This window comes from Bos taurus, chromosome 25 (genome assembly GCF_002263795.3).
Source record: "Bos taurus isolate L1 Dominette 01449 registration number 42190680 breed Hereford chromosome 25, ARS-UCD2.0, whole genome shotgun sequence".
In the NCBI taxonomy this organism is placed as follows: Eukaryota; Metazoa; Chordata; class Mammalia; order Artiodactyla; family Bovidae; genus Bos; species Bos taurus.
The window spans coordinates 34,153,296-34,283,681 of NC_037352.1; the positions used below are offsets into that span (position 1 = coordinate 34,153,296).

Genomic DNA, 130,386 nt, shown 5'->3' on the forward strand with positions numbered 1-130,386 from the left:
CTGGGTGGATTTAGATGTGCTTGACACACTCACTGGGGCTTCCCCAGTGGCTCGGCAGTAAAGAATCTGCCTGCAATGCAGGAGACACAGGTTTCATCCCTGGGTCGGGAAGATCCCCTGGAGGAGGGCATGGCAACCCACTCCAGTATTCTCGCCTGGAGAATCCCATGGACAGAGGAGCCTGGCGGGCTACAGTCCGTGGGGTCCCAAAGAGTCAGACACAACTGAAGCAACTGAGCACGTACGCATGCACGCACGCACGCACGCACGATACACTCATTGGTAGAAACAAGGCCCAGGTCACTTACTAGTTGTGGGAGCCTGGGGAGCTTGGGATAGTTCTTTCACCTCTCTGAGCCTCTGTTTACTCATCTGTCCAGTGGGGATCATAGTGGACACTTGAGATTTGTGGTAACAGCACTTAGGATCTAGGTGGTGCTTAGTAAATAGGAATTAGCTCCTCCTTCCATCTCGTAGCAAGTGGGAGCCCACTGCAAGGGCTCAGCAAACGTTTGGGTCTGTGGAGCAAGGAAAGGCTTCAAGGGATCAGACTGATCAGAAGGTACGAATACGAGGTACAGCCCTTGGCTTTGTGGGATGTAAAAGTTTCTGTTGCAAGGACTTCCCTGGTGGTCCAGTGGCTAAGACTCTGTGCTCCCAATGCTGGGGGCCTGGGTTCAATCCCTGATCAGGGAAATAGATGCCCATGCTGCAACTAAGACCCAGCACAACCAAATAAATATATTTTTTTAAATGCTTCTGCTGCAGAGAAGCTTTGCTTCAAGGGCCAGTTTCTGCCCCCTCCCTCAGCCCCTAGGCTGTCTGTCTATTGTAGGTGCCCGGAGTTTTCAGGCTGTTCACATTCAGAAGAACCTTGGGTTGCAGAGTGTGGGACAGCACTGCCCACAGCAGAGAAAGGCCCACTATACTAACGGTCCCTGTCTCTCCCTTAGACTAAGATCACATCTTTCTGATGATTCCTTGATGCGGTGGTACCCACACCTTCACCTGGACAAATCTTCTCCCGTTCTCTTCAGGGGACACAGCCCTTCCAAAACCAACAGAGCAGCTGTCAGGACAGGTCACAAAATCCTTGTCCTGCCCTGACCTCTGTCCAGTCCCGTCTCCCCCTCACCCCAGCCTTGGCTCTAGCTCCCATCCCTCACTCTCGTTCATCCAAGTCCAAGCTCCTTAACTCCAGGCTGCCTATCCTGAATCCTCTAAGGCTCATCCTGCAAATGCCTCCATGCTGCTTTCATTTGGCAGAATCTGGGGAAGGGAAGGGCTTCCCATGTGGCTCAGTGGTAAAGAATCTGCCTGTAATGCAGGAGACCTGGGTTCGATGCCTGGGTTGGGAAGATGCCCTGGAGGAGGGCATGGCAACTCACTCCAGTCTTTCCTGGATAATCCCATGGACAGAGAAGCCTGGCAGGCTACAGTCCACGGGGTTGCACAGAGTTGGACACAACAGAGTGGCTGAACATACACGCTCGCACGCACGGGGTTGGGGAGGCAGAGAGAGGAGGCTTCTGAGACAGATCTGCCCTGGAGGGACTCTGATGAGGGACAGATACTCTGAAGATATGATTTAAAGTAGGAAATACTCTGGACCTTGGAGAGCTGGACAGTAGTGGGGAGCCATCACTTCTGGAGGGATCAGAGCACCTTCCAGAGGTGGGAGCTTTGGTAGGAGATGGACATATTACATAAACATGGAAGAGAACAACATTCCTAGTGGCTCAACAGAATAATAAAAATGCACAGCATGTACAAAACTGGATGCACCCAGTTTTGCTCCAGTGTAGAATTTGTGGAAGAAAATTGTAAAGATTAAGCAGGAAAGGTAAGTTAGGGCCAGGTTTTGAACTCTCGTCTTGCATTCCAGATTAAGGCCATCCATCCATTCCACAAACTGTCGTGCCCCTTTATGAGAACTGAAATACAGATAGGAACTAAGTCTCATCCTTTACAGTAATCAACCTGGGATAGGGGTTGGGGGTGCCCAGGAATCTTGGCGGGAGTCTCAGGAAAAATCTGGATCTACCAGATCCATGGAGAGACTGAGAATCTGTTTCTTTTAAATCATGTTGGCGGAGGCGAAATGTACTTTCAGGAAGAGGACGCACAGGAAGAGCCCTGTAATCATAAGGGTGGTTGGTTTTCAGCTGTGCAGCCCGGCTGAATGCGACGACACTGCTAAGGCTGCTTGATGACTTGACTTTTAGGCTCAAGGGAAAAACAAAGCAAAGAACATGTTATGTAGAAGGCAAATGCTGTCAAGCTCAGTAATGAAAATATCGAGGTTCAGACAGCTGAAGTGGGGAGGCAGAGGCAAGGGGTTCAGAGGAAAGGGGAGGACCCGATGCTGATTGCTTGGCTGTATGGCGTGAAAAGATATTGCTTACAGTGGAAGACTCAAGAAATAAAGATACAAGGCTATTACTTCAGTTATAAAAATGATTAATAGAGGATGTAAAACAGGTACACAAATAATTATGTTGACATGTGGGCAGGGGAGGCTGGCTGTGATTTTAACAACCTGACTCATCATTAGCAGGACTCTAGAGGTAAGACCTAAAATTTCAGACAACAGCCAGCCACAAAAACATTTATTTACCAGCATGGAAATAAGGACCAGAAGCAAGTCCAAAATGAGGTAAGAAGCTGATTCTTTCTGGGCAGTGAAGATGAGGTGAAACAGGAGAGTTGGCGCGAAACTGTCGTTCACAACCCCACACTTTCTTCTTTCTTTTTTTTTGGGGGGGGGGCATGTAGTTGGGCTTACAGGATCTTAATTCTTTGCCCAGGGATTGAACCCATGCCCCCTGTGGTGGAAGTGAGGAGTCTTAACCACTGGACCACCAGGGAAGTCCCTCCTCACACATGTTTAATTTTGATTTAAGAAAAATGAAGTGTATAGTCACTATTCTTTACATATTGGGAGCCAGTAAGAGAGTTGGTTCCTTGGCCGGTGACGAGGCTGTCTGGGTAATCAGTATTCATGTATGACTTAGAATAAATAAAACACGGATAATGCACAAAGTGTGAAAGATACAAAGGGTGTACAATGACGCTTCCTCTGCTCCTGGTCCTAGCTCTCTAGAGACAACCAATGCTATCTCTTTTTTTCCTTTCCAGAGAGTTCATACTTATACATCCAAATACAGATACACAGTATGTACATTTTTCCCCCTCCACTTTCTCTCACAGAATAGTTTTTAAAACACAGATGAAAACCTTCTCTACCCACTGGCCATCACCTTGAATTTGCCTTTTGTCAACTGATCTGAGGTTGTTCCCTATCAGCAACGAGCTTCCTTGTTTGTCTTCTTTACGGTTGGATGGTATTCATGTTTGGATGTGGCAACAATGAATGATCGTGTCTATTTCCACTCAGTTCCACCAACCCCGTGAGTCATCAAACTTTCAGATTTTGTTGTCATTGTAGGTGAAAACTGGGATCTCGGTCAATTTTTTATTTTAATTTCTTCTCTTCATATGGTTAAGAGCCATCTGTTTGGTTTTTTTTTTTTTCCTGTGAACTGATGGTTCCTATCTTTTGCCCATTTATATGAATCAATCCTTTTCTTATTAATTAGTAGGGGCTGTTTATTAGGGAAAGTAGTCCTTTGATTATTGATTATTAACAATTACAAATATTTCTTCCTAGTTTGTCCTTTGCCTTTGGACTTTGCCTGTAGGTCTTTGTCACACATCATGTTTTGATTTTTATGTAGGTAGTTTTTTCAGTCATTTATGGCTTCAGGGGTTTGTGTTCTATTAATAATTCAGAAAGGTCTCTTGGAGATTAACACAAATTCTCCCATGGTTTCTTGCAGGACTTTTCCTTTCTTTTCTTTCACTGGGATTAGTGGCCCAGAGAATCTTTTTTTTTTTTTTCATTCATTTATCTATTTTTGGCTGCACCTGGTCTTCATTGCTGCATGCAGTCTTTCTCTAGCTGTGGTGAGTGGGGGCTACTCTTTAGTTATGGTGCTTGGGTTTCTCATTGTGGTGGCTTCTTTGGTTTCGGTCCATGGCTTCAGTTGCCCCTCGGCGTGGGGAATCTTTCCTGACCAAAGGGATCACAACCATGTTCCCCACATTGGTAGGCAGATTCTTAACCAGTGGAACACCCCAGAAGTCCCTCCTTTTTCTTCTTTTTAGAAATTGTTCAAATCTTTTATCTACTGGAAGTTTTTATTAGTGTAAAGTGTGAAGTGTGTATCCAACTTACATTTTTCCCCAGCTGGCTAGTGAGAGTGTGTTTTTGAGAAAGAAAAGATAAGGGACAGGAAGGTAGGGCAGTGAGCAGAGCAGTAGAAGAGGAAGTTTCCCTGGCAGCAAGTGGAGAAGAAACTGGAGGTGGCACGAGAGACAGGAACTGTTGAGATCATCCGGGGGGAAAGGTAAGCCCAGGTGTGCCTAAACTAGGGCAGGGACAGCAGGAAAGATGAGAAGATGGGGAGGGTGGTCCTGGAGAAGAAATCTACAGGACTCAGTTACAGACTCAACCAGAAACAGCAAAAGAAGATGTCTATCTCTGGCCCCAGGCAGGCCATTAGCAGAGAGAAAGAGAACTGAGTGTTCAGTGTTTTGGCTTCACATAAGCAGAGTGCAAGGATTCATGGAAGCCTCTTTGGGAAACGCGGGGGAGGTGTTCAACAAAGTGGTGGAAAGGTGAGACAGAGTATCAGAGGTCTGGGGGATGAATTTCCCTCTTGCTCTCTTGAGGGTCCAGAAGATCCCCTGGAGAAGAAAATGGCAACCCACTTCAGTATTATTGCCTGGGAAATCCCGTGGACAGAGGAGCCTGGCGGGCTATAGTCCATGGGGTCGGACTATAGCCGGACACGACTTAGCGACTGAAACAAGGAGTCTTGAGGGCCTAGTATAAGTTACACATTCAGTCCCTAAGTTAGACATGGATGTGCCCCACCCTGAAGGCTCTGGCATTTATGCAACCTGTAGGCGGGACTGGTTTAATGAGGTGAATCAGACTTGTTCCGGACAAACTGGAAGGTAGGAAGCCTAAAACTGAGGCCACAGGAAGGATCCTCTCTTTATACACCCTTTTACAATTTTCAAAGTATTCATACTTGGTTGTCGTTGGTGGGTCCCATTTTTAAAGATGGAGAACTGGTTCTCAACAAGTGAGTTGCCCCCCGCACTGTTCCCAGAGGAATTCGTAGCAGAGCCTGAAATTAATAATAATAGGGACTTCCCTGGCGGTCCAATGGTTAAGACAAGACTCCCGCTTCCAAAGCATGGGCCACATGGTAACAATAATAGTAATAATAATGACTTACATTTCTAGAGCACTATCGCACCAAGCTAAACTATTTAGGAACAAGAGTTACATCACTTAATCCTCATAACCCTGTAATCAAGCAGGAGGCATAGGTGGGCTTCTTACCCCTCAACCAAGGAAGCCAGACTTTCCAAACCAGAAGCGCCCTCTGCCCCCTCCCAGCTCTTTGGTCCAGTCGTCGCCCCCGGCTTGCTCACCTCCTGCCCTCCCACCCAAAAAGCAGGTCAGCATTCCAATCCTAGGCTGGACTGACCCCGACACTCGCCTCGCCATTTTCGAAGGCGAGGGAACTGAGGACAGTGGATGAGAAAAAGCCACGAACACAGGCGATCGGCGGTCGTCAGGAAGCCAGGCGGCGAAGCTCACTGGCCACCGACCCTGCGGAAGCGTCGTGGGCCGCGGGCGCCGTCTGCCCGAGCACTGCAGCCCAGGTCGGAACAGAGCGCCGGGCTCCCAAGGCCTCTAGGCGAAGCCGGGAGGCTAAGGGGGCGTGGCCTCCAGGGCCGTACCACGAGCGCGGATTCTCAGGGGGGAGGCCTACGAGCGCATGGCCGGGTTGGGGAGGAGCGGCTCCGTCGCTGGCCACGCCTCCACCCCCGCGACCGGCGCGGGCGGTGGTAGCGCCGCAGTGGTGTGGGCCTGCGTCCTGCTCAGATGTCTCGAGTGCAGCCGGACGCCTGTGGTGAGTGCGTTCGTTCTCTAGGTTGGGATTGGTGGGGTTCGGGCGCCAGGGTTCCGGGTGCCGAGGCTCCGGGGCCCGACGCCTTCTGGCTGCCTCGGCCGCCGGGGCTCCCGGCGCGGGGACGGGCTCTAGGGCCGGGTCGGCTGCCTGTTTGGCCCGCCGCTCCCGCGGAAAGCGCGGCCCCCATCTCGGCCCTTCTTGGGGGTGGCCCTTCCCCCCGCCACCCCCTAGCTGACCTCTTGCGGATGCTTGAGGGTCGTCGTTTCCACGGCCTAGGGCGCACTACGGGCCCCGTCGACGGAGAATTGGGTCTCGGCGTGAGAAAACTCGGGCTCCAGCCCTCCACGCCTTCATCCTCGGGCTAAACCACTTTTCCTCTCTGAGCCTCAGTTTTTCAGTCTGTACAGTGGGCCTCAGGAGCCGGCCCGTTCTTGGGTTCAGTCACGTAGGACGCGCTCGAGTGTGGATGGGACCCCAGCCTGGCCGCGCAGCATCAGGTGGACTCAGGGGAGCCCGCAAGGCCGGCCTCTCCTGGGAAACGTTCTCGGTGCCGGCGGCATCCCCGGGAGACAGTGCTCCTCGCGGGCAGGGGTTTGCCGGGCTCTGCTGGGTAGCCATGACCTTCTTCGCTCTTGGGAGCAATTGGGTAAAAGGGCGAGGTCTCCTGGGCGGCGGGGGCACTTGACCTCGACTTTTTTGCTTTTTCATTTCTTCACGAGAGTCACCATTGTGTGAGCCGGTGACCACACTGAGAAATTCGGGGCCACTTCAAAGAACGTGGCTACCTCCTCTCTTAAGACCAGCAAACTACAGCCTTCCCTCTGAGCTTGGCGGGAGTGGAGAATAGCGCTAAGACCAAGGGAGATGGGGCTGGAATGGGTAGTCCTGGGTCTGACACCTTGGCATCTTGGCAGGACCACAGGTTTTTACAGTCTCTGTTAGGCTCCCCCACCAGGTTGAAATTCAAGAGAGGGTCTTGAAGAGTGACTTTGAGAACTGTGACATTCCACCTAAGTGAGCGTTTAACTAACTTCTGTGATCCAGTATCTTCACTGTGTGTTACTGTAGTTCACAGGCCGGCCTGTTTGGGGAGAAGACATTGATTCATTAACCACTCACAAGTTCTATCTACACAAATCCCTTTTGAGTGGTTATGGGGTTGTCTTGATCAGGAAAAAGTCCAAAAGTCTAAGTTAATAAAGCAGTGAACCCAGAAGAAATCACTTTCTTTTCTTTGTGTCCCTCTAAGGAATTTCCATTTTCTTTTTGAAGAGTGGTCAGTTCTTGAGCCTCTCATGATTTTAATAATACCTAGTTTAATCATGTCTAAAAAAAATAGATCTGCATTTCAGAGAATGGAATATTGGCTTCCAACTGGGTTGTAGTGTTGACAGCTTCACAGTGATGATAACTCTTCCCAAATCCTTCCTGTCTAGCACTTGAAAATGTAATAGGTAGGTTTGAGGTGAAAGGAGCCCCAGGGATGTACTTCAGCACCTGGAAACAGCTTTGACCAAAGCCAGCATGAGTGAGGCAGCTGAAACTCCTGAGTGATAGGGGTTTGTAAACAATTCATGAGATGTTTCAGATGTTTGTTTTTGGACAAGCCAGAAATTTTAGGACCTGCTGGCCACTCTGAATTGATCCCTTAACTCTTTGAAAATCAGAATCTGAGTTAAATAAAGTTCATGTGTACTTAGTAGAGAGACCATTTGAAATCAGAACTGCTTGGCAAATTGAGCACATTTACTCACAAACTTTTCAAGTTCATTAAAAGTGTAGCTCTTAAGCAATCCTTTTTTTTTTTTTTTAGTTTCTCTTCCTTTGGGAGGCTTCTTTAATTGCAGAGCTTTTCATGGTTCCAGAGAATCCAACTGCCATTGCAACATCTCTTCTTCCTCACACTTTGGAAGGGGCTGAGCCCTGGATGGGGTGGTGTGGGCTGGCAGTATCAGGGAACCTGAGTCCCATCTCAGGCACGAGCACTGTGTGCCGTTCACCGAACCACCCCAAGCCCAGGGGCCTCAGTTTAGTGCTACGGGATTTAACTTAGGTGTCAGATTGATTTAACAATTAACATCAGAATAAAAGTGAAATAGAGAAATGATGGTTTTTATAAAAATATATTTTATTCTGTTTATGGAAATGCTAAGTGCTCATTATTTTTGAAAATACTATTATAGAAATACTCAACATGATAGTGATATAACAGTGAACATCCTTCATAGCCTTACACTGAGACAAAAAATTATTGCTAGTCATGTAATATATATTCTCCAGATGTTTTTCCTTATATATAAAAGCACTTATTACCTAGATTTTGTTCTTTTACTTAAAACAGCAGGAATTTTCTACTATTGAAATTTAAGACAGAGAATTAAGATGAAACTAGTCATGCTGTTGTGAGTCTTACTTTTTATTACTTAACATGATGTCTTTCTATAACACGACGTAAATAGCTACCTCATTTCTGTTTTAAAACCTCATTCCTTTTAAAAATGACAGTAGCCCAGTAACCAATATGATTGAAAAAAATTTTTTGTTTGCGGCCTTTTACTGTTATGAATTCTGCTATAGGGATTAGCCTTGTTCTTTATCTCTTGGCAATTGGACAAATATTTTTATATAATGAATTCTTAGAAGTGGGAGAGCTAGAATATTTATGAGCTTTAAAAGTATTCATTTAACAGGTAGTGACTACCTCCAATATACAGATGCTCTTTGAGGTGTCGTGCCTATAGCAGTGGAGAAAATAGACAGGTCCTCTGTGGATTTGACACATGGCTTGTCAAATGATGATGTAATTTCAGACTTAACTTTTAGTTATATGTCAGTTTCATTTGAAAATTAAAATCAGAAAAAAGTGCAGTGGAGAAATGACTTTTTTCTAAGAGTGTATTTTTTCTGTTTACAAAAATATTCAGTACTCGTTATGAAAAGACTATTATTATAGGAAATTCCCTGCTAGCCCAGTGGTTAGGACTCCTCAGTTTCACTCCAGAGGACATGGGTTAACGATTCTTGGTCCTGCAAGCTGAGTGGCACAGCCAGAAAAGAAAAAAAGACAATTACAGAAATGTGCAATATAGACAAAGAACATTCTTCTTAGCCTTACACTGAGACATTTTCCATATGGAAAAAAATAGTACAAAGGAGTATGTGTGTTTGTAAAAAAAAAAAAAGTATGACTTTAAATGTCAGTAGATATTGCCAAACTTCCCTCCAAAAATCTTAACCTTACATTCCCACCAGCAGAGATGCGTCGTTTTTAATTCCTAATCCTGAGGCCAGTCGCTAGCCGCTAACAGCAGCCGTGCTTTTATTTCAGGAAAAGTAGGTGCAGGACACTTTGTGCTGTTTGTATGAGGTATACATGTTTTTCTCTTTCTTTCAAGTTCTTCTGATGATCCCAAAGCCTGGTGTTTCCATGCCCAGTTCACCCCCAGGAAGGCTGTCTCAGAGGTGAAATCACTTGCTCAAGTCCATGATGGTAAAACTAAGGCCTCACGCAGGGCCGTTTGCCTTCAGAGCCCTCCCTGCTCTCTTTGTGCACTGTTACCTCATTTTCTGACTGTAGAGGACATTCTTTTGTGGGGGGAGTGGAAGGAAATCTCCTAATACATGGTATTACTGAGTAATATAATTGTTCTTCCTCGATTCTGTTACTGCAGTGTGCAAGTGTGTGCATCTCATATGTCTCACCATGCATCTCATTATAGTGTAAGAAACATGAGAGTATCTCATAGATAGATGAAGCCAGTTCTTTTATGATCATCATTATTATCATCATCACCATCATCATCATCATCATACAAACTATAGGCCAAACCTTGTGTTCCCAGAAAAGCTCCTGGGTTGGAGGCAGCACTTCAGTTTCTGTTTAACAGGCACCAGCTTGTACAGGCCCACACCTGGCCTTACTTTCTTCATCCATGAAGCGGAGGAGAGTCCCTGCCCCACTGCCTCCTGGAACAGCCCAAGGGGTGTTTATTTTTGGCAGTGAATTCTCTGTGTTCTTGCATACGTTTCCATCCCTGAGGAGGGACACTTGAAAGACACATATTTGGCCTCTAGGGTCTAAACTACTGTGCGTAGGGTCTGGTTCAGCCCTGGCGAAGGGTCTGGTTCAGCCCTGGCAAACGCTCATGGGGAGGGGACCAAACAGAAGTAAACAACGATGGCAGAATGTGTTGAGCTCCTTCTGGATTTAAGGTGTGCGAAGCATTTCCTCTTGGTGTTGAGCCCACTGTGCCCTGGGGAATGCTCAGGAAGAGCTCTCTTTCAGAGAATTTCTTTTTTTTTTTGCCTGTCCTGGGTCAGTATTGCAGCACGCGGACTTTCTCTAGTTGCCCATTGGCATTTGGATCTTAATTCCCCACCCGGGGATCGAACCTGTGTTCGAAGGCAGACTCTCAACCACTGGACCACTAGGGAAGTCCCTGGGACACTCTCTTTATGTGGGGTATCCTGCAAGGCTCAGCATAAGAGTGGGTGTCTGAGTTGGATCTTGGAGGTTAGATGGGAATTCCCTGAGCCCACCAGGGCACACCAGCTCTGGGGCATGTAAGAGTGTAGGTTGCCTGAGGCTTGGAAGTGATTGGGGCTTATCTGAAGGGGTCTTGTGAACCATGCTACGTGATAGGAAGGCTTTTAAATAGGTCAGGGATGTGGCTAGCACAGAACACTGTATTCTTGTCTTACTTCCCTCTAGGTGAATCCATCATTTAGGAAGCTGACTCTGCCTAAATCTGTATCATACCATTTTAGAGCTCTACATCCTCAAAAGTGTTTTTTCTTCCCCATCCCCCTCCCCAAGTGAGGTGTTTACAATAGCTGTGCACCTGCGGGTGTGTGCATGTGTAATGGTGGCAGAGGAGTGCCATTGTGCAAACCATGGCTCTTTGAAGGCTGGTGGCTGCTGTTGGTTGGGTCCTTTGGAGCCAAATTCATCCACCTCTGTTATGCCTGATGCTGGTTGGCATGGCAATATGCTCAGGAATGTTGTGAACAAAGCAGCTGGGGGACCTGGTCCTTTTTCTGGGTGGCTTGTGGAGAAAGCCACTGATATGGGGGGCTTATTTATTTCACTTATAAAGAGGGGCTCCGGTGGGGGTGAACATCTAAGAATTATCCTTTCTTTGGACTGCTAGAGGGTGAGGCATTCTGATCTGGACAGAGCTCAGAGAATTGTACACGTGCTTCCCCAAAATTAATCTGTTTCAAGGCTAAACTAGAACAAAATGATGGGCGAAACTGTGATGCCCTCAGCCAAAGACTGTTTTTCAGAAAACTGGATTCTTTGGGAGGTGACCTGTGGTAGGAAAATAGAATGGAAAAAAGCAGACTCTTGTCCCCTGGTTATAATCAGAGAGGAAGACATACTGTAAGGGTACTCTGATGTGGGGTTATGTAATTCGCTTCTAAGTGAAAGTCACGAATGATGTTTAGTCATTTTTTTAAAAAATCTCCCTGAGTTCTTATCTCCAGTGCCTTCTCCCGTGGCCCTGCCCACCCCATTCCTTTTGCCTGAGCTTAGCCTTTCATATCACCTTGGAGCACCTTGGTCAGGTAAGAGCGCCTTAAGAGCACCTTGACCTCAAGAAACTTTGATCCTCGCAGCATACACCGTGTCCTTGAGCTGGGTGGGCCGGGTCTGTACAAAGGTTTGAGGGCTGGGTAGGAACACGTGAATTTGTGCTCAGCTCTGAACCCCGTGTGCTGACTCTCTATCTGTAGCTTGCTTGAGGTCAGCTTTCAGCACTGTAAACAGGGGTGGCGGTTCTTAAAAACCCAGGACAGTGCATCAGCCAATTGTGCCCGGCTTCTTTCAGGGGTGGGGTTTAGGGAGGTATGCATTCCAGTCACGGGAGAGTGGCCCACTAGGAATTTGTGGTCTTGTGAAGAAGGGCATTTATCGGTTTCAGTTAGGGTTGCAGAACCTTTGTGATTATGAAACCACACGGCGTTACCTGGACACATTGGACACAGTCACTTATGTAATGTGATTTGCAAATTTTAAAAGGTCATTGAGCATGACAGCAGAAATGGGCAAGCCTGTCCCTCCTGAAACCCTCACCAGTGAGGTCTCTGGCCCTGCTAATGACCTCACCATCCCCTGGTCCCTGAAGCTCTAAGGACAGAGGACATTTCCACTTTCCCTCATATTCTCTCTGGGTTGCCACCAGCACTTAGTCCCGACAGTTTTTAGTCTTTGAATCCCCTTCCGCTGCTGCGGTCTTTCTGTGGCCCCTGTCATTTCCTGCCTCACCAGCCCTCGAATTGGCCTCCCCGCATCCATAATTCTCCCTCCCGCTCCTCCCCATCACTTCTCATGATCTGTCCATGGTACCATTGCTCATTATCACTCTTTGCTCAAGAATACAGTCTCACTGTCTTAATGCTTTCTGTTTATTTTTCCTCTTTCTTCATCTGCTTCCAACAAGAATATGGAAGTGTTCAATCACTTTGGTCGAGTCTGACTCTCTGCGACCCCACGGACTGTAGCCCACCAGGCTCCTCCATCCATGGGATTCTCCAGGCAAGAATACTGGAGTGGGTTGCCATTCCCTTCTCCAGGCTGTCCTCCCGACCCAGGGATCATACCCACATCTCCTGCGTTACAGGTAGATTCTTTTCCTACCTAGGAAGCCCGAATTCTTTAACATCTTGAACCACCTGGGAAGCCTGAATATGGAAGTAACTTATAATAAGGAGCCTCATTCTCCCTCTCCCTAATGGCAGCGTGGTTGGAATAGAATGTGATTTGTCGGGGACAGAGAAATCCCCACCGTTTCCGCATATGTCAGCCAGCACGTGGAACAGCGCCAGGTGTGCGGTAGGGCCTCAGAAACATTAATGGGATGAGTGGAGGGTGAGTGCCTCTGGTTTCTCTCTGCCCAGTGTCTTGCCAAACTTTCTGCTGCATATTGACTGAGATGCCAGTATTGGGTCTCATCTGTATTTTTTAAAGATTATTCTAAGACACAATATGAATTTTTGGTACAATTTTAGTTTTCCATCTAGTTGTGACATTTTAAATGTTTCAAATTCCTCCTGCCTTTGGTAGTTGATTCAGTAATTGTTTTTTAATTGAAGAAGGGAAAGAACTTCTGTACTGCCCCTCCATAATATTAATAGCATTTTAAGCTTTGCCTTGTCCGGAAAAGGTGGTGAAGGGCGTGCAAGTGGGTAATCAAGTGGCTCTGATGCCAGTTGGTCTAGGTTTAAATCCTGGTTCTAACGCTTATCAGTTCCCTGACTTTAGACAAGGTACTCTGATCACCGTGCTAGTTGTAGCTCCTATACCTCAGAGCGTTGGTGTGAGGAGGAAAATAAATAGTGGAAAGTCCTAATGTGTGTGCTTCATAACCTGGTAACTGTTGTTACGGTTAGTGTTTATTTAGGAAAATAAAGTAGGTGAGGTAAATAGAAAATGATGAGACCTAGGGATAAGGCTAGTGTATGGCTGCTGGAGGCTGTTTGGCCTTGTCTTGAATTTCCTGATGTCTGGAACAAAGAGAGGAAGACGCACCAGGAGGTGGGAGTGCCTGCTGATGGATACAGCTTTCCTTTGTTGGGGGAAAGGGGTGATGAAAATGTCCTGGAGGTCGTTAATGGTGCTGCTTGCAGAGCGGGTGAACATACTGAAAACCACAGAATCGTACACTTTGGGAATTTGGGAGTGTGTGAATTATATCTTGATTTTTATATCAGGACTTCCCAGGTGGCACAGTGGATAAGAATCTGCCTGCCAGTGCAGGGAACATGGGTTCAGTCCCTGGTCCAGGAAGATTCCACATGCCTTGGAGCATCTAAGCCCACGTGCTCCAACTACTGAGCCCCCTTGCTTCAGCAGCTGAAGCCTGCACACCGAGAGCCCCTGCTCCTCAACAAGGGAAGCCACCGTGATGAGAAGCCTGTGCACCACAACTCGAGAGTAGCCCCTACTCTCCGCAGCTGGAGAAAGCCCGCCCATAGCAACGAAGACCCAGCCCAGCCATAAATAAATAAGTAAAATTTTAGAAAGAAAATATTAATACTATTTGCTTTAAAAAAATCAGACCAATAAGCTGAATTTTTCTTCCTCGTATTAAGAGAACACGGTCAGGCAGTCCACAGCTCAGCAGCTCGTGGTTTAGTGCAGGTGGTATAATAACCATGGACACTTTTATAGGCACCATGAGACAATCCTCTATCCCCACAGGGTCTGATTCTTCCCGACGCGTTCATGCTGTTCTGTTGTGAACTTCGGATAACCCATCTGCCCAAACCCTGCTACCTGAAAGCGTGATATGACTCGGCAGGCAAAGATCATGGAAATGACCTTCAGTTGTGCTCATACAACTTGATTGACAACAGGCCTTTAATGGGCGGCAGTGGCCTAATGTCAAGGAAAAATACAGGCAGAGCCGGGGATCAAAACAATGCCATCTGAGGCCCGAGCCTGACCTCATGATAAAAGCTGGCCCCCGGAAAGCGCACGGCCACGTCTCTGAATGCTGGCCTCCATCAGCGCCTCCATCACTGGGTGCGGAGCTGCTGCCTGGCCTGGCCTTGTGTGGCTGCCTGGTCCTCACTGCCGCGGCAGAGAGTCGGTCTTTGAACCAAAAGGCACCATCTGCTGCTGGCCCAACCTGGGGTGACCAGCCAGCCTGGGAACCACCTGGGAGGATGGTGCACCAGGATTGGGCTGCCCCCTTCTCATCTGTGGGCAGCCAGTGATGGCTAGAGCAGTGACAGGGTCTCACACGGCCATTAAATCTCCCCCTTTGAGTTACTAGCTGTGGGACCGTAAGTAATTTGCTGGTTCCTTAGGTCTTCAGGTTTGTGTCTGTGAAATGGGTGAAATATTTACCTAAACAGGCTAAACATAAGCACCAAAGAGCTTGTGTGAAGTGCCTAGCGTGGTGCTTGACCCACGGCGCTCTTTGGGTGGGTGCTGTCTCTAGGCCTGCCCTCTGCCTGCTGAGCAGGCAGGCAGCGCACGAGGTGCTGATGAGGACCCTGCAGCCTTTTTGTCCCCTGTGGTGCCCAGGGCTGGCTTTTTGAGGATCGAGGTATTAACTCTTGCTGCTCAGTGATTATGAGGAATCCTGGTTGTCAGATTCTCGAGACTGGCTGGAGAAGTCCAAAGATGATGAGTAGAACGTAATGTGAGCTTTAGGAGCTTGTAATCCGGTGAGAGAAGCAGATCTGGAGGTAACTACAACCTGAGGCAGAGGCTGCCACGTGCCAGAGCTGTGTGTGGCCATGAAACCAGGAGCCAAGGTTTTTTGGAGGAAGTGGCACTTGTGAAGGGACAGCTTTGATGGCTACAGAAAGAAAAGGAAGACCATCCTCTGGGGGGAGGCAGTGAAGCAGAAACAGGCAGCAGTGTAGCACGTGTGTTTCGGGGGGCTGATAGGAAGGCCTCACAGTAAGGATGCTACTGGATTTTTTTAGAAAGCTTTTTAACCAATTTTCGACTTACAGAAAATTGCAAAAATAGTTGCAAGTTTTCTTATATTCCTCACCCAGCTTCCCCTGTTGTTAGCATCTTAAAAAATTATAGTAAAATTAGCAAGAACAGGCAATTAAGATCAGCACGGTATCATGAACTGTAAACCAGGGGTCAACAAACTTTTTCTATAAAGGATCAGATAGTGAACACTTGAGGCTTCATGGGCCAGAGGTCTCTGTCCCAGCTACCAAGTCTGTTGCTTTAGCGAGAAAGCAGCCATAGATCATCTGTAAATGAACAAGCATGACCGTGTTCCAGTAAAACTTTGTTTTCAAAAGTAGTCAGCTAGTTGGGCATGGCGTGAAGACCGTAGTTTGCCAGTCCTTGAATGAAGCTCCACCTCTCATGAGAATTTCACTTGTCTTTCCACTCATCTTCTCTCTACTCCAGGCTCTCACCCAGGATCCTACAGTGCCCCGACTTGTCAGGTGTCCTGATTCTCCTCCAGTCCCTAACAATTCTCCTTTCATAACCTTGATGCTTTAGGAGAGGGCCAGTCCGTTGTTTTGTAGAATGCCCTTCAGTTTGGGTTTGACCAGTGCTTTCTTGTGATTGGTTTGAGGCTGTGCATTTGTGGCAAGAGCACAACAAAACTGGTGCTGTGCCCTTCTCAGTGTCTTGTCTCAGGGGTCCATTACTGATGATGCCTACCTCGACCTCTTGATTAGGTTGGTGTCTGTGGCGGTTTTCCATTGTGAAGTTTTTATTTTTTCCGTTTGCAGTTTTTTAGGTATCTTGGAGGAGATAACTTTGAGACTATGTCAGTCCTGTCCTCCCCACCCAGCCCTGCCTCAGAACTTTTTGCCCACTGATTTTAACACATCCATTGGTGGATCTTACCTGCAGTAGTTCTTACTGTGGTGTTTCTCTGATGGTAGTCCTGTCTCTTCCTCTTTCCTTCTAAAACATTTATTAGTTGGAACTCTACTGTGAGGAAGGCTTCTTCTTTCCCTCCCATTTTTATATCTGGACTCATGGAATGTTTATTTGTCCTATGGTTAAAACTCCATTAGCAGCAAGCACTCCAAAGAGGAAATTAAGAAAATCATTTATAGTAGCGTCAAAAAGAACAAAATACTTAGGAATGAATTTAAACAAGGAGATGCCAGACTTTTGCACTAAAAACTGCAAAACATTGCTGAAAGGAAATGAAGAAGACTTAAATGGAAAGATATTTCTCTTCATGGATTGGAAGACTTACTATTAAAGTGGCATTATCCTCACTCGGATCCAAGCAGTGTACAGGCTCAGTGCAGTCTCGATCAAAGTCCTAATGGCTTTTTATGCAGAAATGGAAAAGCTGATTCTGAAATTACTATAGAATTTCAAGGAACCCCAAAGAGTCAAAACAATATTGAAAAAGATCACACTTGGAAGACGCATACATACTAATTGCAAAACTTATTTCACAGCTGCAATAATTAAGACAGTGTGGTCCCATTATAAGGATAGATAATGGATAGATCAATGGAATAGAACTGAGCCTCCAGAACTTAACACATTTGCGTATGATTAATTGATTTTTTTTCTTTTTGACAAAGATGTCAGGGCCATGCAATAGGGAAAAAATAGTGCTGGGGCAACCAGATATCCACATGTGAAAGAAAGAAGCTGAACCCTTGCCTCACACCATATACAGAAATCAACTCAAGATGGATCAAAGATCTTAATGTCAAAGCCAAACGGAAGATCTTAGAAGAAAGCAGGGGTTAATCTTCATGATCTTGGATTTTGCAGTGGTTTCTTAGATATGACACCAAATCACAAGCAACCAAAGGAAAAACAAAAAACAGATAAATCGGTCTGTTATGGACTAAATGTTTGTGTCCCCATAAAATTCAGTGTTGAAATCCTGACCCTGGAAATGCTGAACTGCTGCTTCTCTGCTCTCTGCCATGTGAGAGAGCAGCTGTCTACAGAACACACAAGGGACTCTGGTCAGACATGGAGTCTGCTCATGCTCTGATGCCAAGATCTTCCCACCCTGCAGAATTAATGAGAAATAAATGCTTGTTGTTTTAAGTCTGCAGTATTCATAACAACAGCCCCAAGCTGAGACATGGACTCGCTGTTTCTGTAGCCAAATAGCTTAGATTTTATTCATCAGTCTGCTGAAGCATTCCTCTGTCAGAAACGATAGATGCCATCCAAAAATGTGTCTGATATCCTTGCTTTTTAACTGTTGGGGCTCGCTGAATCGAAGCAGCTGAATTTGACGCACTTCCACTGCCACCTCCTTCAGGAGTTAGCTCATCTCCCTGGGCTTGACATAGCGAACAGGCAATGTCTGGCCACATCCAAACCTTGTAGAGTTATCTTTTGCCCAAGAAATTTTGGATTTTGACAAGAGAGCAAGTCTCCTGAGTGATCGCATAGATGGGGAAATGAGCATACAGAGATCTGATCTTATAACGGAAGCCCAGTGCAACACCCTTGATCTTGTTCTGTGTGTGACTATAGATAATGCCAGTGATAGCCAGGTCCTTCCTGTCTCCCCACCATTCATCACCCCAGAGCCTCTTTTCCTTTCCGAGGAGGCCGAGCTCTACATTAAAGTGATTGAAGACCGTCCACAGGGTGGCCCGGGGGCCCTTCACAATCATTGTGCATCCCTTCAGAGAGAGTGATGTCAGCCTTTTCTGGAATCTTGATGGTCTGATTGCTGAGAATGGGCTTCCTCCCCACAGTAGATGCAGCAGAGAGGATGCCCCATCCCGCACCCCGTGCCACTCCTCTTGTGGGATCTTAGTTCCCAGCCAAGGATTGAACCTGGGCCTTGGGAGTGAGAGCATGGAGTCCTAAGTACTGAACCACCAGGGAGTTCCCGATGCGGTTTGTTTTTAATCTGCTTCTGCCCTGAAGAAGTGATCCACCGACCTTCTCTGGGTGCCTGCCAGGTGTTCTCTGCAGCTTTACCCATATTCTCCTCCCAGCAGCCCTTTTGGAATTTTTTTTTTTTTTTGAATTATTAATAATGATGATTCTCCATTTTAGATGGGCAGGCAGCTGAGGGAAGTCAAGTTTTGCCCACAGTCATAGAACGATAAGTGGCAGAGCAATTTTGAACTCATTTTATTTAGAGCTATGACCCCATTTTACCTGCAGGCCCTTCTGGCTCCTCTTCACTCACCCCCTCCCTGATGCCTCCATCTCTGCGGTTTTTTACCCTCTCCCATCAGGAAGCCATCCTAGGCAGCCTCTGCCCAACCGCGAACCGCGTGGGCCAGAACCTGTGCTGCTTGTTTTGGGGGGAAGTAACTGTGTGTCCCTTCTCTTGCCATAGAAAGGACATCTCCTACCTAGTTTGTCTTCTCCTGTTTGGTTAGTATGGTGCTGGGTACCTGGGCATGGAGGACCCACTCTTGATATGAGTGCAGCGGTTTCTCCTCAGGGCAGTTTCCCTCTGGACAGTTGTCTTCAAATCAGCATCACCATCAGTATTTCTGTGATTCTTTGCAATGTTGCCACAGGCATCATTTATGTAAAAGCCAAACAAGGGTTAAAAAACCACCTGGTTGGCTAAGATGAGAAGTGATTGAGGCTGGCGGTGGTAAAACCAGTCTGCAGGTTTGGCTCACTAAACTCCTGCCAAGTCCCATACCCTTTCACTCTGTCCCTCTGCCCCAGTTTTTCTGTTTTATAAAGCAGTGGACTAGAGAGAAATCAAACGGAAGATGGGGCTATTTCACTCCCCTCTGTGTTATAGCCCCTTCTCTGTGAAACCACTCCTAGTGAGAAAAGTCACAATTTCTAGTTGCAATTCAAATATTCCTTTTGGAAAGTAGTCTTGGTTTCCTTTGATGTGACTGAAGTGTAGGGATTCAAGAGTCACCAGATGATGAAAGAGTAGTTACTCACTTTCTCTAGAGAATACTAGAATGGGGGCGTTTGGGAATTTGACATAATACTATAAATATTAACATATGAGTAAAACAAAGTAAACAAAAACTCCCCACGGCTCTTAACACTGTGAACGAATAAACAAAGGTGGGCAGGTTGCTTTTTACTTTGTTTTGTCTTCCTGGTAAGATGGTTTGGAACAAGGACAGGCTACTCCTCATGCCAGAGCGGACAGGTGAGCTTGGATAGATGTGCCATCGTCTTTCCATTCCGACCGATGGAGGTTGACAGAGACCTCACTGACCTTGTCTGCTGATGGTAGAAAAGTGCAGACAGCGGACCACCAGGCTTTGGCAGGGGTTCCGACTCCTACCTGTGTGTTCTTAAAGCCCAGAAGAGCTGTTGCGGCACCTCTTTGAGTCATTTCAAACCTTCCGAGCTCTGCTCTGGGTCTGCCCTCCTTGGGTACCAGACTTGTCTCCTGTCTCCTTGCGGGAGCTTCCGGGGCCTGTGTGCACACCCACCTTCCGTCCCCATGGAAGTTAAGGTTTCCATGTCGGAAATCAAGGCGAGCCCATCAAGGATGGCTGAAAGACTGCCCTTCTTGGGTGCCAGTGTCCTGGCCTCCCTGGAGTCCTTCTGGATTCTTATCAGTGGGGTTTTTTGTTTTTGTTTTTGTTTTTTAACCGTTTCCTTCCCATGCTGATGGGGATGCAGTGTTTTGTGGAGTTACTGCCTCCTCCCCAGGTTAGAATGCAAAGGGAAAGCTGCAGAGAAATGCTGAAAAGAAATTGCTTTGTGGAAAATAATTTGAAAGTGAGTCAAGGGTCCTAAAAATCTTTATTCTCTTTGATTCAGAAATGTTTCTAAGATATATTTGGAAACCCTATTTTAAACAAATAATCAGAGGTGCACAAAGTTTTATCTTGAAAAGGTGTCAGTCATCTTGTTTATCATGGTGGTATTTGTAATAGTGAAGATATCCAGTAAGCTACTGTGTAGTCGTAGGCTGGAAGAACATTTGAGATTTTTATAATGTTCAGAATTTAACAAATGAAAAAAGCAGGACAAAATTATTTGTAGTATAAAACCAATGATGTTAAAAATAAATATATTTTATAGTACACACGTAAAAAAATGGATGGGACAGAAACAAAGCATTTGGGTTGTGTTTTCTTTATGTTTTTTAATGTAATACATTTTCTTCAATAAGCTTGTATTTATTTTAACTTATTTTTATCTTGAAATAGTTTCAGATATACAGAGAAGTCGCACAAATAGTGCAAAGAATTTTTGAGTACTCTACAGATTCCCCAGGTATTAACATTTTACTTTATTATTTTCTCTCTTTCTCTCCCCCTTTTATTGTTAATATTTTACTTTTTGGCTGCCCCGTGAGGCAGGCGGGATCTTAGTTCCCTGACCAGGGATCTGACCCTCATCCCCTGCGGTGGAAGTGCAGAGTCTCAGTCACTGGACAGCCAGAGAAGTCCCTCTCTTTCTCTTTCAAACTGAAGTGTAATCCCCTGCGTCTCTGTGTTAGTTCCCGGTGCGCAACACAGCGCACGGTATTCCTGTGTGCCGCAAGACGATCCCATGGTCAGTCTGGTAACCGTCTGTCCCCATGCAAAGACGTTAGAGGTATTAGCTCTATTCCCCATGCTGTGCATTTCATCCACATCCTCTCTGGCATTCAGGGAACCAGTTTGTTCTCTGAATCTATTTCTGTTTTGTTTTTTAGGACTCCACAGATAAATGAAATATATGGTATTTGTTTCTCCATCTGATTTATTTCACTTGGTATAATACCCTCTAGATCCATCTGTGTTGTCACAAATGGCAAGATTTCATTCATTCTTATGGCTGAGTAAGTGTCCGTGTTAGACATACACCATGTCTTCTTTATCCATTCATCTATGGATGGGCACTTAGGTTGTTTGCATATATTGGCTATTGTAAAGAATGCTTAGGGGTGCACTATGTTTTTTAGAATTCGTGTGTTTATTTTCTTTGGGAAAATACCCAGAAGTGGAGTTGCTGGATCATAGGATGGTTCTAGTTCTGATTTTTTGAGGCGCCTCCATAGTGTTTTCCATAGTGGCTGCAGCAAGTTACCTTCCTACTAACACTGCACAAGGATTCTCTTTGCTACATTCACACCAACACTTGTCTTTCTCACTGTCATGTTTTTCCTTGATCTTTTTGAGAATAAGTTGTACATATGGACATATGAAGTACCCCTAAGTACTTCAGTGTTTCTTTTCTGAGATCCAAGGGCATTTTCTTACATAGCCATGGTTTAATAATATCAGGAAATTAACACTGATATTCTGTGTTCATTGTCTAATCATAGATTTTTTTTCAAACTTACCACTGTCTTTTATAGCAAAAAGAAAAAATTTTTTATTTTTTCTTGGTCCAAGATTGCACTGAACTGTAACCACCCACTCTTTACTTTCCTTTGATCTGAAGCAGTGCCTCAGTCTTTCTTTATCTTTGTGACCTTGACATTTTTCAAAAAGTCAGGCCATCTCTTTATGGAATGTCCCTCAGTGTGGATTTGTCTGTTTCTTCCTGATATGATTCAGATGTGTTTGTGGAATGTCACAGAAACGGCCTTTTGTCCTTAAAGCCCTGCATCAGGTGCTTTCACTTCGTCCCAGTATTGAATTCTGACCTCTTGATTATGGTGGCGTAAGCCACGTTCTCCACCTTTTATTTCAGTATTGACTCTTGCATTATTCTTTTATCCAGTGGGTTCTAATCTGTTGCTGGTGGTATTTATCTTGCTGTTCAAGTTGTCCCAGATTTCCCAGTGGGAACCCCTTCAGGTGCACTCCTGCCTTCTTTAGACACGTCCCCTGTCGTTCTTCAAGCCCTCCCGTGCTCTAGCACAGCAAAGTGATCCAGGTTCATCCACTGCTTTTCCTGCCCTTGTTCCTGAGTCAGCCATCTCTCCAAGGAGCCTGAGTTTCTTTGGTTGGAGAATGGTGTTGAGAAGCCAAGATTTGGATGCTAAATGGCTTCTTGCTCCTAGGATATCTTTATTTCCTCTCAGCAGACGAAAGTAGGAAATACACACAAGCGCATACGCATTTCCATGTTCATCTTCATATATGAAGGAACCATTGTGTATGCTGATATCTCTAGTTTCAGTCCGACCCCACAGCATTCATTCCCTGATCTCTCTTCCCATATTTGTACCTCCCTCCTTCAGCAGTAAGAAATCCAGCTCCTGTGAATCTAATATCGTAAGTAACACAGTCATCTCCTTATAAAGAATAGACAAAGCAAAGGTCCTTTTAGACACCAGCCCACCACCATCATATTCTAGATGTTTCCTAGAGGAAATCACTATTGTATATATCCTCCTGGATCATTTTTCTGGAGAACTACCTAATTTTTCTTTTATTTCACTAGTGGTTTCATAATGAGACTGTCGCTGCCTTCTGTGTTACGTATATATAATGACAGTATTTCAGTGAGAATACGATTAGTTCCACATAACTTTTTTTTTTTAACTATTGTATAGCATCCCATTACTTGGAATGGAAAACGTAAGCACCCAGTTCGGGGGCTGGTACAGGCAGTGCTGAGCTCAGTGAGAGACACAGTCAAGAAAGAAAGTCACCAGACCCAAAGGTCTGGGTATACATTTTTTTCTTTTTCCATAAGAAAAAAGCTTTAAAAGTATTTTTCCAGTTAGGTAAATAGCACATACTCATTATTTATTTATTTTTTTTCAAGTTCACAGTCCCAACTTTATTGTCACTTGGTCACACGCACTTTAAAAAACACACACGCTTGTAAAATACCCACACATCAGGAATTAGAAGGCCATAAAACAAGGGGCTTACAGGTGCCAAAAATATCCTAGGATTCAGAATAAACAAAACTCAAAAACTTATTTGTTCAGAACACAAAGATTTTGTTGTTCATGACGTTTAAGTTTTGCTGTTGTTTTAAAGGGATATTTTTAGGGACAAAAATGAAGCTTCTTGCGTTGCCTGAGGCAGGGCCTGACTTCTGTCTTCCTTGAAAGCATTCTGCAAACTCCAGAAGCCGGTCTGTGCTGGCCTTGCCGTTCACGCCCAAGCCTGTGTCTGCAGGGCTACAGGGCATCCAGGATGTGGTCGATCTTGCCAACCAGGTCCTGCCGCTTTCCCGAGATGAGTTTCTCGTTCTCGATGTATGTGTCTTTCTTGAGCTTGCCGGCCACCAGCCGCTCAGCCTCCACCGCCGCCTTCAGGACCAGCTCCTTGACCTGCGCGTCCAGTCTCTGCATTTCGCTCACTTTGTCGCACAGGTCGGAGCCCTCGGTCTTCAGCCAGGACTGCGGCAGCGCCACCTTGCTGGTCAGGGCCTTGTGCTCCGTCTCCAGGCTCTTCTTGCCGCTCTTGAGAGTGGACACATCTCGGGACTGTTTGTACCTGTTGACCGTCGTCATACATTAAAAATAAAGTGGGGGAAAAAATCCCCCCCCCAAGATAATATTTTGGTGCTCCGTTCACATATGCATGCTATGCTATGCTAAGTCACTTCAGTCGTTTCCGACTCTGTGCGACCCCATGGACGGCAGCCCACCAGGCTCCCCTGTCCCTGGGATTCTCCAGGCAAGAACACTAGAGTGGGTTGCCATTTCCTTCTCCAATGCAAGAAAGTGAAAGTGAAGTCGCTCAGTCGTGTCTGACTCTTAGCGACCCCATGGATTGCAGCCTAACAGGCTCCTCCGTCCATGGGATTTTCCAGGCAAGAGTACTGGAGTGGGGTGCCATTGCCTTCTCCGCACATATGCATATGGAGACATAAATACTTTACATCCTAGAATACATGTGCTGTTTTGTGGGTACTTTTTTTTCCAGTGTAACTTCAGTCTTTTAATACTCAGCTTGATGAATTTTTACATAAACTTCCCAGGAACTACTGCTCCAGATGAGATACTGGACATTGCCCAGTAAGCCAGAAGGTTCCCTTGTGCCTCCTTCTCCACTGATGACCCTTGACCTAAAGGTAACCACTATTCTGACTTCTGTCACCATTGACTGCTCTTGCCTCTTCTTGAAGTTCAGCCATAAATGGAATCCTTTAATAAGTCCTCTCCTGAGTTTGGCTTCCCTCGTTCAGCATTACGTCCGTGAGATTCAACTGTGTTACTGTGGGTAGCAGCAGTTCATTCTTTATCATGGTCATGGGTGCTTTTGTTGTTTACTTCTTTATCATTAAGACTTTTCATAGTAGTCACAGCTACATTTATGACAGCACATAACCCTGTGCTAGGCACTGTTCTAAATCCTTGACAATTTCAGCTTGTTTCAGTTCAGTTTAGTCGCTCATTCGGGGCCAAATCTTTGTGGCCTCATGGACTGCAGCACACCAGTTTGCTCAAACTCATGTCCATCGAGTCAGTGTTGCCATCCAACCATCTCATCCTCTGTCATCCCCTTCTCTTCCTGCCTTCAATCTTTCCCAGCATCAGGGTCTTTTCCAGTGAGTCAGTTCTTCACATCAGGTGGCCAAAGTTTTGGAGCTTCCGATTTAGCATCAGTCTTTCCAGTGACTATTCAGGACTGATCTCCTTTAGGATTGACTGGTTTGATCTTCTTGCTGTCCAGGAGACTCTCAAGAGTCTTCTCCCACACCACAGTTCAAAAGCATCAATTCTTCGGCGCTTGTTTAATCCTCAGAATAACCCAGTGAAGTGGGTACTACTATTAATATTATTGTAATAACATGTCCTTGTCTCTGTATCAGGTTGAAGAAGCTCCCTATCACTCCCAGTGTACCGAATTTTTTCATCATGAATGGATGTTGCATTTTGTCAGATGCTATTTCTCATCCACTGGTGACCACACGAGGTTTTTTAAAGAAGCCTATTGATAGAGGGAATCACATTGATGTTTGGATATTGAACTAACCTTGATTCCTGGAGAAAACTCCATTTGATCATGATGTAGTATCCTTTTTACATTTTGTGTTATTTGATTGGCTAATATTTTAGATTTTTGCATCTGTGTTCATGAGGCATGTTTGTCTGTGGTCTTTTTTGTACTATGTCTGGTTTTGGTATCAGCGTAGTACAGGCATAAAAGAGTTGGGAAGCCTTCTATTTTCTGTAAGAATTTGTACAGAATTGGTCTAATTTCTTCCTTAAATGTTTAATATAATTAATCAGTGAAGCTGTCTGCTTCTGGAGGTCACTTTTGATGATGATTTTAACTAGTAATTTGAATTCTTTTAGAGAACTCTTCAGCTGATCTATTTTTCTGGAGTGAGCTCTGACAGTTCATGTCTAAGGAATTTGTCCATTTCATCTAAGTTATCAAATGTTGACATAAAGTTGTTCATAATTTCCCATGTTACCCTTTTAATGTCTAAAGAATCTGCTGATGTCCTCTTTTTCATTCCCTATATTGGTGATTTATATCTTCTTTTTCTCCTGGTCATTCTGCCTGAGGTTGATCTATTTGAGAATAATGTATATATCATGAGTTCTAAAAATTCTAGTATAGTTGAGAATTTAAGGATTTTTTTTTTAAAAAGAAAACTTTTTGTTGAAAAATATTTTTTTCTTATTATTATTCAGGGAGGGAATCAGAATGGACCTTAGTAACGGACACACATTTTATTTACTTATGAAAATATTTATTTATTTTGGCTATGCTGAGTCTTAGTTGCAGCATGTGGGATACAGTACTCTGAGCAGGGATTGAATCCATGCCTTCCAGAATTGGGAGCACAGAGTCTTAACCACTGGACCACCAGGGAAGTCCCTAGATAGATGTTTTAATTCAAGCTGCACCCCTCATCAGCTGTGTGACTTCAGGGGGCTGAAAGACTCATCAACCCCCCAGGATTCCTCTCTCCGCAGCAGAAAGCCCAGCTCCGTGGGAAGCACGGACTGATGCTGGGACTGGTGATCTTGATTCATCAAGAGGGTTAGTACTTGCTCCCCTTTCCTGCGTCTTTCAGAGTCTGCCCTGCGCCTCCCGGTCTCTTCCCGTTGCCCGAGTCCTTAGGCCGTGCGGCGGGTGTGTCACTGCGTCATTGTCTGCTTTCGCTTTCCACAGCTCTTCTTTAATGAGAACTAGAAGCATGTGTGTGTGTCTGTGTGTGTGTCTGTGTGTGTGTTTCAAAGCCTTTGAAAGAAGGGAAAGAAGGTCAGGAATCCATATTGAAGTGTTGACTCAGGTCAGAGACGAGGGTTTTCCTCCTGGTATCGTCACCAGTCAGCTGGTTTGGTTTTATGATCATGAACTTGGCGGGTCTGTGTCCCAGGCCCCTGGCGTGGCAGACAGTCTGTCATTAAGTGCAGATTACCTAGCCTTGTGTTGACCCACGTCCACTGATGGGAGTGGGGCACGCCTCACCACGGTTCATTTTCTTTCTGTGCATCTTTGTCAGAAAGTTCTTCCTGGAGAGTGTGGGAACCTCCGTCCGTCCGTTACCACTTCTGCAGTCCAGGGCCGCCGCCACCTCTGTTTCCTGACCACCCAAAGCAGGGATCAGCTGCCTCTCAATCTCTTAGGGTAAACTTCTCCGGTTCCTTTCCAGCTTCTCATGTGTCATGTTTTGGGGACCACGCCATCCTGGGGGCCCTTTTCTGACTGTGTTCTGGTTTGTCTCTGATGCTCCCTGTCAGTAGTCCCTTAGTGCAGGTCCACTCTGGGAAGGCCCCGTAGGCTCTGGCCCATCCCATTCCCTTTTCTTGGAAAGGGAGGCATAGGATCTGTTTTGCAGCCTTGCTATGTGGACATTTCCAGTGAATGGTGGCGTGCCCTGCTGGGGATGGGGGCGTTCTGATTGCCCTTTGGCGTTTCTCATCACACCAACACCCCTTATTCCCAATCAGGCACTAGAGGCAGAAGCCGACCTCATCTGCCCAGACCTTGAGTAAAGCAGGGCAAGTCTGCAGCTCTGTGCCTCTCTTTTCCGTCTTTGTATTCATAGTCAGTGAAGGCGACGGGGTGGTCAGGAGGGTGGCGGCTTAAAAATGCGCATGAGAGCTGTGAGATAGGTTTTATTGGGGACAAAATGAGGACTGCAGCCTGGGAGACAGAACCTCAGCTCCGAGAAACCGCTCCAGAGAGACGGGGTGTGGGGAGGACAGTATGCATGTGATTTTGGTAAAGGGGGAATACATGCAATCAGGCACAGATTTTTCCAGAAGGTTTCTGCTCATCTCATGAAGCTTTCTGCTAGCCATGAGGAGCAGTCATTACCATGAAGGATTTTAGTGCTTTTCTGGGTATGAGGAGATGCAAGAATTGGGCTCAGAAAAATCAGCTCCTGAAAATATCTGTCTGAAGACCTGTCCTGCCAGTTTTCCCCTGAGCACAGATGCCTCATTTCTGCTCTCCACTCTGAGCTCCTTTCATGGGGTGTTGAAGGTCAGCAGCTGCAGTAGCCCATGATTTAATCCTCGTGGGGGTAGATGACAAGTGCCGGTTTGTAGTTGAGGGGTGAGCCATATGAACTTGGCTTAGAGAGGCCCAGCCCTTCCTCCTGGGTCTCTCCTTCACCTCTCATGCCAGATGTGGGGGAGCTTCCCCACCAAGCACAGCAACTGGGTGCCCTGCAGTTTAACTCCATGTTGATTCTGTCTCCCTGGAGAGAGAGTCAGATCCCATAGGGTAAGGGCTCAGTCCCTCAAGACTGCTCCCCCCTTACCCCCACTGCAGATGGTGGTCCCAAGTCCAGGTTGGCATCTGTGCCTCTGACTGATGGACTCTGCATTTTGGCTCCCACAGCCCCCTTCTCAGGTTTGATTAATTTGCTGGAGCCACTGACAGAACTCAGGAGAACACATTTACCAGTATATTAAAGGATCTGATGAAGGATACAGGTGAACAGGCAGATGAAGAGACACATAGGGTGAGGTCTGGGAGGATCCTGAACCCAAGAGTTTCTGTCCCTGTAGACTTAGGGTCCCCCTCCCAGCACGTGACTCTGCTCACCAACCTGGAAGCTCCCCGAGCCCCGTGCTTCTGGGATTTGAGGGAGGCCTCCTCCTGTGGGGATGATCAGTTATTCAGTCCGTTTCCAGCCCCTCTCCCCTCTCTGGAGAAGGCGTTGCAGGTAGGGACTGAAAATTCCAAGCTTATCCCCTGGAGAAGGAAGTGGCAACCCACTCCAGTATCCTTGCCTGGAGAATCCTGTGGACAGAGGAGCCTGGTGGGCTACAGTCCATGGGGTCGCAAACGGCCGGACACAACGGAGCAACTAAATAACAACAACAAATTCATCACTTGGTCGTCCTGGTAACCAGCCCCCGTGCAGGAGCCCACTCACAGTTGCATTCAAACAGAAGATGCTCCTGGTGCTCTTATCACTTTAGGAAATTCCAAGAGTTTTAGGATAGAAACTCTGTGCCAGGAACAGGGGGCAGAGCCCCCTGTATGTATGTATATATATATTTTCTATTATCTCACAGCACTCGTATGAAGTCTCTTCTACCCATAAATTGCCCTTGCTAACTTTTAGTAGTGTCAACTAAGTTACAGCCTCAGAATGCCCCAGAGTTTATTGCCAAGGGCTTAGGGGATCTGTGGGTTCACAGTGCTTTTGGTTCAGGCCAGGTGGCTGAGGCCCCAGAGAGGCCGAAAGAAGAAACAAGCGCATGTGGCCGTCCACGACCGGCTGCAGTTCCGGTGGTCAGTGGCCATGGGGCTTTGTCAGCTCCGTTTACGCTGAGTAATGCTAGCTCACTCTTCTGCCTGCTTCTTACCAAGTCATGCTTTCACAGATCCAGCTTCCCTGGCTGCCTTCCTCTTTCACATCCTTGCATCAGACACAGTGCCCGTCACGTGTCTCCACATCCCACCCATAAGCCCTGTTAATCGGGGGAAAAGTCATCAGCCGGGGCATTTGGGCATCTGCGAGGAACGTGGGCCTGCATGAGTTCTAGTCAAGGATGCCTTGGTCATGGCTCCACGTCTGCATTGATCCTGTGGGTGCAGCCACTGTTTGGGGTTACCACCCCGCCACCTGTTCTGACTGTGCCACAGCCTCACCCTGTCATCACTGCCACCCAGAGCTCAAAGGCCTTAGGCGCGCAGAACACTCCTCCACGCACTGGTCTTAAATCTCCTTTTAAAGGCCAGCCTCTTACTCATCACCCTTATACTCACGCATACGCATCTTGTCCTAACGCTCTTGAGTCACACTAGATTCTGTAACTGCTGCTCTTTTATCATTTGTATCAGTGGTTACAAGTGAGTAACTACTGCTCGTTTATCAGGAGGCAGATGCTTCCTCCAGCTGGAACTTTTCCCTCCTTTACCCAACTGGTGGACCCTGGTCATTTTTCATGCCCCAGCTCAGAGGTTGGTCCCTGGGTGACCCATCTTTGACTGTTTGGACCATCTTCCCTTCTTCTTCCTCAGAGCTCCGTTTTCCCCTATGTGTGGCCCCTCCGTGGTTTGAAACCACTGGAATATGCCTACCAGCGTTGGGACAGAGAAGGCCTGACAAAAGAGAGGACTTAAACACGTCCTTGGGATTCTCCAGGCAAGAACACTGGAGTGGGTTGCCATTTCCTTCTCCAATGCATGAAAGCGAAAAGTGGAAGTGAATTCGCTCAGTCATGTCCGACTCTTAGCGACCCCATAGACTGCAGCCTACCAGGCTCCTCCGTCCATGGGATTTTCCAGGCAAGAGTTCTGGAGTGGGGTGCCATTGCCTTCTCCTAAATAAAATTTAGAGTGTTATAATACCCCAAATGCTTAGGATCCAATTTTAAAAAATCACTCACCATCCTAAGAACTAGGAAAAATCTCAACTTGAATGAGAAAAAGCAGTCATACAAAAGATAAAGAAGAGCCGAAAGTTCTTTAGAACTGAAAGATACCGTAGCAAAAAGAAAAGACCAAAATTCCACGGATGGCACGACGGCAGAATTGGCCGAGGAGACCACTGGTTAACTCAGGAGAATGGAAATGACCCAATCTGAGCCAGCAGAGAAGCGAGGTGATAAAACTGAGCATGGCCGCAGGGACTTGGGGACAGCCACACACATAGGCCAGCGAGGCCCCGGGAGGGAAAGAGAAAGAGGGTGGGGCTGGGAAAGAACTTGGAGACAAAATAGATGATAAGTTCCCAACCTGCAGATGGAAGAAGCTGAGTGAATGGCAAACAGGATGAACCCAAAGAAAGCCTCGCTGGCCTTGTGTGGGTTTAAAAGGTCAGCGAGGCGGACACTGTACCCAGAGGGGAGTGTGTTCCAGCTGCTCTTTTGAGCAGTGCTCTCAGCAGGCTGCCTTGGAGAGGCCCTTTCCCCTGAGTTATCGCTCAGGCTCTGGAGGGTTGTTAGGCAAGAGGAGGCTTGGTTTCCCTAAGGATTCTCTCTCTCATCTTGAAGAACCTTGGCAGAGGTTTGTGACCTGGAGCAGACCCTACTCCCGCTGCAGCGGGGGTTGGGGGGGGTGGTCCTGGGCTCTTTGGAGGCGACGGTGCTTGGGTGACATGCGCACTAAAGGGGCGGCGTGCACCGCTCGCTGGCTTCCTTCCTTCCTTCCTTCCTGTTGCTGCATTCATGCCAACTCACTGTGATGTCAGCGCCAGCTCAGTCGATCACTTACTGACGAGAAGTTAACGTACAGTGACGGCAAAGCTGCAGATCCTTTCTAGAGGACAATCTGAGACATCAGGTGTTGTCAACAGTTGGATGGAGAAAGAGCCCTTCTCTTTTTGCCACATGTGTCCCTTCAAAGCTGACTTCGCTCCCGCCACGTCCTTGGCCCCGGGTGGCCAGCGATTTGTTCACCCCGCTCTGCAGGGTGTCGGGCTGCCCCGGGGACTGCTGCTCAGTTGTCTCCGACTCTGTGCTACCCCACAGACTGTAGCCCTTCAGGCTCCTCTGTCCATGGGATTCTCCAGGCAAGAATACTGGAGTGGGTTGCCATTTCCTACTCCAGGAGATCTTTCCAACCCAGGGATCAAACCCACATCTCTTACGTCTCCTGCATTGGCAGGTGGGTTCTTTACCACTAGCACCACCTGGGAAGCCCTGGCATTGCTGCCTCTGACCTTCAGCATCAGTGGGAACTGGCTAATTGGTGCAGTTCAAAAGGAGGAATAGCACCTGTCTAACTGTTTATGCCCGTTTCCATATGTACACTGTCTTTATGATAAAAGTGAAAAAACTTAGGTACAGACCTAATATATAATAAAAGATTGAATCAGACCTGCTCTGTTTTGGGTGGGGGAGACTTACTTGGCTGGTCTTTGATGAACCCCATTTTTTCTGTGTCTAATTTTTACATGTAAGAACATGGAAGCCTCCTTCCTGCCAGTAAGGGATTTGCCCAGCTGGCGACAGGCCTGTGGCAAGAGCCTGGTCTGGTTAAGAACTTCCTCTATTTTCCCACAGCCTTTTTATTTTCTTCTGTTGCTGACAGATGTTGCTTTTGGCCCCGTGAGCTCTGTACTGTTTGGTTTTCCTGCTTCCCACTAAGTGCAAAAGAATGAATGAATGATTGAAAGGTAGATTGCACAGGGCTCCCAGAGTCTCCCTCAAGGGCCTGTGGGGACCTCAGACTATCTCACGGTCAGCCCCCCACACTTGAAATGGAGACCATCCACCAGGCAGGATGGTCAAATTTCTTCCATCTGAATATTTCACACTCAGAGTAGAGTGATTTTATGCAGCAGGGCCTTGATTCCCTGACCTTGCTGAGGTGCCTCGGGGCATCATTGGTGGCACGCAGAGGTGCTCAGAGAGACTCCACATCTGTGCCCCTGAGCGCAGCTTGGGGTGTTTCTCAGTATCAGTGTGAGATCTTCTGCATTCCCTTTGACACTCTGTGTATCTTTGCAGAGCTGGGTTTTTGGAAGTTGTTGGGATCCAACTACTCCTAAATGGAACTCTTTGGTATGTCTCTTGGCCTAGGGATACCATTTACTCAGATTCCAGGGGCTTCACAAGCCGAGAAAGTCGGGAGACCTGTGTCCTGGAGGATCACTGCATGGGCATGCTCCCAGCCCCTAAGTTCTTTTCGGTCTGTAGGCTTCATGTCAGTGGTTCATGCAGTTGATACATCCTGTGTGTTTCAGTGAATTCATTGACTTTTTTCATTCCATGAGAACTTTTCTCCAGCCCTAGGTGATGTGCCAAGCACTGTGCCGGGAAAGTGTGACACACACCCCCACCCGGGAAGTGACAGTTGAGCCAGGGTCTGAGGACCGAGTGGGGAGCAGGTAGAAGGAGAGCATCCCAGGCCCGGGTCAAGGCCCTGGGGACAGGGACACAGGCTGGAGAGGAGGCAGGTGCGTTCATGTACACCTCCGTGGGACGTTGGTGGTTTAACAGTTTGTTCTTGGCTTCAGCCCCCAGGCACGTGGCTCTGATCCTAGTTGGGAAGCATGAGGTGAAGGTTTTTCCTGACTTCCTCCTTGCCAGCCTGCCAACCCTTCCTTCTCACCATGAGCCAGATACCCAGGTGTCTTGGGGGAACTGTTTGTCCCTCGGGAACTGGGGACAGAACAAAGAGATGTGTCCACTCTGTTCCCCGGCTTGGGTGAGTGGCGAGTAAACCTCGCCCTTGGAGCCTCCCGGCCTCTGGTGGAAATAGATGCTCTCCGGGGTCCTTTGCACCACCCTCTGCAGCTCTGGTCTGTCTGACATCTTACATCTCAGAGCTGTGGAGACCCCAGTCTTAGTGCTGTGGTTGACTTGGCGTGTGGCAAGGAGCAGTTGTTTAGTTTTGTGGGTGTCAGTCCCCCCTTGGTAAGTAAGGGGGCTGGGCAGCCTGAGTCAGCAAGGTGGTGGGACAGGGAGCTGGCAGTCGTCATGGGGGGCTCTCCTGGGTCAGCATGTCAGCCCTGGCGGGACCCCCAGGCAGGCTCCGAGACCATGAGGACAGGTCCCCTCCACAGCAGAAGTCTCGTGGGCATGCCAGACACCACTGCTGGGGTGGGTAGCGAGACGTGACTAACCCTGAGTAAACATTCAGTGTGTTTATAGGACAATTCTTTAAACAGTACTTTCTGGGTACTCGAGTTAAGATTGTCTTTTCACATCAGATATCGGAAAGGGTGAGCTAAGGTGATCTCGGGAACTCAGCCTCTGAAACCAGCCCCTCAGATTAGTGACCAAGCTCAGAAGCAGGCTGAGGGCCGCCCTGAAGGGCCCGCTCCCGGCCCTCAGCTGACCCGGGGCCCCCGCTCTGGTTCCCCGAAGTCAGTGACAGCTAATGGAAGTCACGTGTGAAGTAATCTCGCGCTGCCCTCCTCGCCGAGCTGTGACTCAGGCATTTCTGACCAAGCCTGGAGCCGTGGTTGCGCTGAGAGCCAGCCACTGGGTAGGAGCAGTGATTGCAAAAGGGCACAATGAGATTGAAGAGCCAGCCCGGCCTTGGTGACAAGAGGCAGAAGTGCACTGCGGGAGTGTCTGGGCCTCTGTGGACTCATCTGTACATACCTGCCAGGTTTCAGTGGTGGAAGGACCAGTCGAGCACCTTTCAAGGGGACTAAATAGGTTGGTGTGGTGGGGGTTCCCAAGAACACCATCTGGGAACTAAGCCAATTGGTGTGTGTGGGGGGGGGTTCCCCCAAGACCACCGTCTGGCTCAGTGATGCAGCAGGACTCACAGAAGTTGGCAAAGCTGCTTTACTCCCAGTCATAGTTGATTACGGCTGAGGGAGACAGCCTGAAAGCAGCAGAGGGAGACGCGAAAGGACAGTCCAGCAGGAGCGGGCAGAAGCTTCCAGGTGTGCTCTGCCTGCGGGCGGGCTGTCCTCCGGGGGAGTCACACCATGTTCTCCACCAGCAGCCACGTGCGGCCACGTGTCTTAGGTGCTGCCAGCCGGCGAGGCCCCCTCTAGCTGTGGCGTCCAGGGTTCCCTACTGAGAATCAGTCTTGAAGGCCCGGGGCACCCCCATGTCTGAGCTCACCTCTTGAGTCTCCAGAGCCCCAGAGGTCCCAGCAGTACGATGTGACTCAGAGCCCCAGGTGTTCCCCTACGCTGCAGCATTAGCATAAACCATCTGGGTGACCCAAGGTCTCGGGTATGCAGAGACATTCTTATTAGGCGGCACATCCCAAGGGCTCAGAGGTTATTTCCATGGAGCTGTCCAAGGGCCAGTCCCTGAAGACCTGTGGAGCGTGCTGGTTCGGGGCATCCCGGGCCTGCCGGGGAAAGGGAAGCTGCGCCCCGCTGTGTCCTTGTGGGGCTGAAGCAGGCTGGTGTGGGGAACCCGTGGCTCCTCCTCAGGGCACTGGAGGCCCGGTCCTGGTTCCAGCCTGTGCCCAGGTGCACCTGGGGCTGAGCAGGCACCACGCCGGCCGCATGCTCGCTCGGTTCTGGTCCCGGGGCTCTGCCTGTTGCTGCATCCCTTGGGGTGTGCAGCCCAGACCGAAGCCTTCAGGGGGCTCCCCAGCAGGCCCCAGGCGGCCCCTGCTGACTTCTGTCGTTCTTTGTCTGGACAGATTCCTGATGAACATGGCAGACTCCAACATGGATGCCGGCACCACCACGTCTGAGATGGTGGCTGAAGAAGTGTCCCTTTTCAGCACGACGGACGTGATCCTGTTTTCTCTCATCGTGGGTGTCATGACATACTGGTTCCTCTTCAGGAAGAAAAAAGAAGAAGTCCCCGAGTTCACCAAGATTCAGACCACGTAAGTGACAACACTCAGGGTCCCCCCCGGAGCACGTCTCTGCTGTCCTCCCGGCAGTGCTCAGGCAGGAGCAAGCCAGCTGAGAGGGGCAGGGCCCCTCGTAGCGTCTTGGGTTTTGCCTGATTGGTGGGCTCTGCTTCTGGTCTAGCTTCATAAGTGCTTCTGTTTGTGCTGCCCCTCACGTCGGTCAAGGTCCTTTGATGCCTGTCTCGTATTCAGGCGTCGCAGGAACCAGTCAGAGCAGAAGTCGCCGTACGCCGACAGGCAGCATGATGCTCTGGCATGCAGGGGCCTCAGCACAAGGCTCCCAGTTAATGCCTCACTCCAGGCCCTGACCGTGCCTTTCGTAAATGCACGGGCTCACCGAGGCACCCTCCTCAGGGCCAGGGCACAAGGTAACGGGTCCTTTTGGGATTCCCTCGAATCCTTTTCATTGTCGACAAGGAGAGAGTTGCAGTTTGACGCTGCCTTAACATATCCTATTCACCTAACAGCTGCTCATTTCTCTTTTTATTTTATTTTAAAAATTTATTTATTTTAATTGGAGGATATTTCCTTTCTCTTTTTAAATGAAGAGAGGAGCCTGGAGCTTAGAGATTGGTTGCGGTCAAGGGTTGGTGACAAAGTAAGAGAAAAGCTATTTTTTCCTCCTCTACTGTCAGTGCTCAGACTGAACGCTCCTTTGAGCAAGCAGTTCTCCATCTCTCTGGACCCCAGCTGGGTGTGACACTGTCTCCTGAAGTTAGCATCAGCTCCCCCAGGTTACAGGTTCAGCCCCAGAGGCCCGCGCCCTGCCCCCCTCAGACAATGATCAACAAGTCCGGGTGCCAGCAACTACCTGGGTCAGAGGTTCCCATAACCCTCTGCTTGGGTTTGATTAATTCGCTAGAGGGGTACACAGAACTCAGGAAAACACCTTTCTTACTAGATCACCTGCTTAGTGTGATTTAGTAAGAATAAAAGAAATAGCCAGATGGAAGAGAGGCATAGGGCAAGGTGTGGGGAAGGGGCCCAGGGCTCCCCTGCCTCTCTGGGCTGCCACCTGCCCAATCCCTCTGTGTCGTCAGCAGCTCCAGGACTGTCCAAACCCCATCCTTTTGGGTTTTTGTAGAGGTTTCATTGTGTGTGCATATTGATTTAATCATTGACTGTTGGGCATTAATGTAGCCTCCAGGCCCGCTCCCCTCCCCGGAGGTCACTAACCCTAAATGCAGTGACCCCGCCCTCACAGGGCTCTTGTGGGTGACGTCTGTAACATCAACTAGCTCTAGTCCTGCCACTCGGCAGCTGCTTAGGTGTTTGTGTCCCAAAGTGTTTCGTACCGAGCACTACGCTGGACGCCGCAGGTATGCAAGAATGGCCTTTATGTTAAAGAAGCTAACAAGTCATGACTTGGAAAGGTACTTTAAAAAATTGTTTCTGAAACACTTTCAGCTCAACAGAGTGGGTGGCCTCATCGCTCATGATGGAGGGAGAGGTGAGCAGGCGGGAGACACAGGCTCTGGGGTCTCTACTGAGGCATCCTCTCTTGGAGAGGTCAGAAAGGTGTGCTGCAGGAAAGGGGCCACATTCCAAGACTTCAGGGGCTTTGCCAGCAGAAGGCCAGAGCGGGGCGGGGAGGCTGGCAGGCGAGGGGAGGCTGGCAGGCGAGCGGAGGCCAGCCTGTACCCCTGGAACTGGACAGGTACATTCGTGGTGTGGCAAAGTGTTCTTGGTGAAAAGGTATGGCACTCAAGAGGACCAGTGCCCAGGTCCCAGTTTAAAGGGGCCCTGCGTCTGCTCATCTGTAAGATGCAGGCATGTCCCAACCCCTACCCCTGAGGGAGGCTGTGCCATGAGAGAGCCTGGAGCCACCATTCTTGTGTTACCAGGGTCCCTGGGGTCACTAGATGGACTTGAAACAGAAGTCCTAGACTTTACAGATTCACAGATTCAAATGGTTTCTCTTTGCCAGAGTGCTGAAACTCTATTTCCCTCTTTATAATCCTAAAATTTTCACCCTCCATATTTCAGTCCCCTTCTCGTCCCTCATGGTATCACGCTGAATATCTTGTGGCCAGGGTCCTGCGTTGTACACTGTAAGAGAAGCTGTCGTCGAGCAGTGGTTAGGGTCTGGGCCCTGATGTTGGTTACGAAGGTTTGAGTCCTGACCCCACCCCACCCTGTATTAGTCTTGTGACATTTGCCCTCACTTAATCTTTTGAAGTTTGTGTCTTTAATTATAAATCAGAGATAACAGTAGAACTGACCTCATAGGGCTGTAAAAATTAACCGACATGCTCCGTCATAGAGCTCTTTACCCAGCTCCTGGTGCTTGAAGAGCCCTCATCATTAATACCATCTCCAGTCTTACAGGAACCTTCCAGAACACCATCATTACCCTGTTTGGCAGAGAAGGAAGCTGAGGTGTTAGTGACTGAGTGTGCCTGAGGTCACCTAACTTACAAGCAGAGCTGGTTTTTCTTTTGAACCCAGATCTACAGACTGCACAGCCCCGTTTTCCCCGCTTTGCCAGGCTGCCTTCTGTCTCTTAAGATGTGGGTAATATCCCAGTGTAAAGGTGAGAGAGCTGAGACTCAGAGAGGCCGCTTTGCTGATGTGCCTGGGCCACGCAGCTGGCCCTGTGCAAATCCCTCCATGCTGCCCCTGCTCTCTCGTGCTTCCGGTGAGCGCAGGCGGCTCCAGCCACAGCTCGGCCTCCCTCACCGCCAGGCCCGTGGAGAGCCAGCGGTGTGGGGACTGTCTGTAGCCCACAGCTGGATCCAGAGTCCTCACTGATTCCCAGTGGCTTCCAGTTGGTCTTTTAAGGCCTTTTCAGGCCTTCACCACCTGGGATAGTGAGTCCAGACCTTTGAGCATGGATATTTTTTAAAAACCAGGCCAGTGGGAGCGGCTGTGTCTGACAGCAAGCACAGGATGCACGTCCGCAGCCCCCTGACCCCGGACTTCGGGGTGCACGCGATCCCCAAGGAGCCCCCATGTCGGCAGGTGAATCTCCCAGGCGTGCTGGCCTCGGGGGGGCCCTCATCACAAGGCTGGATTGGGCTTCAGAACCTCAGGTGCCCAGGGAGGGCTTCAAAGAAAGGTCAGTTCTAGAAGGCCTCCATGGTATTTTTCATAAGCTGTTTATTGAAATGCATAACATGCAGACATAAAAGTACACAGATCTTAAGCACATGGTCTGATCATTTTTCACAAAAGGGACATAATCATGTAAGAAACTCCCCCCACCAGTCTCACCACCCCCAGGTCGCCCACTCTCCTGACTTCTCGTGACAAGTGTCTGTGTCTCGGGATGTGTAGCGTTTGGCCATTTTTCCTGAGGTTTCTCCACATCATGTATAGTGATAGTTCTTTCGTTATCATTACATGGCGTTCAGTTGTGGGATAAACCATGACTTATTCACTCCCGTCACCAAGGCCCTTTAGATTGCTTCAAGCCTCAGGCATTGTTACCAGCGGCTCTGCAGGGAACACCTGTACAAGTGGACATGGTTCCCGTGTGGACGTCGCTCTGCTGGGTGTGTGGTGGACGTGGAGTTGGGGTCAGAGGGAAGGCTCACATGTGCCTCTGTTAGATACGGCCAGTTTCCCAGCCTGCAAGTACCAGCTCCCAGCCCTGCCCCCAGCATGCAGGGGTTCAGTTGCTGCCCATCCTCACCAACACTTACTTTTATCAGTTAAAAAATTTTAGCCTTTCTAGGGAGTTCCCGGGTGGTCCAGTTTTTAGGACCTGTTGCTTTCACTATCAGTGCCTGGGTTTGATCCCTGGTCAGCGAACTAAGGGGTTTCTGGCGTGGATTGTGAAGTATCTGCCTGCAATGCAGGAGACCCAAGTTTGATCCCTGGGTCAGGAAGGTCCCCTGGAGAAGGAAATGGCAACCCACTGCAGTATCCTTGCCTGGAGAATCCCGTGGACAGAGGAGCCTGGTGGGCTACAGTCCACGGGGTCGCAAAGAGTCGGACACAACTGAGCCACTAAACCACCACCAGCACTACAGTGAACTAAGACCCCACAAGCTGCATATATGGGCAAAAAACAATTTTTTAATGAAAAAAAAAAAACAGAATAAAATTTTAGCCATTCTAATGGGCGTGTGGTGGTACCTGTTTTAATCACATTTCAGTGATTTTTCATGTTTACTGGCCACTGAGGTATCTTTTGTGAAGGTCATTCAAGACTTTGGCCATTTTTTTCTTGCCAGGTTATTAACCTTCTTCATTTGTCACAGTTCTTCATGTATTCTAGATCCGAGTCCTTCGTTAGATATCTACATATCTTCAGGATCTTTTTGTAACTTGCCTTTAACTCTCTGAACAGTATCTGTCTTTTTGTGACCAGAAGTTCTTAAACGGGTCCAATCGTGAACTTTTGGTTGGCCTTCACATTTATGGCTAATGCTCTGGTGTCCAGTTGAAGAAGCCTTATCTTGTGGTCATGGAGCTTATCTTTTGTATTTTCTTCTGAAAGCTTCACTCTTGTAGTTTTTATCTTAGATCTGCCATCCAGCTAAAATTGATTGGTATCAGCCAATTGTCAGGGCCCTTTGAGATTGATTTTTTCCTTTACGGATATCCATGTATTCAGTTCAGCACCATTTGTTACAATAGAAAAGGTCATTCTTTTCTCACTGCACTAAAGTGTCATCACTGTGGATGTGATTCGGGGGGCCAGAGAGATGGGGGTTGACTTCTAGACTCCTTGTTCCATTGGTCTGTTTTCTGTCCTCTCCCCAGTACCACACTGTTCTGTTTTCTGTGATTTTATAGTAACTGTTGACTTGGTATCTGGTAGTCCAAGTCCTCCAGCTTTGTTCTTTTAAGATTCTGTTGGCTTTTGGGGGCCCTTGGCATTTCCAAGTAACTTTTTTTTTTTAACTTGGCCAAAGCTCAGCTTGTGGGATCTTAGTTCCCCAATCGGGGATCAGACCCAGACCCCAGCAATGAAAGCACAGAGTCCCAACCACTGGACTTGCAGGGACTCGACTCCATGTAACTTTCAGAGTCAGTTTGTCAATGTCTGCTGCTGCTGCTGCTGCTGCTAAATCACTTTAGTCATGTCCGACTCTGTGTGACCCCATAGACGGTAGCCCACCAGGCTCCCCCGTCCCTGGGATTCTCCAGGCAAGACCACTGGAGTGGGTTGCCATTTCCTTCTCCAATGCATGAAAGTGAAAAGTGAAAGTGAAGTCGCTCAGTCGTGTCCAACTCTTAGCAACCCCGTGGACTGCAGCACACCAGGTTCCTCCGTCCATGGGATTTTCCAGGCAAGAGTACTAACAAATGAAAAAAAAAAAACCTGCTGGGATTGGATGGAATCTCTCAATTAATTGGCATCTTCCAGTATTGAGCCTTGAGCCTTCTAATCCGGAAACATGGTTTTATCCCCTTGGGGAGGTGTTTCGAACAGTTTACGATAGCAATTAAAGACTTGTAATAGAGAGCAGTTACAAGCAGCGCATCCTCATAGTAATAATTCCGCTTTCATCTCCACTCCCTCTCACTCCTCCCCCTTCGCTCAGCTTGTACCTCTGGGCAGAGCTCGTGGGGCCAGGGCAACTCCCAGTGTGGGGGACCCCAGAGTGGGGTCTGGAGCTCAGGGCCCCTCTGTGCCCACATGCACTTTGCTTGCACGTATAATACAGCCCCTTCCTATTGGGTGGGAATTTGTTTCTTTCCTCCTTCCATGGTGCAGAGATAGTGTCCTGTTCCCATCCTGTCCTTTGTCTGGGTCTCCAGCCCAGCCCCCGGCCTGTCAGAGTGAAGATACTCAGAGAAAGGCCGTTGACTTAGTAAATGCTAAAATCTGCACGTGTGTCTGCCTCTCGAGCAAACTGGCTCACAGGCTGGGTGTGGCTTACGTTACTTTTTTTTTTTTTTAATTTACAACATTGAAAGCCCTAGCAGTTTCACTTAAAACTCACTTCTATATAACCTTTTTTGAAAAAGGGGAAAAAAAAAAAAAGCATCCCAGAGGACCCGGCCACGCTGTGAGCCCACCGTGACCGCGGCCAGCAGGGGCTGGGGCTGAGCAGGGCCGCCCGTGTCGAGGGGGTCCGAACGGCAGCCTGCGCCCCCAGCCAGCCCCGGCCGTGCTCCCCCTCGGCTCTGCTCACAGCCTTGGGAAGCCCTCACCCCTGCAGCCTGCTCCTCTTGTGGGGCCTAAGAGTGCTTTCAGGAGAAACAAAGCTGCTTCTTACAGAACGTTGCAAGCAAACACCGAAGCATGGGGGGCACCCAGGCCCCCGCCACCATTTCAGCTCGCCACTCCGGGCCATTCCCCACTCTTGCCAGATTACCTTAAAGCTGGCGTATGATTTCATCATTAGTCCTGTAACTCATATGAATGATGAATAAAGAAATCACATGCTTTCATAGGAAACTGGAAATATCTCCTGTGAAACTATACGGAAACCTGCACTAGCAGAATATTCCAGTTCTCTCACATTCGAGGACTTCCCCTTTCTAAACCTAACACACCGCCTCCCTCCCACCCCTTCAAGTCCACAATATGTGTCAGTATCAGTGGATACTCGGCCGGCATTGTTCATAGTTCCTTGAGTGACCAAGCCATTTTTTTTAAACCTTTTTTTTTTAAAGATTCAGGATCTAAAGCCATACATCACAATTGATTACTCAATCTTCTCAACCTCTCTTTTGGAGGGGTCAGGTCTACATGCAGTAAAAGTCTCCTTTTTTTTTTAATTTTTTTAAATATATTTCATTTATTTTATTTGGTTGCATTGAGTCTTAGTTACAGCATGTGGGATCTAGTTCCCTGACCAGGGATCGAACCCAGGCCCCCTCATTGGGAGCACAGAGTCTTAGCCACTGGACCACCCGGGAAACCCCCCAAATTCTCCTTTTTTAAAAAATTATTTTGAATTGGAGGATAATTGCTTTGCAATATCATGCTGGTTTCTGCCATGCACATTCCCCTTTTTGAAGTGCACAGTTTGATGAGTCCTGACAGGTGTGTGCAGTTGCGTAACCAGCGCTACGGTCAAGATAACCAAGGACATTCCGCACCCCAGAAGGCACCCCCCACAGGCCCCTTCACAGTTGGCACTCCCCAGCCCCCACCCCTGGCAACTGCTGGTCTTACTTCTGTCCCGCACTTTCGCCTTTTCTGGCAAGTCATGCTCACTGGGGCTGTGGCCTCTCGTGCCTGGCTGCTTCCCCATCACACAGTGACAGATCTCTTTCGGTCCGAAGGCTTCATTCCACCCCTGTGACTCCCTCACAGCATTTTTTGTTGAAGAAACCAGATCATTTGTTTCCCCAAGTTTCCCACGGTCTAGATTTTACCGACTGCATCCCACTGGGGGTTGCTTCTGAAAAGCCACAAAGAAGCTCATTTTCCTCCATGACCTTTGTTTGACGGCTCGCTCTCAGCAGAAAGGCCAGGAAGACCAGGAGTCGAGGCCACCAGCACCATCTCTGACCATTCTCTGTCTCCCGAGTGCTGTCCTGGTGCTGGCTCTTTGCACACCCAGCTCAGGGCCACCTTTCCTAGACAGGGGTCCTTGGCTCTGACAGTGGAAACGCAAACGGATTTTACAAAGAGCAAAGCATGAGGAAAGGCCATGGAGGGTGGACCGTGCCCGAAACCGCCTGCATCTGTGGTGGACACGGCGAGGACGTGGGCTCAGGACATTCACGCTGCCCCTGTACTCGGAGCTGAGGGTTTTCTGCTGCCACCTGACCACGAGGGACCGCTCCTGTCCCTTGATGGGACTGGGGAGGTTTTGCCATTCTAACCAGTGCCCCAAAGCTCAGACGTGGCCTGTCTGGGAAGCGATGCAGGGCCAAGTGTCAGTGGCCCTTCTGACCTCACTTGGCATCCTCTGGGCTCTCGGTGCCAGTGGCTTCATCTCTGGGGGCCAGGGGCCAGGGCGTAGGGACACGGGGCATCCTCAGGGCCTCATGTGCAGGTGGGACGCACGAGGGTGGTACAGTGGACAAGGCTCAGACAGCCAAGGTGCCACTGGCGGGTGTCAGGAGGGAGGCACCCCCCAGGCTGAGTCTGGAGGCTGAGTAGGAAGCTGGGAGAGGGCCGCGTGTACTGACGCCGGGACCAGGAGAACAGGGCCTGCTCTGGGGAAGGTGTATCCTGACAGGGCCTGGGTGTAAGTCACCAAGGGAGTCGGGGGTCGTGAAGGGAGCCAAGATAGGAGAGCTGAGGCTGGGGAGGGACCCGCAGGGCCTTGGGGTTTTTGTCTGACCCTCGTGGGGAGCCGAGGGGAGGGCTGGTGCCAGGGCAGCCCCGAGAGCTACGGTTTGCGTCTGGGCCCCACACAGATTGGAGGACGGTCATCAGGAGGTGTCCTGCTGACCAGGGCCCATGGTGTCCACCAGGGGAACATCACTCCCCCTGAGGCTCAGAGTACCCTCAGTGACAGGGAGGAATCCCTGGGAAGGGGGACCGCCGTGTCCTGTGTCCTGACCAACGGGGTGACCAGGGAGATGCAGCCTTGCTCTGCTGGGGGCGGGTGGGGAGCAGACCCTCAGCCTGCCCTGCTGGGGAGTGGGAGGGTGCCTCTGGGCTTTCCTGGAGCTGAAGTTACTGCTTCAGCCCCAAGCTTCACTCCCCTCCAAAGTCAAATGGGGCAGAATCCTTTCCACCTTCCCGGTGGGGGTGGGCGGGGCAATTACCTGAAGTAGAAAAGGAAGTGAACAGGAGCACTCTGTACGCAGGGGTCCCCCCCTTTCTTGTCTCTGACCCCTGGCCTCCCACACTGCTGCATGCTCCCACCTGCCTCACCGCTTTCTGCCCACGGCAGTTCCCACTCTGGGCCCGGGTGGTGGAGAAAGCTGCTGTTTCTCAAGCTCCAGGGAGCCACTTTGTTTTCACCCCAGGCAGCTTTTCCCAACCACTAGCCACGAGGTTTCCGCCACGAGGCTCTGGTGGGTCTGCCCCCTTCTACCACCCGCTCTACCACCATCGATGTCACCCAGCTCTCGGCCCTTTTCCCCGCCTGCCGCCCTGGGGCCTGGAGAACTTGTCGCCACCCACAAGGCTCTGAAGGGAGCCACTCAAAAGCAGCTGTCCCACGTGTTGCCGGGAGCAAGGGAAAGTCTCAGAAGAAGTCAGTTCCGCTTTGCTGAAAATTAAATTTTACAAAGCCTTCTGAGCATGGCCTGGGACTGGAAAGAGAATGAATCACGCCAGCCCTTGTGGTTTGTCTCGGTCCAAGTGACTCAGTGTTCTTGTCCACCCTCCTTCGGGCCGATACAGTCCCCCCCACCACCCCCGCTGTAGTTGACCTCAGAAACCAGAGGCACTTCTGCTCCCAGTTTGGGGGAGGGGAACCTAATTGGAACCGTTTGTACTCTGGAGCCGTGTGGTCTCAGCTCTGCGCCTGGGCCAGCCGCGGCCTCTCCTGATGGCTGTTTACTTGGGTGCCTTCAAAGGGGGGCTCCCCACATGGAACCATCTCAGCCCACCCTGCTGGGCGTTCCCCGCACTGCAGTGAGGGGCCAAGATGTGTTAGTTTCATGGACCGTCTACCCCAGGAGACTGAAGCCAGTGTAGTAGGCTCTGTCCCCCGCAGTTCTTTTGTAGGGAGGGAGATGGGAGCCAGATCTAATTTAACGGGATTCCAGGGAGGCCGGCAGCAGGCTCCTTTATAGGGATGCAGCCCTGCCATAGCAACCTGCCCCACCGCTTCCCAGGGTCCAGAGGAGCTTTGTTCAGCCTGCACGACTTCATTTTTTTTTTTTTTCCTTAAAGTGGAAAAGGGGGAGGCTGTGGGGAGAAAGGGCTCTGCTATAAACAGTTACCAAGGAGACTCCAGGCGGGGCTGGGGAGGTTGCCTCCTTCCCTCGGTCCATACAGGAGGAGGAGGGGTGTGTGCCAGACGCAGGGGCTCATGGGAGGCTCCAGCCGGGAGTCCCGGTTCCTCCCCACTGGGCCGCCAGATGCGGCTGCTCTCCCAGGCACCGGGGTCAGAGGCAGGCAGGGGCTCTGCGGGGCTCCGGAGAGAACAGAGCGTCCAGGAGGATGTGCGGCGTCCGTGGGCCGGGCTGCCCACCTCCAGCGCAGGTAGAGAATGGACGGAGCCCGACCTGCTAGCTGCTGGCCCCCTGCACGCATCCAGGGGCGCAGCATTCTGCCTGGCCCCCGCGGTCCAGAGCAGCTGGGCATGAGAAGCCATGGGGTGCACCTACTCAGCTCATCAGGACGAGCCCATCCCGAGGTCAGTTCCAGACAGCATCCAGGGAGATGGTGTGGATGCCCGCAGGCACCCCCACTGGGGTGTGGAGGGAACTTGCTCCTGGGCAGGGACGTCTGGAGGCACAAGGAGGGCACGGCCTAAAGAGCAGCCCCTGGGGGCTCGCCAGGGCACGGCCACCCTGGCCCCCGAGGTCCTGGTTTGCAGGCTGCATGTCTCTGCTTCCTGAAGAAAGGGGTTTAGACCAGAAACCAGGAGGGCCGCAGTCACCCTACCCATCCCTCACCCTGGGAAAGATTGGGTTCCGAGTGCGAATCCCAGTGCACAGCGGTCAGGAGCGGGGAAGCCAGGCAAGGGCACCCAGGGGTGGCCCTGCTCAGGGCCTGGCAGCCGGGTATCAGCAGTGGGAGCGTGAGGAGCCTGCCCCGTGTCGGGCAGTGACTGGAGGCACGGACAGAGTCTCCCCCTCCTCCTCGGGTTTCCTGTCCCGCTCGTGGCTCTGTGGGTGTGATCTTTCCCCAGGGGCTGAAGCTAAGGACAGTGCTGGCCTTCAGAAGTGCACGCCTTTCTCAGGAGCACCCTGTTCCTGGGGGTGGGGGGCCTTAGCACCTTGTGCCTGCCCTCTGACACCCCCAACCAGACCTGCGTAGAGGGCCCCCTTTCCCCTTCCTGCCAGCCTGGAACACCCTCTCCATGCAGCTGCATAGGGAGCCCCCCCTCCCTGGCCCTCCTCCCCAGAGCTCATCCCCGCCGGCTGCCTGGGCCTCATCCAGGAGCCCCTCAGCTGCCGCGGCTTTCCCTTGCAGGAGCCATTTCCTCCCTGAGACCAGAGCCCAGCTCTTCCTCGAGGCTTTTCCTGTCTCTCTGGGCACAGTGCCTGCTCCTTCTGGAGCCTGTGGCCTGCGGATGCCCCATCAATTTGGTCTTCTCACACCTCACCCTGCTGAAATCACAGAGCCACCCAAATACTTTCCCCTTCCCTCTTTATCCCTAAAAGTTAGACGAGTTCCCAGTGCGGAGCACCCCACTGGGGCGGCTGCAAAGGTGGAGATGCAGGGTTTTCAATCAAGGAGTCCGAGGCCTTGAGAGGCCTGACTTATCCAGTCGGGGGCCTATTTAGTAGAAGAAGCAGGCTTTGACCCTGAACCTCTCTGCTCCTGAGGTGTGGCCCCTCCTCTTCCTCTTTGATTTTCCGAGCCTGGTGACAGGCCCTGGGAAGGTAGGGGCCACCTTGTGTAGTCTCATGCCTGCCCCCCCTTGGCTGGCCCACATCACCTGGAGGTGGAGGACAGGCAGCCGGGTGCTCAGTGGGTGGTGGGTGTGCCCTAGTCCCTGTCTTCAGTGAGGACTCAAGTCCACTTGGCTGAAGCTTGTATGGAAGCCTCTGTCCTTTGAGAGAGGAGAGCTTTTCCACTGATGTCAGACCCTCAGGTGGGTCGGGGAGCCTCCAAAGGCCTCTGAGGCCACCTCAGCCAACCTCCTGCTGGGCGAGGACTCAGGACCGACCATCCCAGAAGCTGATAAGGCTTCATGTGCCAAGTGCAATCGTGCGCATGCTGATTGCAAAGAGATACACAGGCAGCTCCCCCCAGTTGTGACACCCAGCCCTCAGGTTGAGCAAGAACACACTGAAGGGTTTGGACAGAGGCGTGAAGACGCATTGAAGGTGGTAACAGACAGCCTCATGTCAGTGGCAGGCAAGGTGCTCAGGAGCTTAGGCCTCGTGTTTTCGGGATAAGCAGGAGTCTGTGGGAAAAGGGTTAAAGGAAGGCGCTCTAGGCCAAGGCGGCAGTGGGTCCGAGGGCAGGGAGGAACTAGGAGATGCCCAGCTGGTCATTGTGGCTGATCATTTAGACAGTGGAGGAGGATGGATTCTGAATTGAAGGGCCCTATTTCTTTCTTTAGAATGGCTTCTCTGGTGTGGGTCTCTCCCAGGGTATGTCTTCAGCCATCCTGATGTCCAGACACAAGGCGGTAGAGTTGACAGGATCCTAGGGACCATCACGGAGGGGTGGCCTCGGGAGGGGGCTGGCAGGCAAGGCCAGGGCAGATCCTGAAGGGACTTGTGTACCTCTGGCCTGTGGATCATGGGAGCCATGGAAGGTTTTAGAGTGCAGCAGTAGCGTGGTCAGAATCTTATGTGGGAGACTCCTGGTTGCCTTGAGAGGTGGAAATTGGAGGTGAGACAAAGCCATGGGGACCATGGGCTGGTAGGGGCCCAGGGAGTGAACTTGACCTTTCATTCTCATGCTCTCCTGTACCCAGTGGGTCAGCCCTGGTCCTGTGAGGTGTTAGATTTGGGTCTACCAGGTCCGGGAGCCTGGGTCCTCCCTCTTCCAGCCTGGCACTGGACTGGAGGCGGCTAATGGCGTGGGCACCATGGTGTCTCCCGTGCCCATCAGACACTTTTATTTTTCAGGACCTCCTCTGTCAAAGACAGAAGCTTCGTGGAGAAGATGAAGAAGACGGTGAGTTCTCTTTCTGTCTGTGCTCGGCCCTGGTGGGCAGGTGGAGATGGCCAGCAGAAGGCCAGCTTCGCTTGACGGGAAGAGAGAGGGCGGGTGGGAACGGACTCCGCTCCCACGCGTGTACATTCCAGTCTAACCAGAGCCTTGAGGCTGCTCTGCCGTTGCCGGGACAGTTTACTCTGTTTGTTGAATGTTTACTTCTTGAACAAACCAAACTCTAGGAACAGACCCTCCCTCTGTCTCAGATGCCGCCTGGCTCCTTCCTCCCAGACCAGGCTGTGTCCACAAGCAGATGTCCACCTCACATGGCTGTGGTCCTAGCGCAGCTACAGTTCTTGCTCTTTGTTTTTGTTTATTTAAGTATCAAATTTTATGACATGGTACTTCATTCATGTGGTTAAATCCAAAACACAAACTATTGAGGTGGAAAACTTCTCTCCTGTCCCTGTCACCCGTCACCGTTCTGAGAACTTCTTTCTGTGCGTGTAATGAAAACAAACAAACTTTTATTTTTACTTTTTAAACACAAAAAGTGGCATATTACATACACTGCTATAGACCTTTTTTTTTCTCTCACTTAATGTCTTGGAGATTACCTCACAGCAATTCAGAGATACCTCCCTCATCCTTTATTATAATTGCATAATGATTCCACTCGTGGCCACAAGTACTATAATTTGCTTCGACGCTGCCTTGTTGATGGGTGTTTGGAATATTGCTCATCTTTAGCTCTTCCTTCGTGACTTCCCTTGTGCTTCCCCTGTGGCTCAGCTGGTGAAGAATCCACCCGCAATGCAGGAGACTTGGTTCAATCCCTGGGTTGGGAAGATCCCCTGGAGAAGGGAAAGGCTACCCTCTCCAGTATTCGGGCCTGGAGAATTCCATGGACGGTATAGTCCATAGGGTCACCAAGAGTTGGACACGACAGAATGACTTTCGTTTAGCTCTTACAGAGAGAGCCACTGTGACCATGTAGATCAGTTTGCATATTTGCAAATACGGTCCCGGATGCGGAATTGTTGAATCAGAAGGTACACGTGTTTGTGATAGAAGCTGCCAAATTGCACCCCACCCCCCAGGGTTCACACCAGGGCAGTCACTAGCAGGTGTGAGAAGGTCTGTTCCCCCACAGCTTTGCCAACAGAGTCCACTACCAGAGTTTGGGGTTTTGCCCATTTTCTAGGTTAAAAAAAAAGATTTATCTCTGCAGTTCTAATTTGCATTTTTTCTATGAATTAAAGCAAATTCTCATGGGATGGCTTTTATTTTTTCTTTTTTAATAGATTCTTTGTTCAGCTCTTTTGCCCACTTTTCTGTTGGGATTGATCTTTCTCAAGAAATTCCTTAAAATTATTAGGGAAGTTAACCCCTTGTCTGTGATATGACTTAAAAATATTTTTCCCAGTTGATAGTTTGTGTGTCACTCAGCTTACTGTGTGTTTGTTTTAAAAATTCCATAGTCCGTTTTACTTTTCTATGACTACTGGACTTTGAGTCATCATGTGAAAGGCTTCCCCACTCTAAAGAGATATAACAATTCTTCCATGTTTTCTCTTGTATCTTTATGATTTCTGTTTTCCATATTTAAAATTCAATCTGTTGGGAGTTTATCCTGGTGTAAGATGTAAGGTTTGGGTCCAACACGTTTTTACTCAGCTGTCTAAATTCCATGTAATGAAGTCCATCTTTTCCCCACTAGTTTGGTCATAAATGTAATTTTCATTGGTATTTGAGTCTATTTCTACATTTTCCTATTCTGATACTTTGATCCAGCTGTCTGTATATAAACAATATCATACTGTTATAACTTGTTTTAATATCTGTAGCACTAAGCACTTCCTCCCTCTCCCCATCACTCTTATTTTTCACTTTCCTAGCTTTTACTTCATGTATATTCACTTATTTTGGATAACAGTTTTATTGGGATTTAATTCATACCCCATACAGTTCTCCAATTTAAAGCTTACACACCAGTGGTTTTTTAGTGTATTCTCAGTTGCACAAACCATCACCACAGTCAATTTCAGAACATTTTCATCTTACCCAAAAGAAACACTTTACTATCAGGAGTCACTCCAGTTTCCCCAGCCTGAGCCCTGAGCCACGTTCATCTGCTGTCTCTGTGGAGCTGCCTGTGCTGGGCCTTCCACGTGAGTGGAGCACGCAGTACCTGGCCCTTGGTGGCCCCTCCCACTGAGCTTCGTGTCTTCAGGGTTCGCCTGTGCTGTAGCAAGTGCCAGCACTTCTTTCCTTTCTGCTGCCAAATGAGGTTGCAGCAATGGGTTCATACTTACTTTGCTACAAGATTTTTAGGATCATGTTGTTGATGAAAAAAAAGAGCTGTTGCAGTTTTTATTAGGATCGCATTATTTCCGTATCGTGGGTGGAGGCCCAGCATCCTGCTGTCGAATCTCTGTGAGCAGCAGAGGTCTTTCCGTTCAGCGGGGCCCTCCGCCACTGAGTAGTTGTTGTTGCTCTTCAGTCGCTAGGTCCTACCTGACTCGTCTGCGACCCCCTGGACTGTAGCCCACCAGGCTGTCTGTCCATGGGGTTTCCCAGGCAAATACTGGAGTGGGTAGACATTCCCTTCTCCAGGGGACCTTCCCAACCCAGGGATCACAGCTGAGCCTCCTGCAGCTTCTGCGTTGGCAGGCGGATTCTTCGCCACTGAGCCGCCTGGGAAGCCCCTTGTCACTCGGTGGCTTCTTACGTGTTTCTTGTTTGGCTTATTTCTAGGTTCTTTATATATTTTGATGCTACCGTAACTACTGTTTTATATCAGGTTTACCTTCCTTTCCTTGGTATCATAAGCATCATTTTAAAATACATTTTTAAATGATTTGGAAATGATTTGTAAGAAAATTCAGGAAATGAAAAAGGTATGGGAGCACTTCACAGCAGTTGTAACCCCTGCGTTTTATTGTTGTCACCTGCACCTGTCAGTCAGGGCTCGATGCCAGACCAGAGACCCTCCAGGCAGTTTGGCCGCTGGAAGGCCTGCTGCTGAGGTCTGCAGAAAGGGACCGACCGGAAGGTGGCCTGTGCCTCGCTTCCACCTTCCGCATCTTGCAGAGCGCATCCCATTGGCTGGACCAGTTTGCTGCCTCCCTGACTGCAGGGCGTCTGGGGGATGGAGTTGGGGCTTTTCCAGAGCTGCTGCGGAGGGTGCCGTGGGAGGGGGGCGGAGTCAGAGCCTGTGGGCCAGTCTAGATGGGGTACCTCCCTCCACTGTCTAGGTTTTTATAAAGCATGTGTGATTACTTTTGCAAACATCCAGGAAAACTCACCCATATTTTCCCACTTAGAGACTCTTGGTATATTTCATGCTGTTCTTTTTCCTTTCTGCATGAATGTGTATAGACTGTGCACACACATGTCGGGTGGATATGTAACAAAATTGGATTAAGCTATACATAGTCTTTGGTCACTATAAGTGTATTTTTTCTTGTTTTTTACTGAACTTTATTTCTGCTGTTTTCAAGTGTTATGTAAAGATCTGTCCACAGATCTTTGAGCAGCTGTGTGTATTGGATTACCTTGGTGGCTTCAGCTGGAGCCGGCTGGGTGGCCTCTGACCCCACCCGCCGCAGTGGCTGTGGTAGTGAGATGCTGGCCCAAGGTGACTTAGAAAGGACCTGAAGGAGGAAAGAAAGAGGATATCCTTAGGGACCTGCCTGCCCCTGTGGTCACCTTGAGTCTCCGGTGAAGCCTGTGGCTCTTGGCCCCTCACTGACCCCCGTATGTCCGGCCATCCCTAGGGCAGGAACATCATCGTGTTCTACGGCTCCCAGACGGGGACTGCTGAGGAGTTTGCCAACCGCCTGTCCAAGGACGCCCACCGCTATGGGATGCGGGGCATGGCAGCTGACCCCGAGGAGTATGACCTGGTGAGTGCCCGCCACGCCCCGGCCCCTTCCTCCCGCGCAGTGCGGTCCAGGGTGTTAAGGCAGGCGTATCTGGATCGTGGAGACACGAGGGCAGAGTTAGGCAAAGGGACAGTCGGGATTGGGCACCTCTTGTCATTTGTCCCAGCAGCCAGGCGGCCTCCGGACATAAAGAACCCCTGGCCCAGGTGTGTGCATGTGCGCTGCCTGCCCGGCTCTCCACGCTGCAGGCTCTTTGAGCGCTGGGCAGGTGCCCACAGAAGGGACCCGGGCACCTCGTGCATTGGGTGTGGCTTAAAAGATGACAGGGTCTCAGTAGGTCAGGAGAGGAACTGTCTCTTGTGTTTCCTCAACCCCCCTCTCCTGGACTGCAGTGTCGGGGGAGCCGGACTCAGGAGCCGGGGGGGCGGGTTCTGGACTCTAACCCTGCTCCCCCGACTGCCTGGGGGACCTGGCCCAGCCCCTCACTGAGGGGCCTCGTCTACAGGGAGAGGTGAGGGTATTGGACGAGCCATCTCTAGGAACCGTGCAGCTCAGCTTTGCATGGAGGCTGTAAACTCATGTGTCTGGGCTTGGGGAGGGCCCAGGAGAGCCCGGGGATTGAGGGGAAAGCCCCCATTTGGGGCTATAGGATCCCCCCTCCCCCGTCTCCTCCTTCAGCTGTCCTCGGCACGTGGCTCCTTTGGGCCCACACAGCGCTGTCTGCAGGACTTAGTCCCCACCTCCTGGCCCCAGCCACACCCAGCCTGTCTCTGAGGCCGTGGGGGCCAACTCACCCTGCTCACGCTCCTCCCAGCACTGGCTCCTTCCCCGGTTGTAGCTCTCCAGACTGCAGGAAACATCCAGCAGTCTGCTCACTGGGATGGCCATGCCGTTGGCCCCAGGGGACACGGTGGGCAGAGAAAGGGGAGTGGTCCTTAGGCCCCAGGAGAGGCGGGGCTGACAAAGCAGCTAGTCCTGGGAAGACGCCCCAGGGAGCGCCTTCCTGCTTCTCCCCACAGGGTCATTGCCAGTCATCACGTGGGCTCCAATGTGATGAATGAACTTCCCCTGAGAAGCCCTGTCTTCCGAGTGCCAGCTGCTTCCCACCTGTGCCCCTCCTTCACCTTAACCAAACCAGCCCCCGCCTACTCCACACACATGCCCCCTTCAGTCTTGGGGATGGCACCACTATCCCTCTGTCTTAGGACCTGGGTTTCGAGTTGACAGACAGTTGGTTAGGAATCACATGAACTCAGGCCCCCCGGGACTCCGTACGGTGCTGAGGTGCCCCAGAGGTGGCAACATGTTCCACGTGCCCACTCCTGGCCCGGAACCCAGCTGCTGCTGTCCACACCCAGGCCCTCGCCGTGCTCTTCTGGGCCTGCTGTCTCTTCACTCTTGAGATGCACTCCGTTCATCTGAGCCCAGGACTCACCCGTCTGCATTTGGGAGCCAGCTTAGTCATGGTCACTTGGCCTGGCCCTGTCTTTGTTCCCCCAGGCCGACCTGAGCAGCCTACCAGAGATTGAGAAAGCCTTGGCCATATTCTGCATGGCCACCTACGGCGAGGGGGACCCCACCGACAATGCCCAGGACTTCTACGACTGGCTCCAGGAGACGGACGTGGACCTCTCTGGGGTCAAGTACGCGGTGAGTCACCCGTGTGGGCTCGTGCGACCTCCAGAAGCTCGTGTCCAAGAGGACACCTCCAGTTCTCACCTCGATCTGCAGAGCCCAGGCCTGGCAGGGAGCTTGTAGGTGGGAATCCCGGGAAGGGCTCACGTGGTGACCCTCTCCCGCCCAGCCCGGCACTAAGAGCCCTTTTCCCGTGTCCCAGCCCCACCGTGCCCAGGGGCATTAGCTTCTAGAGACAAAAGGCAAGAAAGGAGGAGTGGGCTGACCAGGATTCGGCCGGGCAAGGGATCGGGTGGGGTGAACACCCTGCAGCTGCCAGGGTCCAGGCCAAGTGGTCATGGAGGAGCCTGAGCTGTGGGTCCATGAAACAAATCCGCTCCGGGGCCTCCCCGTATGAGGACCTGCTGACCCTGGCCCCTCATCCACACAGGTGTTTGCCCTTGGGAACAAGACATACGAGCATTTCAACGCCATGGGCAAGTACGTGGACAAGCGGCTGGAACAGCTCGGGGCCCAGCGAATCTTTGATCTGGGGCTGGGCGACGATGACGGGAAGTGAGTGCCCCCCCACCCCGAGCCCCACCCTCAACCCCACCCAGGCTGTCGAGTGTCAGGAGCCCCAGATTCAGGCTGGCCGGGGCTCAGGAGGGCAGGGCAGAGCCTTAGTGTCTGCGCACCCCTGTGACCTGCCTCACCACGGAGAGGGAAGGCCAGCCCCCATCACCAGGCCCGCCTTCTTTGCTTGTCCACACCCTCCCAGCTCACCCAGCTCAGACAGGGCTGCCCGTGGTTACTGCAGACCCTCTGGACGCTTCCTGATGCCCTGGGTTACATCACTGGGCGGGCTGGTGTGAAATGAACCCTCGAGCTTGAGGGGGAGCCAGGGGACAGAGGGTCTAAGCCTGGCCTGGCAGCCCCATCTGGCCCCGGGTTCATCCCCTCTGGTCCACAGCCTGGAGGAGGACTTCATCACATGGCGAGAGCAGTTCTGGCCAGCCGTGTGCGAGCACTTCGGGGTGGAAGCCACTGGAGAGGAGTCCAGGTGAGTGCATACAGCTGGGGCCGTGGGTGGGGCACCGGCCCGGTGGGCGCAGTGGGGCTGGGGGAGGCTCAGTCGGGGTGTGGAAGGGGACCCGCACGCAAGGGTCAGGGTGGGCTTCCCGGCCTCCTCGGGCCTACTAGCCCGGCTGCCTCACCTCTCCTGCCTGCCCCACACTCACACATCTCCTTCCTCGTGGGTCATGCCTGGCCCCGCATCCCTCAGGCGTGCCCCATGGTCTCACAGCCTCACTCCCTCCTGGGGACCCTCCCAGCCCTCAGCTTCACCCTGGGTCTCCCCCTTCCAGCATTCGCCAGTACGAACTCATGGTCCACACAGACATGGACATGGCCAAGGTGTACACGGGCGAGATGGGCCGCCTGAAGAGCTACGAGAACCAGAAACCGTGAGTCGAGAGCGTGGCTGGGGCCCAGGTGGCTGGCCATCCTGTATGTCTCCACAAGGCCTTTCCTGCCGGGCCCCATCCCATGGGCTTCCTCGTTCCCTCCATTGGGAAGGGGCCTGGCCAGGGCCACACACATGTCCATATCCGCCCCAGAGGAGGGCACAAGGCCCGGAGCAGAGAGAGGGGAGGCTGCTCTGAGCCCAGGGCCCTGGGGACCCCTCCCCTCTCGGTGGTCCTTTGGTCCAGAGCGTGGCCTCGGGGAGACTGGCACCTGCTCAGTTTGTACTTCATTTGCCTGTTAAATATCCAGTGGGGTGGTGACCACCACTTCCTGGACCAGGACGTAGCGAGTTCAGGTCTGGGTCTAGGCTGAACTTTGGCCAGAGGGCTCATTTCCTTCAAATCTGCCTCCATATTTGGACTTTTTTGTCCTAAGTGCTCCTCTCTGGGGCCCCTCACTTGCACCTGGGCCCCACCCAGACACCTTGAGCCGCCCAGGAAGGTCCTCCTTGACCCTCCAGCAGCCCCACTCTAGGCAGCCACTGCGGTTGCGGCCGACAGCACATTTCAGTGACTTCCCGGTGGGAAAGCCTGTCCTGTGCAGCCCTGGCTAGTCACTCAGGACCCAGGCCCTTCCTCTGTCTTACGGAACCACCTTCTTGGGCCAGGCCCTCCTGTGCTCTGCCCACCAGTGGGTACCAGGTGCGGAGGGTCCCCCAGGTTTCAGACCAGCCTCAGTTTCTGTGTCTGCAGACAGGGACGCTGATAACCCGGCTCTGCCCCCTTGCGGGTGCCGGGAGCACCACTCTGGCGGGGGCGGGAAAGCCCTTTACCTCACTGGAGAGGTTTTCTCATGACCCAGGAGGCCAGCTTTGAGGTTCCCCGTGTTCTGTGTGGACGGGAGGGTCCTTGTGGGTGTGGAGATTCAGACCAGAGGCCTAGCCAGTCATTGCACTGCTCGCCCCACCCAGCCCCTTCGACGCCAAGAACCCATTCCTGGCTGTTGTCACCACCAACCGGAAGCTGAACCAGGGAACCGAGCGGCACCTCATGCACCTGGAATTAGACATCTCGGACTCCAAAATCAGGTACCAGCTGCCACCACGCCCTTCCCCAAAGCTTTCACCCAGGCCTCCTGTTCCCACACAGAGCTGCCCTTCACCCTCCCCCTGAGCCTCGCATCACCCCCAGGTATGAGTCTGGGGACCATGTGGCTGTTTATCCGGCTAATGACTCTGCCCTGGTGAACCAGCTTGGCGAGATCCTGGGTGCCGACTTGGACATCATCATGTCCCTGAACAACCTTGATGGTGAGTCCTGGGTCCCAGGCCTCCCCCTACCTGGGCCTGAGGGCGCTGGTGGGAATGGGCCCCCTGGAAAGACCCAGAGGTTGAGTTTCTGCTTAGACCTAAAACCTGGTATCCTGGAAGCCCTCATACCCAAGACCCGAGGGGCAAGTTGCAGAGCAAACCGGGAGGCAGGGGGAGAAGGCAGCTGTAGGGTCTGGCAGGCTCCCTTTTGGGGCTCCCCATCCCCTTGCTGCCATACCCCCTTGAGGGAATGGGGGCCTGAAGACAGAGCCAGGCCCAGCTGTCCATGCAGCCCCATGTCCTGTGGGGAAGAGAGCCACAGCCAGCCACCGCAGGCCCCTCCAGCTCCAGGGTCTCCTCACCTGTGCACAGGGGTCCGAGGCAGCAATCCTGACAGCCTCTAGGTGCACTGAGGGTGCTCAGCCTGCACCCCCGGCCTGAGCCGCTGACTGTGACCCCGCCCCCCAGCGCCCCGCACCGTCCACCAACCTGGGGCCCACCTCGGCCTGGCCCTGTCCCACTCGCCCACCTGTGTCCTTGGTGACCCGAGCCTGGGCTGCTCCTCCTCACCTCTCAAGGCTCCAGAGTCGGCCTTGAGAGGACAGGAAAGGGGGCTGGTCTGCAGCGGAATTCCTCTTGCTGGCAGGGGACCTGCTGGCCCGTGGGCCGTGGACGGGTCTTCTCTCACTGGTGGGGGCGGGGGAGGCCTTGTGCCGTCTGAAGCAGCACCTCTCTGGCGGTGGGGGTGTTGTCAGGGCTCACTCTCTCCCAGGAGTGCCTGAGCTCCCGTGGTGAGGGCCCTTCTCTGCCAGGGGCTGCTCTGAGAGGGGGCTGCAGAGGCTCAGAACGCGAGGCAGAAGTGGGACTTCAGAAGGTGCGCCCACACCTGCCCTGTGGTGCGAGGCCTGAGCCCCCATTCCTGAGCCCACACAAGAGGATGCCTGGGTGCGGGGAACACCTGCTGCTTGATGTGGGCACTGGGTACACAATGGCGTTCAGTTCGCGAAAATCCATCAAGCTCTGCTCGTGTGACTTGTACACTGTATGTAGGTCGTGCTTCAGTAAGGAGTTCAACCCTTCCCCCAAAGCTAGGCCCTCAGCCCTCAAGGCTGAGCCGTCCTGGGCCAGGCCCTCTCCTCTCTGGGTGGCTTGGCAGCCTTGTGCTTCTCTGGGGCTCGTTGGTGCACAGGAGTCAACACCCCTGCGGTCATGCCTCTAGGAGGTGGAGTCACCCCTGGGTCCAGCCCTGCTCCGGCCTGGCCGTGGGAAGGTGTCAGGAAAGCCGGCCTGTTGACTGTGGCAGTGGAAGCCCCTCGGCAAGGGCTGGCAGAGCACCTGAGTGTACAAGATGCCACCCCAAAAGCTTGGCATGTGGGTGTGGCGTGCACCAGCCTCTGCTTGTGTCCAAGAATAAAACCTGAGCTGGAGGGGCCCTGTCATCACAGCCGAAGGCCCGGTATTGGCATCTCACCATCAGAGCCTGGAGCCCCCACGGTGGATCAGGTCCAGCCCGCAGGCAGGCAGGCCCCACCGGGGGGCTCCCCCTTGGCCGCCCTCTCTGAGCAGTGACCGTCCTGGATGGGGACAGTGACAGGCCGCCCCCAGCAGCGTCCTGCCTCTGATGAGACTGGCTGTCCAGCAGCCAGGCGCCTCAGGCCTTGCCCCAAACCCAAGGAAGACCCCAAGAGAGCTGGTCTTGGTTCCCGCCCACCGAGGCTTGGCCCACCCCTTCCCTGTGGCACCCCACCAGCCCTGGGGTGGCCCCTCACCCTGAACCCTGCTGCCCTCTCCTTGCAGAGGAGTCCAACAAGAAGCACCCCTTCCCCTGCCCCACCTCCTACCGCACGGCCCTCACCTACTACCTGGACATCACCAACCCGCCACGCACCAACGTGCTCTACGAGCTGGCGCAGTACGCCTCGGAGCCCACCGAGCACGAGCAGCTGCGCAAGATGGCCTCCTCGTCAGGCGAGGGCAAGGTAGGCCTGCCCCCGGCGCCTGAGCACCCAGAGTGCCAGCCCCCCAGCCCGGCCATCCCCCGAGCTGCCTGGGCCCCTGGTCCGCTTGCCGTCTTACCCACGTCTGTGTTCCCAGGAGCTATACCTGAGGTGGGTGCTGGAGGCTCGGCGGCACATCCTGGCCATCCTGCAGGACTACCCGTCCCTGCGGCCCCCCATCGACCACCTGTGCGAGCTGCTGCCTCGTCTCCAGGCCCGCTACTACTCCATCGCCTCATCCTCCAAGGTGGGGGCTCCGGGCCCGCCCCCGTAGAGAAGACAATGTTGGCTCCTCAGAGAGCCCCAGGTCCCTGGGCCGCAGCCCCAGCTCTGCCCCACATCCGCGGGCACTTTGCTCAAGACTCCCGGGCTGTGTATCCAGAAGGCTGGACCGTAAGATCGCACCCTGCCCTCCAGCCCTGGTGCCAAGAGCCAGTCAGGGTGGCCGCCAGGAAGGGGCCCTGAGCAGGGACCCCGTGACGGGGTGGGTGGCAGGAGGGAAGGACCCCGGGCACAGCCATGCTCACCCCTGCACACCCCCAGGTCCACCCCAACTCCGTGCACATCTGCGCCGTGGCCGTGGAGTACGAAACCAAGACGGGCCGCATCAACAAGGGCGTGGCCACCAGCTGGTTGCGGGCCAAGGAACCGGCCGGGGAGAACGGCGGCCGGGCCCTGGTGCCCATGTACGTGCGCAAGTCCCAGTTCCGCTTGCCCTTCAAGGCCACCACGCCCGTTATCATGGTGGGCCCTGGCACTGGGGTCGCCCCCTTCATAGGCTTCATCCAGGAGCGGGCGTGGCTGAGGCAGCAGGGTGAGTGTGTGGCCCGGGCGGGCTCCGGGCAGGGGGCTGGGCCTGGGTCCCTCACTCACCTGGCCACCCTCGCCCCAGGCAAGGAGGTGGGCGAGACGCTGCTCTACTACGGCTGCCGGCGCTCTGACGAGGACTACCTGTACCGCGAGGAGCTGGCCGGTTTCCACAAGGACGGCGCCCTCACCCAGCTCAACGTGGCCTTCTCTCGGGAGCAGCTGCAGAAGGTGAGGCCGGGGGCAGGCCCTGGGGTGGTGGGGTGTAGGGGGCGACCGGCCTCCCTCACAGGCACCCCCGCCCTCAGGTATACGTGCAGCACTTACTCAAGAAGGACAAGGAGCACCTGTGGAAACTCATCCACGAGGGGGGCGCCCACATCTACGTTTGCGGGTGAGTGGGGGGTGGGCGCCTGAGGGGGGCAGGAGGGGTGAGTGGGGTAGAGGAGGGGGTGAGTGGGGCGGATGGGGGGGTGAGGGGGCAGAGGAGGGGGTGGGGGCAGGAGGGGTGAGTGGGGCGGATGGGGGGTGAGGGGGCAGAGGAGGGGGTGGGGGGGCAGGAGGGGTGAGTGGGGCAGAGGAGGGGGTGAGTGGGGCAGATGGGGGGGTGAGGGGTCAGAGGAGGGGGTGACGGGGGCAGGTGAGTGAGGGGGGCAGGAGGGGGTGGGGGGCAGAGACATGGGGTGAGGGAGGCCGGGGGTGATGGGGGGCAGAAGAGGGGTGAGGGGGGCAGAGATGGGGGGTGAGAGGGGCAGGAGGGGAGGTGAGTGGGGCAGGAGGGGGTGAGGGGGGCAGAGGCGGGGGGTGAGTGGGGGGTGTGAGTGGGGCGGGGGGTGGGTGGAGCAGACGAGGGGTGGTGCGTGCAGCAGAGGCCGGGGTGGGGGGCTGGCCTGCCCGTGGAGGGCCCTCCCCCAGTGCCGCCTCCCTTCTGCGCACAGGGACGCTCGGAACATGGCGAGGGACGTGCAGAACACCTTCTACGACATCGTGGCCGAGCAGGGGGCCATGGAGCACGCCCAGGCCGTGGACTACGTCAAGAAGCTGATGACCAAGGGCCGCTACTCCCTGGACGTATGGAGCTAGGCCGCCCCACTGCTCCGCCGCTCATGCCCTACAGACTTTCCTCCCCATCATGTAATCTCGCGCCTCACTCCCTTCTGCTGGGTCTCCTGGGTGGCTCTGCCGGGTGTGGCCCCGGAGGCAGGCCCAGGACAGAGGCTGCTCCCAGCCCAAGCCGTGCCCTCCAGTCAGCCCAGGGGGCACGGCCGAGGGTCACAGGCTGAGGTGTGTGAGTGCCTCGGGACCCTCAGTGGCTGAACACAGGGGTCCGCCTCTCAGCTGATGAGGCCTGGCCCCTCCCTGTGATTTTCGATGAGTGTAAATAATTTTAAATAACCTCTGGCCCTTGGAATAAAGTTCTGTTTTCTGTATTTGCCCGGCAGTGCTTGCACAGATCTGAGGCCTCCACCTGGGTCTCCTTAGCTCAGACCCCAGAGACACCTCGGGGGCCCCCAGGTCCCGAGTGGTGGCGGGACAGGCCCCCCAAGCCCATCTCACCCGCAGGAGCACACACACACAGGCTCTCGGAGCTGTCTTCCTTTATTCAGGCCACTGGTGCCCAGCTCCCAGGGGCGGGGACACAGGCCCAGGTCCTCCTCTCCAGCAACGCCTTCAGGGCCCACAGAGCCCACAAAACCCAGGGGAGGGCAGATGAGACCCTCTCGGACACGGGGAGCCCCCACCCCCTCCACACAGAGGTTCAGAAGCCCGTTCCGGGCTGGGGGTGCTGTTGGGCAGGGAGGGCCCAGCCTCATTCTTTCTTGCTCCCATGCAGCTGGTTGTGGAATTTCTGGTGCACGACCCGCAGGGTGGTGAAGAAATTGCCAAGGAAGAGGAGGAGGAAGGGGAAGCCGCACATGAGCACCTGGGGGAGCAATCGGGGTCAGGATGGGAGCCGGGCCAGCCCTTCCTGCGTCCTCCCCAGGCGGGGGCCCGGCTCACCTGCCACTCCTTGCACTCGGGGTCCCGGGCCAGGTTGAACAACGTCAGCGCGTTAAAAAGCTGCCAGAACTGGGAGAGAGGGGGCTCTTACACACAGTCCCTGCTCGAGACAGCCAGGTGGACGGGGGCTCGGGTACAACTTACGTGTCCGAAGAAGAGGAAGGGCAGCAGGAAGGTGAGGCCCCGCCACATCCAGGACTGGAAGCCCTCTGCAGGGGCACAGCGGGGCAGAGAGGACCCGTCACTCAGAGCCCGGGCCAGAAGCAAGGACGGCAGGGTAGGGCAGCCTCGTCTGACTCACCCACAGTGAGGTCCATGGTGTGCCGCTCGCCCAGGGCACGCAGGCGGTACAGACAGCCGCTCTGGTAGTAATACTGGAGGAACTGCACGAAACCTGGCGAGGCGGGGCGGGGCATCAGGACTGGGCCGCAGCCCCAAGCCCGGGCCTGCCCTTCCTTGGGGACGAGTCCTAAGCAGAGCTGGGACCTCGGAGACACTCACTCTGGTACATGGAGAAGGACAGGAACTGGTTCCGGAACTTCTGGTACATGAGGCCGTCGGGCCTGAGAGCAGAGGGCAGGGTGGGGGCTCAGGGACGCCCCCCTTCTCCCTGCCCCTCGCTCCCCCGAGGCCCTGGGACCAAGCCGACCCACTCACCATGTCAGCATGACTCCCGACAGGAACGTGGACACGTAGTGATGGAAGACCCACCAGCCTTTGATCCTGCGTGAGGGAGCCGCCGTCACCCCTGTCCCCTCAGCCCCAGGATCAGGGCTCGGGGGGCAGGAAGCGGGGCTGCAGTGGGAAGGAGCCAGTACCCCCTGCTTCTCAGCCGTGGCTCCCCCACTGCCCCCCACTTTGCAGGGCAGCTCCAGGGGCGCCCCCCCACCCTGGGGGCGGGGCCCCGCCCTCGCCCACCGGGAGCCGTTGTTGATGAGGATGCTCTCACGGATGGTCAGGGTGCAGTAATACCAGACCAGCAGGAAGTTGAAGGCAGCGTCTGTCACCCTGTGGGCAGGGGTGTGGAGGGTGGGTGCTGGCGCCTGGAGAGGGTCCGGGAGGCCAGCCCCGCCCCCGCAGGACACCCACCTGGAGTTGAGGAGGAAGCGGCAGGTGAAGGAGATGAGAATGAGGATGATGGTGAGGTAGAGCTTGAACTTCTCGTACTCGTCTTTGTAGGCAAACCTGGGGGGACACACTCGTGGGACAGGCTGGGGTGCTGGCGGGGCCCCGCCAGGCCTCCCAATGGGCTGCCTGGGGTGCCGTCGGGCAGTGGCCCCCGAGCCCCAGGCTCAGCCAGGGAGGCTGGGGCAGGCTGGAAGGGGCCCCAGGGCGGGACGTTGCAGGGGGAGGAGTGTGGCAACCACAAATTACTTAGCCTGCTTGCTCAGGAGTGTCACGTTGACGTTGCCCAGAACCAGGCTCAGATACAACCTGGGGAAGGAGAGTAGCCTTCAGCCCCAAGCCCACTGCAGCCACCCACACCCGCGACCCCACCGTGACCTCCTGCCAACCCCGAAGGGTGCCAGAACCCACCCCATCCAAGCTCCTCTCATCTGAGAGTCAGCCGTGTACCAAGCAGCGGCACCCGTATGGGCTCCTGTTCACACGCAAGCCCGAAGCCCGGGCTCACGGTGGTTCAGGGACCAGCCTGAGGCCGCGGAGAGGTTACAGGGCACAGCGGGGACTGGGACTGGAGGCCAGGCTGCCTCTCCGCCTCGCTGCGAGCTCCTCCCTCTCCCATTCCCAGTGGCGCCCTGGCCAACCCTCCCCCAAACCCTCCACCCTGTCACCTTCAGGCAGGTGACATTATCCCTGCTGCCTCCCCACCCTCCTCTCTGGACGCCCCTCCTCCCAGACCACCCCTTCCCACAGCCCCAGGGACTTCCCTCCAGTGCACACTGCACCCCTCCTGGGTCTCACCCTCTGCAGGCCCCATCACTGAGCAGGTAGAGATGCTCAAGCCCTTCCTGTGTACAAACTCGCACACCCAAACAGAAGGACCCCTCAACCCTCACGACGAGCTCTAGTTACTGGTTTCCAGGCACTGGTTTCTCCTTCCACTCACCTCCAAGCTTCACAAGCGTGGCCTAAACCTGGCTGTCTCCTCGGCTCTCTGTCATCCCCAATATCACCTTTCCAGCCCCACCTCCTGGAAGCGGTTCTCTCCAAGGTCACCCGAACTTCCAGGAAACATTCCCCTTCAGTGTTACCTCTGTCCGGCCCCCACCGTGCCCCCGGGGGGGCCATCTGATCTCAGGCTGCGGGCCACTCCCTCCCCTGCCTTCTGGGACAGGCTTTCTCCCCGCAGTCTCTCTGCTGGACTGTTTTCCCAGAGCCCCGGTTCTGCCGCGTCCTCTGCTGTGACGGCGGCTGATCTAAGTGCATAACTGAGCTGTCGCTCTCTCCTGCCCACTGGGCCAGAGGGGAGTGCCACAGGCTGGCTTCTGAGCTGGTCTCTCCGCAACCTTTCGCCTCCTACCCTATGCTCTGGACATGACACCTGCTGTTTGCACCTCTCCAGGTCTGGCCGGCCACCTCCTCTATCCTTCATGACGCAGCCCAGGGGTCACCTACCCCAAGAGGCTGTCTCCGGCCTCCCAAGCGGTGAGGCACCCCTGTCTGTGCTCTCCCCGATTCTCTGTACGTCCCGCACAAAGCGCCCATCATCACAGTGAGCTGTCACAGTCACTGAGGCTGTCCCTGAGGGATGACCGGGTCTGACGGCCCCCTTGGGTCCAGGAAACCAAGCAGAGGGAGACAGGGCTGTGAGCCGAGCTTGGGGGAGGGGTGGCTCACCCATTCTTCTTGGGCAAGTAGGCCTCCATATCGAAAAAGAGGCCCTGTCGCTCCTTGATCTGGTTTTCCAACTCCCGCGCGGCTTCCTCGGCCTCCGACGGGAGGGAGGGTTTGCATCTGCAGGTGGGGCCGCAGAAGCCAGAGTCAGAACACCCGACCCCTGGGAGGCAGGAGAGCAGACGCAGCCCAGAGAGGGGAGAAGCCGTGCCCAGGGGCACCTCGGAGTCAGCGCCAGCTCCCTACCCCATCAGGCCCAACACCCACCCCCGGTCCACAGCCAGGGGTATGAGAAGGGAGGGCGGGGAGCATGTAGGGGGACAGGTCCTAACTTCCTCAGGACAAGGGCCAGCTCCTGGAGCCTCTTCTTCTGCCGAGTGATGGAGCTAGTACAGCTGTTCTGCAGCTTGGTCAGCTCCTCCAGCTTCAGGCGGTACAGCCGGTGGGTCTCCTGGGGACCAGGGAGGGGGAAGGCTCAGGCTGGCTAGGGGACCCCCAAGCCAGAGCCTGCTGGGAAGGGGGTGGGGCACGGATTCACCCAGGGCTTCCCCAGGAGGGTCTCAGCAGGAAAGGAGGCAGCCAGCTGAGCCAGCCTCAGGAATGCCCCGAGGGTCCTCTCTCTCCAAGGCAGGCAAGGAGATGGGGCTCTTCTGGCAAACCCAGGAGCCCCCCAGCACCTAGCCCCCAGAAACAGACACGTTCTCGGAAGGTTTTCTTAGTCTCAGCCCATCTACTAGTTGCTCGCACCCCTCTCTGCCCATCCTGAGACTGCATTCTAAGCCCACACGGGTCCACAGTCTGGACCAAGCAGGCAGCCTAAAGCCATCCATGGCCTTCTCAGAGCCTCCCGTCCAGACAGCCTGCAAGGGAGAGGGAAGCTGAAGTTGTCCAAGATAACTGCTGCTCTGGCACTCCCAGCATCTTCCTCCCGGGTTAAAGGTCACCAGGCTTCAGCCCTTGGGCCTTTTGCTGTTAGACCATTCCTCTACCCTTCCCCCCAGCACCTTTGGCCCAGGGCTTCCCAGAGCACTTTGCCCCCTGGGGTGAGTCTCGAGAAGGAGCAGCCTGGAGATGGGGGGCAAGGGGCAGTGTGAGGAAGGTCAGGCAGGGGCTGAGGCCAGGACAGTGGTGCCCAGGCTCGGGAGCCTGGGTCTCCCCTGCTCAGGGCCCTGGGGAGACGCACGAATGATAGCGGCTTGGCCAGGACAGGCCAGGGGGCAGTCTGGCTCAATGTGGACAGGAAAGGGCTGGCACCAGTCCAAGAGAGGCACAGGCCTGATCAAGTGCCCAGCTGGCTTGGGCTCTACCCTGGCTAGGGTTTGTTTCTCACGCTCAAGGAGGGGCCACCTCGGCCTACCCCCAGCCACCACACTCCCCTGTCCGCCTGTCCACAGAACAGCACAGCGGCCCATAGCAGCCAGATCCAGACAATACCCACCCCCGCTATGCCAGGCTTCCACTGGTCTCAGAGAGACTCCCACCCCTGTCAGACCCATGAGTCTCTTGGCTGGGCCCCGCCCACCCACTTTCCCCTCACTCTCTGCAGCAGCCACGTGGTCCTGTGTGGTTGGAAGCTGTCCTGCACCCAGGACCGGCCTCGCCCCCATCCAGGGACTTCACCTAAATCCCACTTCTCCGGACCGAGGCCACGCGGCCTCCCGTCCTGCTCCCCAGCCACATTCAGCCCAGACCGCCCGGCCCGAGGGAGGGGAAGGCCGGCCCGGCCAGCGCCCACGGCGCGTTTGCTCAGTGATGGACCCAAGACTGGCCCTGGTTAGCTCGGACTCTCCTGGGAGGGGACTAGGTCGGAGTCGGGGCCTCTTTCCGAGATCTTCACGAGAGACCGGAGTTCCGCCCTGGTCAGTAGGGTCACTCCGGTGTCGCGGCGACTGCGCGGGCGAAAGATACCACCGCCGAACATTGATTTGAGGCCGAAAAGATGGTCCAACCGGGGACACCGGGACCCAGGGCCTCGCCGCCGTCGGGAGCAACACCAGGGTCCCCCACCCTGACCCCGAGCTTTCCGCAGCCTGACCCGGGGCTACCCGACCCTTGACTCCGAGCCAGACAGACATGGCTCGGAACCAATGGGAGCCCGCCTTGGCGCTCACCTGGATGCCGTGGAAGTCCTGCTGCAGCTCCTCCCAGTCCCGCAGGCAGTCGCCCAGCGGGCCCGGAGGCGGGGGATGCATTGCGGCCGGGCCGCGGGCCGGAGGAGCCGAGTCGAGGACAGCACCGCAACCCCGGCCGGCCCGAGGCACCTCCGCCTCCGCCGCCTCCGCCCCCGTCCGCTTCCGGGCTCGCGCCGCCGCTACCACCAATGGGGAAAAGCCTGGGGCCGCGAGCCCGCTGGCCCCGCCCCCCGCCAGAGCCAATCCGGGGCCGGGCTGGGGCTGGGGCGGGGCCACAGGGTCCGAGAGCCGCTGGCCTGGCCGCTCTAGCGTGGAGGGCGGCTCTACGCGGGATGCCAATTGTGTGGTGCTGCCAGCAGTGTCCCTGCCGGTCACTCTGGGAGTAAACCAAGGCCCAGGGAGGGGGCATCCTGCCTCAAACACTTTCCGCCTGGGGAAGCTGCTCTTTGGCAGGGAGGCAATTCCGAGCCTCTTCTCTTGCTTGGATTTTTACGAGGACCTCTTTATGTCTCCCTGTCTCCAGGTTCACCGCTACTGCCCCTTCACACAGACACCAGGCTACCCTGCCTAAAACCAATCCCTATCGTGTCCCTGCTGAAAACTTGCCGGTGTCTCTGCCCTGCTTACCAGGAGGTGCCTAAGCCACAGATCTGCAGCCATCCCAGGCTCCGCTCCAGTTCAAGTGCTCACTAAAGCCTATACTGCCTGAAAAGCCCTTCAGTTCAGTTCAGTCGCTCAGTCGTGTCCGACTCTTCGCGACCGCATGAATCGCAGTACGCCAGGCCTCCCTGTCCATCACCAACTCCCGGAGTTCACTCAGACTCACGTCCATCGAGTCAGTGATGCCATCCAGCCATCTCATCTTCTGTCGTCCCCTTCTCCTCCTGCCCCCAATCCCTCCCAGCATCAGAGTCTTTTCCAATGAATCAACTCTTCACATGAGGTGGCCAAAGTACTGGAGTTTCAGCTTCAGCATCATTCCTTCCAAAGAAATCCCAGGGCTGATCTCCTTCAGAATGGACTGGTTGGATCTCCTTGCAGTCCAAGGGACTCTCAAGAGTCTTCTCCAACACCACAGTTCAAAAGCATCAATTCTTCGGCGCTCAGCTTTCTTCACAGTCCAACTCTCACATCCATACAGGACCACTGGAAAAACCATAGCCTTTACTAGATGGACCTTTGCTGGCAAAGTAATGTCTCTGCTTTTCCATATGCTATCTAGGTTGGTCATAACCTTCCTTCCAAGGAGTGTCTTTTAATTTCATGGCTGCAGTCACCATCTGCAGTGATTTTGGAACCCAGAAAAATAAAGTCTGACACTGTTTCCACTGTTTCCCCATCTATTTCCCATGAAGTGATGGGACCGGATGCCATGATCTTCATTTTCTGAATGTTGAGCTTTAAGCCAACTTTTTCACTCTCCACTTTTACTTTCGTCAAGAGGCTTTTTAGTTCCTCTTCATTTTCGCCATAAGGGTGGTGTCATCTGCATATCTGAGGTTATTGATATTTCTCCCGGCAATCTTGATTCCAGCTTGTGCTTCTTCCAGCCCAGCGTTTCTCATGATGTACTCTGCATATAAGTTAAACAAACAGGGTGACAATATACAGCCTTGATGTACTCCTTTTCCTATTTGGAACCAGTCTGTTGTTCCATGTCCAGTTCTAACTGTTGCTTCCTGACCTGCATACAAATTTCTCAAGAAGCAGGTCAGGTGGTCTGGTACTCCCATCTCTTGAAGAATTTTCCACAGTTTATTGTGATCCACACAGTCAAAAGCTTTGGCATAGTCAGTAAAGCAGAAATAGATGTTTTTCTGGAACTCTCTTGCTTTTTCCATGATCCAGCGGATGTTGGCAATTTGATCTCTGGTTCCTCTGCCTTTTCTAAAACCAGCTTGAACATCAGGAATTTCATGGTTCACGTATTGCTGAAGGCTGGCTTGGAGAATTTTGAGCATTACTTTACTAGCATGTGAGTTACCCCTGGGCAAAAAGCCACTGCTTGAGGGCATAGGCTTCTGTTGGGGTGGAGTGGGGAGGGGGTGTGGGGGCGCTCCTCCAACCCTCTGTAGAGTCCTAGCAGGCAACATAGCGTTCACCTGTATGCCTCGACCCTGTCCAGGTGGTGGAAACATTTGCTGAACGACCGTGGACAGACATGTTAAAATTCTCCATCAGTCCCCTGGTCCCTTGACTCCAGGCTTTTTCGGTGGGTGCTGCTGCCCTCACTTAGAAGCACATTTCTGAGGAAAACTCCCTTTAAGACCTGAGGAATTTCTAGAAACCCTGGCACGGGGTTGGAATGGAAACAGTGAGAGACTTTATTTTGGGGGGCTTCAAAATCACTGCAGATGGTGACTGCAGCTATGAAATTAAAAGATGCTTGCTCCTTGGAAGAAAAGCTATGACCAACCTAGATAGCATATTAAAAAGCAGAGAGATTACTTTGCCAACAAAGGTCCATCTAGTCAAAGCTATGGTTTTTCCAGTAGTCATGTATGGATGCGAGAGTTGGACTATAAAGAAAGCTGAGCACAAAACTGATGCTTTTGAACTGTGGTGTTGGAGAAAACTCTTGAGAGTCCCTTGGACTACAGGGAGATCCAACCAGTCAATCCTAAAGGAAATCAGTCCTGAATATTCACTGGAATGACTGATGCTGAAGCTGAAGTTCTAATATTTTGGCCACCTGATGTGAAGAACTGACTCATTTGAAAAGACCCTGATGCTGGGAAAGATTGAAGGCAGGAGGAGAAGGGAACAACAGAGGATGAGATGGTTGGATGGCCTTACCGACTCAATGGACAGGAGTTTGAACAAGCTCTGGGAGTTGGTGATGGACAGAGAAAGCTGGCGTGTTGCAGTCCACAGAGTCTCAAAGAGTTGGACAGGACTGAGCGACTGAACTGAACTGGCGTGGGGGATGGGAGGGTGGGAATCTCTTCGTGGTGAACACAGCCAGGCAAAAATGAGTGGGGAGCAACAAAAGGAAAGATCCAGCCCACAAGCAATGGACCAGTGGGAGCACCGAGGAGTGCTGGAGATGAGGTAAGGAGATGCCCTTGTGCCACGAGTCTCTCAAAGCTATGAAGCCTAGCACCTGAGCCAAGGCTGGGCTTGGCATCTCTGGGGCTGGGGATCTCCACCGGTTGGTGGGCATTTTGACATCCCCTGAGAAAAACACGAGGCTGGAGGAAGACTTGGAGCTCCCCTGGGGCAGCCTCCCAAGGGACCATATTATGGGAGACAGGAGGGGCAGCTGCTCTGGCAGCCAGATGCTCCTCCCAAGGCAGCCTCGGGAGTGCAGTGGGCGTGATCCAGACACCCAAGGGATGGGTTCTTGCTGAGTGTGAACACCTGCTATGTGGCACCAATGAGGAACCCGGGAAGAACCATGGCAGGAGGCTGGCACGAGGCTCCAGGCAGCAAAGGCCTTCTTATTCCTCGGTTACACACCCTGGCCCACTACCCACAAAAAGCCCCCAAGTCAGGTTCTTCTGGCCCCATAGCTGGACCACAGAATCAGTAGGGTGGATTCTGGATGTCCGTGACGATGTCTCCGAGGACAACCTTCTCCCACTCTGACAGCTGAGCCACCAAAGCGCGATTTGGACGCATGTTGTTTTTACACTTCTTGAGGTAGGCCCAGGACTTCTGTGAACCGAGGAGAGAAAAGCAGACTTCAGGGTTGGAACTGGGCCCCTTCCACCTTGAAGAGAGCCAGCTCAGGGGGGACAAGAGACACTTGCCCAGGGGCCAGCAGCAGAGCTTAAGGGCAGGACAAAGAAACAGCAGCAGCCTGCGGTTAACAGACTAGGGTGAAGGAGTCAAAGAGCTGGCTCTGCCTTGGGCAAGCCCCTCTGCACCTCTGCTACTGAACACAGAGACAGAAGTCACTCTTCTGTCAGATGGCTCCTGTGAAGGCTGAGAAAACATGGGAAACCTACTGTGGACGAGGAAGCACCATGCCCATGCCTGCCACTCAGCGCTGCCTCAAAAAGATTTGCACTGGATTTCCCTGGTGGTTCAGTAGTTAAGAATCCTCCTGCAAAGGCAGGGACACGGGTTTGACCTCTGGTCCCAGAAGATTCCACATGCCTCAAAGCAACAAAGCCAGTGCACCACAGCTACTGAAGCCTGTGTGCCCCAGAGCCCATCTGCAGCAACATAAGAAGCCCCCGTGGTGAAAAGCCCACCCATGCACCACAGCCAAGAGTGAGCCCCACTCGCCACATGTAGAGAAGGCCCTCAGGTAGCAACAAGGATCCAGCACGGCCAGAAAGAATCAGATCAGATCAGTCGCTCAGCCGTGTCTGACTCTTTGCGACCCCATGAATCGCAGCACGCCAGGCCTCCCTGTCCATCACCAACTCCCGGAGTTCACCCAGACTCATGTCCATCGAGTCAGTGATGCCATCCAGCCATTTCATCCTCTGTCGTCCCCTTCTCCTCTTGCCCCCAATCCCTCCCAGCATCAGAGTCTTTTCCAATGAATCAACTCTTCGCATGAGGTGGCCAAAGTACTGGAGTTTCAGCTTTAGCATCATTCCCTCCAAAGAAATCCCAGGGCTGATCTCCTTCAGAATGGACTGGTTGGATCTCCTTGCAGTCCAAGGGACTCTCAAGAGTCTTCTCCAACACCACAGTTCAAAAGCATCAATTCTTCGGTGCTCAGTCTTCTTCACAGTCCAACTCTCACATCCATACGTGACCACAGGAAAAACCATAGCCTTGACTAGACGGACCTTTGTTGGCAAAGTAATGTCTCTGCTTTTCCATATGCTATCTAGGTTGGTCATAACCTTCCTTCCAAGGAGTGTCTTTTAATTTCATGGCTGCAGTCACCATCTGCAGTGATTTTGGAACCCAGAAAAATAAAGTCTGACACTGTTTCCACTGTTTCCCCATCTATTTCCCATGAAGTGATGGGACCGGATGCCACGATCTTCGTTTTCTGAATGTTGAGCTTTAAGCCAACTTTTTCACTCTCCACTTTCACCTTCATCAAGAGGTTTTTTAGTTCCTCTTCACTTTCTGCCATAAGGGTGGTGTCATCTGCATATCTGAGGTTATTGATATTTCTCCCGGCAATCTTGATTCCAGCTTGTGTTTCTTCCAGTCCAGCGTTTCTCATGATGTACTCTGCATATAAGTTAAACAAACAGGGTGACAATATACAGCCTTGATGTACTCCTTTTCCTATTTGGAACCAGTCTGTTGTTCCATGTCCAGTTCTAACTGTTGCTTCCTGACCTGCATACAAATTTCTCAAGAGGCAGGTCAGGTGGTCTGGTATTCCCATCTCTTTCAGAATTTTCCACAGTTTATTGTGATCCACACAGTCAAAGACTTTGGCATAGTCAGTAAAGCAGAAATAGATGTTTTTCTGGAACTCTCTTGCTTTTTCCATGATCCAGAGGATGTTGGCAATTTGATCTCTGGTTCCTCTGCCTTTTCTAAAACCAGCTTGAACATCAGGAAGTTCATGGTTCACATGTTGCTGAAGCCTGACTTGGAGAATTTTGAGCATTACTTTACTAGCGTGTGAGATGACTGCAATTGTGCAGTAGTTGGAGCATTCTTTGGCATTGCCTTTCTTTGGGATTGGAATGAAAACTGACTTTTTCCAGTCCTGTGGCCACTGCTGAGTTTTCCAAATTTGCTGGCATATTGAGTGCAGCACTTTCACAGCATCATCTTTCAGGATTTGGAATAGCTCAACTGGAATTCCCTCACCTCCACTAGCTTTGTTCGTAGTGATGCTCTCTAAGGCCCACTTGACTTCACATTCCAGGATGTCTGGCTCTAGGTGAGTGATCACAGCATCGTGATTATCTGGGTCGTGAAGATGTTTTTTATACAGTTCTTCTGTGTATTCTTGCCATCTCTTCTTAATATCTTCTGCTTCTGTTAGGTCCATACCATTTCTGTCCTTTATTGAGCCCATCTTTGCATGAAATGTTCCTTTGGTATCTCTGATTTTCTTGAAGAGATCTCTAGTCTTTCCCATTCTGTTGTTTTCCTCTATTTCTTTGCATTGATCCCTGAAGAAGGCTTTCTTATCTCTTCTTGCTATTCTTTGGAACTCTGCATTCAGATGTTTATATCTTTCCTTTTCTCCTTTGCTTTTTGCAGAGAGAATATAAATAAATAAAAACAAAGGTTTGCACCGGAAGTGGGTAAATGAATGGCAAGAGGAAGAGAACTTGGGCAAATTCTCTGAAGAAGGAAAACTGAAGAAGGAAAACAAATTCATTCACGTGCCCATCCCCAAATACAGAAAAGGTTATCACATGAAGGAAGGTCATCAGCTCGTCTCCATCTGATGGAGGAAAAAGGAAAAAGTGGTGCCTCAGCAGACTGTGGAACAGAAGGAAACTATCTCAACATAACAAAGGTCACATATTAAACAGTTCACATCATACTCAGTGGTCAAGGACTGAAAGCTTTTCCTGTGAGACTAAGGGGAACTAGGCAAGGACGCCCACTTCCACCACTTCTATTCAACATTGTACTGGAAGTCCTCGCTGGGGCAGTTAGGAAAAAAGAAAAGAAAAGGCGTCCAAATTGGAAAATATGAAGTTTTGCAGCTGTTTGCAGCTGATATGAACTTAAGGATCTCATATGTAGAAAACCTTAAAGAGTTAAAAAAAAAAAAAAACTACAACTGTTAGGATGTAACAAAGTCGCAGGATACAAAATCAGTTGTGTATCTAACAATGAACAATCTGAAAAGGAAGTTAGGAAAATTTCACTTATGCTAGCATCAAAAGAATAAAATTCTTAGGAACAGGGACTAAAATGAGCAGGGGGTGGAAGAAAGGAAGAAGCTTCCAGAAGGTTGGGTAGTGGGGAGTCAGTGAGTGAGTGGGCTTCAAAGCAGAGTGGAAGGCTTTGTGGCAGAAGTTACTAAGGGGAAATGTTGAGAAAATATGAGGAAGGTGGGAGAAGACAGAATAAGGTGTTCTCATCACAAGTAGGGAGATGAGTGCTGTTCAGGTATGAAGAGTAGACTTGGGGAACTGGGATCCCTAATCTGCCACAGGGCCCAAAATTAACCTTTTAGAAGCCAGATGGCCCAGGGCAAAGTTGTACAAATGGTAACCATGTGTTAACATATCTGGAGAACCTGGTAATAAAAAGCATGTTCACATAGTTTGCATTTGCCTCTTAAAAAAAAAACTCTCAAAAATGTGTGTATCAAGGGGATGTACCTCAACATAATAAAGACCACACATGACAAGCTGACAGCTAACATCATACTCAACAGTGAAAAGCTGAAAGCTTTTCTCTAAGATCAGAAACAAGACAAGGATGCCTACTCTTACCACGTTTATTCAACATAGTTTTGCAAGTCCTAGACACAGTAAGAAAAAGACATCTAAATTGGAAAGGAAGAAGCAAAACTGTCTCTCTTGGCATACAACATATTATATATAAAAACCACAAAGTCTTCACAAAGACACTGTTAGAATGAATAAACAAAGCAGCAAAGTTATAGGATACAAAATCAATATACAAAAAGCAGCTATGTTTCAACATGCTGATAAAAAACCATCAGAAAGAGAAATTAAGAAAATACTTCCAATTGTGTCAAAAGGGTAAAATACCTAGAAATAAATTTAACCAAGGAGATGAACAACTTGTACACTGAAAACTATGACAATGATGAAAGAAATTAAAGACACCAGTAAACAGAAAGATATCCCATGCTCATGGATTGGAGGAATACTGTTAGAATATCCATACCCCCCAAAGCAATCTACAAACTGAACACAAACCCTATCAAAATCCCAATGGTATCTTTCAGAGAAATAGAACAAACAATCCTAAAATTTGTATGGAACAAGACTTCAAATAGCCAGGGCAATCCTGAGGAAGAAGAACAAAGCTGGAGGCATCATACTTCCTGGTTTCAAACTATATTGCAAAGCTATAGTAAAAAAAAACAGTATGGTATTGGCATAAAATATAGACGCATATATCAGTGGATCAGAAGAGAAACCCCAGAAATAAGCCCACACATATATGGTCAATTTAGGATAAAGAAGCTAATAATATACAATGATGAAAGACTGGTCTCTTCAATAAGTAGTGCTGGAAAACTGGACAGCCACATGCAAAAGAATGAAACTGGTGGGAATTCCCTTGCAGTCCAGTGGTTAGGACTCTTTGCTTCCATTGCCGGGGGCCCAAGTTCAATCCCTGGTCAGGGAACTAAGATCCTACAAGCCATGCAGCCAAAGGGAAAAAAAAAAGAATGAAATGGGACCACTATCTTACACCATACACAAAAGTCAATTCAAAGTGGATTAAAGGCTCGAATAGAAGACCTGAAACCATTAAACTCCTAGAAGAAAACATAGGCAGTAAACTCCTTGACATCAGTTTGGTGGTGACTTTTACGAATTGACACCCAAAGCAAACAAAAGCAAAAATAAACAAGTGGGACTACATCAAACTAAAAAGCTTCTGCACAACAAAGAAAACCATCAGCAAATTAAAAAGGCAATCTGGACTTCCTCAGTGGTCCAGTGGTTAAGGCTCCACACTTCATTGCAGTAGGCACACGTTCAATCCCTGGTAGGGGAACTGAGATCCTGCATGCCGTGCAGTGCAGTCAGAAAAAAAAAAAAAAAGATTACAAAGAAGCCTGTATATTGTCACCTTGCTTATTTAACTTATATGCAGAGTATATCATGAGAAATGCTGGACTGGATGAAGCACAAGCTGGAATCAAGATTGCCGGGAGAAATATCAATAACCTCAGATATGCAGATGACACCACCCTTATGGCAGAAAGTGAAGAGGAACTAAAGAGCTTCTTAATGAAAGTGAAAGAGGAGAGTGAAAAAACTGGCTTAAAACTCAACATTCAAACAACTAAGATCATGGCATCCAGTCCCATCACTTCATGGCAAATAGATGGGGAAACAATGGAAGCAGTGACAGACTTTATTTGGGGGCCTCCCAAATCACTGCAGATGGTGACTGCAGCTATGAAATTAAAAGACGCTTGCTCCTTGGAAGAAAACTTATGACCAACCTAGACAGCATATTAAAAAGCAAAGACATTACTTTACTGACAAAGATCTGTCTAGTCAAAGTTACGGTTTTTCCAGTAGTCACATATGGATGTGAGAATTGGACCATAAAGAAAGTTGAGCACCAAAGAATTGATGCTTTTGAACTGTGGTGTTGGAGAAGACTCTTGAGAGTCCCTTGGACTGCAAGGAGATCCAACCAGTCCATCCCAAAGGAAATCAGTCTTGAAAATTCATTGGAATGACTGATGCTGAAGCTTAAGTTCTAATACTTTGGCCACCTGATGCGAAGAACTGACTCATTTGAAAAGACCCTGATGCTGGGAAAGGTTGAAGGCAGGAGGAGAACGGGACAACAGAGGATGAGATGGTTGGATGGCATCACTGACTTGATGGACATGAGTTTGAGCAAGCTCCGGGAGTTGGTGATGGACAGGGAGGCCTGGTGTGCTGTGGTTCATGGGGTCTCAAAGAGTCAGACACAACTGAGTGACTGAACTGAACAGAGAAGGAAAAGGCAACCTAAGAAGTGGAAGAAAATATTTGCAAATCATATAACTGATAATGGGTTAATACTCAAAGTACATAAAGAAGTCATACAACTCAACAGCAAAAAAAAAAGAAAAGAAAAAAGAAAGAAACTAACAAAAAAAGTCCAAAGAATCTGATTTTTAAAAGGGCTAAGATTCTGAATAGATATTTTTCCAAAGAAGACATACAGATGGTCAACAGGTACATTGCAGCAGCCAAAACGCACCTCCCTTGGAAAGCCCTGAGCAAACACTAGCAGAGAGCTGGGCAGCACTAGGGGCGGTGCAGGTGGTCCTGATGGCCACAGCCTTGCCCAGCCTGCGTCCCAGGCCTGCCCCAGGTGCCCAGCCTCAGGCCTCTAGCCCAGCTCTTGGCACCCTGTCCTTGGGCGTGGTATATTAGGTAAAGCCCTTGACCCTTCCCTCTCAACTCCTCACCGTCAGGTAAGGTCCTGAGGCAGTGTTGGGGAGCCATTCCTTTGAGGTGCAGTTCTGACCTGACCTCCTGGACCAGGCAATACGTACCTTCAGGGTCTGCCCATTCCAATGCATAAGGTAGGCCAGGATGGCCGCACAGCTGCGGCTGATGCCCAAGGTGGAAAAGACCAGGATGACGGAGTTGAGCTCCAGGTGAATATCTGGAGAGGGAAGGAAAGGTGGAAGGCTGTGCGTGGCTTCCTTCCCTGAGGATCCAGAAGACGCCTGGCCTCAGTGGATCCAAGAGTAGGTTCAGAACCAGCACACCACGGTTTAGGCGGGTCATGTGACAGCTCTCGGATACTGTTTCGTTGCCTGGCAGATGATGTGTTTAGCATCATCATAGAAAGGCCTTCTCTGAGCTATCTGTGCTTCCCTCCCAGGAAGGTCGGCCACTGGCTGACTTCCCAGGTGGGGATGGAAGGACCATCCCCACAGGCACCTGGGTGCTGACAGAGGCTGTGTAGCCTGATGTGAACCACAACCAGTGAGCACTGGCTGTGGGGCTTGGGCACGCGAAGCCACCGTTTCCTCATCCGGAACATGTGCTAGCGGTGCACTGCCTGCCTCATGAGGTTTTGCACCGTGCTTAGCCCTGCCCCTTTTCTCCTGCGAGCTGGGAGTCACCGTCAGTAATACGAACAAGGTGCCATGGACCCCTCTGCTCCCTAGGCACAGGCCAGTTGGGGCCTGGTTGAAGAATGCCCCTTACCAATGAAGTGACAGAGGTGGCGTAAAAAGGGTGTAATGTTTGCTTCCAGGGAATCTTCTATCTGGATGTGCAGAAGCTTGTCGGCGTCACCTACAAAACTAAACAAAAGAAAAGCATGTAATCGGGCAGATTCGCCCAGAGCCTGGCTGTAGTGTCCCTTCATCCACAGCAACAGGACCATAAGGGGAGGATGCTGAGCAGGGGGATGGGGGTAGATAAATGATCCCCTCTCAGAAGAAGAGCGCCTGCCTCAGAGGGGTGCTGTGCAGATTAAATCAACTCATCTATGTACGGCATTTAGCAATCTGCTTGACACATGCAGTACTCAATAAATGGGATATTATTATTATCGACCAAACCTGGTGCTTTCCTGGAACACAGTGCAGATGGTGAGGATGGAAATATGTAATGAGTCTGCCATGTTAAATGGAGGAAGCAAGACTGACAGAGAGTCAATTAACAAGACTGACGGAGAGTGGAGGGGCTCCTGTTTTAGATAGGGTGGTCAGGGAAGGCTTTCCTGAGGAGGTGATGTTGGGAAGAGGTTTAAAGGAGGTGACGGGACAAGCCAGGCGGTTATCTGAGCAGCGAGTTCCAGGCAGAGGAGAATGCAAGTGCAAAGGCTCCGAGGGCCAGGATAGTTAGTATGCTCGAGGAACATCAGGGAGATCGGAGTGGCTGAAGCTTTACGAACAAGGGAGAGAGAAGAGGGAGATGAGGCATGAGGCACATTCCCTGAGAAGATGCCTGCACGGAGCTTGGCACAATGCCCAGTGTGCAGTGAGCACTTGGTAAATGTTATTTAGGAAGAATACAGCTTGCTGGGCATTCGCCGTGGCATGCAGAAAGGTGCAGGAGATTCAAGAATGAAAATATTCTGGTTTAGTTTCTTCATGAGCATCTGCTGTGACAAATACAAGCACGATTCACCATGCATGCATGCATTCATTCATTCTGTCCCTCCATCCTTCCCGTCCCCCTCCTCTCTCGCTCCCTCCCCACCCGACCGCCCACCCACCACCACCCACTCATCCATCTATCCCCCATCATCCGTGCTTTCCCCAGACACTCGCTCAATGCCTATAGCGTGCCAGACCTTGAGCTGGACCCTAGTGGACACAAGATGAATCAAATAGGGCCTCTCCCAGCTTCAGGGAGCTCTCACCCTGATGGGAGAGGTATGCACACAAACACATGGCTAATCCAATCGGCTAGGCTTGAGGATAAAGACCTACACATGCTGCTGAAGAGGAGGGGCAGGGAGCTGGGGAAAGCCTAACATGGAGGAGACATGGATGGAGGAGGTTGAAGGATACAAGGTTAACATATAAAAATCAACTGGATTTCCATATACTAGCAACAATCAGAAATTTAAATGTTATTTATTTATTTGGCTGCACCGTGTAGCCTGCGAGATAGTTCCCTCCCCGGGGACTGAGCCCAGGCCCTAGGAATGAAAGTGCCACGTCCTACCCGCTGGGCCACCGGGGAATTCACATGACTGTTGGCAGGATTCAGTTTCTCACGGGCTCTTGGACTGAGGGCCTCGGCTCATCACTAGCTGTTGGCTGAAAGCCATCAGGCCCTTGCCATGCAGACCTGTCTCCAGAGGACAGCTGACAGCATGGTAGCTGACTCCCTTCAGGGTGAGTGAGCACGGAGCGGTAAGACAGACGCCACGGTCTTTCTGTGACCCAATTTCAGAAGTGCCCGCCCATCACTTTTGCTTTAGCCCATCCATTAGTGCACCTCAGTAAGTCCAGCCCAAATGCTGTGAACGGTAGGTAGGGGGAAGCACCAGGGAGACTGCAAAGACATAGTCCACATTTCCCTTTTGTTGATTTCTGTTGAGTCAGTCGTCAGTCTGACTACTGTTCCTTTGAAAGTCATGTCTTACTTATCTGCTTCTTTTTACCTCTCTCTCTCTCTTGTTCTCAGCAGTCTCATTAAGTACCTTGATGTGACTTTCTTTAGATTTATTGATTTTCATATAGTAATTTTTATTACCAGATGCCTCACCGAATTCTTATGTTATATAAATTCCCTCTGAGCTGAATTTTATTAGCTTTTGATTAGGAACTAGAGGAAGTAGAGGCCTTGGTGATCATGACTGGACATAGCTGAGAAGACACAGGCTGACAAGCAAGGCTGTAAAGAACTTTCCTGCTCCATGAACAATGGTGAGTGTGTGTGTGTGTGTGTGTGTGTGTGTGTGTGTCCCTAGCATCAGGGAAAATCTGAGGCATAACAGTTGCTGTATCCAATGTTTGTGTCTTCCCAAAATTTATATGTTGAACCCTGCCCTTGTAAAAGGGACCCCTAGAGAGCTTTGCCCCTTCCACCAAGTGAGGACACAGCAAGAAGAGTCCATCTGTGAACCAACAGCAAGCCTTCGTCAGACACGGAATCTGCCAGTGCCTCCATCTTGGACTTCCCAGCCTCCACACCATGAGAAACCCCGTTGTTCATAAGCCACTGGTCTGCAGTATTCTGTTACAGCAGCCCAGATGGACTAAGAGAAGGGTTACTTCTCAGAGGGCCTGAGACAAGAAAAGCAGGGTAAACCAGGATTATTTTGCATCAGAATGTCAAAGCACCAAAAAAGCATTACTTTTGGTGAGATTTAAGTATGGGGTGTGGGGCAAGTGTAGGGTCTCAGTCTGGGGCAGAGGATGCTATGCTTACGCCGGGAAGTCAAGAGCAGGCTAGGAATAGATGAACAACGCAGATCCCATTCCAGTGTGTACTGGTTTCTAAAAGCCCTTTCAATCCTATCAGTGCATGACACTAGAAGGCTGATATAAATAAATAATACTAATATAAAAAAATCAATGGTATTTCTACTTACAATGGCCCTGTCTCCATGGAGATGTTGACATGTGCGCTGATTTTCAAATCCTTTTGAATTTTAGGGTCGCAGGCTTGCTTGAAATTTCCCAGGTAGATCCTGCCTGGCATTATCTCAATAGGGTATGGCTGGAAGGCATCCAGTTCCTGAGGAGGGGATGGAGAAAGCCTGCTGTGATAACAATCCCCAGAGAAGAAGCTGTTTTTGTTTTGTCTCTTGAGATGCAGCTCAGCAAACAAGCTTAGAAAGGCAAACTGGGATAGTGAATGAGACTAACCAAATGTTCATTGCCGTACTATTTACGTAGCCAGGACGTGGAAGCAACCTAACCGTCCAACATCAGGGGAATGGATAAAGAAGATGTGGTACATATATACAATGGAATGTTACTCGGCCATACAAAAGAATGAAGTAACGCTGTTTGCAGCAACAATGGATGGACCTAGAAATTATTATAACTAAGTGAAAAAAGTCAGACAGAGACAGACAGACACTGTATGGTATCATTTATATGTGGGATCTTAAAAATATGATACAAAAAAAACACAAAAGAAAAAAGAAAACACACACACACAAAAACATGTGATACAAATGAACTTACTTACAAGACAAAAACAGACCCACAGACTTTGAAAACAAACTTATGGTTATCGAAAGGGAAAGATGTAGGGGGAGGGATAAATTAGGAGTTTGGGATTAACATACACACACTACAATATATAAAACAGATCATCAACAAGGACCTACTGAATAGCACAGGGAACTCTACTCAGTATTCTATAATAACCTATACGGGGAAAGACTCTGAAAACGAGTGGATCTATGTACACACACAGCTGAGCCAGTTTGCTGTACCCCTTTAACTAACACCACATGGTAAAGCAACTACATCCCAATATAAAATACAATTTAATTTAAAAAATTACGTCAAAAAAATTAAAAACAAAACTACCATTTGATCCAGCAATCCCACTTTTGGTATATATCTGAAGGAAATGAAATGACCATCTTAAAGATAGATCTGCACCCCACATGATCATTTGAGCATTATTCACAAAAGAGACAGAAATGACCTAGAAGTCCATCAATGGATGAATGGATAAAGAAAATATGGCATGTATATACAATGGAATGCTGTTCAGCCATAAAAAGGAAGGAAATCTTGTCATTTGTGACCACATGAATGGAATTTGAGGGCACTGTCCTGAGTGAATAAGTAAAAAAAAAAAAAAAAACATTGCATGATCTCATTCACATGTGAAACTCTGAAAAAGCAAAACTCATGGTATTTCCAGGGCCTGAGGGGGTGGGTAAAATGGGGAGACATTCAGTCAGTTCAGTTCAGTCGCTCAGTCGTGTCCGACTCTTTGCAACCCCATGAATCGCAGCACGCGAGGCCTCCCTGTCCATCACCAACTCCCGGAGTTCACTCAGACTCACGTCCATCGAGTCAGTGATCTCATCCTCTGTCATCCCCTTCTCTTCCTGCCCCCAAGCCCTCCCAGCATCAGAGTCTTTTCCAATGACTCAACTCTTCGCATGAGGTGGCCAAAGTACTGGAGTTTCAGCTTTAGCATCATTCCCTCCAAAGAAATCCCAGGGCTGATCTCCTTCAGAATGGACTGGTTGGATCTCCTTGCAGTCCAAGGGACTCTCAAGAGTCTTCTCCAACACCACAGTTCAAAAGCATCAATTCTTCGGCGCTCAGCCTTCTTCACAGTCCAACTCTCACATCCATACATGACCACAGGAAAAACCATAGCCTTGACTAGACGAACCTTTGTTGGCAAAGTAATGTCTCTGCTTTTCAATATGCTATCTAGGTTGGTCATAACTTTCCTTCCAAGGAGTAAGCGTCTTTTAATTTCATGGCTGCAGTCACCATCTGCAGTGATTTTGGAACCCAGAAAAATAAAGTCTGACACTGTTTCCACTGTTTCCCCATCTATTTCCCATGAAGTGATGGGACCAGATGCCATGATCTTCGTTTTCTGAATGTTGAGCTTTAAGCCAACTTTTTCACTCTCCACTTTCACTTTCATCAAGAGGCTTTTGAGTTCCTCTTCACTTTCTGCCATAAGGGTGGTGTCATCTGCATATCTGAGGTTATTGATATTTCTCCCGGCAATCTTGCTTCTTCCAGCCCAGCATTTCTCATGATGTACTCTGCATATAAGTTAAATAAGCAGGGTGACAATATACAGCCTTGATGTACTCCTTTTCCTATTTGGAACCAGTCTGTTGTTCCATGTCCAGTTCTAACTGTTGCTTCCTGACCTGCATACAAATTTCTCAAGAGGCAGGTCAGGTGGTCTGGTATTCCCATCTCTTGAAGAATTTTCCACAGTTTATTGTGATCCACACAGTCAAAGGCTTTGGCATAGTCAGTAAAGCAGAAAGAGATGTTTCTCTGGAACTCTCTTGCTTTTTCCATGATCCAGAGGATGTTGGCAATTTGGTCTCTGGTTCCTCTGCCTTTTCTAAAACCAGCTTGAACATCAGGAAGTTCACGTTCACATATTGCTGAAGCCTGGCTTGGAGAATTTTGAGCATTACTTTACTAGCGTGTGAGATGAGTGCAATTGTGCGGTAGTTTGAGCATTCTTTGGCATTGCCTTTCTTTGGGATTGGAATGAAAACTTACTTTTTCCAGTCCTGTGGCCACTGCTGAGTTTTCCAAATTTGCTGGCATATTGAGTGCAGCACTTTCACAGCATCATCTTTCAGGATTTGGAATAGCTCAACTTGAATTCCCTCACCTCCACTAGCTTTGTTCGTAGTGATGCTTTCTAAGGCCCACTTGACTTCATATTCCAGGATATCTGGCTCTAGGTGAGTGATCACACCATTGTGATTATCTGGGTCGTGAAGATCTTTTTTGTACAGTTCTTCTGTGTATTCCTGCCACCTCTTCTTAATATCTTCTGCTTCTGTTAGGTCCATACCATTTCTGTCCTTTATTGAGCCCATCTTTGCATGAAATGTTCCTTTGGTATCTCTGATTTTCTTGAAGAGATCTCTAGTCTTTCCCATTCTGTTGTTTTCCTCTATTTCTTTGCATTGATCTCTGAAGAAGGCTTTCTTATCTCTTCTTGCTATTCTTTGGAACTCTGCATTCAGATGCTTATATCTTTCCTTTTCTCCTTTGCTTTTCGCTTTTCTTCTTCTCACAGGTATTTGTAAGGCCTCCCCAGACAGCCTTTTTGCTTTTTTGCATTTCTTTTCCATGGGGATGGTCTTGATCCCTGTCTCCTGTAGAATGTCACGAACCTCAGTCCATAGTTCATCAGGCACTCTATCTATCAGATCTAGTCCCTTAAATCTATTTCTCACTTCCACTGTATAATCATAAGAGATTTGATTTAGGTCATACCTGAATGGTCTAGTGGTTTTCCCTACTTTCTTCAATTTCAGTCTGAATTTGGCAATAAGGAGTTCATGATCTGAGCCACAGTCAACTCCTGGTCTTGTTTTTGTTGACTGTATAGAGCTTCTCCATCTTTGGCTGCAAAGGATATAATCAATCTGATTTCGGTGTTGACCATCTGGTGATGTCCATGTGTAGAGTCTTCTCTTGTGTTGTTGGAAGAGGGTGTTTGCTATGACCAGTGCATTTTCTTGGCAAAACTCTATTAGTCTTTGCCCTGCTTCATTCTGTATTCCAAGGCCAAATTTGCCTGTTACTCCAGGTGTTTCTTGACTTCCTACTTTTGCATTCCAGTCCCCTATAATGAAAAGGACATCTTTTGGGGGGTGTTAGTTCTAAAAGGTCTTGTAGGTCTTCATAGAACCGTTCAACTTCAGCTTCTTCAGCGTTACTGGTTGGGGCATAGACTTGGATTACTGTGATATTGAATGGTTTGCCTTGGAAACGAACAGAGATCATTCTGTCGTTTTTGAGACTGCATCCAAGTACTGCATTTTGAACTCTTGTTGACCATGATAGCTACTCCATTTCTTCTGAGGGATTCCTGCCTGCAGTAGTAGATATAATGGTCATCTGAGTTAAATTCACCCATTCTAGTCCATTTTAGTTCGCTGATTCCTAGAATGTCGACGTTCACTCTCGCCATCTCTTGTTGTGGATGTGACTGGTGATAGAAGCAAGGTCCGATGCTGTTCTGGGGATCTAATGTACAGCATGGTGACTACAGTTAACAACACAGTATTATATACTTGAAATTTTAACAAAATTTCTAGAAAGTACATCTTAAATGTTTCATCGCTCACACACACATAAATGGTAATTGTGTGAGGTGATGGATGTGCTCATTTTACTATGGTAATCATCTTGCAACATATGAAGTGAAAGTGTTAGTTGCTCAGTCCTGTCTGACTCTGTGGGACCCCATGGACTATAGCCCTCCAGGCTCCTTTGTCCATGGGATTCTCCAGGCAAGAATACTGGAGTGGGTAGCCATTCTCTTCTCCAGGAGATCTCCCTGACCCAGAGATCAAACCCAGGTATCCTGCATGTCAGGCAGATTCTCTACCATCTGAGCCACCAGGGAAGTGGCAACATATATGTGTATCAAATCATGTTGTATGCCTTATACTTACACAGTCTTATATGTCAATTATACCTCAATAAAGCTGGGGGGCTGGATCACAAAATTTGAGTGTTTCCAAGGAAAGATTATTAGAGCACCCATCAGGTGGTTAGAAACAATTATTAATAAAAATAATTATTAAACAATTATTAATGAGACTTATAAACAAGCCAGAGAAGCACACCAGTCTAAGACTGTTCTCAAAGCATGCCTCCAGAACTAATGAAAATTCCCCTAATGGTTCCTTGGGTGACCTCTTGTAGTTCAGATGTCTGTAATAAAACAGTGGATACTTGTTTATTGTTGGCATAGACTGAAAACTTACTTGTTATATTTAGGAATATAAAACCTAGGCATAACCTCACAAGAAAAAAAGAAAAAGAAATCCACTAGCATTGAATAAATTGATGTTTATTGAATATGATCTGGTGGTGGTGGTGGTTGTTCAGTCGCTGAGTTGTGTCTCTTTGTGACCCCATAGACTGTATGTAGCATGCCAGGCTTCCCTGTCCTTCACTGTATCCCAGAGTTTGCTCAGGCTCATGTCCATTGAGTCAGTGATGCTATCTAGCCATCTCATCCTCGGCTGCCCTCTTCTCCTTCTACCTTCAATCTTTCTCAGCATCAGGCTCTTTTCCAATGAGTTGGCTCTTTGCATCATTGGCCAAAGTTGTTGGAGCTTCCACTTCAGCATCAAATTTGGAAAACTCAGCTGTGGCCACAGGACTGATTTCATTCCAATCCCAAAGCAGGGCAATGCCAAAGAATGTTCAAACTGTCTAGAAACCCCCTATTTTTCACCAGTTTTCCATAGGAAATGCTAACCAATATAATTTTAAAGGTCAAACCAGTTCTAAACCACCTCTGGCTCCAAGTTCAACTCAGAAACAACATCTTAAGACCTCAAGCTAGTGTGCAGCCCACGTGCGCCTTTCAGAGCCTTGTGGCTTCAGCACACCTCCCCTCCCAGTGAACCCCCCACCAGCCCACACTCGTCCAAAACTGTCGACCTCAAAAGCTTTTTTATCAATAAGCAGACACCACTCCGAGTCAACCCCCAAGTCTGTGAGACATTCGGCCCTTCCACATGCGGGCAGGCAGGCCCACCACCTGCAAATGTGACCCAAAGCGCTCCCCAGGGTTCTGGGTGACCACCCCCTCAGGACGCTCCGCTTGCTGGAGCCAAGTGGACTCCTCCTGGTTTCACCTGGAGAATCTCACTCAGTCTCACCACAAATCTGTCAAGGATCTTCCTGATGCTTTCGAACCAGCCTACTTTCCCAATAGTTTTAAGGACCATGGGGGAGTGGGTGTGACATGGATAAAAAAATGCTCTGCTCTAAACAGCCACTGCCTGTTAATTCTAGAGGACACAGTTTTGATAACCACGTCAACAAATGTAAGAGAAACCAGTATCACATACTAACGTGTCCAAATTGAGCCCACTGCTTTCTCCCGACACAGCTATAGTCCATGGGGTCACAAATAGTTGGACATGACTTAGTGACTAGACAACAACATATAAAACAGGAAATTAGAAGTCACTCTGTCTAAAGTAGAGGGGCCATCTCAGAGTCTAAACTCCGTGCCTCCATCCCCCTGGTAGGAGTTCCTTGGGGAGCAGCAGAGACACGTCTGCTTCATAACGTGTCAAAACACATAACAGGAAGGGAGTGGGGCTTTCATTCTTGCCCCTGAATTAGTAACAAAAGTCCCGAAGTAGGGAGAAGCCAATCTAGGAACGTACATCCTACGAGGGCCTTGAACAAGCAGCATAGAACTCACCTGTCCAGGCCCTGCTAGATACCACCCCATCCCTCTTCCCAAACTACCTAAGAAGATGGGGCAAGGACCAGTCTCAGGGGTATACACGTCAGAACTGACCGAACTGTACATTCTAAGTATGTGCTGTTTTAACCTATGCCAATTCCAACTTCCTAAAGCTTTAAAAGAAAATAAAGGGGCTTTTGTGGTGATCCAGTGGTTAAGAATCTGCCTGCCAATGGTGAGGACAAGGGTTTGATCCCTGATCTGGGAAGATCCCACGTGCCACGGGATAACTAAGCCCATGCACTGCAACTACTGAAGCCCGTGCTCCGCAAAAAGAGAAGCCCCTGCAATGAGAGGCCCAAGCACCGCAACAAGAGCAGCCCCTGCTCTCCGCCCATGCACAGCAGCAAAGACCACTGCAGCCAAAAGTGAATATTAAAAAAAAGAAAAAGAAAGAAGGTGAGTTATGAGCATGTCATGTTTGCAGACAAGAAAGGCCCTCTTTCGTCCCTGCAAAGCCAGTAAGGACGCTCCTCTGGGAGAAAAGAGGGGTGCCTGGGGGGCCCGGGAAGACTGGCTGTACAGCTGCTGAGCTAAGAATCACAGTTCAGCGGAAGGTGACGAAGTGCCCTGGAGAGCGTCACACGCATACCCTGTGTTTGGGAACAGGTATGACCCCAGGCGTGGGTCCCCGCCTTTTCGCACGGGCTGGCTGGAGCAGCCGTGCCAGCAAGGCCAGGAGCAGCCTCATTCCCATCATCACACCCTCCGGGGGCTCATTCTGGGCTTCAGGTGAAGGAATGTGGATGGGGTGGGAGGTCGTGAGCTGCCAAGGGAAGGGAAGGGACCTGGGGGCATTCCTGTCAGGAATTCTCAGCTGGCTCTCTCTGAAGGATCCTTGGTAACAGATGGAAAGGAAACCAGCCTCAAAGGCCATCATCTGTGGCACACAGAACCAGGCGGGGCAAAATGAGAAGAAAGCACGTCCCCACCACTGATAAGCAGCCAGTCACACAAGACAGGGCCCACCCGGACCCCCAGCACCAAAGGGACCAGGACAGGAAGAGGGGAAGTAAGGAGGTATCCCTGAAGCTATCATACACTCCTCCCCATTCCCAGTCCCGAGCCCACAGACAATGGAAAGCTGCCCAACTCCAGGAAGGGAGAAGAAAGAAGACCTGGGTTGAGGCTAAACTAGTCTAGCCTGTACTGGACTGTTTTATTCCCTTTTAAAAAATTATTTCAAAAGTAGAGAGAATAATGTAACAAACCTCTGGATCTCTCACCCTTCAGCAAGCATTCATTATCAACTAATGGCCCATTTTGTTTCATATGTACCTCCAACTTCCCGACCCTCCCCAGATTATTTTGAAGGACATTCTAGACATCATGTTATTTTCATTATAAATATCTCATTATGTATCTCTAAAAGATAGAGACTCGCGTTTTCAGAAACATAGCCATAATAATGTCATCACAACCTTAAAAAATATATAATAATAATTCCTTGCTGTTCAGTCGCTCAGTCATGTCCGACTCTTTGTGACCCCGTGGACTGCAGCACACCAGGCTTCCCTGTCCATCACCAACTCCCAGAGCTTGCTCAGACTCATGTCCATCGAGTCGGTGATGCCATCCAACCCTCTCATCCTCTGTCGTCCCCTTCTCCTCTTGCCCTCAATCTTTCCCAGCATCAGGGTCTTTTCCAATGAGTCAGCTCTTCGCATCAGGTGGAACTCCTTACTATCACCAAATTCCAGTTCCTAGGCACACTTCTCCAGTTGTTTTATAATATGATGAAACTGAAATTTTTCATAACCGAGAGTGGTTGGAAAGTATGTTATCGGCCCATGATGCTGCCCACGGCGAGTGAGAGCACGGCTGAAGTAATCGCTAGAAAGAATGAGACCCCTGCAGGTCCACATTCCACTTCACTCCTGACTCTTCAAGAAACCGGATGCTATGAAATCCCCGCAGGGAGTGCCCCTGTCTGCCTGTCACTGCATCCCAGTGCTCACCTTATTCACCCTCTGGTTTGGCTCCGGACACCTTGCATAACACCTCGGCCACACCTTGTCACAACCCTGGTCTCCCCCACTAGACAAAGGAATCCTTGTAGGCAGGGGCTGCTCTCTCACCCTTTCGTTGTATCCTCTGGACCCAGCCAGGGTTCGTGAGGCCAGACGGCTAAGGATGGCCCCGCCTGTGTGGCTTTGACCACAGCCCATCACCCAGAACCCCCGCCGCGGATCCCTGCTCTCTAAACCGGCCTCATTGATGAAACACCACACTGGCTCTGCCTCCATCTGGCACTTATAATTCATCACACTGGACTGGACTGCACCTCCTGGCTGCCCGAGTTCATTCCCAAGCCTCCGTCAACACCTCTTCCACCTTTTCCACGTCATCTGTCTCCTGCTTCTCCAGCCCTGCTCTCGACCCCTTCGGCCCCCAGGGAAAGGCCCCACTCCCGCCCGAGCCTGCCTGTGCTCGGTGCGCAGCTTGCCTGAGGCATCCAGATGATCTTCTGTGTCCGGAAGAAGTGATACATGGCCGAGAAGAGCTCGTAGCCTCCTCTCAGGATAAGGACGGGGTGGCGCGTGAGGTGGGTCAGGGCTCTGCCACACTCAACAGCCGCTCCAAGCACTATTCCTAAGAGCAGAGACCAAAGAGATGACTGTCCCCTCTGTGCTCACCGTGTGCCTAGAGGCCCAGTGGGCAGGCACTTCACTCTGGAAAACAATTATCGAGGAAACTGAAGTGAATATAAATAGAGATGAAAGCTACAATTAAAATTTAAAAAGCGATTCACCACCGAGTAAGCTGATCTTTGTCTGTAAACTCCAAGATTTCCTTTTCGTTTCCATACTGTTGCAAGGAAGGACGATCCAAGACAAGTGAAGTGTGCGCGTGCCTATGAAAGCGACAGTCGCTGGGTCATGTCCAACTCTGTGACCACACAGACTATACTCATGGAATTCTCCAGGCCAACACCAGTGTGGGTAGCCTTTCCCTTCTGCGGGGGATCTTCCCAACCCAGGTCTCCCACATTTCAGGTGGATTCTTTACCAGCTGAGCCACATATATGTATATACAATATCATAAATGATATACCACACAATTCATTCATTTAAAGTATATAAATTAACGTTTTTAATGTATTTCCAGTTATGCAACCATCACTGCGGTCAATTTCAGAACATTTTAATCACCTCCAAGAGAAACCATGTACCAGTTAGGGGGTTTCATTTCTCACTTCCCTGCAAACATTCAGCTCTAAGCAACCACTAACCTAATTTCTTACGGCTCGACCTATTTTGGACATTTTATAGAAATGGAATTGTATAAATGTGGCGTTCTGCATCTGGTTTCTTTCACTGGGCATGATGTTGTCAAAGTTCATCTATGCTGCAGCCAGTGTCAGCACTCCATCCTTTTTCACAGCTGAATAATATTCCTCTGTGTGGCTCTCCATGTCTGGTTTATCCACTGATCTGTTGATGACTATTTCAGGTGTTCCCATTTTGTGGCTATTATCAGACTGCCAGGAACACCCATGTACAAGGTTTCGTGTGCACATGTTCAACTTCTCTCTAGTATACACTATGGACAAAGAATGTTGCTTGCCATATCAGTAAACAAAGAACACTGTGGCCATCAAGCCACTGGCCACTGCGGTCGTCCCTGACTGTGCAACCTTCCCCGAGTAAGCAAATCATCAGAGTGTGGTTTTGGGATTTGTTGTTCTGTGATTGTGATTTCTTACTGAGTAAGGATGGCGACTCCGTAGTGCTAAAGTGAGGTCAGGTACAGAGTGTAGAGGGGATTGTTTTCACCGACCACCATTTCCTAGGACTTCAGGGTTCAGCCGACAATCCTAGGATTGCAGACCAGGGACGAGTGTAGCAAAGAGGGGACAATTTCCTGGCTAAGGGCCTCCTGGGAAAACTGGTGTTATTACAGGCGGAAGCCTAACGCCACCCAGTGGCCACTGGTATGAGTGCCCAGCCCATGGAACTCATCCACCCCTATCGGTCACTGAGCCGGCCGGCAGCAGCAACGCGTGGTCAGCCCAAAGCAGGGGCTGAATGGAGAATGCAGCGGAGCCTCAGTGAAGCAGACTGGAACTGGCCGCGGTCCAGCTCGAGGATGAAGTGACTGTTCTCCAGGATCACTCGGGTTTGAATCCTGGCCCCACCACTTACTAGGTGTGGTGGTTTAAAAACTCTTCCCACAAACGCTTTCAAATGCTTCCCTTTAGTTTAATTCCCCTCTCCTGTAGGGGTTGGAGAAGGAAATGGCAACCCGCTCCAGTGTTCTTGCCTGGAGAATCCCAGGGACAGGGGAGCTTGGTAGGCTGCCGTCTATGGGGTCACACAGAATCGGACACGACTGAAGCGACTTAGCAGCAGCAGCAGCAGCCTGTAGGGGTGGGCTGTACTCAGTGACTTGCTTCTAATGAACAGAATGTGACCTAGTATTTCCATCTCAAGACCAGGTCATAAATAGGCGCGTAGCTGTCCCCTTCTCTCCCTCTGTCTTGGCCCATTCCCTCTGGGGAAACCAGCTGCCCTGTCGTGAGGCCGTCTAAGCAGCCCTCTGCATAAGTTCGTGCAGTGAGGAACAGAGGACTCCTGGCTATTCCCACGGGAGTGACCATCTCGGAGGCATGTCATCCTGGCCCCATCTCACCTTCTCGGGACAGCAGCCTGGCTGACGTCATGTCTACAGCCTCAGGATAGGCAAGAATCTCCCAGCTAAGTGCTCCCGAATGCCACAGAAACAAGCAGACAACTAACGATTATGGTATTAAACTACTGACTTTGGGGGTAATTTGTTACATAGCAGTAGAAACCCACGGTCCCAGACATGGGGAACGACTTATTTCACCTTCCTGGACTCCAGTTTCCTCCCCTATAAAACAGAGACGTTACTTACTAGGAGACCGCTCTCCACGGCCTTTCATGTTTCTACATGTCCTCTGAACAAAGGCGCTGGCTTTTCAAGGATATCTGTGTAATAAACAGCCTCGGATGATAGAGACAGTTCCTCCCTCCAGAGTCAAGGGCAGGCAGGCTTTCTGCATGTTTGTTAGAAAAGATTTAGGCCCCCTAAGCTCAGAGGTCTCTAACACCACCACCCACTGTCTTCTGGCCACTTTTATTGCTCTGAGAAATAAAGTCTTTTATCTCTGAGCCAGGAGCTTCAGGTCTTGTGCCAGCATCCATGAAACCATGGCAGGCTTACTTGTCACCTTGCAAAGAAGGAAACAACCCAGACCCTTCCCAGGTTCTGACACTGCCATGCCCATAGGGCTGCTCTGTAGAGGTGGCCCAGGCAGAGCTCCCGGCATGTGGCAAAGGCGCTCAGTAGCTTAACTCTTCGTCCTGCTGCTCTGGTAAAGACTCACTGTGCTTGCCGTCATCAGTGCTGTCGTCTTTCAGCATTAGCTCCAGGGAGATGGTGTTGTTATCGTATACCACACAGTATTCCACACACTCCAGATCCACAGACTCCGGGATTAGATATTTGCCTGCCCTCTAAAGAAACCACCGGAGAAGCCTGTTGGCAGGTGGGTTAGGCTGAGCCCACACGCCCTGCACACCAGCACTGGGAGGAGCCCAGGTGGGACAGCTCCCCCTTCCTTGACTACACACAGGCCCGGAAGCCCTGAGAGTGGACCAGAGAGGCTGCCACGTTCCAAGAGTCTTCCACACCCATGGTTCCCCCTGGGAGAAGCTGTCCACGGCTGACTGGACCAGAGATGATACCCTGGCCAAAGAAAAGTGGTCTAGTGACCAGCCCACAGCTGATTAGGAGCCCTGGCACAGGTGCTGAGAGAGCAGCTGCGGCCACTGGAACTACTGACATCCTCTGGAGAAGGGTGTGGGCGATGGAGACCAAATCCAAAATCTGCCGTGAAGAGGGAAGTAAGCAGACAGGCCTGAATGGGCAAAAGTCACAACCCCAGGGTTCATAACATTGCCTGGCACATCAAAGAATTAAATAAACATTTCTTAATGAAGCTGTTGACCATGGGGGACAGGGAGAGGCCTCAGGGAGTATGTGACAGTGTCAGAGACCCTTGTGGTGGACACACGGGGTCCTGCCCCTGCCGCCCACGGTGTCCAGTAGGAGGTGCCCCTCCTGGACCTCGGATAAACCCTCCCATTCTTCCGGCCCTCCAGTAAGGTAGCCCGTCCGCCCCACATTCGGACCCTTGTCAGCATACCTTCTTCACAAGGAGTGCTGTAATCACGTGGCTTTCATCATACTCCCGTTTGGACCGCACATCTGAAAAGGAAAAGCATCGAATGAGTAACTGCTTTTGCAAAGGAACACGTGACCAATGAGAGCGCTAAAATACGTTAAAGTAAAACAATGAGCCACAAACAGACATAATAGCTCTAATACAAATAACCAACAAAATCTTGTATCCAGAATTTGTAAAGAACTTAGAAATCAATGGGGGAAAAAAACTACATCTGAAGACATCTTTACCTTCAGATACAGCTCAAGAGTACCTCCAAGGCTGACTCCAGCCCTTGTGAAGTGTCTGCCTGAGGACACTCAAGGCCGCCAAAGAACTTACTGCTTGCTCCAGCTGGCACCTGAAGACAGGGCCCCTGCCCCCGCCTCTGAGGAGGGTAGAGCCTAGCTTCGATAAGCACCAGTTAGCGAGCCCCCTTAGGTCTCACATGGTCCAACTCCCACCCAGTTCGTAGTTTTCACTTCCCTGACTCTGAGCCCCACATTCCCCTTCTCTACTCCCTCATTCTCCATAGCAAAGGCCTCTGTGCAAACTGGAGTCCTGTTCACTCTGGGCTCCTCCCTATTGCAATAGTACACTACCGATTAAATTAGATCATTAAATCAGAATTTAATGATCTAATAACAAAAATGAACTAACTACACTCTAGCTCCATGCAACAACATAAGTGAATCTTCATCGCATAGTCTTGAGCAAAGGTCAGAGACATGGTCTATCTGGCTTAAAAACAAGTGAAACTGGGACTTCCCTGGTGGTCCAGTGGTTAAGAAGCCCTCTTCCAAAGCAGGGGGTGCAGGTTCGATCCCTAAGATTCCACATGCTGTGGAACCACTAAGCCCTCACACTACAACTAGAGAGTCTGCCCACCGCCACGGAAGACCCCACCTGCCACAGCTAAGACCTACACACCCATAAATAAAGTACTCACCCAATAAACAGAGGTAGTTGGGTTCAGTTAATCTGGATAGTTTTGTGACCTGATTCAAGATGTTATAAAGCTCTGTTGGTTCACACAAAACCAAACCGGTCATCCTACAGGAAAGAATCCATAACGTATTAATAAAAGCTCAGTGAAGTGAAAGTCGCTCAGTTGTGTCCAACTCTTTGCGACCCCATGGACTATTCAGTCCATGGAATTCTCCAGGCCAGAATATTATTGAGTGGGTAGCCTTTCCCTTTTCCAGGGGATCTTCCCAACCCAGGGATCGAACCCAGGCCTCCCGCATTGCAGGTGGATTCTTTAGCAGCTGAGCCACAAGGGAAGCCCAAGAATACTGGCGTGGGTAGCCTATTCCTTCTCCAAGGGATCTTCCCAACCCAGGAATTGAACCACAGTCTCCTGCATTTCAGGCAAATTCTTTACCAACTGAGCTATCAGGGAAGCCCAAAAGCTTAGTACATCTTTCTATTTTAGATGAAGGACTACCAAGTAAGATAATTAAACTTTCTTAACATGTGTTCAAACAAAGGTGAAAATAATCACCAAAGTGATCAAGGAAACTTCAAAAACTGAAAGTGAAATGTGTGTAGGGGAGATAAACATTGCACACAACATATCTGAATAAAACAGGTTGTAAAACAGTCACCAATTCATTTCTTCTTTCAGTAAATCATCACTGAACACCTACTACATGCCAGGCACTGGAAATAACTGTGGTCAACTAGACCCACCCTCATGAAGATTACAGTCAAGCGTGGAATGCAGACATTGGACCAAAAAATACTTCGTTAAGCAGGGAAAGCATTATAAAAGGGTCAGCATCCAGTGTCACAGGAGGTGCCAACAGGAGGGCCTCGCCTAGTCGGGGGATGGGTGGTCAGAGAAGGGCTGTCTGAGATGTGATTGCTGAGACAGGAGCTTAGGCAAGACTTAGGCAGGTGGAGGAGGGAGAGAGGATGAAGGAGGTGGGGACACTCCTGAGAGCAGGAGGGAACTTAGCACCTGAGGTTTCCAAAGGAGCCTGGGGTGACGACAGTGGGAAGAGAGTGATGACGGAGACCCTGGGGAGGCTGGTGCAGGTCCCTTGTGAGGGGCCTTGTGGGCTTATTGTAAAGATCGTGGTGCTTCGTGGAAGGTGGCTCATCGCTCACTGGTACTGACAGAACTGCCCGGCCAGCCTGGGCTGTGGCTCCTGCTTACAGGGCTGCTCTTGGTTCCTGGGCACAACAGTCTCTGCTGCCCCCGGACACTGAGGGGAGAAGGCCTGTGCAGAAGCTTCCTGCAAGGAGGTTACCTTTTAGCCGGGGTGGGAGCGACCAGGAGCAGCCAGCAGACCTCTGCAGGCCAGTCAAGTCCAGGGACAATCTTGCTCAAGTGGACAGTTAGGGTCCACTTCAGAATTGCCAATACGATGCTCCCCAGAAAGGCTAACCCCTCATCTTGGGCCCTGAACCTTCTCGCCTCCTCCAGCACCTCAGTTCTCAGCCTCCCCTCCAACACCATCAGTTTCGGTCTCCATGTAGGTCATTCCCAGTGGCGTGCCAGCATCCTCCGTGCCTGTCTCTGTTCCCTTTGTCACCTGAGACCTTTCAAAGGGATATGTCTACACGGCCTCCACTTCCTCACCTCTGAACTCTAGACTGAACGCCTGTTGTGCCACTTATTCTTGGCTGCCTGACCTCAGGGAATAATTAGCCTTTTTGTGCCTCAGTTTCTGCCTCTGTTAAATGGGGGTAAAAATAGTATTGCCATTTCTGTAGAACAAGGATAATAGTACTTGTTGTGTGTGGATCAATGAAATTACACACGGAAGACATTCTGAGCAGGGAGGAAGGGCTCGGTAACTGTTAGCTATTGGTACAAATTTCTCCCCTGGAACTTCTAACCCCAAACCACAGAAACTGCTCTTATCAAGGTCATCACAAATACTCCTCCTGCCTAATCCATTTAGTCATTCCTCTGTAACCCACTTGAATGCCTCCTTCCCCACTCTCCGCTCCCAGGACCCCCCACTCTCTAGGCTTCCCACTTCCCTCTCAGATGGCTCCAACTCTCCCCACGAGCACACCCTCAGACACAGTCATCTCCTCTCTTCTCTACCTACACTCTCACTCTGGGACAGAGCTTCTCAGCCTTGGTACCACTGACATGCGAGGCCAGGTAATTCTTGGTGGTGGGGCTGACCTGTGCACCACGGGATGTTTAGCAGGATCCCCAGCCCCTTCCAGCAGAAGCCAGTACCAACTCCCACCCTCCAATTACAAATGTTTCCAGACGTCACCAAATGTCCCCTGCAAGAAGGGCAAAGTCACCGTTAGTTGACAACCACCACTCCCCTAGAGTCTAGGGGATTCATCCAGTCCCTGGAAGACCCCCTGTATACCAATGACTCCCAAATCATAGCCTCTACTTGACCTCTCCACTGAGCTCCAGGCTCCATGTGGATGCCTGATAGGTAGCTCAAGTATAATGTAGCCAGAAAAGAAGGTTTAAATTACACAAGCCCACATCTCCAATATCTTCTTGTCTTTTAGTCTTCCCTGTCTCAATAAACAGCACCATTATCCACAAAGTTACTCGAGGTCACATGTCTAATCCCTCATTTCCCTCCCATTAGCTCCCATCTATTAGCTCTACAACCTCAATATATTGGGCTTCCCAGGTGGCTTCATAGTAAAGAATCTGCCTGCCAATGTAGGAGACGCAGGTTTGAGCCCTGGGTCGGGAAGATCCCCTGGCGAAGGAAATGCCAAGCCACTCTAGTATTCTTGCCTGGAAAACCCATGGATAGAGGAGCCTGGTGGGTTATAGTCCATGGGGTCCCAAAAGAGTCGGACATGACTTAGTGACTAAGCAACAACACCTAAATATATATATTCCAAGCCCATCTCCAGGGGGCTAGCAAAGTACTAGCATTCTAGACCAAAGTACTAGCATCTCTCTCCCAAGGACACAGTACTTGCCAATTGGGCTTTTTGCTTCTGCTTTCTCCCTATAGTCTAAACTTCACATGGCAGTCAGGGTGACCCTTGTGAAGTATGAGTTCATTGTCTTCACCTGTACTCACTCATTTGCTTATTTTTATCATCAGTCTCCTCATAGTGGAATGTATGGCTTATAAGAGTGGGGGCCTTGCCCTTCTGTTCACTGCAGTACCCCCACATGGTGCCCAGGATTTCTGATGCAGACCAATGCTCAGTCAGCACGTGTTTAACCAATACATTATTACTAGTCACCATTCCTGCCTTCACCAATGGGCCCATCCTGACCTAATGCCATACACCTAGATGCCACACACAGAGCCCTCCTAAAGGACCTCCCAACTCATCCCCCCAGGTCCTCTGCCTCTGAAAGTCCTGATCTCAGGCCATTTTGGAGGCGGTGAGCATCAGGGAATGGGGATGGACTCTGTGTCCAGTCCCCAAACTTCATGAAGCCAACCTAAAAGCGGGCTCCTAACATACCTGGTTGATCACTCAGAGTCCATCCTCACCCTCCCATCTGCTTCTCCCCATGACAACCTCCATCTCTTCATTCACTAGCTAACACACTGTCTCTGGGCTTTCAGGTAAAAACCTAGTCTAGCCCCAGGAATCAACTCCTTCTGACATCTCTCCTTCCCAAAGGGTGCACTCCCACTTGTCAGGCAAGATCTGCCTCACCTGCTGGCAAACCTCAGGAGGGTGTGCACTGTCCTGCCCCTAACAGCACACTCCTGAGAGAAGACGCAGCCCTGTAAGCCACAGTGAGAAGCGCCACTGGACTGGGCAGGCAGAGGACTGGACACAGCTAACAGCCCTTCCAGCGCAACTCCACACTCGTTTTTGTTTCTTTTTTTTTGGCTACACTGAGCATCAGGAGGCATCGTAGGTCCCTGACTCAGGATCAAACCTGTGCCCCCGCCAGTGGAAACATGGAGTCCTAGTCACTGGACCACCAGGGAATTCCTGCTCCAAACTCTGAAGGGTATGAGAGGTTCTTGGCTCCACCATTTAGGTCCTAAGAATAATTTGATATCGAACTTTTATATAGAACCATAAAACAAATACTGATGAGGTGCTAAGCCAGGCTTGTGCCCCACCTTCTGCTCCTGACATGGGTTCCTGGATATGCCCAAGCTCTGGACCCAGCTTTGCTTTCATTTCCCTGACCTCTGGCTGGCCCAGGGGACTGAAGCCTCTGCTCTCAACTCAGAACTGCCACCATCAGCATCTCAGCTCTTGGGAGCTCCTGGCCAGCAGCTCCAGGCTGCCTCTGCTGTCACCAGTCCACCACCTCCTCGTGCTCTGCTGGCATGTAACTTGGAAAGCCAAGTCCTTTGATGCCCAGCAGGGATGGGCCACAACTGAAAATTAAGCTATATAAACATAGTTCTGTTTTAAAATGTATGTCCCCAATTTCCAATATTCTAGGGTCCCTAGAGGGAAATAAAACTCTCATACAGGTTGGACAATTAAATCTTTCTAATTCTTCATTTTAGCTCCAAGGATATGAAAGATGTAAAATACTTCACTTGAGTAAAATACTTCACTTGTGGTACAATTTTAGGGTTGAAGAGAAGATAAGTTAGCACAGAATATGTGCACCTAAGAGCAAAACTTTGATAGCTCGTGACCGTGGTCCAAAGCCTCTCGCAAGGAACAAAATGGTCAGTATGCGTGCTTATGCGTGGCTCGCGTGGGGTGCAGCAAGGAGGGTATCGGTGTGTTTCCTATATTGTGCATAAAGATATACAATGAAGAATGAGAAAAATTAATCTATAGTGATAGAAATCAGGAAGTCAGGTATTTCTATTTTCTGGGGGACTGGGACATAAGGGAACTGTCTGGAATAAAGAAAATGTTCCTATAGCTTGTTTTGGGTGGTGGTTACAAGACTACAAACTGTCAAAACTATCAAACTGCACACTTAAGATCTGGATACTGTATCGTATGTAAACTATATGGCAGTTTTTGTAATCCCCTGAAATATGAGGACACTTCTCTACTTTGGGTGGGGATGGCCCAACAGAGAATTTGGGAGGTAAGGGTTCCCTGCCCTAGAGATGCTGACAGGGGCTGACTGACTTGGCAGGGATGGGGAGAAGTCCCACCCCCAGATGTAGCAGTGAACATGAGAATCTGACTCAAGTTCCTCTCCTGTGGCCTCAACTCTCCCCTCTACAGGGACAACTTCAGCCCTGGCCTCTCTCAGGAGTCTCAATCCCATACTGCCTCTTGGAGTAATCCCCCAAGTGTCCACTGACATTTTTATGTGGACAATTCATCACCACTTCCAATTCAGCCCATCTAAAATAGAGCTCTTTTTCTCCACACAGCTGTCCTTCCACACAACTTCTCTCAGGCTGAGTTCCCACAGCACTTTTATTTAAATCCAGATAGGCACAAACAATTCTTATCAATTCTTCCCCCTCCCTTATTGGCCCCACTTCCCCATTTCTAAAACTACCATCAAAACTCAGATTATGTATCATCTCCTAAGACTCTTGCTGGAGAAGGCAATGGCACCCCACTCCAGTACTCTTGCCTGGAAAATCCCATGAACGGAGGAGCCTGGTAGGCTGCAGTCCACGGGGTCGCTAGGAGTCGGACACGACTGAGCGACTTCACTTTCACTTTTCACTTTCATGAATTGGAGAAGGAAATGGCAACCCACTCCAGTGTTCTTGTCTGGAGAATCCCAGGGATGGGGGAGCCTGGTGGGTTGCCGTCTCTGGGGTCACACAGAGTTGGACATGACTGAAGACTCTTGCAGCACAGAAGCTACAAGAAGAACAAGGTTAGTCTCTCAAAATACTATGGAAGATAAGCCTTCTGAACAACCTCCCTGCCTTGCACATTTTCCCCTTGGAATCTTTGACATACCAAGGTCGGTCTAATCTTCCTCAAACACAGTTCTGGTGGCATCACAAAAGCCTCTGACAAACACTTGCTTCCCAAGCAATAAAACACAAACTTCTCCGCTAACATGCATAAACCCTACACAATCTGGGGTTTCCAGTCTTGTATCTAAAACCACTTGACTCTCCCCAAATTCAGAAACCCACTCTCAACCTGGTCAGGTGCTGGACAATACAGAGATAAAAGTACCTGACTGCACGATGCTTTCAGTTCCAGTGGTAAGATACAGGGGTAAACAATTAACAAGAGAACACAGTCAGTGATACAATAAAGGACACTGTTCTCATGTCCCAACTCCCAACAGAAATGATCTGTTCACTGTCCCCTCCTACAGGTTTTCCTTTGGGCTCTTTTCCCTTTCTTTCTCATCTGAACACTTTCTATTGTTAAATGCCCAACTCTCAGTGCCCCTCCTTTGGGAACTCCAAAGCCCACGTGCAAGGATCTCTCCCTCCTGTGGCGCTGAACGGTCTAACTCTTGTTCTTCCTTTACATCTTAGCTTAGATGTTTCATCCTCCAAAGTCCTCTCTCACACGGCCCCCACCTCCACCCCAAATCTGAGTTAGATAGTCCTCCTTTGTGAAGGAAAGCTACACGGCTCAAAATAGCCTGGAGTTAAAACTCCCCTCCAATGGTGGGGTCTTCCCCAGCATTCTATACAGAACAAAGAACTCCCCGACCCCCCCTCGCCCCCCGAAGGAAGGAATGGACGTTAAGATTGATTACGTCCAGCTCCCAGCCAGTCCCAGTCTTCAGCCGGCCTCAGGAATTCCTTGCCCTTGTTGTTAAAAGTTAACTAATCCAAACAATCTTGAAGAAAAACAGCCCCCTCGAGACAATGTATTTCCGCATCCATGTTGCCTGTATACCTCCTCTTTTCTCCACTTAGGGCAGCAGCTCACTCATCTGACTGCTGCCCCTTCTCACCTCATTAAAGGTGATCTGTTCCTGTAGAGTATAGGTCTCATTCTTTCTCCAAACCTCGCTTTCTCTGACTCCCTTAACGTACACTTTGTGTTCCCACAGCCCCTCATAATTCTCTAGTGTTGCCCATATCATGCTGCTTGCAATGTACCTGTCTCACTAGACTGTGAGCTCCTTAAAGGCAGAAAATGTGTGGATCCTCGCTCACCTGTGAAGCAAGTGATCTTAGTAGCTCAATGAACAAACGGAAAGGAGGCAGGGAAGAGTAAGCCCGTCATCACGCGCACCCTCCTACTTGTATGTTCGTCAGTACTTGGGCTAACTGTTCTTTTTCACCTCCTGCTACCCCGTTCCCAAGTAGGCTGTCATCGGTTCCCCCTCACTGGGTTTGCACACTTCTCCAAGGTAACAACCTGCAACACACCGATCTGCCCCACTTGACCCTGAACTTTTGGAGGGCAAGGAGGTCTCTGCACCCCCAGAAAATAGCAGCAGGACAAACGAAGCTTCTGAGTATACTGATACATTTGAATGGAAAGCTTCCAGTGAGCAAAAACCATGTCTTCACTTTGTCTGTGGTAGACTCTGAACAAATCCACTAACTGTGCTCAACATGGTTTCTTGGCTCCTAAAGCTGAAACGATGTGGCCAGGTTGACAGCATTGCTGGGCCGACCAGAGGTGAAGGGACGGCGTGACTTTGCAAGTTTTATCACCTGGATATCTGTTACCGCATCTATAAACTCTAGCGATGAGTCAGTGCTCAGGGTCTGTCATTCTCGGGAGTGGTGTCCCTAAAGCTTTGTAAACTTAATAGAAGGTCCTGGGCATCATGAGGAACGACAAGTGGACGGACTGTGTGTAATCAGGGGTGGTGCACAGGATTGACAAATTAGAGGAGCCCCCATCCTCCACCTCAATCCCGGGGCTCTCAACCTCCCCTCCCCCATTTCCTTTCCAGAGCTTTCCAGAGTTCGGAGCCCCTCCAGTCCCCAGGGACAGGATGGGTGGGTTTGGCTGAGCTGGCGGAGGGGAAGAGCGGCTCGGATCGCACCCATTCCGTCGGGCCTCCGACCTGACCTCGGCCGGTCGCCCTGTCAGAGCCTCTGTCTGGGGCCCCACCTGCAAAATGGCTCCTCTAAGGCTCTCCAAGCCTACAGCCCGTCTTCTTCCACCTCTCGAGTGCGGACTCTCCCTCCCACTCTGACCGCGTCTCCCTCACAGGCCGCACGCAACACGACCAGCGCTATGACCCAGCCCAGGACTGCGCTCCGGGAAGCACCCTTCTGCGGGCCTCCTAGAAAGCCCGGATGTGGCCGAGATACCGCGAGAGCTGGGACGTGGGGGCGCCGGAAGCAGCGCCGCTCTCGCGAGACAAGGGGGAGCAGCGCCGGGAGTCTTGTGCAGTGTGGAGGTCGTTGGAGTCACTTGTCTGGTGACAGTTCCTTTGCCAGCCTGTCCGCGCCCCGCCCGTCCCAGCCATGCTTTCCGCCCTCGCCCGGCCTGCCGGCGCCGCTCTCCGCCGCAGCTTCAGCACCTCGGCCCAGGTAGGCCCTGCGAGGGGCAGCCTGCAGGTGGAGGCTCCCTGGCCTAGGCCACGTGTGTTCCTGGCTCGCGAGCAGCCTTGACCCCGGGTCAGTCAGCTTGGACCGCTGGGCCGCCTGGTGCAGACCCGCAGTTGTGTCGGCTGGGTCGGCCCTGATACTGGGCTTGAGGTGCGCGGGAGAAAGTCCCGGAGTCAGGGAGGTGGGAAATAGTCCAGCTCCAGTACCGGGGCTCTTCTCCGAGCCTGCCAGTTCATCCCCAGAGTCTGCTCTTGACCTGTGCTCCTTCAAGCTTGAGAAGCCAGGGCTGTAGGGCCTAAAGTAACTTACCTTCCGTAGTATTCTGAGAGACTAACCTTGTTGTTGCAGCTTCCGTACCAGCATTGTGTAATTTTTAACTTCATAGTGCAGACGGAGCTACCCAGGGTAGAACACTGGTCCAAGGTTACACAGTCTTTTGGCCAGAGGATTAAAATTCCCCTCTCCTGACCACTGTAATTTTTTCTTTTCGGATCACCAAGCCTTCCCTCTAAGAACCCGAAGACTGCTTCCTCTTAAGGACCTTTTGAACGCTGCTGCCTGTGGGTGGGCCGCTTGGGCCTGGCTTGGCCTGGGACTGCTTAAGCCTAAGCTATTTTTAGCCGTCTCGGGCAGCGATTCCTAAACTCTGGTGTGTATCAGAATCACCAGAGTACTGATAAAGATCAGAGACAGAGGGTCAGTGAAGGAGGTAGGACCTGCTGGGCCTCTGTTTTTATCAAGTGCCCCGGGTGATTCTAATACAACCCAAGTAAGTGAACCCTGGAATGCCCACATCGTCTCTTAAGTACCTTGCTCTGAAAGGGAGGTGATTGTTAAATGAGGTTCTGCATTTCTTAGCCTCCGCCTTTCAGACCCGTCTCCTGTGTGTTCAGTTCATTTGGAAAATAAATACACACATAAGTACCTTTGAGTATCTGCTTGCCCAGAACTGTGTTGGGTGCTGCCGGTGATACTGGGGTGAGTGAGAAGCAGCACTTAGCCAAAAGTGAGTAAGCTTAGGACCCTAGGACGGTGGGGGTGTTGAAGAGTGACGCTGAGGAGTGGGGGAAGGGACCTAACTGAAGATAAGACCCATATTTGCTGCTATGATTTCATGAGGGGTATTGAGAGAAGAAGGAACATGGAGAAAACCAAGGCTTTGGATTTTGGAGTTGAGTTGCTAAGGTAGGAAAAACTGCTCAGAAAGAGTGATGGGAGTTGAGGGTGGTATTGATATCGGGAGCTCAGGTTTGGATATGCTGAGTTTAAAATTCCTACTGGACATACAGACAGAGTCGTTGAGAAGGCAGGTGTAGAAGTCAGAAAGATGAGCTTGAGCCAGATGGTGCATTGGCCTAGAGACTTTAGATCCTGTGTCATTAACCGGAAAAATGGAGTGAGCATTCAACCTGCGTGTATTTATGTCTCTGTATGTACTAATGTTCTAATATATAAACACAAGAAAAAAATTTAAAAACAAGCTGTTAAATAAAGTTTGTTATACAGACTTTAGAAAGCAAACTTGTGAAGGAAGTGTTACTGTATATCCATTTTCAAAGCCCATTGCTAAACAGTGTGCCAAACACTGGGAAGGGATGTGAAATCTGGCAACAGCTTGTTCAGGAAGAGATCATGCGCTGTCCTGCAATAGCAGAGATTCATCTCACTGTAAAGATTCCACCATTTACAAGTTATGTTTTTATAAATATTAGCTGAGCTGATGAAACCTTATACAAAAAGTAACATGGCCTCATTCCACTGAGAGTGTGTTGCATTCATCTTGTTTGTCACAGGGGACTGATTGATCCAAGAACCCTAGTTGAGGACACCAGGTCTGTCTGTTTCCTGGTAGATGTTAATTCTTCACCTGTTAGATAGAATTAAGACATAATCTTTGACATTTACATCCCACACACCAAGGGGACTGTGTTGTGCTCCCCGTGTTGGAACCCTGGTCAGTCGTGGGAGCCAGGCTGAGAAATCTGGGCATGAGGAACTTGAAAGGATTTTTGAGCAAGGCAATGATGAAACCTTTGAATTTGGGAGAGGATGGTTGAGAGGTAGAGCTGAGGACCTAAGTTAGACAGTGGAATCAGAGTGGAAATCAGGGGCAGGTTAGGAAGATGTTTGAGATACCAGCTCCTTTGTGTCTTAACTGGGTGTCTCCAGTAAGGAAAGAGGCAGAAGATAGGAATGAAGGTTTGAATGTGGGTGAACACAGGTGCCATTTGGGGACAGGGATGGGAGAGGTAGCGAGGATAAATTTATTTACACATTTGGGTTAGTGGGACCAGTGGAATGCCTAACAGAACTGGAGATGTGGAGTTGGAATCTGGGAGTCCCTGGGATTCAGAACAAGGTGTGAGGGTGATCATTGAAGCTCCAGAGGTGGGTGAGATTCCAGACTTCAGGTTCTGGGTGGTTGGTCCAGCTACTTTCTGTGAAGTCAGGGGTACAACTTTAAAAACAACACGTGAATTTGAATCTAACTTGTAGTATATCCCCTTTCGAGTTTTAATTTCTTCAAGCAAATCACACTGTGTATGAGGTGTTTTTTTGAGGGATTTTTTTTGTTTTGGTTTGCTGGGTTTGCTTTTGTTGACAGAAGCCCTGTATTGCTGGCTTCGGTTGCTATGGAACACAACTTGCAGCCGTAGTGTAGACGCTGCCCTCCAGGACTGTGTACCAGCCTTTGAACTCCCGCAGAGGCTCTTTTCTCAGTTTGTCTTCTTCCTGGCCTGCTTGCCAGGATAGGCTCCCCTTCTCGTTTGTGAGTTTAGGCTGGAAGCAGCCTCCCTGAGGATGGCTGGGGTTTGGGTTAGGCCCTGCGCCTAACCTAGGTAGAGGGGAGAGTGCCTCTTGTGTAAGGGGAGTGAGCTTTAGGGCAGGACTTCGCTTCAGGACAGCTCTTTGCCCTCAGCTCCTGGGCATCTCACTGCCTGGCCACTCAGGAGCTGGCCAAGGTCTGTTTCACTCCTACAGCCCCCAGGTCCAAGCACTGGCCCATTGGTAGGATTTCAGAAATATTTGTTTATAGTTTTTAAAACTGCACGTTGCAGGAGAGGCTTCTGTTAGCAGTCCAGCGGCCGAGTGAGTAGTCTGCTTGTCTCTCGAGGGTACGGGAGAAGTGTGCCCTGACCCTCACAGCACCTGAAGGCACAGGTTGTCCCCCGTTTTCCTGAGGCATGCCTCTGAACGTCCGGAAAGAAACAGGGCTTTGGGGTGGTAGGAATACCTTCGCCTCTTCGTTTGGGACCACTGCAGTAAAAGAGGCCAGGGGCCGCAGTCTGCAGTTTTTACGTGTGAATCCTTTTAATGCTGAGTCCGTCTTCAGAGTCCTCTCTCTCTGCCTCTTTCTAGAACAATGCTAAAGTAGCCGTGCTGGGGGCCTCTGGAGGAATTGGGCAGCCGCTTTCGCTTCTTCTGAAGAACAGCCCGTTGGTGAGCCGCCTGACCCTCTACGATATCGCTCACACGCCCGGAGTGGCCGCCGACCTGAGCCACATCGAGACCAGAGCGACCGTGAAAGGTACTGGGCCCGCTGACCCCACAGACCTTTCACCTCTTCTCCCCAGGAGACCAGGATCCAGGTTTAGAGTGAGATTCTTGGGTGGAACTAGGTGTTCAGAGACTTGGGGTTTCCGTGTCCATTTTAGAATTAAATGTTATGAATTATTGCAGCTTTTTGCACTTGCATCTGAAAATGTAACTAGTGTCTTTCAGAAAAACAACAGTGGCCTGATCTTCCCATTTACAATTTTGTATGATTTAAAATAATAGGAGGGTAGGGGGAGGGGTAGGGGAGCCTCCTGCAGGGATGTGGGGGCAGTAAGCGGTGCTGTCCCTGGTGTGCTGCCAGTGCCTTCCGGGCCGGGCCATCCCTCCACCCCAGGGTTTCCTCCGCCAGCTTCTTCAAAGCACAGCCACCTTAGGGAAATCTGAAATGAATATAGGTATATTATCCAAGAAGTCATTCATAATCACATACAGTTATGTATAGCCTGCTCATTATAGTAGCGTTTATCCACGTCACCAAATTCTTGGTAAAATCATTTTTAAAGAGTTATTGTAAGTTACAGTTTATTTATTGTTATACCCATGCTCTTGGCCATTGGGCTGTTTTGTGTTACGCTGTACTATAAGTATTTATGTAAGCATAAGCATCTTGTTATCTTTACATTTTGTTTAGGATCGTAAAAGTAGAATGAGTAAGTAACGGCTGCTTTACAGCTTTTACTGTAGAATGTCAGATTGCTGTGCAGGAGCCTCGTACTGCTTCCTGTCTCCACTGATGGTGTGAGGCTGCCGATGGTGTTTGCACGTGTCTTCAGTGGGTGTAGACAGTACAGAAGGTTGACTTGTCAGGTCACTTGCTTGTGTGCCTTCCAAGGTCCCTGTGCATTAGTTGGCTTACTTTCTCTTGGGCTGTATATTTTAGAGTTTCCAGAAGCTCACACAATAGGGAAAAGTCACATCAAAGCAGATTTTGGTCTTTGGAGCCAATTCCCCTGAGATGTTTGAAAGTGAACCTTCTTCTCCTCAGGTGATAGGAATAAACAAAGCCGGTGCTAATACGTAGAGTCCCTGTGTGTCGTGGAGTCTCTCTCCTGGCCTCCAGTGCACCTTCTGATCTGACCCCAAAGTGGAGCTTTTGTTAGGATGACCGTGGTGTGGAATAAGCAGCTCTTAGCGGGAGCTGAGCAGGACTCCGAGGTGCTGGCAAGTCGCGTCAGATAAGGCCAAGTGGCCGAGTTGGATGCTTATGCCGTTCTGTAGGGGGGCTGGGCCATAGAGGCTGGGGAAAGTGGAGTGAAAGGGACTGTCCTGCCAGCTGGAGTCGTCCAGACCATGGCGGTAGTTCTCAAGGAGAGGAACCCCTTCACAGATAGCCCTTCCATCCTGTCTTGAGGCCTGTGGTCAGATTTGGACCTGGGTGGGGCTGTCCTCCTGGGCTCTGTCTGTGTAGATGTGCTGGCCTCTGCGGGTCGGAAACTGTGAAATTGCTCACTCGATTGTTTTTTTTTTTTCCAGGCTATCTCGGACCTGAGCAGCTGCCAGATTGCCTGAAGGGCTGTGATGTGGTGGTCATTCCGGCAGGAGTCCCAAGAAAACCAGGTGTGTGTTGAAAGCCTTGCCTAGTGTCTCCCTGAAAGTCAGCTAAGGATGTGGTTTTCCATGAAAAGTGGAGCTGGTTTTTTCTCTGCTGCAGAAAAGATTCCAGGCTCCCAGATGCCCGTGGGGCGCAGACAGAGCCCTGCACAGGTCACTGGGTCCCCTTGCCCAGTCTCTTGGGTTTTCTGCACGGAACGCCCTTTCTCCACGCATCTCTGCCTTGGAAGGCTTACTGATCCTCCTCGGGTATAATCCCCTATCTCCCGTCCCCACACTCGATCCACACTGACCTCTGTCTTGGCACTTGTCACACTGGGTCATTTTCTCTACAAGACGGATTTACTTGACAGGGACCCTGTGTCACTCACGTTTCAACATCCTTAACAACAAACACACAGCACTTGGCACATGTTTGGGAATTCATCCTGTGCTCTATGAACAATATTGAATTGGATCATTCTCAGGTATGACCCGAGATGACTTGTTCAATACCAATGCCACGATCGTGGCCACCCTGACCGCTGCCTGTGCCCAGCACTGCCCGGAAGCCATGATCTGCATCATCTCAAATCCAGTAAGTACCCGCCGCTGGCAGGTGGGCGGCTGCAAGTGCCGCCTGAAAGCTCAGTGTGCGGCTGTACTTAAAGTGGAGAATGAGCGGGTTGATGTGTGGAAGTGGATAAAGGGGATGCATACTAAGAGGCCTTAAATTATTTCCTAAGGATTCTTTCTGGCCTGCACCATGTGAGTGGTAACCTGAATTTCCCATCAAGCATGTGCCTTTGAAGGCAGGTCACTTCCCCTCTCGGTGTCCTAGTCCTTCCACCTAGAAAGGAGGTCTGCTCCTCAGGCCGCCCGTAGCTGAGATTGCGGCAGCCTGTTAGCTTCTTTGACTGTGCTCCACTCAGGCTCTGCAGTTCCCGCCACTCCGGCCTCTCCCTCCTCACACTCACACCTGATCACATACACGGCCGCCCCCACTCGCCCCTACCCAGGCCCTGCTCGCTGGTTTTTGCAGGAAGATTGTTCCTCAGTTCAGAAACTCCGGGTCGGGAGCTGTGTCCCCCTGAGAAGTCAGCTAGGGCGCGCATGCCCACCCCAGCAGGGCCCCTGGTTGCATTTGACAGCAGCCTCCTCCGTCCCTCCCTCCTGATTGAATCTGGACTCTGGTCTCCGAGTACGAGAAGGACCCGGGTGAAGTGTGGTGACAGTGCTGTTGACTGAGGGACGTGGCCGCAGGTGAACACCCCGAGCTTGAGGCCAGGGCCTCTGGGAAGAGGGACCAGCCCTTTCCAAGCAGCTCCCCTTTCCTCAGGGGCCACTGGTCAGAAGTTGTTGGGGAGCTGATTAACCAGTACCTGATATAAATCTTGCTGGTTTTGTCTTAATTCTTTCCATGTACCAGGTAATATGTTAAGCATTTGCCGTATATTAAGACACTTAGCCTTCAAAGTAACCTCATGAGGTTACTCTTCCATCTTTACAGATAAAGAAACTGAGTCCCAGGGAGTTGATGTAACTTGCCTAGGGTTACGATGCAGAGTGCCAGAGCTGGAACTTAGCCGGGCCATCTGAGCTTGTAGCTCTGTACTAGGCTGGTTTTTTTTTTTTTTTTTTAAAGAATGGTCTTTAGGGCCTAAGGCCCAGCTGGAGCAGAACCTGGCTTGCAGAGCCTTCGTCACATTTTTAAGTTAACTGTTGAAGGGTCACGTGCATATGTGAACTTTGGGGTCGGAGGTCACCAAGGGGAAGAGTGCCCGCAGCAGTGAAGGGGTTCTTCTTTCACATGGCAGGGTGGGGGGCTAGGGGACGAAGCAGTCTTTTAGAGTAGGGGGCCTTCCATGGTGAGGCTCAGTTACCAGACAGGGCAACTTAATGTGACACCTTCGGGCTTGCTAATAGTCGGATGAGATTTTTCCTTCTGTCGCATGGCTCTGCTTTCAGAATGCAGGTGAATTCTGCCTTTCTCTTGGATTTACTAGGTTAACTCCACCATCCCAATCACAGCGGAGGTTTTCAAGAAACACGGAGTGTACAACCCCAACAAAATCTTCGGGGTGACAACCCTGGACATTGTCCGAGCCAACGCTTTCGTCGCAGAGCTGAAGGTGAGAGCCGCATCGGGCGTCTTTCACGTGGCCTTTCTGATCCTCCGTGTCCATCCTTGGCTCACTGATGGGCGTGGAGGACACCAGGGCCCCATAGGCCACGTGTAACCTGAGGGTAGTGTTAAATGTCTTCAAAGCTTACCTCCTTCATGGGCGGCAGCTCTCACGTTTTCGTGGGGAATGCAGACGGGCGCCTGTGGGCTGAGACTGGCCAGCGCCTGCATTGACCAGCTTGTCTCCTCCCCGCGGCATCCAGGGTGCAGGCTTTCCCGGGGTCTCTCGCTGGCTGGAGCGGTTGTGCTCCTGGTACTCTCCACCTCTGATAACTGGCCTTCGCAGGATTGACCTGCTCATCGTTAGGCAAATGATAAGATCAGCAAACAGGATGGGCTTGGGCAAGCTCCTGAGATAGTGTCAGCGTTGTTATCCTGGTCTGTGTCCTGATTCGCTCCTCCTCGGGAACGCTAGTGACTTAGATTCCCCTCTGCTCTCGCCAGCTGCCGGCTTCTTCCTAGCTGCCTTCGTCCTGGGGTGGGTGTGGCACCGGCGCCGGGTCTGGAGTCCTCAGTGTGTTTCACAACTCACTGTCTAAAGTCCCTGGTTGTGGACCCTGCAGAACCACTCCTCCCTCCCCAGTAAACATCCCTCCTGAGCTTCAGACCATTTTTTGTGACTCTGCAGAAGAGGTTTCCCATCCTACCTCCCGCCAGTTAGGAATAATTGCCATGCATGTGGCTTGGAGAGAAGGGCAGGCACAGGATTTGACCTCCACCTTCCGCCCCTGCACTCAGCACCTCTCTCCACTGCCATTCTTGCTGTGGCGTGTTCCTCAGCCTCTCTTCTCCATGGGGCAGATCCTGAGACGTGGCCCCAGGGCCTGGGAGCTCTGTGGAGTAAAGTGGAAAGAGACGCTTTAATTCCAGAGATAGTGAGTTTGAGCAAACTCTGGGAGATAGTGAAGGACAGGGGAGCCTGGCAGTCTGCAGTCCATGGGGTCGCAAAGAGTTGGACATGACTGAACCGCAACAATTTTGGAGACAGTTGGATTGAATAACCAGTTCAGCACACGTGTGTTTGGAGTGGGATTGTTGGTGCCATGTCCCAGGTGCCCAGCCTGGCGACCTGTGCAAGCTCCTTGCTCCGTTAGCCCTCTGCTGCTGGGCCCGCCCACCCTTGTGACTGGGCTCCCCTTGCTGGGTGAAGCAGGTTCCTAACTCAGGGCATCTCTCTTTAGCAGCTGCAGCGTTTGGGGACTGCTAACAATGGCGCCCACTCCAGGACTCTTGCCTGGAAAATCCCGTGGACGGAGGGGCCTGGTGGGCTGCAGTCCATGGGGCTGCTAGGAGTCGGATACGACTGGGCAACTTCACTTTCACTTTTCACTTTCATGCATTGGAGAAGGAAATGGTAACCCACTCCAGTGTTCTTGCCTGGAGAATCCCAGGGATGGGGAGCCTGGTGGGCTGCCGTCTGTGGGGTCGCACAGAGTCGGACACGACTGAAGCGACGCAGCAGCGGCAGCAACCCCTCTCCCATAACTCCCACCAGTGTCTTTTTCTGTGATAAAAAATACCTGATTCGCAGATTCTCGGCGGGAGGTGGGGGCGGGCAATCATGCCTCAGGTTTAACAAGTGAATCAGCGTCTCAACAAGCCCCGCTTAACTAACTGTGGCGTCGTGACCCCTTTCCACGTGGTTCCCTCCTTTTGGTTCCAATCACTGAGCTGACAGACTTCTCAGCCCTGGCTTTTCTAGAATCTCGCTCTCGTGTGAGGGAAAGAGAATCTGCTTTGTTCACGGTGAACACAGTGTGGGCACGTGAGTCTGGGCTGACACGGGCGTGACGGCAGGTGTGGGAAGGAGGGCTGCCGTCCTCTGGTCCCAGGAAGCTGTCAGGCTGAGGGGGACCAGCTGGGACCCTCCACGGAGGCAGTTGCCAGCCCATTGTGAAGGGAGAACCTTACATGTCCTCACCAGACGCCAGGTACTCCTCACTACACGTGTTCAAGCTGACGTCAGAGTGTGCGGGCGCGGGGGCTGGTGGGAGAGGTGAGCGCGGCCGGACTCGCCCGCGGCCTCTCTCCCGGCTCCTTTGTTTTGTTCTTGAGTTTTGTGGATTTTCCAAATGTTGCTGCTTAAGGTGCATACGATGGGTTTGACACTCAAAGTGCTTGTTTAAAAATTAATCAGACTTCACACTTTTCCTGACCAGGATTTGGACCCAGCCCGAGTCAACGTCCCCGTCATCGGCGGCCACGCTGGGAAAACCATCATCCCCTTGATCTCCCAGGTGTGTGTCACGGGTGTGTGTCTCCTCGCCCGGAGGCCCCAGCCCACGAGCGCCCTTCAGAGGCTGACGGTGGGGCCCTGGGGCAGGCAGACCTCACCCTCCGTGGTTACTGTGAAAGGATTCCCACTGTGGGTGCAGCCCCACCCCACTTGTCTGGGGGGGTCTCCCGATGGCCTGGGGGCTATGGGAGCAAGTGTGGCCAGAAGGTGTTAGAACGGCCAGCTCCCACACACCCTGAAAACTGCTGGTGGAAGCACCCCCTGCCTTCCCGGTTAGGTCAGAGCAGGCAAGGTCTGTGTATAAAAATGAGGAGACAAAGTAAACACCCCCGAGAATGAGATAAATCACCTCGGAACCTCGGACCTCGGAAGGAGATACTGAGGAAACACTTTAACTCTGAATTGATGGACATCCCTTAGAGCGAGCATTCAGTGCCCTTGACTCCTGTCATGAAAGACAGGGGAGGGCGGAGGGAGCAGTCAGAGGCGCGATCCCTGAGTGCAGTGGGCCCTGCCAGGACCCTGAACAGCAGAGGGAGGTAGGGGGACAGTTGGTGACCAGTGAATAAGGTCTGTGGTCTAGTACATCACACGTGATACTGATTCCCTGCTCTTCATAACTGCATCCTGGTTATGTAAGATGTTAACGTCAGGTAAGGCAGGTGAGGAAAATCTTCCTGCTATTTTTACAGCATTTTAGTAAGTCTAAAATTAGTCCAAAATAGAACAAGTTTTTAAAAAATGAGTAGGGATCTCACCGCACCGCCCAACAAAGTCAGCTTTTTCTTTAAAGAAAGAGTCCTGATTTCCCCCATGAGCGCAATGCCCGGCCCCCATGGGCCAGGGGCTAGGAGGGCGTGGGACCTTGGAGCCTGACCCTGCTCATGTGGTCCCTGTGGCTTCTGCTTGCAGTGCACCCCCAAGGTGGAATTTCCCCAGGACCAGCTGACCACCCTCACCGGTCGGATCCAGGAAGCTGGCACAGAGGTGGTCAAGGCGAAGGCCGGAGCGGGTAGGTCTCAGGGGTGGCCCCGGGCCCTGGTTAGAGTCTGAGCTGAAGACACGAGTGCCCAGCAAGGAGCAGAGCCTTTTCTCAGTTTCACCTCCATCCGCTTGACATGCTATCCCCCAGTCAGAGGGCAGCTCGGCCTGCTGGGCGGCGTGGAGTAGCGTCTAAGGTCAGCAGAGCTAATTCCACGCCGTTCATGCATTTGTCAGGTCAGGGAATGCTGACGTACATTCCCGATGACTAGAAGGCTGGAGGTTACACAGGTGGATTTTCAGCTGGCAGGAGAGCGCGCCTGGATCTCCAGGTCTCAGCGCTGGCGTGGCTGACCCACCTGTGTCCTCCTAGGCTCTGCCACCCTGTCCATGGCATACGCTGGAGCCCGCTTTGTCTTCTCCCTCGTGGACGCGATGAATGGAAAGGAAGGAGTCGTCGAATGTTCCTTCGTTAAGTCCCAAGAAACGGACTGTCCGTATTTCTCCACACCGTTGCTGCTGGGGGTACGTACCTGGGGGCCGGGGCTCAGCTGGAGGAGGAGCGCGTTCTATAGTGGAGAATCAGCTGCTGCACCTGGAGCCTTCACTCTGTTACTCGGATGTCCGTGAGCTGGGACCATCCCGCCGCCTTTGGAGGGTAGAAGTGCCACCGAATCAGGAGCAGGGAGACACCTCCGTCTATGGGGCTGATGGGCTCTCATGGCTCCAACAGCTGGTTGGCAGCGACCACCAGGGCAGCCATCCTAACGGGACCCTCGTGTCCCGAGGCGGCTTGCAGACGGCTCCCAGTAGCGGCTTCCCCACACCAGCCTGCGCTTGTCCTGAGCCCAGGGCCTGCCGAGGCCTGTTGGACCTTCAGTTCCAATGTTCCTGGGCCGTTGTGACAGGGCTCTTCTAGTCAAGTTGCTGGCTTCAGCCAGGCTGGTTTGGACAGCTGTCCAGTCTGCTTGACTCCTACCGGGTGTTCAGGGAGCAGCTTGCCGTGTCTCAGCCATGGGCACCTGCTGGGATCCTTCCTCTCGTGCCCAGAAAGAAGCCCTTCCCACAGCCCCCTGGTGTCCACAATCCCCGGGACTCACTCTGAAGAGCTCAGTCCTGGAGCCCTTTGAGCAGGTGTGTGTGGCATGGTGAGGCCCCGGGCTGATGGTTCTGACCAGGGAGCATCTGAGGAGGCCTGGATGCCAGGCTGCTGTCTTCCTAATAACCAGCATTTACCTACGTATTTACATTGGGTTCTGGTGGACATTTAAGTGTTTCTTCAGTCCTTAACCAACTTGGGAAAGAAACTAGCTCCGAGAAGTAAGCTCTATGTTGGGGAGAACAACTCGTGTTACTAATTATTGAATTCTTTGTGTACCAACTGACCCAGGTTTGTTCTAGCAGCCTTCTGTGAGGCAGATGCGGAGACAGACCTGGCGTGTGAGCAATCGGGCTGCGTGCACAGCGAGTTCTGGGGCCTGGCCCCCAGCCTGGGGCTGGCTGACAGCAGCCTGAGTTCCCGGCACAGCTCACACCCGTTCCTTCCTGTCCCATCCCATCTCCGATGCGTGTGACTCCCTCCGCAGGCTGCCCAAAGCCGCTGGCCACTGGTGTAGACAGGCTAGGCGGGGCTGACGAAGTTACAAGCAGGCTCTTCTGTAACAAACTCATTCAGGGAAGCTTTCTTGTAAAATATTACCATCTCCCCTCTCTCCTTCAGAAAAAGGGCATCGAGAAGAATCTAGGCATCGGCAAGGTCTCCCCTTTCGAAGAGAAGATGATTGCTGAGGCCATCCCTGAGCTGAAAGCCTCCATCAAGAAAGGAGAGGAGTTTGTCAAGAACATGAAATGAGAAGGCGCTTAGCGAGCAGTCGGTCTCCTTAACTTATTAAGGCATCATGTCACTGTAAAGCCGTTTCAGATACTTTTGTCGTTTCAATTTGCTTCGTTGAGGAGGATTGTATTAACGAACCACCCCTTTGCAATCTTGGTCAGTCTGTCGGTGCATCAATAAAAGCAGGCTTTGATTTTCTTTTTCAAGGTCTCCTCCAATTAAATCCTGTAATTTCTTCCCCATTAGAGCCTACTACAGAGTGTCTGTCTGGTGTCTCTCCCATCACGAGTCAGAACTACATGTTATTTAAAATTTAGACTGAAGCATCCTGGTCTCCTCAGTAGCTTCAGGTCTAAAATCTCGATCAGTAACTGCTTCTCACGCCTGCGCTGTGAGCTGTCACGCCCCTGGGCTTGTGAGGTGGGCAAGGCCCGCTCAGGCCTGATTCCTTCGTGTTCTCTCCCCCGCTTGCTGCTGTTCAGTGGGCGCCGCCAGGCCGCTGTCTCCTGTCCCGTGGTTTTTCTGGCCCAGCAACCAGCACCGCTGGCTGGATTTCATCCTCTTCTCGTTGAGCCCTGATATTCAGTGGCAGTGACAGAATCGTGAGGAAGGCCGGGCAGGGGCGGGAACAGCCAAGCCGGAACACCAGCTGCAGCCACAGGCCACGGACATGGGGGGTTCCTGCCCTCGTCAGGAGCCAGAAGGGGCCTTGTCACACAAACTGGGCTTAGCGTAAGTGTGGGGGATTAAAGGGAGGCCCGACTCCCTTCAGGCACAGGCTGCTCCCCAGAAGCCGTGGCCTCCGAAATGGAAACTGAGAGCTCCGTACCTAGGAGAGAACCTCCTGACAATGGGTGATGACCTTCAGTGAAAGGCAGGTGGGGGATGGAGCTTCGCCCAGTGGACAGACCCTTTATCTGCAGCTTTCTTGTCCCCCCAATTAAATGTCAGGTACGACAGCGCTATTTTCTTACACAAATGATAATGTTCATTGTTGAAAACCTAAAATGTAAGCCAAATAATAAAGCAGGAAATGACCACTGATGGTAGCATTTATGCTGTTAATTTTGCATATTTCAAAAGCAGAGAGAACGCTCATGCCACGTGCAGCCTGTCCTGCTGGTTACTGCTCTGTAACAAGCACACTGTAGTGGTGCAGAATTTCTCACGACTCTGCAGTTGACAAGTTTCCACCAGAAAATTCTGCTCTGCTAGGTGTAGGGGCCTGGCCAGCCCAGCACGTTCAAGGTGATGTCTCGGGCTCACGGCTGCTACTGGGGGGGATGAAAGGACAGCTGGGCCCCATGAGGCCCCCACAGTGGGGTGTGCAGATTTCTTCTTGATGGCTCAGGGTTCCCAAAAGTGCAAGAGCAGAAGCTGCCTGGCATTAAGGCTTGGGCTCGGAACCAGCACAGCATCACTTCTGCTACATCCCTGTGGCTTAAGCAAGTCACAAGGCAAGCCCTGGTCCACGCTGGGAAGAGCCTCAAGGGCCTGAGTACCCAAGGCCTGGTCCTGTGGGAGCCAACTTTGGAGATCAGCTGCTACATGTGATTCTTTTCTGTAAGTATATATGCATTTTCCATATCGCCTGCTTAATTGCTGGGTAATCCTTAAGGTGAATGTACTATAAGATGTACTCCACTCTGTTGGGTAATTAGGTGGTTGGGTTTTCACTCCTAGGAAGAGCATGGCTGTGAACGTCATGGTGCTGCTGGACTAATTCCTCCCGGTGATTCTGTATGTGAAGCACTGTGCCAGCTCTCTTTGGGGTGTGTTTGCTATTCCCTGGGATCCTTGCCGTGACCCTGACAGGCAGGACCTAGTGCAGATGACTCAGCAAGTTGTCTTGGTTTAGGATGGTCAGGTCAGTGCCCACCTCCATACACCAGTGGTTACCACATAAGGTCGTCGAGGACTTTGCTTAAAATGCAGGTTCCTCCCTGCTACGCTGTTGGTGGGAGTGTAAACTGACGCAGCCACTGTGGAAAGCAGTATGGAGGTTTCTCGGAAAACTAAGCACGTGATCCTGGTGGCTCAGCTGGTAGAGAATTCGCCTGCAGTGCGGGAGACCTGGGTTTGATCCCTGGGTTAGGAAGACCCTTTGGAGAAGGGGTGGGTACGGACTGTATAGTCCATGGGGTCGCAAAGAGTCGGACACGACTGAGAAACTTTCACTTCCCAGCAATCCCAGTCCTGGGCATATATTCAGACAAAACTATAATTCAAAAAGATACATATACCCTTGTGTTTGTAACCACATTATTCACAATAGCCAAGACAGGGAAGCAACCTGAACGTCCATCAACAGAGGAATGGATAAAGAAGTTGTGGCATGTGTATGCAGAGGACTAGTACTCAGCCATAAAAAGAATGAAATCATGCCATTTGAGCAACATAGATGCAACTAGAGATTATCCTACTAAAAAAGACAAATACCATATGACATCACTTATTTGCAGAATCTGGAATATGATAGAAACGAACTTACCTACAACAGAAAGAGACTCGGACATAGAAAACAGACTGTGGTTATTGCCAAGGGGGAGGGGTGGAGTAGGAGATTGGGATATAAACTATTATCTAGTTTACATTAGAAGATGTAAACTAGTATATATAAGATGGATAAATAAGAAGCTCCTACTGTAGAGCACAGAGAACTATATTCAACATCCTGCGATAAACCATAATGGAACAGAATATTAAAAGGATGTGTGCGTGTGTATAACTGAATCGCTGTGCTATGCAGCAGAGATCAACACAATATTGTAGATCAACTGTATTTCAATTAAAAAAAAAAAATTTAAGGGAATTTCCTGGCAGTCCAGTGGTGAGGACTCCATGCTAAAGAGTGCTGGGAACTAAGATCCCAGGCACATTGTGGCCAAGTTTTGATTTACCTATTTTTGGCTGCGCTGGGTCTTGGTTGCTGCATGCAGGCTTTCTCTAGCTGGGCGAGTGGGGGCTACTCTCCTGTCACGGACAGAGGCTCTAGAGAACGCAGGCTCAGTAGTTGTGGTGCACGGGCTTAGTTGCTCCTCGGCACATGGAATCTTCCCAGACCAGGGATTGAACCCGTGTCCCCTGCATTGGCAGACAGATTCTTGAGGAAGTCTGTCAAATTAAAAAAAAAAAAAAATTAAAGCAGGTTTCCTGTGCCTACCCCTCAGAAGTTCTGAGAGCAAGGACCAAGCACCTATAATATTCCAGATTCTCCCAGATTATTCTGAGGGGATGAGGTGGTCAGTGACCACGTTTTGGACACTGGCTGCCCCAGAGTTCTTTTCCCTAAGGGTTTTCACAATAAGGCTCCTGCCTTTTAGGGCTTACGGATAAGTCAGGGACGAGAGAATCAGTGAGAAAAATGCAGATCAAATACCAAATGACTCCAAAGAGGACAAGGTTACTTCTGCACGTCCTGGTAGAGGCCAGGACTGGAGGAGACTGCCCATCAAGATAGCCGGGAGGGAGGAGGAGACGCCATCAGACCTGGCCCTGCAGGTGGGGTAGGATTCCAGCTGGCCGGAAGGGCAGGCTGGAGACTCCCGGGCTGAAGAGAATGGGCTTAAGATGGGTTTGAGGTATGGCCAGTGCTCACACGACGAGGGGAGTGAGGCCATTCAGGGTGGAGTTGGGGAGTCTTGAATGCCAGGCTGCAGAACTGGACCTCGTCCTGTGGGTGTGGAAACTGGGAGGATGTCAAAGGCGCTGAGCAGACTGGTGACAGGGTCCCGGGAGGAGGCTTGTCAAGATACAGATTGTGACCCAGGAGCCTGGAGAGGGAGGGATCCAGGTGATGTCTTTGCAGCCGGCCACACCTAAGGAAAAAAGACGCCACGAGGACCACTCCTGTGACACTTGGCAGCAGAATGGGCAAGGACCAGAGCATGTGGCAGGGAGGCAGAGGGTGACAGGGACATGGAGGAAACAGCAGCAGCCTCATTTCCACCCTCCAGCAGTCCATCAGCCCGTTGGCGGATGGACTAACCACGCTCCCCGCTTTCAAGCTCCAATTATCCGCCTCGCAGTCTGTGAACTGGCTGCCAGCCCCTGCCTTCTGGTTGCCTCCTGACACACGACTCCCATCCGGCTCAGCAAGGAACAAAACCCAGGGACTGAGTGGATGGTGTTAATGACCATGATGAGCTGGCTGAGTCTTTGCTGGAGGAAGCCAACAACCAGTCTGTAGAGAGCAGAGAGGAGGCTCTGGGGCACCTACTCGGGGTCATTAGATAGTGACAGAATCGGTCCTGCAAAGAAGCTCCCCTTTAAGTCCCGGGTAGACCCAGCCATGTGGGGTAATTAGAAGGAAAGCGGAGTCTTGCCTCCCCACTGCTAAGGCAGAGTGGGTGACAGCTTAGCTCAGAATGAGCCTGGACCTTGCAGGAAGGAGGCCAAACCTCCCAGGTAGTTCTCCGAAACTGCCAGCAGAGGGAGCTGGAGGCTGGCGCTGCAGCATCAGTCCTGTGGCCTGTGGGTCAGGCCGTGGCTGGAGGGTCAGCTTTCCCCATGGGTCTGGGCTCTGCTCACCCCGACCGGAGTGGGCAGCCACCTTCAGGCAGGGGTAGTGGAGGTGGGAGAGAGTCCAGGGAGATCTGGAAACCAGCCTGGAGACACAGAAGAGTTGAGGTGGGGAGTTTCAGAAGAAAACCCACTCCCACCCCCACCCTTGGTGGCTCAGACGGTAAAGAATCTGCCTGCAATGAAGGAGACCCAGGTTTTACCCCCGGGTCAGGAAGATCCCCTGGAGAAGGCAATGGCTATTCACTCCAGCATTCTTGCCTAGAGAATCCCATGGACAGAGGAGCCTGATGGGCTACATACAGTCCATGGGGTTGCACAGAGTCAGACATGACTGAGCGACTTTCACTTAACCATAACCCCATAACTCAAGGCCACAGGCCCCACCAGAGGAGTAGGCAGAGGATAACTTCCCACTTACGCTAACCGAGTAACCATTGGCTCCTCCTGTCTCCAGTGCCCTGAGTGGACAGTAGGGACAGGCCACTCTGTCCAACACCCCGAGGGGGTGGGGATTAAGTAACCCAAACCCAGGGTGGACTGAGCCACTGGGTGGCCGGAAGGGAAGACCTAGCCTGTGGACACCTGCAGCCTGCCTCCTCCGTTCGGCCCTGGAGGGAGCTGGGCCAGGCCCTGCCTGCCCCTGAGTTCCCACAGGGTCCTTTCTCAACGGCTCCGCTTTCTAATCCCCAAGCGCTTGAGATGGATCTCTTCAATTAACCCACTTTAAGAGGCCACCCACGTCCTGCTGCCTGTCATCCCTGGGCCTGCGGGCTCACGGCTTGGGCAACCTCCCTAACATCTACAGCCCGGGTGTAGATGTTAAATTCAATTCCCTCATGAAGCCGAACAGGGTCCCCAGAACCGGGCACTGAAAGGCACAGCCAGGCAGGCTGATTGCTGACTGGTTGCCCCAGTACAGCTGACCTGGCTGGGAAACACTTAGACCATGTAATCCACAGCTGCTGCCCCTCTGGTCCGCCCCATGGTAAAGAGGTACCACCTGGCAGCTTGGCGTCTCCCAACCCCATTAGCCAATGCTTGCATACTTCAGTACGACTGTGGTATGAGGCGCCTTCTGTGGGGCTGGGGAAGGCAGTCCCAGAGGGCAAGCTTCCCACCCCCAGCAGAGCCCACAGGCCTGACACCCTCCCCTCACAGCCCCCCACAGTCCCCCACCACAGCCTGGCTTCAGCCAGGGGGCAGGGTCCAGAGGCGAGACTTTGGGGTGATTCCCAGCAGTTTTACCTGCCCTTTCTTCCTTCCCAGGGCCTCCTAGGTGGTGCAGGCAGTAAAGAACCTGCCTGTCAATGCAGGAGAAGATGTAAAAGATGCGGGTTTGATCCCTGGGTTGGGAAGATCCCCTGGAGGAGGGCATGGCAACCCACTCCAGTATTCTTGCCTGGAGAATCCTATGGACAGAGGAGCCTGGGGGGGCTACAGTCCATAGGGTCGGACACACTGAAGCAACTTAGCACGCGCACACTTCCTCTCCAAGGAAGCACTGATCTGACAAAAAAACAGAGGAAGAAAAGCCTCTCCACAACCTATTGCTGCTGCTGCTGCTGCCTGCTGCTAAGTCGCCCACCAGGCTCCTCATCCATGGGATTCTCTAGGCAAGAAAACTGGAGTGGGTCCACAACCTATTACATGAAAACAAATGGGTATTATATGATTGCATATACCATAAAAAAAACCTACCACCAACAACCGCTCCCCTAAATGAGTGTAAATGTCCATTAACTTGGTTCACTGTCTAGAATGGGAAGTCTGGTTCTGTGTCTTGACACCAGACCCTTGGATTTCTTGGATTGCTAACTCTCCATGCTCTGATGTCCCCTATGGGGAGTTGGGGGTTTCCCCGATGTCCACCCCCACCCCAGGAGACAGGATCTTGGAGGCACTCCATAGAGGGTGGGGGGAGCACTGACCCCAGATCAGGGCTGATGGAGGGGACTGGCCGTTCACAGAGGGGCTGGTGTCCCCTCAGGAGGTCACCCTCTCTGCCAATGCCCGGCTGCTTGTCTTGAGGCCTGACGGGGAAGCACCGCCCTGCTCCCACCCTCTGTGTCTGTCTGTCTGTCTGTGGGTGGGGGGAGGAGCCATCAGCTCCCACAGAGCCTTCTCTCCACTTTAGAGCCATTTCACATTCTCCCAGCTGGCAACCCGGCCCAGCGGGACAGCTCCTGTAGGAGATCCTGGCAAGTCTCTTTCTCCTTCTCTGGGTCCCCTCCCCTCCTTCCTGAGAGAGCCCAGGGCCAGCCTGGTCCCTCTTAGGAAAGGCCACCCCTTAATCTAAGCACTACCCCCCACCATCACTCTGTGAAGCCCCCTCCTCCTGAAGCCTCCAGCCCAGATCGACTACAAACCCCACCTCCGTTGCCTAAAAATAACTCCTCCCAGCCCAGCCTGCTCCCTCCCGGGCTCCTGCTGGTGCTAATGCTCTCCCAGCCAGGCGGAGAGCCCTGTGCCAGGCAGACCACAGGACGGTAATTAGGTTAACTCCGCTCCTGACCCGGATGGTGATCGGATGCTTGGGGCTGGGGCAGGGGTGACTGGGAGTGCTTCTTTCACGGGCCTGGGTGATTTTGTGTGGTGTGTGTGTGTCTGTGTAGGTGTCTGGTGTGTGTATACGTGGGGTGTGTGTTTTGAGTGGCAGGCACTGCATAAGATGTGAAAGCAGAGACCGAAGTTGGGTGTGCCTGGCCCAGACTGGGGGAGGGGGTGGGGGGAGGAAATGTCTGGCTCAGGAAAGGAGAGGTGGGGGAGGGGGGAAGCGATGGGACCCTCAAGCCCCTCCCACCGCCCATTGATGTTGACCAGGCAGTGCCTCCTTGCATTACCTAGCATCTTGTCCTCACCCTGAACCTTCCACGTCTGCCATCTCACAGCTGTGAGGAGGCTCCCATTACAATGGGGGAAGCAGGGAGGGGCTGCCCAGGAGCCCCCACCCTGATGAAAGCCCAGTGCAGCTTTAGCTCCCTTTTACCCAGTGGCGCTCGTGATAAGAACCTGCCTGCCTGTGCTGGAGATGAAGGAGGTGCAGGTTCGATCCCTGGGTCAAGAAGATCCCCTGGGGCAGGGCTTAGCAACCCACTCCAGTATTCTTGCCTGGAGAATCCCATGGACAGAGGAGCCTGGTGGGCTACAGCCCATGGGGTCACAAAAGAGTCAGACACGACTCATGTGACAACATGCATGCACGGGCCAGCTCCTCTGTGCCAGGCACCTCCTGGGCACAGATACAATGTGGGATGATCAGTAAACTGAGGCTTCAGTCATGGGATCTTGCAGGTGGTGATTGGCAGGTGGGACTGAGTCCCCACTGACGCTTGAGAAGACCCCAGCCCCAGGGCACTTTCCACGGCAAGGAGCAGGGTCATCCATGGCTGCTGGAGGGGGGCTGTCCCAGCAGCTGCAGAAGAGACTGCAGGAGGAGGCCAGGCCTCTCCAAGGGACCCTGATTGGACTTCGGACATTTATCGTGACGAGCATCTCAAGGTGCGAAACCAGAACATCAAGCCTGCCGCACCCTGGACAGCATGGCTCAGACAAGGCTCGGCACAAACAGGAAGTGATTTCAAGAAAGAGTTAAATAGCAGCACAGAAGGTGCTCAGAGGAACAGAAATGTGGAGCTGGGACCAGAATGGCGGAATTTTCCCTGGCATCTTGCTACACTATAAATTTGACTCCAAGCTTCCCAGTGCCACAGAGCCTTCCAGAAGGAGAGTCCAACAGGACTGGTGGAGTCTCAAAGGACAGCCTGGGAGATGAGGCTACTGGAGGCCAAGAAGGGATCGCCTCACTCCAGACCCCAAACCTCCTCCCCACGCTCCATCCCCAAAGCTGTGGCGCCTGGATTGTGGCCATTCCCCTGCTTGCTGAGAGGATTAAGTGTCTAAAGTCCTCATCGGGGGAATTCCCAGGCAGTCCAGTGGCTGGGACTCTGCCCGTCCACTGCAAGGGGCACGGTTTCTTTCCCTGGTCAGAGCACTAAGATTCCATATGCTGCACAACATGACCAAAAAATAACATTAAAAAAAAATTTTTTTTTAATAAAATAAATAAATCAATCCACAGCCCACAGTGGGCGCTCAATAAATGGTGATCGTCTTTGTCATGTTACTCACTTGGAGGTCAGGGCTCTCCTGGGACCCACGGGGGAGTCTCTGGGTCTGAGGGTGGAGAATGCTGGGAGGAGGGGAAGCTGGGGTCCTGGGGCAGCCCCAGGCAGGGCACAAGAGCAGGGTCCCCCCCACCGCCATCTGGCAGGGCTGGGCCAGCCTGGCTTTGTCTGAGCTGCCGGGATTCAGGAAGCAGGTTCAGGCTGCTGGGGTCCCTGGAGGGATCAATAAAGCAGGGCCAGGGGGAGAAAAAGGAGGCTTTTTGGTAGTGTGCAATTAAATGCATCATATTTATACCACTGCGTGTACACACACACAGACACACGCAAGCAGGTCATTCCCAAGTACCTCCCGCTCCCCCTGTCCCACCCAGGCAGGTGCTCCCAGGCCAGCGGCCCCCTCCCCAGAGCGCAGGGTCACGTGCAGCGGTCCAGGCCTCTGGCTCTGCCTCCCTGGCCTGCCCCCAGCTCACTGACTTCGGCTCCAGCTGGGGTGGGGCCTATGGCCTTCTCTTGGGCCACCGAACAGCTAGGAAAGGCCCCATGAAATAAGTGGGGCCTGGGTTAAGACCCCCCCTCAAAGAGACCCTCAGTGAGGGTGGGGTGGGGAAGGGGATGGGAGGGAGGTCTGGAAGGGAGGGGACACGGGTGTACCTGTGGCTGATTCTTGCTGATATCGGACAGAAAGCCACAAAGTTCGATAAAGCAATAATCTTTCAATCAAAAAAATAAATTGAAAAATAAATTTTAAGAAATAAATAAAAATGGAAAGAAAAAGAGACCCTCGGTGGCTCCCCTCCCACCTCTAGGTGCGGGGGTGGGGGGGTGTCAGGTTCAGCGTGGGTGTGCCCCTCCCATCCTACAAGCCAGCTCTAGCCATCTGTCCCCGGGTCTGAGGTGTTGGTGTGTGTGTTTGTGCGTGGATGCACGTGTGCGGGTCGCATGTTGGTGTGGGAGTATGTGCGTGCTGCATATGCCAGGAGTTGTGTGATGTGTGTGTCTGAGGTTTGGGTCATCCAGGTGTAGAGATGTAACAGTGTTCATGAGTGTGTGTGAGTGTGTGTGTGTGTGTGGGGCACGTGTAAGGGGCTATGTACGGGACTGCATGCATGTGACATGTACATGGGGTACGTGTGAGATGTGTATCTGACGTGTGTGTGCCTCATGGACGTGTACGGCAGGTTCAGGTGATTGGGGATCACTTCTGCTGGCAGAGGAAGGCTGGTGGTGAAACTGGGTCACAGCCCCAGCTGCCATCTCTGCGGCCGCGTCCCTCCCTGCCCTCCTCAACCTCGCCCGCCTGCCCTGTCCTGGTGTGAACACGTGGACCCAGGCGTGGCGCTCAAGGACTTTAAGAAGAGTTCACTGCACACTCCTTGGGGATGAGGGACCCAGGCCAGGGCACCTGCCCCCAGGGATAACCTGGATTCTCTCTGGACCCGGACGCAGTCGGCGCCCAGTGTGGGATGGTGAGATGATGGGCGATGAGTAAGGGCCTACGGGGGTCCTGCCGAGGAAACAGGAAATGTACATCCCGGGCCACAGTGACGGGGGAAGGGGCAGGGCTGTCCTCTGCCCGCCCGTCCCCTTCCTTTGTCCCTCTGCTGCCATTTCTGTTTTCTTTTACTCTCTTTATCTCCTCACCCTGACCCTCCCTTCTCCTGAGCATCTAAAACAAATTTTTTTTATTAAAATAAAATATACATAGGGACTTCCCTGGTGGTCCAGTGGTTAAGACTCCGCATTTCCACTGCAGGGGTTGTTGGTTAGATCCCACGCATTGCATGGTACAGATCATTCTAGAGGAAATCAACCCTAAATATTCACTGGAAGGACTGATGCTGAAGCTGAAGCTCCAATACTTTGGCCACCTGATGGGAAGAAACGACTCACTGGAAAAGAGCCTGATGCTGGGCAAGACTGAAGGCAGGAGGAGAGAGGAATGACCCAGGAGGAGGCATCTCTGCAGCAGCTGAGCGGAGAAGCCGGTGGCTCAAGTCATCGCCCAGGTCGCGTGTGGGCTGGGTGGCTGTGAGCAGCGTTGGACCTCTCTGAGCCTCAGTGTTGTCATCTGTGAGATGGGACAGTGATCCCCGGCGCAGGGGCTCATTGGGAGGTTCAGAGGGAATGAGGCCAAATGCTAGGATACGGCAGTGCTCAAAGTGCGCGTCCCTCTTGTTCCTGCGCCCAGGCCGAGTGGGACCCGGGTCTGCAGGTGAGGCCTAGGCTGCTGACGACAGGCCCCCGGGTCCAGCCCAGGGTGGGGCTGAACCATTGAGCTGCTTGTGAGGCCTCAGCAGGGAGGGGAATTCTCATGAAAGACTCTAAGGCAGAGACAGGCAGGGCCCGCAGCCTCAGAGCAGAACCCCCTTCCCCTCTCACTATCACCACTGCCCCACCCCAACCCCCACCCATTCTAACAAAACCTTCTTCCCTTCACACTCCCACAGCCCAGGGACTTGCCCCTCCAAAAGGAGATCAGTCCTGAATGTTCACCGGAGGGACTTATGCTAAGTCTGAAGCTCCATGCTTTGGTCACCTGATGAGAGGAACTGACTCATTGGAAAAGACCCTGATGCGGGGAAACATTGAAGGCAGGAGGAGAAGGGGACGACAGAGGATGAGATGGTTGGATGGCATCACCGACTCAATGGACATGAGTTTGAGTAAACTCCAGGAGTTGATGATGGACAGGGAAGCCTGGCGTGCTGCAGTCCGTGGGGTCACAAAGAGTCAGACACGACTTAGCGACTGAACAACAGCAAAAAGGACCATAATGAGGGCAGTGCTTAACCCAGAGCAATGGCCCCTTATGGCAGATTTACAGGCGAAACCAGAGAGCCCAGGCTGGAGGGGAGTGCAGGGGAAGCAGGCAGGGGAGTGGGAGGGAGGCTGCTGCCTCTGCTCATTTTTTATTAAAGATCTGCTTCAAGGTCAGCCCTGCCCGTCTGCCGCAAGGGAGTCCTCAATTTCCCAGGTTCTGTGGAGAGAATGAGAGAGTGATGCGCTGGGAGGAGGGGAGGGAGACAGAGAGGAAGAGGCCTGGGGTAGGCCAGGCAGAGAGGCACCGAGAGAAAGAGGCACCGTGGTCCCTGAAGGCAGAGGACCCAGCAGAGTGCTGGGCTCCAAGGGGGCGGCCGTGTGACAAGGAAGGGAGCAGGGAGAGAGAAAGGACAACAGGGGGAAATGCATTTGGGGTTGGATCAGGAGAAGAGTGAACAGCTATGGTATTGGGACCCTGACGACCGGGTTTTGTCATTTTCCAGATAAAGACAGCAGAACATCACTGGCCTGTCACCTGCATCACCAGTTCGCTGCAGCCTGTGACCACGAGATGATCTCTAATTAGGAAAGGCGCATAACGCTCAGAGACAGGTATTGCTGGCCCCATTTTACAGATGAGGAGACTGAGGCTCAGTGAGGCTTAAATCACTTTCCTAGATCCACAGAGCTAGTCAGCAGCACACCAGGGCTTCAGGCCTGGGTCTGACTCCAGACCCCACTCCTCCCACTGGGTCAGTCGCACGTTCCCCACCCTTTGGACTCAGCTCAAGACTCTCCCTCCCAGGGTGCTCCAGTAGCCGTGAGGCAAAGCAACAACCCAGGGGATGAGGAGGGCAAGGTCTCAGGTAGATGAGGGCCATAGCCTTCATTTTTCAAGGTCAGGAGCACAATTGTGGGTCTACCCCCAAAGGGTGTGACTCAGTAGGTTTGGCAGATTAAAGACGGCCACCAACTCCTTGCCCATCACGAGGGGCAATCTCTGTCCCCTACCTGTGGGTATGAGTGAGGAAGCACCACCACTTTATTTTTATTTATTTCTTTTTGGTCACGCTGGTTCTTCGTTGCTGCTGGAAAGCGTGGGCTTTCTCTAGTTGCAGCGAGCAGGGGCTACTCTGTAGTTTCGATGTGTGGGCTTCTCACTGCGATGGCTTCTCTTGTTGCAGAGTGCAGACTCTAGAGCATGGGTTCAGTGGTTACGGCACACAGGCTTAGCTGCCCTGCATGTGGGTTCTCGGGGGTTTCCAGCCGGCTCAGTGGTAAAGAATCCGCTTGCCAATGCAAAAGACACAGGAGATGTGGGTTTGATCCCTGGGTAGGAAAGATCCCCTGGAGTAGGAAATGGCCACCCACTCCAATACTCTTGCCTAGAAAACCCCACGGACAGAGGAGCCTGGCGGGCTACAATCCATACAGTGGCAAAGAGTCAGACACGACTGAGCATCCAATGCACCTGTGGGACTAGTTCCTGGACCAGTGACTGAACCCACAACCCCTGCATGGGCAAGCGGATTCTTAACCACTGGGCCACCAGGGAAGTCTGTGGAAGCACTGCTTTAAATGGAGTGGACTCTGTAGCTGCTTTGACTAGTAGAAAATGGGGAAAGTGATGTTGTGTCTGCTGAGCCTTGCCCTGCCTTAGAAGTTCAGTTAATTTCTACTTCCCCTCTAATTTCTACTTCCTGTCGTTTGGAACGCTTCCTCTCAGAGCCCTCACCCGCTGTGTAAGAAGTCTGACGACTCTGCTGGAGACACCATATGGAGAATCCTGAGAAGACTCACGGAAGGAGAGGAGTCGAGCTGAGCTCAGCCCTGCCAGCTGTCCCCACCAGGGCCCCAGACATGTGAATGAAGAAATTCTGGCCCTTCCAGTCCACAACCCATCCATCAGCTGAAAACCACCCAGTGTCCCCATTTAGTGCCTCGTGGAGCAGAAGAATCCTATAGTCAAGAACTGCCCAAATTTCTGACCCACAAACTTGTGAAATATCGGTTGTTGTTTTGAGTCATTAAGTGTTGGAGTGTTTGTTGCACAGCAGTAGATAACCATTAGAGTAGGTCTGGAGAGAGACTCTGATACCAGCACGTTCAACAAGCACTTAAGGTGGTTTCGATGCAGAGGGTGGAAAAAACACTTTGAGAAGTGCCAGAAGAGAGGGTGCTGGCTCCTCAGTCAAGTGCCCCCAGGGGGCTCATCTGCATCACATCGTACAGAAAGATAAATGGAAAGAGACAAGGCAGACGGAGAGAGAAAGGAAGGACTCCACTGTCTGAGGAGTAGAGAAACAAACAAACAAAAACTAAAGTGGGAGATGGGCGTGGGGAACAGAGAGCAGCTTGGAGATAGAAAACCAGACAACTCAACTCAGTAAGCAATGACTCTTGCCTCCTCCAAGCTAGAGTGGGTGATGGGAGGTGGGCACGACACAGCCCCACCATCATGGGATTCACGTTCCAGACGCAGCTTGGCACTGAGAGAGGTGTCAGAGACAGGGCAGAGGAAAAGAGAAAGTGTTAGTGGCTCAATCATGTCCAGCTCTTTGTGACCCCATGGACTGTAGCCCGCTAGGCTTCTCTGTGCATGGAATTCTTCAGCAAGGTTACTGGAGTGGGCAGCCATTCCCTTCTCCAGAGGATCTTCCCAACCCATGTGTCGAACCTGGGTCTCCTGCATTGCAGGTGGATTCTTTACCTTCTGAGCCACCAGGGAACCATAAGAGAGAAAGGGCAGGGCCAATTCTGAGGTCAAAGCCACTGTAAGTCATTCTCTGGCCTCAGAACTTTGGCGAGTGAAACACTACAGCCTGGCCCAGCCTAGCCTCTCATCTCAGGGTCTTTCCTGCTATGGAAAACAGTATGGTGGTTCCTCCAAGAATTAAACAGAGAATTACCACATAATCCAATAATTCCACCTACGTATTAACCCAAAGAATTGAAAGCAGGGACTCAGACATGTGCGCACCCGTGTTGACTGAAGCATTATTTACAATAGCCAAAAAGTGGCGACAACCCAAAAGTCCACTGATCCTACGACATGGAAGAAACTTGAGGACATTCTGCTGAGTGAAATAAGACAGTCACAAAAGGCAAACCCCCAGCGCTGTGGGGTTCACAGAGACAGAGAGTAGAACAGTGGTACCAGGGGAGTTTCACCGGTAGAGTTTCTGCTTGGGTTTGGACGATGGTTATACAACAGTGTGAATACACTTAACACCATTGAACTGTAAACACTTAGAATGGCCGACTGATGTCATGAGTATTTTACCACAATAAACCTTTTTAAAGGAGAATAAGAAAGAACGATAGTGTGGGACTGGGAGATGCTATTTTGTGAGGTTCATTGGAAGGGTTCATTGATTGAGTGCTAGCCAAGCAAAGATGTATGTTTCAGGGGAGAGTGCGCGGGGAGGGAACAGGCACTAGCCGGCGTCCAGGACCCAGGCTTGGGCCAGGCAGACACCCTGGGGGTGAAGAAAAGACACAGTTCAAGGAGGTAGAAGGTCTTCAGGGAGAAGGGGGAAGTGGAAAGCTCAAAGACTCACAGGGTTCTGACTTAGAGACTGGACTTAAGAGGGAGGGTGAGGGGCCAGGGACCCAGAATGAAGTCACCAGCACTTCCAAAAGTTTAATGGAAGAGAGTCTGATGAAGGGACTAAACACAGAGATGGGGTTGGGGATAGGAGAATGGACCAGTGAGGGGCAGAGAAGCACCCAGCGACTTATCACAGCGGGAGCCATTAGCACCTCCAGGCCTGAAGTGCCACCGGGAGGAAACAATGCCAGAGCTTGCCCAGGAGAATGGAGCGGTGGATGTGGGGACACTGGACCCGAGCTGGAGAGGAACTGGGCAGAGGAATAAACACCTAACCTCTCTCCTCCCACCCTTCGTTCTGCTGGGGATGCATCCCCTCAGATGAACCCAGTCAGCAGCCAAGAACAAGGGAACCTGGGTAATCAACCTGCAGAGGTCAGCCTCCCAAGACCCAGAAGAGGGCAGAGAAGGAGGAGCAGGGGCCAGAGGGGCAAGCAGAGGAAAACCAGCGCAGGTGGCGATGCCATTGGCTGAAATAAGTAACACAAGGGAAGGGGCTCATTTTGGAAAATTGGCAGGCTGGTAGGGAAACCAAGATAGAGGTCCGTTCCTCTGAACTGGGAGTACAGGGGTGAGGGGGTGACTGGCGGTAAGAGGCTACCTAGGCTTCCAGGGCTCTGTCATCCCAGGTCTGGTAGAAGAGAGGGCCCAAGGCAGCTGGGGAAGCCTGCTTACAGGTCCCTCTGCCCTTCTCCACTAAAGCAGTTCCCACTGTGAATCCAGGGAGCAGGGGCTGCAGAGGCAGACGAGGGGAGGGCAGGAAGAGGGTTGCCCAGCTTGGAGCAGTGTGTTCCCAGGCACTAGCCCCAAACAGAGTTGAGGCTGGCGCTGGTCAGGAACCGAATCAGTGCAGTGACGTTTCAAAATATTCACGTGACTTCACTTAAGGCACAGGCTTCACCCTGGGAGGGTGCCGCACCCCTGTTCCTCCTATGGCTTCCTTTACCCTCGCCCCTCCACACACCCAGCCATGGCTCCCCAGGCAAGGGGCCCTCTCCCAGCCCTTGATCTGCCTACTCCCGGCTCTGTCTTGGGAGTCCCAGCCAGGCAAAAGAGGGCAGCCCCCTCCCAGACAGGGGGAGCAAACACACTGGTGCTAGGCCAGCTCAAGGCCCCAGCATATGAAATATTCATGCAGCCAGAAGGCAAGAGACCAGCAGAGGACTCGCCCTTGGGGCTATGGGGCTGCAGTAACAGCAGCAGCAGCTGTAGCCCACCCCTCTCCCCCACCCCCAAGCTTTGTTCTGCAGACCCAGTGGGCCTGCAGTGCCCGGATCCCAACCATTCACACACAGACCCCAACATACACTCTAAAGACATACAGTAGGTGAAGAAACATGGGGGCAAGGAGAGGGGAGGGGAGGAGGGTACAGACGGAATATAGAAGCAGACACACACATATACAGATGCGCACACACACACACAAACCCACGCAGATTCACAGCAAATTTACTTGGGTGACTCTCAGTGTCATGCAAAGGTGTACTTCTTCTTCTTCTTTTTTAATATTTATTAAATTTTGGCTGCATAGGGTTTTAGTTGCAGTGTGACAATCTTCCACTGTGGCCCACAGGCCTCTAGGTGCAGCACACGGGCTTTGTTGCCCCAGGGCATGTGGGATCTTAGTTCCCTGGCCAGGGATCAAACCCCGGTCCCCCACACTGCCAGGCGGATTCTTAACCACTGGACCAGCAGAGAAGTCCCACAAAGGGCCTTCTTATAATCTGCACCCCAAGTGCCTCCCTTGCCTCGCGCTGTCCCTCCCCAGCCTGCGACCTGCTCTGGGATTTCAGCCCTGCCTCCGAAGACAGCACAGGGTCACTGCTCGTGGCTCCAAGCAAAAACTTTGTCCTTCTGGGCCTCCTCCCACGACAGAACTCCCGTACTTCCAATGCTCCTTGCAGAGCCCGTCCCACCCCTGAGTTCCCT

At 51.4% G+C, this 130,386-nt stretch overlaps 4 protein-coding genes and 1 pseudogene across 18 annotated transcripts; 2 read left to right on the top strand and 3 right to left on the bottom strand.

Annotated features, from left to right (window-relative positions):
* Positions 1–17,546: 17,546 nt before the first annotated feature.
* LOC112444353 (large ribosomal subunit protein uL6-like) lies at positions 17,547–19,887 on the bottom strand (annotated as a pseudogene).
* Positions 19,888–34,757: 14,870 nt separating this feature from the next.
* POR (cytochrome p450 oxidoreductase) lies at positions 34,758–60,082 on the top strand (the record flags this gene model as incomplete). The annotated part of the gene is given in 15 exon segments (NM_001035390.1): positions 34,758–34,949; positions 47,544–47,592; positions 51,351–51,479; positions 52,959–53,108; positions 53,524–53,648; positions 54,046–54,135; positions 54,440–54,538; positions 55,510–55,626; positions 55,730–55,848; positions 57,646–57,827; positions 57,943–58,092; positions 58,389–58,659; positions 58,738–58,883; positions 58,961–59,046; positions 59,591–60,082. Coding segments are annotated over 15 exon segments (2,043 nt in total). The 3' UTR covers positions 59,736–60,082.
* Positions 60,083–60,235: 153 nt separating this feature from the next.
* TMEM120A (transmembrane protein 120A) lies at positions 60,236–65,687 on the bottom strand. The gene is given in 12 exon segments (NM_001079600.1): positions 60,236–60,576; positions 60,654–60,722; positions 60,798–60,862; positions 60,955–61,047; positions 61,155–61,216; positions 61,311–61,376; positions 61,572–61,661; positions 61,743–61,838; positions 62,028–62,087; positions 63,453–63,569; positions 63,782–63,900; positions 65,561–65,687. Coding segments are annotated over 12 exon segments (1,032 nt in total). The 5' UTR covers positions 65,642–65,687; the 3' UTR covers positions 60,236–60,462.
* A 3,314-nt stretch (positions 65,688–69,001) lies between these two features.
* STYXL1 (serine/threonine/tyrosine interacting like 1) lies at positions 69,002–101,714 on the bottom strand. Of its 15 annotated transcripts, none has more exons than XM_024984810.2 (10): positions 101,425–101,714; positions 92,715–92,818; positions 91,748–91,809; positions 90,926–91,055; positions 88,328–88,429; positions 88,022–88,167; positions 79,196–79,341; positions 76,348–76,445; positions 75,684–75,796; positions 69,002–69,238 (listed from the first exon to the last, which is right to left on the bottom strand). In XM_024984810.2, the coding sequence occupies exons 1-10, from the start codon at positions 101,496–101,498 to the stop codon at positions 69,107–69,109; spliced, it is 1,107 nt and encodes a 368-aa protein (XP_024840578.1). In that variant the 5' UTR covers positions 101,499–101,714; the 3' UTR covers positions 69,002–69,106. The 15 variants fall into 15 exon arrangements, with proteins under 15 accessions (XP_024840578.1, XP_024840580.1, XP_024840579.1 ...); XM_024984812.2 differs by having other exon boundaries at positions 101,451–101,713; XM_024984811.2 differs by lacking the exon at positions 101,425–101,714 and adding an exon at positions 100,673–100,800.
* MDH2 (malate dehydrogenase 2) lies at positions 100,977–114,509 on the top strand. Its single transcript, NM_001013587.2, has 9 exons — positions 100,977–101,097; positions 104,476–104,644; positions 106,147–106,230; positions 106,692–106,801; positions 108,210–108,335; positions 110,548–110,625; positions 111,537–111,636; positions 111,979–112,130; positions 113,326–114,509. Exons 1-9 carry the CDS (start codon positions 101,032–101,034, stop codon positions 113,455–113,457), a joined length of 1,017 nt encoding a protein of 338 aa, NP_001013605.2. The 5' UTR covers positions 100,977–101,031; the 3' UTR covers positions 113,458–114,509.
* Positions 114,510–130,386: the final 15,877 nt, after the last annotated feature.

Coding starts and splice junctions, on each gene's coding strand:
- STYXL1 (XM_024984810.2), bottom strand. CDS start 101,498: ATGAAGTTAAAAATTACACAATGCTGGTACGGAAGCTGCAACAACAAG. Junction 88,430..90,925: donor CACTGATGACGGCAAGCACA/GTGAGTCTTTAC, acceptor TCGCTTTCATAG/GCACGCGCACACTTCACTTG. Junction 76,446..79,195: donor TCCATGGAGACAGGGCCATT/GTAAGTAGAAAT, acceptor TCTTTTGTTTAG/TTTTGTAGGTGACGCCGACA.
- MDH2 (NM_001013587.2), top strand. CDS start 101,032: ATGCTTTCCGCCCTCGCCCGGCCTGCCGGCGCCGCTCTCCGCCGCAGC. Junction 106,802..108,209: donor TCTGCATCATCTCAAATCCA/GTAAGTACCCGC, acceptor TGGATTTACTAG/GTTAACTCCACCATCCCAAT. Junction 112,131..113,325: donor CCACACCGTTGCTGCTGGGG/GTACGTACCTGG, acceptor TCTCTCCTTCAG/AAAAAGGGCATCGAGAAGAA.